The sequence below is a fragment of the Adiantum capillus-veneris genome, chromosome 17, assembly GCF_014529385.1.
Source record: "Adiantum capillus-veneris isolate H3 chromosome 17, ASM1452938v2, whole genome shotgun sequence".
NCBI lineage: Eukaryota > Viridiplantae > Streptophyta > Polypodiopsida > Polypodiales > Pteridaceae > Adiantum > Adiantum capillus-veneris.
Window position 1 is genome coordinate 29,213,640 of NC_140947.1, and position 144,179 is coordinate 29,357,818.

The window sequence follows — 144,179 nt, forward strand, 5'->3', positions numbered from 1 at the left end:
CACATGATCTCAATTTTGGTGATGAAATTGTTGCATTTGGCATATTATGTCGTGGGTTGTATAATCTCACTTTGTATGACAAGTGTGGGCAGAATTTTACAAATGCAGTTGTGGATTCTAAGGCTATTTCAGATGCAAAACTTTGGCATGCACGTTTTGGGCATCTGAATTTTGCCAGTTTGCTGCGTTGGCAAAAATATGATATGGTTGCTTCTTTGCCGCCTCTCGAAGCACCTATCAAACATGCTTGTGAAGGCTGTATTTTGGGTAAGATGCAGTGTTCTAAGTTTCCATAGGATTGTTCAGTTAGGGTCACATACAAGTTGCAGCTTGTGCATAATGATGTTTGTGGACCCATGCAAACTCCGCCCTTGGGAAATTACCTTTACTTCACAATTTTCATTTATAATTACTCCAGAAATGCATGGGTATTTTCGCTTAAAGCGAATTTTGAAGTTTTTATGTGCTTCAAACAATTTTTGTATGTGGCTGAAAATTGTCTAGAAATGTACTATGGGCACCCTCCTTTCCAATCGAGGGGGGGAGTATATGTCTCATGAATTTAATGCATTTCTGGCTAGTCGTGGGATCAAACACCAATGTACAGTGCCTTATACGCCTCTGCAAAATGGTGTTGCTAAGAGGAAAAACATGTCACTTACGAAAATGGCACGATGTATGGTCAAAAGTCAAGCTTTGCCGCATTATTTTTGGCTTGAGGCCATCATGTGTGCCACTTATGTACTAAACAAGTGTCCTACAAAATTGCAATCTATTACTCCATATGAAGCATGGCGTGATAGAAAGCCTTCTATTGAGCACATGCGTGTTTTTGGTTGTTTGGCATATGCTTTGGTGCCACAAACACATTGCAAAAAAATTGGATGATAAGGTTGTCAAATGCATTTTTGTTGGTTATAGCGTTGAAAGCAAAGGTTACTTGTTGTATCATCCGCAAACAAAGTAATTCTTGGTCTCACGGGATGTTGTGTTTGTGGAAGCTTTTGTTTAGTCCTTGTTGTCATGTACTAGAGACAGTAGTGTTAGCTCACGGGGCATTCATGACACTTTGTTGTCTCTTTTCAATGGTGGAAGTTTGAATGTAAATTCCAATGAGGCAAATGTACAGCCTATGGGGGTTTTTCAAAATGTTACAGATCAGCCTATTATTGATGTAGATGTACATGATGTACTTGATGAGGAAAGGACTGAAAATGAGCAGGCTAGAGGTATGCCAAAATGGCTGGTTCATACATTGCTTGACAATAAATTGGATGCACCTTTGTCGTACTCGTTCAGTCTCTCTCCATGCAGCTTATGCATCAGATTGTTATGCTTTGGTTGTGTCTAGCTTACATGATGTTGAGGAACCTCTGTCTTAGACAAAGCACATAATTCAAAAAATTAAGTGGCTACCATGCAATCAGAATATGATGCACTTAGAGAAAATGACACATGGACTTTATGTGATTTTCCTCCTGGAAAAAAGGCCATTGGTACGAAGTGGGTTAACAAGTTGAAACGCAAGCCGGATGGTGAGATTGATCGCTATAAGGCTCGAATTGTTGAAAAGGGTTATGCTAAGAAAAAAGGCATAGATTATGAAGAGACTTTTTCTACCACTTGTCGTATGACTACTGTGTGTTTTCTCTGTGCATTGGCACCTCATTTTGGTTGGGATGTACATCAATCAAACATTGTTACTACGTTCTTGAATGATGACATATTGAGGAAGTTTATGTAACGCAGCCTCGCGGTTTTGTCAAGAAAGGATAAGAGGATAAGGTGTGCAAATGTAACAAAGCTTTGTATTGGTTGAAGCAATCTCCTCGTGCTTGGTATGAGAAGGCTGACACTCATTTGGTCAAACGAGGCTTTCGTAACAGTCCAACAAAAAGCACATTGTATGTAAAGCGTGAGGGTGATGTACTTCTCATTGTGGTTCTTTATGCAGATTATTTGCTGATCACTGGACCAAATGAGAGACATATTGTTGAATTTAAGGCTGATTTGAATGCTACTTTCAAGATGAAAGATTTGGGACTGTTGCATCATTACATGGGTATACAATTCAAGCAGTGTGATGGTGGTATTGCCTTGCGTCCGAAAAGTTACATAGAGACATGGCTATGTAAGTTTGGACTGGAGCATTGCAAACATATTGCCACTCCCATGGAAACAAGTTTGAAATTGAGTCATCATGATGTTGGTGATCCTGCAGATGTCACTCTTTACCAAACTGTTGTTGGATGCCTCATTTATGTATGCAACATGAGGCTGAATATTTAGTTTGCAGTCTCAGAGGATTTTCCGCTACTTGAGTGGCACTTTACATCTTGGCTTGTTTTATCCCAAGGGGGGATCATTGCCGCTAGACTTACATGCTTTTTTGGACTCATATTATGCTGGTTGTTTTGACATGTAAGTGTCCACAAGTGGTTTTTGTTTCATGCTTGGCAGTTCATGTATATCATGGTTGAGTAAGAAGAAACCTACTATGGCCACTTCTAGTGGTGAGACTGAGTACAGGGCAATCTTCACAACTACGGCTAAGTGTGTAAGGCGCAGACGCCTTATGGATGATTTGGGTGTTGGACATGACATTGGCAACACTATCTACACTGACAGTTAGAGTGCATTGGTAGTTGCAAGGGACCCAGTTTTTTATGCTCCCACAAAGAACATTGAGGTGCATTACCACTATGTCAGGGAGAGGCTCTCAGCAAGAGAGATCAGCTTGGCTTATGTGCCAACATAGGACAACCTTGCAGATCGTTTCACAAAGTCATTGTCTCATGAGAAGTTCGAAGCTTTTTGCAAAGCTTTGGGCTTACTCCCCTTTGTGAACTGATCATGTCCTGAGGGCATGGCACTTCCCATTACTCATGTGCCAACTCTCGTTCACCGCATCACTCCGGGGGGGGGGGGGGACTTGTTACCATATACATGTGGTAGTGATGTGTATGAACACACTTAGGACCGTCGGGGCATTTTTTCCCTCACTAGGAGGTTTTTTCCCTGTGCATTTTATATACGCCCATCATTCTAGGGCTATCTATCTTTCCATTTCACACTAAGTAATACACTCTCTGTTGTGTGCCTTGAGCTTCCTTCGTCTTCTCCAAGATTTGTGCATTTCCCTGCAACCCTAATTCCAACAAGAAGAGGGAGGAGAGATCTCGCACGGGGGGGAGGTATTAGGGCAAAGAGGGCACTCTGCAGAGAAGACTTGGCTTAGCTTTATTTGTGTGTGTATGGTCAAAGATGAATACTGAATGTTTTTGTGAACTACAAGGTGTCAAATGTGCATCGGATGTTCCAAAGGGAAAACATGAATTCATGGAAATGTTTCAAGAAGATGCTACTAGCTACGACATTTGGGAGTTTGACATGAATCATTTCGTTTGCCGTGGTTTACTGAAAGATGAGTGTTATGAGAAACATGTTTTGGAGATGGCCAAATGGTATGGACAGGGGTCATTATAGATGGAGGGAAAAGGGGTTGTTGCCTACAAAGGTTGATGGTCTTGTATACCCTATCAGTCAAGGAGAGAAAAAGCAAAACAATATTCAACTCTCTAAAAATAGCATGTCCACAACTCGTGTACCAATTAGGGAGGAGGCTGTGTGATGTAAGTTTTCACTTTCATATTCTTATATGGTGTATGTCATAAACAAATCTTACACCAATCATGTGGAGGTGTCTCAGAGGCATAGGAAGCCATACACAAGGGCTACTTGGAAGCGATATCAATGTTGGGCACTTTTGTTAGTTGATATGTACGTCAATTGCCATGCCCTTGGCAAAGCACCTAAAGCTTTTGGTGACAAAATGTAATCTTTTTTGAAATGCACTTCTAGTAGGATGTGCCCAAAGTGGCTAGGATCAACGCTTTGATATGTTTAGATTGGATGCAGAGGGAGGGATTTTAGTTGAACATGGTGACTTTTGTTAGCTAATTAAAAGCATGTGGAAACGTAGAAGTCATTGACTTGGGGGAATAAGTTCATGAATATTTTCCATACAAGGATTGCTGAGAAAAATACACTACACTTGGAAACATATTAGTTGATATGTATGTACCAGATGTGGTGCTCTAATAAAATCTCAACAACAATTTGAGGAGCTGCCCAATTGTGATGTGGTCCCTTGGTCTTCACTAATTGCGAGGTATGCCCATTATGGAAAAGATCAAGATGCTTTGAGTTCCTACGTTAGAGAGGGCTAATAATCAAGGATCTTGCTAATGCTAATTAAGGAATTCTTAATCATAATAACAAACCTAGCTAGCATAACCTAATGCTCTGATACCATTTGATGGGAATTGGATTGTGCTAGCTAGTGTGGATGAAAGAGAAACATCGTGCACACAAGTGTGTGTTGGCTAGATTATCACTCAAGCGAATTAGGTTCCAAAATCAATTAACTTGGACTCATAAACACGACCTTGAGTATTTGCTAAGCCATCACAAGCTCACCATAAACAAGGGAGATGTAATGCAAAATAGACTTGGTTTATTTATTCATGAAATGAGCTTTAAGTAGCTCTATAGCCTTGCACCACTGCATGTGGGATAATTCCTTCTCTTATCTCCTTGACTCATACTCTAGTGCTCTAGGACAAAGCTCGCACCTTACATTGTGTCGCTTTTAGAATCTTGTTCGACCACTTGAAAAAGAAGAGAAAATATATAATGATATCATGAAACAAATTTGTTGGGAGAGGGAATCGTGCTAGGCAATTCTCTAGTGGATATGCATATCAAATACAATGCTCTAGTGAAGATAACACAAGCCCTTGATGATGAAAGATCAAAGTTTTAAAACTGACATTGCTTCTTTGCTCAAAGATCATATTCCAATATGGATGCACATTTGCATATCCATGATAGTTCCTATCACAAGCTTGTGGTTGAGCTGCAGTAGAGTTACTGGCATTGATGGCTTAGAGAGGATAATTTGGTCTTTAAAGGGCTTGTACAATCGGTACTTATTACAAAGGCTTGCGTGCAAACAAAGATGCAGATTCCACGGGGAAGGTGATGGAGTGGAGGGAAGCAAGCATTGCAAGGGTAGGAAGGGAGTTGTCCATTTTTGAAGATTCTAGGGAATCTCTACAACCATTGAATTTAGTTTTAGGTGTGCCAAGTAGTAGGGAAGGCCCAATCATTTTTAATTTGGAATTTGGTAGAATTTAAACAAATGTCATGTCTCAGCTTTGAGCAGGGCTAGAAAAATACATTTTTCTAGCCGGTAAGAATAAGGGCAACAAACTTGAATTCTCCCGTGTTTTAGTTAAAAATTTGAAGCTCTTGCCAATAATTACACAAAAACTTGTGTAAATTTCCCAGTTTTCTTAAATGCAATCTCAAAATCTAACCAGGATTTTACAATGTTCCCCCGTTCAGTTACACTCAACCTAGGTGGTTTTCTGACACTGGCCTTGAGATGCGAGAGAAGAGGAGAGGCAGCCCAAGTGGTGGCCATGCCTCTCTTTTTATTCTCTCTCTCTCTCTCTCTCTCTCTCTCTCTCTCTCTCTCTCTCTCTCTCTCTCTCTCTCTCTCTGTGTGTGTGTGTGTGTGTGTGTGTGTGTGTGTGTGTGTGTGCGCACGCGCACGCGCACGCGCACGCGCAAGAGCGATCCCTCAAACTCTCTTTCCTTGCACACGGTTACCTGTGTACTACACAGAGCGTGGGTGCGAAAGCATTTATTTTGCAATGAATTTCAGAGGCGCCAAGTACATAAGTATATTGTTTGAATTTATTTTCAACTTGATAGTAAAATAGCTTTAAAAAACTAAATGTAGTGTATATATTTTATAGGCTCCACCTAGTGCCAAGAAAGTCTGAAAAAAAAGGGGAGGGGCTAGAGCCTCCTCATCGTCCGTGCGTGCAGCTCTAGAGTCCAACCCCTCCTTTTTTGGCATGTTCCTCATTTTGCAACTTCAATTAACATAAACCAAAAATTATGTGTTGGTGACTTGAGAGAAACCAGCTTTGCTACAACGATAGTGCATGTTGGGTCAGCAACAACTGAAGAATCACATGGGCATGATCTTGGCGTGCTCATCTTCATTTTCAACTCTCACAACAAGCATGGGAGTTGTCACGCCAAACATCTCCAACACATTGCTTGTTGCTTGCTGAAATCTCGTTGGTCTGCTACAAGCCTGGTCCACGATCCATAGCCAGCTCGCCCTTTTGATTTCACTAGACCTCAAGGTGAAATGATAGCTCTTCTCAGCAAGCAGCAAGCCACTATCATGAGGGTACTAAGTGCCTAACTCTTGTGGAGCTTGATGGTCATAGCTCTTCTTAGCAAGCAGCAAGCCACTATCATGAGGGTACTAAGTGCCTGACTCTTGTGGAGCTTGATAGTCATCCGCGTATACGCGGACGACTAGGCTGCTTTTGATCGATAAAACATATAATAAGGAGTCCTTTTTGTTGCCCCCAATATAATGGGCCTGGGTTGTACCTCCGGGTGTCAAACAGTCAGCGATAGCACTGTATATCAATCACTATGCGAATAAGTAATATGTCAAACTCAAAAAAAGGCGACACTTAAACGTTGAACGTAATGATTTGATGAGTTTATACTCAACTACCTTTATATGATTTTTTAAAGGGGAGATTTCAAAAAATTAAGCTAATTTTTATTTCAGACTTTTCTTGAACACTGTATAATAATAATAACATGAGTACCCATAGACACACACATACACTGTGTGACTAAGAAGGTACATGATGAACACGAGACATTTTAAGCTATTAATGCCAACTTTCATTGTGTCAAAATGGTTGGCTACTAGTGAGCTACAATAGCAGCATATGGGCAAATATCATGCTGCCTTTCTCTGCATATATGATTATTAGTGCTACTACTAGCTAGCTCTATAATTATGAGCCGCAGTCATTTAGGATTATGTTATTAGAATGACGGGCCAAAGCGTTTTCTTACAAACTTTCTCCAAGTTAAGATACAAACAGCATATATGCTCCTGCTTCTTGAGTGGGGATCTCTTCCAATTGAGATTATGGGCATGGAAAGGGTTGTGGAGTACATGATAAAGATGCATCAAAACCCCTCACATTCGACTTCCTACATTTGCACGCGAAGCAAGCAAAAAAGTTTAAAAGATCGATGCATAAAAGCAAGATCTTGAGCACGGGATGGATGTAAGACATAAATAAGTGGTTTGGGAGATGGGATGCATTACACTTGCTACATGATGCTTCAATTGACTCCCAAGTGAATGAAGCTTTTCTACAATGCCAATGTATTACAGCTTGGGAGAAATCTGGTGGGTCACACTTCATACATTACACCACCCATATTTCCCCCAACTACAAAACCATGTTCTTCGCTGAAAGAGAAAACCCTACTCACACTTACATGCTTGAGCCTATCCCCTTGTCGGCGGTGATACGCACTATCGCAGCCATTCAGCTTAGCTCCCATTCCCTTCGATGCGAGACAGGGCATTGGGGCAATGGAGAAGAGTCAAATCGAATGTGTACATTATGCTCACTGCAAGTTCGAGAGTCTAAGTACCACACACTACTAGAGTGCTCAGGTTTTGGTCACATCCGAACTTGCTTCTCTCACATTTTTAGCCATGACTTAGACGTACACACTTTCCTCTCCCAACCACAGTGTCGGCTCTCCATTGCGACTCTCATCACTACAATTGTGGAGCATCGAGAGTCACTCATCATTCATATACACACTACATCACATGTAACTTTGGTCCCATAGATCATATTTGACCTTCGAGAACGATAATAAAATCTCTCTCTCTCTCTCTCTCTCTCTCTCTCTCTCTCTCTCTCTCTCTCTCTCTCTCTAACAAATTAAAACTTTAAATCTTATGCACCCAAGCACAAAAACATCTTGAAATTCATACCTATCGATATTGTGCAATGGTGAGGAGTTTAGACATTGTCCTTGGCATTAAAATCCAAGTGCTAAGATAGCTCCAAAGCACAATGAAAGAGAAAGGTCTTAGGAAATTTAACAGAGAGGGCTTTCAAACTTGGCAGACCAAGTTGACAGGCTACTTAATGAAAAAGGATTGTGGAGAATAGTCAAGTCGACAATCAATCATCTCTCATTTTGTGATACAACACAAGTACAGATATGAGCTATGAGCACACAAAATCAGGTCAAAGATGAGCAAGCATTAGGAATCGTAATTAGTGCACTACATGCCAATTATGTACACTTTATTGATGATCGTCAAACCTCATCAGCCGCATGGGAGGCACTAGGATAGAATTTTGGAGCTATGAAAAAGAAGAGCAAAGTGAAATTAAAGAAAGATCTACATAAATTAGAAATGGAACCTAAAAAAGATGTTACAAGCTTGGTCAATCTCCTTAAAAACATGACCAAACGTTTGCTTATGTGAACAATGTGGTGCCAGAGGAGGACAAAATTATAGTTCTTCTAGCCTCTAGGAGCCTTGTCATTGTTCGGGTAAAGGCAGCATGTACCTTGCCTAGGAGAGACGTCCTGTGTCCTCCACTGACCTCACTAATCCACGCAGTTATTGTTTATATACATAGGAGAATAAGAGTGAGTGGTGCTCTAGGCCACTCTGCTCCACCCCACACTATGCTCTCTCTCTCTCTCTCTCTCTCTCTCTCTCTCTCTCTCTCTCTCTCTCTCCTGCACACTCACCGCATTCGCACATCCTTTCAACTGGTATCAGAGCGCATGGCGATTGTGGGAAGCAAGACGACGTCGAGAGCTCTAAAGCAATAGCTTGTTCGCTCTCGACGATGGAGAGATTAAGAAAGTTTGAAAGCTTTGTGAGAATAAAATGGGATCTTGTGAGCTCAAATGAAAGTGTTGTATGCTCTTGTAAAAGCTCAAAAGACCATGTGGAAGATAGTGTGTAGGTGAAGGTATTGTCCTAAAACTGTGTGCGCACCAACACTATTTTACATATCAATTTTCTTCTCATGGAATGCAGATTTGAAAATTCTATTTGCGACTCCCCTCTATTTTGGCGTGATCTACAACTTTGTAAAAGAATTTTTTTGCAAATTTCTCACCTGTTGTTGATATTCAGCTCACACTAACTATGTGTTGGAAATTTCACGTTTTTTGTTTCATGCATTGTGCCAGTATGATGCACTTAGAAATAAAAACGGTGCTCAAAGTTGGGTTCATAAATTCGGAGGTTGAAGATACAATTTAGCTTGTGCACAGCATGAGGTTTGAGGTTTTTTGGTAGATTTCGATAACAAAACATGGAAGCGTTTACATATCCTCGTACTGATCCCTTGAGAGACACGAATTTCCAAGAACACACTCGCTTGGAGAGGCAGAGTCCTCCGCATTGGCACTACAAGTGGAGCTTCTTTCATAGGTTTTGGTATACGAATTGTCTCCAAACTCATCTACTTGGCATGCACACGACATGCATCATCGACATATACTTGTGCTCTTCTCAGAGGTTTGAGTGATTTTTTGGAAGGAATTCTGATATGGTCTTTATGGATGGTTTTTGAGGTTTTTGAGAGACTTCGTTCTCTATTCTTTGTGGATAGCCTCGTCAAGACATTTTGGCATTGATTGAGTGCTCCATTAATCGATTGAATGTAGCTAGTGCATTAGTCAAGCCAAAAGGCATGACTAGATATTCATAAAGACCAAACGTTGTACGAAACACAGTCTTTAGGATATCTTCATTCACTATCCTTATTTGATAGTAGCCACTTTTAAGGTCAATCCTACTGAAGTAGGTAGAGCCTTGTAGCTTATCAAACAGATCTTCTACCCGGGGTACGGAAAATTTGTTTTTGATAGTGATATGGTTTAGTGCGTGATAGTCCACACACATGCGGTATGTACCATCTTTCTTTTGCGATAAAAGGACTGGAGAGCAAAAGGGAGAGGAGCTAGGCCTCACCATTCCTTTGTCTACCAATTCTTGTACTTGCCTCATGATCTCCTCTTGTTGAGCTTGTGAAACTCGATAGGGAGGTTTGTTATGCGATGAGCTTCTTGATAAGAGCTCAATTCGATGGTCATCATCTCCTCGTTTTGGAGGTAAGTCCATAGGGATATCATCAATGAACACATCTTGGAATCCTTTTAGAAAATTAGACAAGTATAACTCTTCTTGATTCCTACCATTCACCTTTGATGAAACATTAGGACCTTTTAGGGATTCTTTGACAAAAATCATGTACACATTAACTGAGCTTTTCATTGATTTATCAAGGGCGAGAGGATTTACAAGTGGTATAATACGACTAGACTCATTAGCATATATATACATATTCTTTCCCCTATAGGTGAAGTAGATTCTCCTTTCAGGGAACTTCATGTTGGCAGCCATGCGCTTGAACCATGGTATCCCTAGGATAACATCCTCATGTTGGAGGAGAGATGAAGAAGTCTTCTTTGTCGACATAGCTTTGGACATGAAGCCTCAACTTGCCAATCAAGGGAGTAACGGAGGCTTGTTGTCCCTTGAAAGCGGCATCGGCCGTTACAACATCTCCCATCTCAAAAGCTTGAATGCCCAACTTGGTGGCCAACTCCATTGATATGAAGTTGAGAGCAGATATGAAGTTGAGAGCAGAACCAGGGTCAAACAAGATGAAAGCATCATGCTCCCTTACCTTTCCCCAAGCATTCCTCAAGCATAGGAGAGAGGTGATCCTTTGCAATGAGTATCCTCTTTTGGAGCTTCGATAGTGGAAGCTCTAGGAGTCTCATTGCGAGTATTTCTTTTGGGACAAGAACGATAGCCATGTCCTTGCTCCACACACTTAAAACATTTGTGATTCTTGCGAAAAGTTTCAAGCTCTTCAGGAGAGAGTTTATTTTTACCTTTGTAAACTCCTTTCTCCTTGGACCGATTGTTGTTGTTGTTGTTGGAATGGCCGTGGGAAAAATTTTGGGCATTATTTTTTCCCTTTGCATCACTTTTGTCTTTATTTTCCATGGGTTTGACATTCCGTCTAACCCCTTGTTGGAAATTGATACAGGAAGCAACCATAGTATGGTGGATTACTTTGCTGATAGAGTCAGGCCGTTTAGAGTTGACATACTCGGCCATCTCTTCAGGTAATCCCGCACAAAATTGTTGTTTTTGCTCAGCAAAGTCTATCTTTTGAAAGACAGTAGCCTTGAGATGTAAATCCCAAAACTTGTCCACATATTTGTGGATAGACTCATGAGAGACAAGCCTTAAACTCCGCCATTCGGTGAACACTTTGTTCTTTGCATCACTTGCAAGGAATTGCTTCATGATGGAAACTCGTAGAGTTGCAAGGAATTGCTTCATGATGGAAACTCGTAGAGTTTTCCATGTCTTTGGAGCTTCGCCATTGCCTCAAAGGCTAGCCCACCATTGACGAGCCGATTTTTGGAAGTGCATAGCTACATGGCGTAGCTTGGACGACTCCGTGAAGCCCTCGTCTCCAAAGGCCGCATCAAATTGTTGGATAAGGCCAATACTTTGTCGGTAGCACCAAAGGTGTCATCATAGGTGAGAAAAGAGATACTCTTTCCTCCCTCTTTGAACTTCTTGAGCTTTTGTGACCTTTGCCATACAGGGTAAGATTTGCCATGTCCTCCCCTCTTATATTCTCTAGGAGAATAGCCATAGCTTTCATCGATAGAGGAGGAAGGTGAAGAAGAAGGAGAAGAGGGTGACCTCTGTCTTTCCCTTTTCTTCCTTGGTTTTCTGTCTTCCCTTTTGGAGTGACGAGGAGAAGGACTATGGGTTAACCGCTTCCTCTTGGCAGGAGTTGGCGATCGTTTAGTCCTCCTTCTTCGTGGAGCCACATCTTCGGAGGAATTTAGGGATTCATTGCTTTCTTGGTCTTTGGATTCCTCCTCTCGTATGGGAGAGAGTCTTCTTTTGGGAGTCTCTTCAAGAGGCCTCGTAAGCTCTCTCTCCTCTTGGAGAGGAAAGGAAATCCCATAAGCACGAAGTTGTTGAGTAACTTCGGCTTGCAAAGTGGGGTTGCCCATAGCTTGTTGCAACCTAGTGACAAGATAATTAACAAACATGGGAGCATCATCATTGGCACCTTCATGTGCAAAATCAAAGTTATCAATGTTCATTCTCCTCTCTTGATTATTGTCAACCATGCTAATTAAACTTATGTGTTTACTTAGTGTATGCTTTGGCAATTCAAAACCTTAGTTGCTACTCCTTTTAGCCTTTGAAAATAGGCACTTAAGTATTTACACTCACGGCTCGAATTGGTTAATTATAGAGAGTAGTGGAGTGAATCTAACATAGCGAAGTTGTCGAGGGATAGCTCCTTTCAGACTTCTAATGGCTCAATAATGGTAAAGCCGTAGGCAAGTTTAAAAATACTCCATTATTAAGTCCAAAGCTCCCGAGGTGTACACCATATCCCACATAGTATATTACCAATGTAATGGAAATTGCCTATGAACTTTGAAAGTAGCGGAATTAAGAAATTAGGTGAAGCACTTTTAAGAGATTACTTTGTGAGCATAGCGGGTGAACTTAGTTGATGGTAGCAACATAAACATGGTACTTAGTTAACTTGGCATGAACAATACTTTTGCAAGAGAGAGAGAGAGAGAGAGAGAGAGAGTTTAGGGAACATAACAATAGTTGAGGACCGGATTCATATGGAGCCGGTCCCCCCTCCAAAAGGCATTTGTATTATAGTTTCTCCCATCAAGAGAGACTTGGTACAATACAATCTTTGTGCTCCTTGTGACCTAGGTGATGCAATAAAGATGGAAAGCCTCATGGATCACAAACATAACATAAACTTGAAGAAAGCATTAACTATCCCAAGCCTCAGTCCCAAGTCCTCAAACACCTTTGAAGGTGGAGAGAGCTAGCGGGGAATAAGGATAGGGAAGAGGAAGAAGAAACATTCCATAGGAGAAAGAAGTAGTTCCTCACTTAATCATTACTCTTCTTGCTAGCATACATAATAGCATAGTAATGGAGATGGAGAAGATGGCAAGCTTAAGCATTGAAGCATGGCTCTTGGTTGGATTTGCATTCCATGTGATGGTGTATATCCCCCTAGCACCCCCCCTCCTTCTTTGGGCGAGTGGAGACTTTTCCACATGCTGCAGGCTCATTGGACCCATCTCCCCCTGGCCAATCACATGTAGCATGCAGTCAAGTACATGGGTAGTCTTTTGACAAGTGTCCTCCTTACCCCTTAGAGAGAGAGAGCTTGAAAATATCTAGATATTTGTTAGATGGAAGTAGAAGCTCATTGGACCCCTCTTTAGCGCAACCGATAGCATTCAAGCACACCATGTGGTTAAGCTTAGTGAGAGTCTTACATGTGTCCCATGTGCTCATTTAGAATTATCTTACTTTGAGATTTTTATGCATAAGAAGTTTCTCAAGCAACTTTCTCATTGAGTGAGTAGGTTCTCTTTTTGACTCAAGCATCTTACCCCCCATGCATAGGAAGCTTCTCAAGCAACTTCCTCATTAAATGTGACAAGTACCTCAAGTACCTTAGTCATCAAGCATAACAAACACCTTACGTGGAGTTCCCACCTCAAGCACAACCCTAGCTTGCCTAAGTTTAGGTCGGGTTCCCACCTCAAGCACAACCCTAACTTGCCTAAGTTTAGGTCGGGTTCCCACCTCAAGCACAACCCTAGCTTGCTTAAGGTCAAAAGGACTTTTAACACTAACCATTGGAGTTCTTTAATGAAGCTAACCCTAAGGTCTTTTCAGCTTCATTAGTTAACCTTGCTCTTTGACAGACCATCTCTCATTTGGGCCCCTTCACCATTGGCCCCTTGTTCCCGTTTATTATCCCATATTAAATTATCAGTTTAATATGAGAAAATCATTTGGGTTGGTTAGATATTAGATATTTAATGACATTGTCCTCTCTCTCTCTCTCTCTCTCTCTCTCTCTCTCTCTCTCTCTCTCTCTCTCTCTTCGCACACACGCCACATTTTCGCATTCCTTCAGCTGTCTACCTTTGACCAAATAGTGACCATCATCGAACAAAAGGATCCAACACCAAATTTTCAAGATGTAATCAGCTCTTTACTATCTAAGGAGAAGAAATAGAGGAGGAATTCTACTTCAAGGGGAGGAGATTTTGTAGTTAGTTCTAGCAAAAAAGTTGTTCCAAGTGTGGTAAAGGGCATATAGCCAAAGATTACTTAGCATCGAAGACTTGTAGCGTTTGTGTTACCATATACATGTGGTAGTGATGTGTGTGAACACACTAGGACCGCCGGGGCATTTTTTCCCTCTTTAGGAGGTTTTTGCCCCCGTGCATTGTATATACGCCCATCACTCTACGGCTATCTATCTTTCCATTGCACACTAAGTAACACACTCTCTATTGTGTGCCTTGAGCTTCCTTCGTCTTCAGTCGCCAGCTGCTCCAGCATACGCCTACTCATTTTCTCCGATTTCAGTGAGCTTTAGCGAGCACTCGTAGGTCGACAAAATTTTTTATTTGGGCTCATTTCGGCCTCCGTTTCCACTACATGCAGTACTGCACAGGCTATTTCGTCATTTTGTGCAGAATTTCTGTCAGTGCCGTTTTCTGTATAACAGGTGCCTTATAATCTTCTACGGTTTGTGCTATATAGCACAGGTTGTTCCCGCTCCGTTTCTCCTATTTTTGGGCAATTTTCACATCAGGTGCAACATTTACCATGGCTGACAACAACAACACAGATGTGTTCAAGATGTTTGCTGCTGAGGACAGGTTGGATGGGGACAACTACCCTATGTGGGCTTATATGATGCAACATGTTCTTGTGTCAAAGGGTGTCTGGAACATTGTGCAGGGCATTGATGTACGTCCTGGTTATGAGGATGTAGGCAATGTTGAGGATGTTGCAGGTCTTGCTGCAAGGATTGCAGCTGTTAGAGTTGTTTTGCCTACTGTCACAAATGCGGGCACCACGTGCCAATAGAAAAGAACAGACTGAACAACTTTAAGCACTTCAAATAACAACTGAACTGAAATGGAGAGAGAGACGACACGCGACACGGAGTGGCGGAATTCCACCCCATAGAGTATTGGCCCCAAACCTTGGCGCCCCTTTCGGTATTTCTTTATATTATTGCTGATTCGCAAAGTACAACAGCCGGGGAGCACCTCCTCTGCAATCTGCGCGCTGAAGAGTGCCAGAGAGGGCCCCCAAAGCTCATATTTAAAGGCCCAAAGCCTAAAAGCATCAAATATGAAAAGCTGACTCCAAAAAATCACTTTCCTAAAATTTCGGGATTTCCCTAAAAATCCGTCGCGAATTCCGGGACGTCCGTACAAGTGCCACATCATCATATTTTGATGTGCAAAGTCTTCTGAGTGTGTTCTGCTTTATTTTTAATGCCTTTATGTCACTTGGGACCCCATCGGACAGGGTCCCCATAAGTTGGTAGGACTTCTTTTGTTGCTTGTTCTTCTTAGGGTTTCTAGAATTAGGGTTTGCAGGTTTTAGGGTTAGGGTTTCCAAAATTAGGGTTTCAACAGTTAGGATTTTTGGCAGAAATTAGGGTTTCCATTCTTTAGGCTCTGACACGTCAGCAGTTTGTTACATCTCCCCTTCTTGAAAGAGAGTAATCGTCCGCGATTACAGCATATCTGCAAAACAACTCAAGTTAGCTCAAAAATTTTCGAGGGTCATTCCGAGGGACATCAATTTGCTCTTTTTATTAAGGAGTTAGCTTCTCCTTTCGGCTGTTTTGATCAAGGAGTTAGCTTCTCCTTTCCGCTCTTTTGATCAAGGAGTTAGCTTCTCCTTCGGCTGTTTTGATCAAGGAGTTAGCTTCTCCTTTCATCCAGATTGGAACTCTTGATATTCCGGCATAGTAAAATTAGCCATCACACCCAGACCGTACTGTTCTTCCACGGGTGTCTTGATGCACTAAAATTACATACCCAGGCAATCTCATCCAATTAGGAATATTCAGTAATTGACAAATCACAATGCAACACAAATGCTCACATATGCATGTTACAAGACACAACAAACAGCGCCGCTGAGCACTCCTCCGAGACAAACGGTTTGCGGTATGAAGCTACTCAACGACTACCTCGTCACTCCCCCTGCAAATAACCTAAGAAGGTCCGGGCCATGAGCTCAGAGGACTGTACAACCAAACGCTCCCCAGACCGCAGTCTGCGTCGCTCGGAGGTTCAAGCATACAACGAAACGCTCCCCAGGCATCGGCCTGCGTCGTTCCGAGGTTCAAACAATATCAAGACAGTATTTCTCACTCCTCCACTCGGGAGTAAAAATCACCAATCAATGAAACCGGCATTGAAACCAAAGTCAAACATTTCAAATCGGCACCAAGACAGGTTTAAAGCAGATAGCATCCATTTCAAACAAAGTCCAAACAGGATCACCAAACAAGATCAAACAGAACTTAAACTTAGAAAGCAATCTCGACATCAATCGAGCTCGAAAAGTCAACTGACTTTCCATCTTGAAACCTGCACCAAAAATTAGGGTCAGGTTCCTTCCATGAGGTCGTAGCCGAGCACAACATGGTCCATCAGCTCTTGGACAGACAGTGTTTCTTTGGCGGCGATGGTAGTCCCAAGAGATAGCAATCACACTGAACCTCCAAGGTCATCTGCTCGTGAAGAGACATCTACTGAGAGATGTCGAGAAATTTCAATTTATAATCTGCTAGGGTTTCCATGGCAAGCATTTCAGGATACCCCACTCTGCCAGAAGTTGCACTCCGAAGGAAGATGTCAGAAACCATATAACTTCGGGCAAAAATTTTCTTGAAAGCTTGCCAAGTACTTGGAGTATGCTGCTTGGTAGCTATAGACATCAACATCTGCATGGCACTGCTTCTAAGAAAAACAGTGACTTGAAACAAATCTGGATCCTTCTCTTGCATGGCTTATGCCATGTAAGACATGAGCGGTGAAGACGGGAGCGCGCCCGATGTGCGATGAAGTAAGGGTGGGAGTGGCTGATACCTCAAATATAATTCAATTCCAATAGCTCTGTGTGCTCTTTTGTAGGACCGGTATGCTTTCATAAAAGCACACGCCTGATGCTCTGATACCACTGTCACAAATGCGGGCACCACGTGCCAATAGAAAAGAACAGACTGAACAACTTTAAGCACTTCAAATAACAACTGAACTGAAATGGAGAGAGAGACGACACGCGACACGGAGTGGCAGAATTCCACCCTAGAGAGTATTGGCCCCAAACCTTGGCGCCCCTTTCGGTATTTCTTTATATTATTGCTGATTCGCAAAGTACAACAGCCGAGGAGCACCTCCTCTGCAATCTGCGCGCTGAAGAGTGCCAGAGAGGGCCCCCAAGGCTCATATTTAAAGGCCCAAAGCTTAAAAGCATCAAATATGAAAAGCTGACTCCAAAAAATCACTTTCCTAAAATTTCGGGATTTCCCTAAAAATCCGCCGCGAATTTCGGGACGTCCGTACAAGTGCCACATCATCATATTTTGATGTGCAAAGTCTTCTGAGTGTGTTCTGCTTTATTTTTAATGCCTTTATGTCACTTGGGACCCCATCGGACGGGGTCCCCATAAGTTGGTAGGACTTCTTTTGTTGCTTGTTCTTCTTAGGGTTTCTAGAATTAGGGTTTGCAGGTTTTAGGGTTAGGGTTTCCAGAATTAGGGTTTGCAAGTTTTAGGGTTAGGGTTTCCAGAATTAGGGTTTCAACAGTTAGGATTTTTGGCAAAAATTAGGGTTTCCATTCTTTAGGCTCTGACACGTTAGCAGTTTGTTACACCTACGACAGAACAAGCTCGTTGGGATGTTAAGGATGCACAGGCTCATGCATTGATTGCGTTGTCTGTGAAGAGCACCATTGTTCCTCACATCCGTTCAGCAAAATCTGCAAAACATACTTGGGATATTTTAGCAGGTCTTTATGCAAGCCGCGTAAAGAGCATAAAGAGCTGGAGTCAAAGATCATGCATGAGGAAGATGTTGAGGATGTTGCAGGTCTTGCTGCAAGGATTGCTGCTATTAGAGTTGTTTTGCCTACGGCAGAACAAGCTCGCTGGGATGTAAAGGATGCGCAGGCTCATGCATTGATTGCGTTGTTTGTGAAGCGCACCATTGTTCCTCACATCCGTTCAGCAAAATCTGCAAAACAGGCTTGGGATATTTTGGCTGGTCTTTATGCAAGCCGCAATGAGGCTGAAATTGCTTTACTGCGTAAAGAGCTGGAGTCGAAGATTATGCATAAGGAAGATGACATGGACACTTTCCTTGCTAGTGTCAAGGATATCAATGAGCATCTTATTTCTGCAGGTGAAGTCATTTCAGACAGTTCCCTTGTGCAGACTGTTCTTGATGCCTTACCAGATTCCTACCAGACTTTTGCTAGTACTTGGAGACTTATGACCCAAGGAAATCCTGAAGTTGTCAAGTTTGATGCATTATGCACATTGCTGTTGCAAGAGTCACTTTCTAGAAAAAACAGGACTAGGCAGCGTGCAGTTGAACAGGCTTTTATTGCTTCTCAAAGAAAGGGTGGCAACAGTAATGCAGCCACTTCTTATGGTTCTGCTGCGAGTCGCAAAAATTTTGTTCCTAATGCTTCTGCTGGCAGCACCTCGTCTGGCAATTCTGGTGATAAGGACAAAAAGAAGATGCGTTGCCATAAAGCCAATGATCACTTGATCAAGTCGTGTCCTAAGTTGAAGGCCAAAGAGGCTAAGCAGAAAGAGGGTGTTTCTAGTGCAAATGATGGTTCCACTACAAATGCAACCATTGTTGAGTCTTCTGTGAAAGGAGACTGTAATGCTGATGTTGATGCAGAATGGGCTTTTAGCGCAGAGTGCACTTACAATCCTGTTGTCCATGATGCATGCTTGTCAGTTGCTGCAGATTCACATGTGTGGTATTTTGACTGCAGACCTCTCTCGAGTCTGTCCCTCATGGGAATTCAGTCACTTGTGCCAACAACACCTCTTATCCCGTTCAGGGAGTTGGAAAGATTGTGCTCACTGCTGCTAATGGCAATTCCTTCACACTTGTTGATGCACTTTATGTACCTCGGATCAAGAAGAATCTCTTGTCTGTATCCGCACTTGCTAGACTTGGACTTGTAGTCAAATTTGTGGATGACAGATGTACAGTTCATGATCTCAGTTTTGGTGATGAAATTGTTGCATCTGGCCTTTTGTGTCGTGGGCTGTATAAGCTCACTTTGTATGACAAGTGTGGACAAAATTTTGCAAATGCTGTTGCAGATTCAAGGGCTATTTCAGATGCAAAACTTTGGCATGCACGTTTTGGTCATCTGAATTTTGCCAGTTTGCTGCATTTGCAGAAATCTGATATGGTTGCTTCTTTGCCGCCTCTTGAAGCACCTGTCAAACATGTTTGTGAAGGCTGTATTTTGGATAAGATACAGCGTTCTAAGTTTCCAAAGGATAGTTCAGTTCGGGCCACATGCAGGTTGCAGCTTGTGCATAGTGATGTTTGTGGGCGCATGCAAACTCCGTCCTTGGGCAATTACCTGTACTTCGTGACTTTCATTGATGATTACTCCAGGCATACATGGGTATTTCCGCTTAAAGCGAAGTCCGAAGTTTTTATGTGCTTCAAAGAATTTCTGGCTATGGCTGAAAATGTCTCGAAATGTACTATGGGCACCCTCCGTTCCGATCGAGGGGGGGAGTATATGTCTCATGAATTTAATGCATTTCTGGCTAGTCGTGGGATAAAACACCAATGTACAGTGCCTTATACGCCTCAGCAAAATGGTGTTGCTGAGAGGAAAAACGGGTCACTGACGGAAATGACACGATGTATGGTCAAAAGTCAAGCTTTACCGCATTCTTTTTGGCTTGAGGCCATCATGTGTGCCACTTATGTACTTAACAGGTGTCCTACGAAAGCTTTGCAATCTATTACTCCATATGAAGCATGGCATGATAGAAAGCCTTCTATTGAGCACATGCGTCTTTTTGGCTGTTTGACATATGCTTTGGTGCCACAAGTGCAGCGCAGAAAATTGGATGATTAGGCTGTCAAATGTAATTTTGTTGGTTATAGTGCTGAAAGCAAAGGTTACAGGTTGTATCATCCGCAAACAAAACGTATTATGGTTTCTCGGGAGTAGTGTTTGTGGAAGATTCTGTTCAGCCCTTGCTGTCATGTACTAGAGACAGTAATGTAAGCTCACAGGACATTTATGACACTTTGTTGCCTCTTTTCAGTGGTGGAAATACGAATGTAAGTTCCAATGAGGCAAATGTACAGCCTATGGGGGTTTCTGAAAATGTTTTAGATCAGCCTATTACTGATGCAGATGTACATGATGTACTTGATGAGGAAAGGGCTGAAAATGAGCAGGCTAGAGGTATGCCAAAATGGCTGGTGCACACTTTGCGTGACAGTAAATTGGATGCACCTTTGTCTAGTCGTACTCGTTCAGGCTCTCGCCATGCATCTTATGCATCAGATTGTTATGCTTTGGCTGTGTCTAACTTAGATGATGTTGAGGAGCCTCTGACTTTTGATGAAGCACAAAATTCAGAAAATTGGATGGCTGCCATGCAATCAGAATATGATGCACTTATAGAAAATGACACATGGACTTTATGTGATTTGCCTCTTGGCAAAAAGGCCATTGGTACGAAGTGGGTTTACAAGTTGAAACGCAAGCCGGATGGTGAGATCGATCGCCATAAGGCTCGACTTGTTGCAAAGGGTTATGCACAGCAAAAAGGCATAGATTATGAAGAGACTTTTGCTCCCACTTGTCGTATGACTACTGTGCGTTTTCTATGTGCATTGGCAGCTCATTTTGGTTGGGATGTACATCAATCAGACATTGTTACTGCTTTCTTGAATGGTGACATATTTGAGGAAGTTTATGTAACGCAGCCTCGCAGTTTTGTCATAAAAGGACAAGAGGACAAAGTGTGCAAATGTAACAAGGCTTTGTATGGATTGAAGCAATCTCCTCGTGCTTGGTATGAGAAAGCTGACACTCATTTGGTCAAACAAGGCTTTCGTAACATCCCAACAGAAAGCACATTGTATGTAAAGCGTGAGGATGATGTACTTATCATTGTGGTTCTTTATGTTGATGATTTGCTGATCACTGGACCAAATGAGAGACATATTGCTGAATTTAAGGCTAATTTGAATGCTACTTTCAAGATGAAAGATTTGGGATTGTTGCATCATTACTTGGGTATACAGTTTAAGCAGTGTGATAGTGGTATTGCCTTATGTCAGAAAAGTTACATAGACATTGCTGTGTAAGTTTGGACTTGAGGATTGCAAACCTATTGCCACTCCCATGGAAACAGGTTTGAAGTTGAGTCTACATGATGCTAGTGATCCTGCTGATGTCACTCTTTACCAAACTGTTGTTGGCTGCCTCATTTATGTATGCAACACGAGGCCGGATCTTCAGTTTGCAGTCTCACAGGTCAGCAGATTTATGCATAGCCCAGGGTCTAAGCATTGACAGGCTGTCAAGAGGATTTTCCGCTACCTTAGTGGCACTTTATATCTTGGCTTGTTTTATCCCAAGGGGGGATCATTGCCGCCATACTTACATGCTTTTTCGGACTCAGATTGGGCTAGTTGTTTTGACACGCGAGTGTCCACAAGTGGTTTTTGTTTCATGCTTGGCAGTTCATGTATATCATGGTTGAGCAAGAAGCAACCTATTGTGGCCACTTCGAGTTGTGAGGCTGAGTACAGGGCAATCTTCACAGCTACGGTTGAGTGTGTATGGCTCAGACGCCTTATGGCTGATTTGGGTGTTGGACAGGACACTGCCAACACTATCTACACTGACAGTCAGAGCGCATTGGCAGTTGCGAGGAACCCAATTTTTCATGCTCACACAAAGCACATTGAGGTGCATTACCACTATGTCAGGGAGAGGCTCTCAGCAGGAGAGATCAGCTTGGCTTATGTGCCAACACAGGACAACCTTGCAGATCTTTTCACAACGGCATTGTCTCGTGAGAAGCTTGAAGCTTTCCGCAAAGCTTTGGGCTTACTCCCCTTTGTGGACTGATCCTGTCCTCAGGGCATGGCACTTCCCTTTACTCATGTGCCAGCTCTCGTTCACCGCATCACTCCAGGGGGGATTAGTTACCGTATACATGTGGTAGTGATGTGTGTGAACACACTAGGACCGCCGGGGCATTTTTTCCCTCTTTAGGAGGTTTTTCCCCCCGTGCATTGTATATACGCCCATCACTCTAGGGCTATCTATCTTTCCATTGCACACTAAGTAACACACTCTCTATTGTGTGCCTTGAGCTTCCTTCGTCTTCTCCAAGCTGTGTGTTTCTCTGCAACCCTAATTCCAACAGTTTGGAAGAAGAAGGGTTATCCTCCTCCAAATGCTTCAAGAAAGACAAAGGCAACACCAACAACAATACGAGGCCAAGAAGATCACTCTGTCTAACCAAAAAAGTCAAAGATGAAGATAAAAAAGAAGACGGCAACAACCGTTTAATCTCTTCACTACAACTATGACAACTTTCTCTAGCTTTTATTTTTGCATTTACCTCTCAGTGTATTTGTTTGGAGATAGCTTAGATTAGCTTGATCTCAGTCTTTATACATCTATTCGAGGGCACATGTGAAATGTCTCTCGTATTAGAGATGGTTTTGTCTTTTGGATTAGGGATGGTCTCCTAGATTGGAGATATCCTTTTCTGCTCTTGGATTGGAATGTGTAAGAGATGTCGATTTTCATAGTCTAAACCCCAAAGGGGAGGGTTGTAAGGGTTCTAGCCTTTAACCTATGCTTGTGTGTAACACCTACTTAGATGCATAGGTGGCATAGAATCATGTGCTAACATGTGCTTAAGGGGTGTGGGTACCCATGAGATCTTTACTATAGGGTGTTGACACACTTGAAAAGAGTTAAGAGGCTCCTAAAGTGCCTTGAAAAATCACCCAAGTGTTTGCAACCACTTGGTTGAACTGATTTTTGGGAGTGTATGTGATGTCATGCATGATGTCAAATGAGATGTCCATGCTAGCTCTACCTAATGAGCTTTTTGTTCCCGCTTTTAGTACCATCAACCAATCAAGTTTGTGTCTACATTCTACACCTTTTGTGCAATTAGCATTATCGTTACCATGCCAACATTATAAATGGCTCTCTAATCTACCCTCCCTACACTCTACATTACCCACTTCCACCTTTGGCATAAGGTTAACATAGGCTTCATCATACATGTATCATCATCATATGGCATGCTAATGTATATGTTCTCAGACACTTTAATTCTTAACCTAAATTGGTTTTGGAGTCCACGAATAAGCACCATAGGGAGTCATATGGCTCTAACAAAGTGGGGATAGATCATCGTCAGGGTTGTACGATCGATAAGACTATGTCACATTTCCCCTCAACTTGACCATAGTGGATCCCTTCAACAACTACCCCACCTCTGAAGTTTTGTTGTGCCACTTATCCTTTATGTGCTCTCTTTGCCTATACACGATTTTGGTGCATAGAATTCCATGTTGGCCTCGACTCCCTTCGCTGCAAAGTTACCCCCGATGGACAACATTTCACACAACTACTCAACGATTCATTCGTACATTGGCATGTCAACATGGTGATTCACTGGCATAGTGCCAGTTTCGCGGCATTGTTTAAAATGTAATACCAAGCTGGTACAGTACACAAAATGGTTGCACAACCTACCAAGGCAAGGATATCTCAATGAAAGACCACATCTCGCATGCATATGACAAAAAACACTTTTTCTTATTGAAGACAAGCATACCTGTCCAAACTGAGCTATCCTCTCAAGATTTTCAAAATAACGGCACGGAAACAAGCTTTTGCAATGACTATGAACCGTGTAAAGCAACCAAATGAACTGTACAGAACCATAGAAGAAAATCGATGATAGCTTTTCTCCAAATGCTTCAATGTGATTGTAAAAACTGCGCTTTTGGCCCTGATTCTTTTCCCTTCCTACACCTTGCTGACACAAATGAGCTCTCTTTGCAGATCTCTATCTTCAATCTGTGTGCTTTCACTTTTTTCTACTGGCACAAGAAGAATATGCTATCACCTCTGAGTATTCTCCCACTGAATGCCCTTGCATTTTGTCTACTAACTAGAAAGACGCTCCTTGCCTATGGGTGAACTTGCTTGCCTTTCTCACACTTTTCCTTTTCCTCAAAGAGCTCTTCCTTCAGAACTGCCATCTTCACTTCAAGGTCTTCCTTCGTCTACAATCCAAAAGACATAATAAGTTCAACAACAAAACAAAGCTTAGCCAATGATCACTCCCAACGCCCAAACGCTACTTCTCTGAGCTATAGAATTGGATATGCCACAATTTGTTGCACAATCTTGCTTAGCCCTGAATTTGAGAAGAAATTAGTTGTTGGTTTAGTGTAATTCTGTATGTGTTATTGAACTCTAACACCCATGACTTAATTTTTTGCCCTGTCGGCAAGCCACTTTGTATACTAAGGCCTGCTTATGGCTCCCCTGTCAACTTCGAACTTCTCCAATGGCTTCCTAAGGTCTCTTATGAGCTTGGAGAAAGTTGCCTAATCAACTTTGACCTATGGTTTAGCTGTTTTCCAAATTATCGTCAAAAAACGCTCTGAAACACGTTTAGCGCATTTAATTACTCTCTCTCTCTCTCTCTCTCTCTCTCTCTCTCTCTCTCTCTCTCTCTCTCTCTCTGCCCAGTATACTATGAGATACGAGGCCGCTTTCACTGTCTATTCAGAGAGGGTTTTGGGCCACTTTCTAGAGTCATGAGATACCAGGATCAGAGATGCCTCGGATTATACTTATTGGAGATTCGCAAACACAGAGAGGACCTCTTGAAGAGGGGCACAATGAGAGAGATCCAGCAACAACGGAAGATTACAGATTTTTTTCAATCACAGACAGAGGAGTCCGAGCAGCCCCAATAGCATAGAGGCACCAGAGGCATAGTGCTTGATCAGGTGATAGAGTTGGGGCGGTCCCGTCGCCCACGGATGAGGGGGCCCTCTCGACCATCGACTCAGACTACGATAAGAGGATCCATACCATACTGGCGCGACATAGGAGCCGTCCCGACAGAGTGCCTACCGTGGAGGACATTGAATCTCTATAGCCTTTTGGATACTGATGTATATGTATATGATGCCTCGACTGTCAGAGAACTCCATTGTATCAGCACACCCCTTTGTATCAGCTTTCACCCCACCCCTACCCACTATTTTCTTTTCTTTTTAGCTCTTTGTACTTTTTGTACCCAGACTTGGTATTAGATTCACTACATGTAACCTTTTGGTCTCATAGGTCATTCTGGCCTTTTGAAGACATTAATATTACATTTCTCTCTCTCTCTCTCTCTCTCTCTCTCTCTCTCTCTCTCTCTCAAATGGTCTTCGACGAGGGCAAGCAATGGAAAAAGGAGAAAGAAGACTTTCCGGTAGAAGTCCAAGCGCTCCGAGAAAAAGTCTCAGCCCTCAAGCGAGAGCTTGCAGAAACTAGAGCGAGGAGTGGACTTGAAGAAGGAGAAATCCAATATATATACCTTCATAAGTTCAGAATAGTCTGAACTCACGAATTATAAGAGGGAATAAAGCACTCATAAAACTATAAAAGCAAGGGACACACGAAAAGAAAAGAAAAACAAAAACAAACAAACTAACTAACTAAAGCACTTTGATTGCTTCGAAACAAAACTAGATAAAACAAAACATTATTAACTTAAAAATGTTTTCAAAAAAGGTATGTGTAAAATAAGTTGACGCAACTTACTTGGCTTAAAACAAGTACTCAACTTTAAGCAAAAAAAAAAAAAAGGATAAGACATCTTAAAAACTTAATGCTAGAAATCAAACTTCACACAACAACCTATAACGAAACACATTCTTAAGTCCTCAGGTAAGCTAAATATGAAATCGAAAAATGAATACTACTACAAACCTACGAAGAGCAAAGAACCAAACTCGACAATATGTGATCTCAACTTCATTGCTTGACCAAACAGGAAGAATAAGATTATCACCTTTATCATGCATAGCTTGGACAACAGCTATGACATCCCTACTCACGTCGTCAGTGCCCAAGAGTAGGTGCAGGTTTACATAGAGGTCATTCATGCTTTGAACGTACTCTACAAAACCAACGAGCTGAGTTTCTATCACCCTCCGGAGGTGATGGGCATACTCAGCCATGATAAAGGCTAGCCATTGTCAAGCTATAGTGAAAATACTAGAAACACTAAAGATCAAAACAACAACATAAGGTGTTATTAAGTCAAACAATAAGTCGGCTTTTTAGCTCCCCACTTCTATTGAATTTACTACTGATTATCTTGAACATTCCAAAGGAAGAAACACTAAAAATAAACTTACTACGATGCAAAAATGAACGAACTTCTTTCATGATTCTTTTGAATGAGTATCCTTTTTCAACTAGTAAAGAAATAAGATGGCAAGATTGAACAACAAAAGTAGATTTACTAGAACAAAGATGAGAAAATCTGAATAGTTGAGAGCAAATGACACCGTACTTAGCTAAAAGAGAAATGTTCGAAGAAATGTGAGGCATGAGGATGATTTTTAGATTGGCATATTCTGGTTCAAGGCGCTTATCATAGATATCTACTTCTAATCCCAAGGGAGTCTGAAAAATCTTAAGGTCTAAAAAGGCACAACAATCACTATTTGTGGTACAGTTAAGTTCACAAAACTCCTTGGGATAAATCCCTCCGCCTACAGAACTCGAATTCAAGTACATAAAATCTTGAAAAGAAGGAACGTCAGGGACAAAAAGATCATCTACACAGCGTCTTACATTGCATAACTTGTGCAAAAATATTGGGCAAGTGTTATCAAGGACAAGACGCTCCATAAAATCAAACTCATAAGTAAAAAGATAGAAATTAGCAAGAAAAACAGCACAATTGGTACCCATAGGGATACCAATTGTTTGCTTGAAAAGAGAGTCGCCGATAGTTATATATAAATTGTCCAAAAGAAAATCTAACCAAGATATGATGTCAATGTCATCTACAATCCTGGTGAATCTCTTTCTTCCTTTGTCTACATCTACATTCTTATTTTTCAGCCCTAAGAAGTCAAAGTTCAAGGCTGACTTTTCTACTAGCAATGCCTTGTACCTATCCTTCTCAAGCTTGTACGCAAAAACTTTTGAAATAAGAGACTTGACTCTAAATTTAAGGTCCTCCAAATTTAGCTTCGTGTGAAGAAGAGAAGCAACATGAGGCAAAGACGTCATCGTGGGTAGATGTAATCACGAAAACACAGAAGAAGGTAGATGAGGCCAAGAAATGGACAGAAGTCGCCAAGAAAGCAAAAGGGAAAGAACCAAAAGCCATCCTCCCCACTCCCACAATCATCAACATGACCCTAGAGAAGAGCAAAGGAGGAAGGCTAGAGCTTTACATGTACGAGTGACAGGTCTAAGAGACTGTGATGATGTGGAGGGGGAAGTTAAAGAACTTCTAATTATGATGGGTCAAAGGCATGGAGAGTGGGGAAGAAGAGAGAAGGAAATGGGGAGACTTCCAAGGAGAGAGCATTGATCTTTCGCTTCCCCTCCATGGAAGCAACGAAGGATTTCTTGAAGAAGCATCCTACACTAAAGAAGACAGGGATATTCCTTGGGGACGACCTCACACTCTCATAGCTTGCTCATATGCAAGAAGTTATGCCTGAGATAAGGACAGCCCGAGAGAAAGGGAAATTGGCCTTCTCTAGAGACGGACGAGTGGTTATTATGGAGAGGCGCTCCGCATGACGGCGCGAGACCTATGGGACCACACTCAAAGTTGCTACTTGGAATTGTAATGGATCTCTACGCCTTGATGTGGGTGCTTTTGAGGATAGTTTCACTAGGAGGAACATCATCTTCTATTCTGAGACACATCACGTCCTTGGGCAGTCTATGCCACATGTCAACGGATACAAATGGGAGACAGCTTGCATGTCACGTGCACATCTAACCCTATGTGCATGTGGACAAGCTACTTCAAGTCAAGGGTTCATGTCATCTTAGGAAGTGTTCTGGCACCTTTGTGAGTCTGTTCGCAGGCCGTGCATGTCCAGGCACTTAGAGTAGTTGCATATCCTCTGGTTACACACAACATGATCATCAGAATTACAATTAGTAGCCATCATGAGCATTTTACAGTGCACAGAACCCATTTTCTCTATTTTAGCCATTTTTCACTTATTATTAATAAGTGACTTTGTTGGAAAACTGGGTAGGGCAATTTTGATAAGTTGGTATATAAGAAACCTAGCGCTAGCACTTTCTGGCATAAGAGGCAGCAGAGACCCATTGTCTGGCAGTGCACCTTCTCAGCAAGACCCGGCAAGACAACCTAACGTTTTTCAGCCAACAAGACCACCTAGCATTTTTCAACAGAATCGGCCCTGGCGTTTTGCAGATTGCAGATCAGCCCTGGCATTAGCAGACCACAATAACAGGCCCAACGTTTTTGCAATTGCAGATCAACATCAGCGTTTTGCAGATTCCCGGCGACAGATCCAACCATAGCATCAGCATTTTCAGTTTTCAGCACTTAGACACCGCAGATCAAGTCCCAAACCTCGCAGATCTCACCTCTCCGCAGCTTATCCTCGCCGCGTGGTCAGATCAGCCAGAGTTTTCAGTTTCAGCCCGCTGTTCGCAGATTTCAACATCTGCGTTTTCAGCACATCGTCGTCACGTCGTCACCATCGCTGTCCTCATCGACACAGTGTCAGAATTCAGCAGATACCAGATTTGCAGATTTCATCCCCTAGCGTTTTCAGATTTCAGCCCGTCTCGTCGCCGTCATCATTGTCGTCATCATTGTCGTCGACATTGTCGGCAAGTCCATTGCATCTAGACGATTGTACCAGATTTGTGCAATCAATAGCATAGACCTCTCTCGCCATAGAGAGTGGGGCCCTTGGAGGAGGGTTTGACAACATTCTGGTGTCGTATTCTTCTCTCTCTTTCTCTCAATCTCAGCACCTTCATTCACAGTGTTTATCCACTTTGTTTGTGATCATTTGCACTCTCTCACTAAAGGAACAGAAGGCTCTTCCTTCCGTAAATAAAAGAAACCCTTGAGCATAGTTCGGAGCACTCATCTTGAGCAAAGTTCAACATTCACTTCCGCTGCACCTTACATTGGTATCACAGCTTTGGCAGTGTTCTGTATCACTCAAGGAAAGAACCACATTTTTTTTGCTTGTTGTGGTCGCACGTAACCCAAGTTCACTTGGGCGTGTCAATTCCTAACCGTGTTTTTGAAGAGTGACAGGAAACCCAAGAAAGAAGGGCTTGTCCAGCCTCCCCTTGTTCCTCTTTTCACTCATTGAGAGCGGACCTTGCACTTAGCGGCCGGCCAATCGACGTGAGGTGGAAAAAAGCAACCTTGGTGTGAGCGCAAGGCCGTCAAGGGGTGCGCCCGCAGGGAAGAGTAGAGCTCGGGTAAGAAAAGATCCTTCTCCAACACAGATTGCAGGCTAAAGAAAGACCTCAAGAACCTCAAGATCTCAAGGACTCAAGGACCCAAGAACCCAAGAACCTCAAGAATCCAAGTTCCTCGTGGACGTAAGTACCAAGAACTCAGTGTATGTATGGTCATCACCCGAAGCGGCATGGATACTTTCTGTGAAGTTGATGAGCATGGAGGTGGCGAAGAAGAATTTTCCCCACAAGGAGGTTTTTCCGACTCTCCCCCCTCCCCATCTACGCCAAGGATTGCACCAAATCCTATGGAGGCTTTGGTCAAGACGATGATGGACATGATGTTACAACAAGAAGCGCAACGCCCCGCCTTGGAGCGAGAGCGCGAAGAAAGCCGGTTAGCCTTGGAGCGTGAGCACGAGCAAGCGCGCTTGGCGGCCGAAGAAAGAAAGGCAGCCTTGGATCGCGAGCGTGAGCAAGCACGCTTAGCGGCCAAGGAAAGAAAGGCAGAATTGGATCGCGAACGCGAAGACAGACGAGCGGCCTTAGAGTTAGAGCGTGAGGCGCAGAGAGACCAACGCATGCAAGAATTGGTCCTACAGGTACTTACCTCAAAACCCGAGCCGGTCAAAGATGTTGATATTTCATCAATAGCACAAGCAGAGATTCGGACCACAACCCCGTCACAGAGAAGTTGACATTCAGTAAGTATGACGGTAAGATGGATGCTAGTGTTATTCATTCTTGGTTGCATCAATTTATTGCTTATTTTGCGACCACAGCATGATCATCAGAATTACATTCAGTAGCCATCATGAGCATTTTACAGTGCACAGAACCCATTTTCCCTATTTTAGCCATTTTTCACTTATTATTAATAAGTGACTTTGTTGGAAAACTGGGTAGGGCAATTTTGATAAGTTGGTATATAAGAAACCTAGCGCTAGCACTTTCTGGCAGAAGAGGCAGCAGAGACCCAGTGTCTGGAAGTGCACCTTCTCAACAAGACCCAGCAGGACAACCTAGCGTTTTTCAGCCAACAAGACCACCTAGCGTTTTTCAGTAGAATCAGCCCTGGCGTTTTGCAGATTGCAGATCAGCCTTGGCGTTAGCAGATCACACTAACAGGCCTAGCGTTTTTGCAATTGCAGATCAACATCAGCGTTTTGCAAATTCCCGGCGACATATCCAGCCATAGCATCAGCGTTTTCAGTTTTCAGTACTTAGACACCGCAGATCAAGTCTCAAACCTTGCAGATCTCACCTCTCCGCGTAGCAGATCCTCGCCGCGTGGTCAGATCAAGCAGCGTTTTCAGTTTCAGCCCGCTGTTCGCAGATTTCAGCATCTGCGTTTTCAGCGCATCGTCGTCGCGTCGCCGCCATTGCCGTCCTCGGCAACAACAGTGTCAAAATTCAGCAGATACCAGATTTGCAGATTTCAGCCCCTAGCGTTTTCAGATTTCAGCCCGTCTCGTCGCCGTCATCATTGTCGTTGACATCATCGGCAAGTCCATTGCATCTAGACCATTGTACCACATTTGTGCAATCAATAGCATAAACCTCTCTCGCCATAGAGAGTGGGGCCCTTGGAGGAGGGCTTGACAACATTCTGGTGTCGTATTCTTCTCTCTCTTTCTCTCAGTCTCAGCACCTTCATTCACAGTGTTTATCCACTTTGTTTGTGATCATTTGCACTCTCTCACTAAAGGAATGGAAGGCTCTCCCTTCCGTAAGTAAAAGGAACCCTTGAGCACAGTTCGAAGCACTCATCTTGAGCAAAGTTCAACATTCACTTCTGTTGCACCTTACATTGCAGACAGGAAACTCGATCAGAACACAGAGGACGAGGCTCAGGGGGAGTGGTAGTCTTATTCAGGGAGGAGTTGCAACCATTGATACATATAGCCCGAAGGGATGAGCAGTCTAGGTACATATGGTTGAGACGGGGGGGAGAGACAGACAGATATCTCTACATTTCTATTTGCTACTTTCCTCCGAGTAAGTTAGTATATACACCACCTAGAGGACAGTCCCCCTTTTGTATTTTGGATGATGACATATGGGAGTTCTCTAGGGATGGTGAAGTTATCATCCTAGGGGACTTCAATTATAGGACTGCCCATCACTAGACAATATTTTATTTTATGATACTTCAAAGGAGATGCTGAGGGAGTTGGATATTGCAGAGATGGGCCTATCTAGAATATCACAAGATGTGGAGCATACTGCGTATGGACGGCACTTGATAGACATGGGGACTCCACATGGATTGGCAATTTTGAATGGTCTACAGAAATTTCCTGCTACAAGAGGTTTTATATGCTTTCCACACAGACATGAAGCCAGCATAGTGGATTATGTCATGGCACAGCCAAGCTTTATCTTTAGTATCCAGGACCTCATAGTTGGACCTAGACCTGTTGGTGTGGCAGTAGATCATGCCCTTGTGTCAATGACCATCTCCTTCCAGTTTAGTGTAGCACACATACCACGCATAGCAACCCCTACTCGCTACACCTTTACACAGGAGATGGACTCTGTCTACATAGATGGGATCTACAGACGCTTGTGAACTGAGGAGCCAGGGTGACCTCTAGAGGAGCTTACTACTATATTGAGACAAACATTGCATGATGCAACAGCAGAGGCATACCTACACACCCAGCGTGAGCAGAGACGACGTTCTGGGAGCATGCCCCAAAATAGCTGGTATGATGAGGAGTGCCGTGAGACGAGAGCCTAGCTTCAGAGGGAGGTGCTTTTGGGGGACATCACTCAAGACAGTCACAAATTGCCTTCCGACGCCTAGTGCGGCGGAAGAAGAGGGCATTTTTGGCTCGACTAGAGCAGGATCTATATCAACTATTCTTAAGTCAGGACTCAGGTGAGGCATGGCGACTATTTCATGAGCACTACTCCCCTCCTGCCATTACTTCTATAGAGGCCTTGGGCCAATATTCGTCATCTTTGTACACGATTCTTGGATAGCCGCCTCTTCCCGACCGAGCTATGCCCACACATGTGCTTTTTTCACCGTTGAGATCGTGAAGAAGGCCATTGATAGAATGAGGATTGGGAGAGCGTATGATCATGATGACTTAGTGGCTGAGCATTTTATACATGCCAAGGATCTACTTGCAGAGCTTCTAGCAGTGATGTTCAACCGTGCCATGTGTGAGGGTTTGCCTGATACTTGGAGTTTATCTACTATTGTACCTATCTTCAAGTCAGGAGACCCTATGGAGCTTGGGAATTATCGCACTATCATGATTGGACACACATTGGCACGGTTGTACGCATCCATTCTTGAGCAACAGCTGAGTAGATGGGCAAAGAGGGAGGGTATACGCGCAGCTAGGCAAGCAAGGTTTACGAGAAGTTTTTCTACTCTTGAGCACATTCTGACACTCAGAGCCATTATTGAGGAGGACAGATCACACGGGAGACGGATCTATTGTAGCTTTGTGGACTTCCACAAAGCATTTGACATAGTGCCTAGAGCTAGATTGATGCGCAGACTACAGGAGATGGGAGTATCCACAGAGCTAATTTGGGGGATTATGGCATTATACAGGTCAGTAGTGGGGCATGTACGCACTCTAGAGGGGTTATCTACATTAGTTCACTCCACTATCGGGGTGAAGAAGGCGTTCTCTCCTACTCTATTTGGTATGTATGTGGATGAGGTTTCTGACTACATTGAGAGAGAGGGTGATAGAGGTGCACAATTGGCAGGGACATGGATTCCACTATTGTTATATTCTAATGACATTGTGTTGATCTCCGACTCTCCGGACGGGAAGCAACGTCACTTGGATGCTTTGCATAGGTTTGCTCACAATAGTGGTCTGTCTGTCAACCTTGGTAAAACCAAGGTTATGGTGTTTAACACCACCCCACAGTGGGCCAGGAGATCAGCACCCAAATTCACATACGGCCATGAGACAATGGAGTATACAGATGCTTACACCTACCTTGTCTTTAGTGGACCAGCATTTTCATTGAGGAGAGCAACAGACACTAGACTGACTAGAGCACATTGGGTGGATTGGAGAGGATGTGTTCACAAATTCAGGTTCAAGAACCTCGGATGAGGCTCTGGCTTTTTGACACTCTGGTGGTTTCCGCATTGCTCTATGGATTTCAGATATGGGGGCCTTCATCGGACCATCACGGGAGGTCGAGTCGCACTGATGGATGGGGAGACATGGAGAAGCCTCTAGTCTCTATGATCTCGCAGCTTGTTAGAGCCAAGGCTTCAGTACCACATGACATTATTCGAGTAGAGCTAGCTGCCCCCCCACTAGTGGTTGAGGCGCTTACCAGATCAATCTCCTTTTTACACCGCTTGTGGGACCTCCCCAGAGATAGATATGTCCGCCTAGCACTTGAGTCCTCTCGATAGTTAGCTTTGCAGGGAGACACGACATGCTAGTATGGGGAGATGACATCATGGTTTCAGGTACATGGGTTCAACATGGACAGATTGCCCCCCTTCCAGTATTCATTGGATGCACCATCTCTGACTCTTACATAGTCCGAGATCACCAGGCTCATCTGCCAAGACCTGACTCAGCTAGATACTAGGACTTCGATACAGATACAACCGGCACACGAGTGGGCACGAAGATGGCTTTCTATAGAGAGCATCTTCTCCAACTTATTGAGGATGGTTTTGTGACGAGGCCTACATAAATGGACACCCACTTATCTCATGGGATACGATGTGCTATTGGCCAGATACGCACATCTTCACACCACCTTCGGATTGAGACTGGTAGATACATCGGAGTATCAACAGAGGCCAGGACATGTCCCCTATGTCACATGGAGCCTGAGACAGAGTTACACTACACATGCCACTGCCCAGTTTACTATGAGATACGAGGCCGCTTTCACTGCCTGTTCAGAGAGGGCTTTGGACCACTCTAGAATCATGGGGTATGAGGACCAAAGATGTCTGGGTCTGTTTTTGCTCAAGCTACGCAGACACATAGAGAGCCTGATGAGAGGCGAGGCTAGCCAATCTCGATGACGGATCACAAACTTATTTAGAGTGGACACTAGGCAGTTAGAGGAGCAGCTACCACAACAGAGCTCACATTCTCCCCACACCAGAGGTACGTTGATCGATCAAGTGACCGAGCTAGGGAGATCTAGATGTCCACGACTATGAAGGACTACACAACATCGATGGAGGCTGCATCAGAGGATTCGGATCACTTTGGCCCGACATGCACAACACTTGATCAGACTATTGACCATGGAGGAGATTGATGAAATCCGCCAACGACCGATGATGAATCTCCTATGATTTATCTCTTTTGAGGATTGTACACCCTATTCATCTTGTATCAGTCTTTGTATCAACTCTCACCCACTATGTTCCCACACGCACACCCACATTGTGTTGTATTAGCCCCCAGTCATTACTTTCACCCCCCAACTCATATCCTACATAGTTCCAGCTAACTACTTGGTTCACATCTAGGAATTAAGATTCTAGTTGTTCACTTTACTTCATTTTATTTTTGTACCCAGATATTGTATTAGATCCACCAAGATTGTATCAATTTGGTCTCATAGGTCATTTTGGCCTTTTCAAGACGTTTAATATAACATTTCATTTCATTTCATCCTCTCTCTCTCTCTCTCTCTCTCTCTCTCTCTCTCTCTCTCTCTCTCTCTCTCTCTCTCTCTCTCTCTCTCTCTCTCAATATTCTAGGATACTTCAAAGGAGATGCTTAGGGAGCTTGATGCTACAAAGATGGGCCTATCCAAACTCTCACATGATGAGGAGCACACTGAGTATGGCCGATACTTGATAGACATGGGGATTGCACATGGATCGGCCATTTTGAATGGCCTACAGAGATTTCCCACAGTGGGAGGTTTTGTATGTTTTCCATATCGACATGGGGCTAGTACAATGGATCAGTCAGGTCTCATTCCCTCTTTTGTGTTATGGCTGAGTCAGGTCTCATTCCATTTTTTCAGGATTTCATGGTGGACACTAGGCCAGTTGGAGTAGCAATTGATCATGTTATCTTGTCTTTCACTCTCATGTTTCAGTTTATCACAGCTCCATTAGGAGAGGTCTCCGCACACACTCGGTATACCTTCATGAGGGAGACGGATTCTGTGTACATGGATGAGATATACAAGCAGCTATGCACTCAGGACCAAGGACGACCACTAGATGAGCTCACTCAGATACTGACAGAGATGCTCCATGATGCAGCATCAGAGGCATATCCCCACAGTCAACCTACACAGAGACGATTTGGGAGCATGCCCCAGAATCGCTAGTATGATGAGGAGTGTAGAGAGACAAAGATCATACTACATAGGGAGGTGCTTATGGGTATTACCACATATAGACAGTCACGGACTATCTTTCGTTGCCTAGTGCGAAGAAAGAAGAGGGCTTATATATCTCAATTAGAAGGATCTGTATCAACTTATTATGAGTCAGGACTCAGTCGAGGCATGGAGGGAGCGTTCACCACCACCACCCGTCACCTCCACAGAGACATGGAGGGAATATGCCACATCTCTCTACACAGCATCAGGGTAACCACCTTTGCCGGACCCACCAGAGACATGTACTTTCTTTATTACTGAGAGGGTAAGGAAAGCCGTTGACAAGATGAAGACAAAGAGAGCACATGATCATGATGGTATGGTAGCAGAGCATTTCATCCATGCCAGAGATATGCTTGCAGAGCTTAATCGAGCCATGTATGAGGGTTTTCTGAGACTTGGAGTATGTCCACGATTGTGCCTATCCTCAAGTCAGGAGATCCCATGATTCCTGGGAATTATCACACAATCATGGTTGGTCACACGTTGGCTAGGCTGTATGCATCTATTCTTCAGCAGGAGCTGAGTAGATGAGCAGAGAGAGAGAGAGGGCATACGAGCATCAAGGCAAGTGGGATTCAGGAGAGATTTCTCTACTCTTGACCAGATTCTGACACTCAGAGCTATTATTGAGGAGGGTAGACACCATGGCAGGAGGATCTATTGTAGCTTTGTGGATTTCCGCAAGGCTTTTGACAGAGTTTCGAGAGTCAAACTTATACGTAGACTACAAGACATGGGTGTGCCCACAAAGCTGATTTGGGTGATCTTGGCTTTATATAACACAGTGGTGGGGCGGGTACACACTATTGAGGGCATGTCTGACATGGTCCACTCCACTATTGGGGTGAAGCAGGGATGCCCCCTATCTCCGACTCTTTTTGGGATGTATGTGGATGAGTTTTCATACTACATAGAGTGAGAGGGAGACAGAGGTGCTCAGCTAGCAGGGACATGGATTCCGTTGTTGTTATATGTTGATGATATTGTGCTGGTTTCAGATTCTCCAGAGGGGATGCAGTGTCATTTGGATGCATTACAGGTGTTTGCCCAGTAAACCTTGATAAGACCCAAAGTGATGGTGTTTAACACCATGGCACAGTGGGTTAGGAGGCTCCCACCTTTACGTATGGTCGAGAGACTGTGGAGTATACATATGCATATACCTATCTTGGGGTGGTCTTCAATGGCCCTGTATTCTCCTTGTGGGAAATGTTCAAAACATATTAGGGAGACTGGAGAGGATATGTTCGCAGGTTCAGTTTTATGAACCTTGAACAAAGCTTTGGCTTTTTGACATTCTAGTAGCTTCAGCTATGCTTTATGGAGTTCAGATATGGGGACCCTCGGTGAATCACTGTCACAAAAATACGAAAGCAACAACTGACTATTAAATGCAATTTATATACTCAAGAGAGACTTTGGAGAGAAAGAGAGAAAGCTTCACACATCATTGGGGACCAGAAGATGGGCTGGTCCCCCCCCATAAAGAGAATATCTTTATTACTGAGGGAGAATCTTTACAAGCACAGGAACGGGGCAAAAGCCCGTCCTCCATTCTTTCTTGTTCTTTTTCTTCTTCTAACTGAGATAGTAGAAGAACTGCTCTCTGACTACTCAGAGGATCTTTCCTCTTCTATGAGATTTTGGAAAGCTCTCGTAGGCGAGAGTCTACCTTCCACAAAACTCATCGGAAGCTCTCAAAAACGAGAGTCTATCTTCCGCTAACTGTGTCTCTTCGGACATAATCATTCCTGCAGTCAACCCACGAAAGAAACATGCAAAACACACGCACACACGCTTGCTGTAATTTTTTGCACATAACCAAAAATTGTTACCTGAGCGCGTTCCAATGCCGAAATGGAGGTCCTTTTCGCGACGGAAACGCTCCAAACTTTGTGTATGTGTAGAGTAGGTAGAGAGGAATAAGATTCTATTAAGGCTTTGCTGAAATTCACCCTAATACGGGTGATTAGGGGCTGAAAACAGAGAATTTGCAGCAGCTAAACGAGAGAGAAAGAGAGTTTTCTACTACTTTACGCGATAAAACTTCTCCCACAGCTGCCTACAACCATAAGAGGCCTTGTTCTAGGTGATGGGTGCTCAAAGGCTCCACATACACCACAAGGTGCTGCTCTCAAGCTTCAATGGAGAGCTTCACTGCGTAAAGGATGTTCAACTTAGGGGGGGTAGTGCACTGCCAACCTGGCAAGAGGGGGAGGGGCTGCTCTCATATAGCCAGCCAGAAGAGGGGGTGCTAGCATGAAGAGAGGGAGTGAGAGAGAAAGACTGCATGGGTAAGTGTGCCACTTAATAATTTAAAAACCATTCAACTTTTGACTTTAAAAGTCCTAGGCTAATTAATGAAATGTGCAATTAAGTGTACAACTGCACACATAGATGCAACCAATAAAAATGTTAGCTGCTCCGCAGTGCAATGCCGTACCAGCACTGCTCTGGCATTACCTGTTCGCACTTGTCCGGTCATTTGGTCCAACATAGACAAATTAAAATAATTTAATTGACTTATCCTAAGGTCGTAAAAATAATTCAGGCCTTAGGATTACTGTTGTTCTAAGGACCCCATCTCATTCCTGTGCTTGCACTAGCGCGCGTAATTTTCTGAGCCTAAAATCTGAGGCTACTATCTACCCCTTCATTGAAGACCCGATTTCCCAATCACTAAGGCTTCAAGGTATTTTCTGCTAGGGTCTCCCTGAGGTGCTCAGGCCCAAACTGGGGCACACCTAAGGCCCCAGAAACTGCTAGATCTATTCTGATGTGCACACAACTAATTAGATAATTCTTTTCTCGTAAATACATTAATTATTTACAAAGTCTGACATAGTTACAATCACCATGGCAAATCTGGTAGCACTGATGGGTGGAGATGTATGGAGAGGCCTCTAGTCTCTATGATTTCTTGAATGATTCGGGCTAAGGCCTCAGTGCCACATGACATTATTCGAGCCGAGCTAGCTGCTTCTCCCCTTGTGGTCGAGGAACTTACCAGATTAGTATCTTTATGTACAGTTTATGGGACCTCCCCAGAGACAGATATGCTCGGCTAGCCCTTGAGTCCTAGCACTGCACGGTGATACAGCATGTTGGTATGGGCAGATGACATCATGGTTTCAATTACATGGGTTCAGCATTGACAAGTTGCCCCTGTTCCAGTACTCCTTCGATGCACTCTCCCTATCTATCACACGAACAGAGATCACTAGACTCGTACGTCAGGATCGGATTCAGCTAGATACCAGGAGCACATGGATACAGCCGATAAAAGAGTTGGACACGAAGATAGCTTTCTATAGAAAGCATCTTCTCCAACTCACGGAGAAAGGATTTGTGACGCGGCGTGGATACATCGATTCACACTTATCTCATGGGATACGGTGTGCTATTGGCCAGATACACACATCCTTGCATCAGCTTCAGATCGAGACTGTTAGATTTCGAGGAGTACCATCAGAGGCCAAGATATTCCATTTATGTCATATTGAGCCAGAGACAGAGCTGCACTACATATGTCACTACTCGGTGTACTATGAGATCCGTGGCCGCTTTCACTGATTATGAGAGGGTTTCGGACCACTTTCCAAAGTCATGAGATACCCAGACCAGAGATGCCTAGGCATGTTTTTACTCAAGCTGCGCAGACACACGGTGCTGAGAACATCAGGGGAGAGCCAGTCTCAAAGGGAAATCACAGATTTCTTTCACCTGCAGACAGTGAGTCAGAGGAGTGCTCACCATAGCAGAGCTCAAGCTTCAGATCACACCCACACCAGAGGGACGTTGATCGATCGTGCGATTGAGCTCGGGAGATCTAGACGCCCACGCCCACGAGGGGCTTCACAGATCAAAGAAGGCTACAGCAGAGGATATGGATTACCTAGCTCAACATGCGAGGCACCCAGTCAGAGTACTGACTATGGAGGATATTGACGAGATTCGCCACCAACCGATAAGGGATTTCCTCTGACCCCCCCCCCCCCCCCGATCTGCCCACCTCTACTAGCTTTGTACAACCTTTATATAACCCATTGTATCAGCCCACCCATTGTACCATTGTATCAACTCTCATTTCTCTCTTCCCCTCCTCCCACCTACTTTTTTAGTCTCAGAGATTGCACTAGATTCACCACTCGTAACTTTTTTGGTCTCATAGGTCACTTTGGCCTTCTGTAGACGTTAATGTATCATTTCCTCTCTCTCTCTCTCTCTCTCTCTCTCTCTCTCTCTCTCAATTTCCTTCCGGTACCATGTCAAAAGCTTTTTTGAAATCCACAAAGCAACGATACAACTTTTTTCCTTTCAATTGAGACACTTCCGTAAGAACTCGAAGAGTGACAAGGTGATCAATAAGGCTATGATGCTTTCAAAAACCCGCTTGGCCTAGTACACATTTGCCGTTCTTTTCAGCCCATTCACTTATCTTCATCTCCATGATACATCCAAATAACTTTGCAATCAAAGAACCAACCATTATAGTGCGATAGTTATTCACATTGTTTACATCTCCTCCTTTGTGCAAAGGTTTGATCCAATTTGCACTCGAATCATGAGGCATGCCATACTAAAGTGCAAGGTTAAACATATCGCGTATCCAATATCGTGTTTTCTTGCTTTCCATTTATTATTTCAGCCTTGACACCTTGAAGGTCCCCTGCCTTGCGAGTAGCAAGTTTCTCCAGCGCGCAACATACATCTTTAATGGTAAAGAAGGGAGGCATAAGCGGAAGGGAGCTACAACACTCCATCATATCAACATTGGGTTGCTCATAGAGGTTCTTGCAATGCGTATACATATCCTCAAGAGTCAAGTCACCAAAGCTCTCAACACGCTTGCCTTTTAGATTTTGCCAAAACTTGCCACATGCATATGCTTTCTCTTGTGCTAAAAGAAATTGTTTTTTGACTTCCCACCTTCTCCTCTTTTTTTTGAACAAGTGTTTTATATATGTGTGAACGTTCCAAGTAAACTTCCTTGTCTTTGCTTGCATCCAACCTTAGCAAGTGTTTTCGGGCTTCACTACATTCCCTGTCAAACCATTTCTTCTTGGTGCTATGTCACCAGGAGGTGTATTTTTCCTGTTGCCTTCCGTAAATAAGTATTAGATATATTTATTTTATTTTTACTTGTTTGTCCCAAAACCCTTGAAAAGGTGCAAGTGGACATTGCATGGCCAGTGTGAAACAGCTGCAGCCAAATGGGTTTCTCACATCGGGGATCTAGGTCGGTCAGACAGGGACTGCCCGGGCCAGTTAGCATTGAATTCTGATGAGTATGGAAGCTCGTGTGCGCCAAACTGGAATTTGGGCCACTCGTCAAGTCACTGCAACTTTATAAGTTGAAAGGGGCCAGTAAATTAACCCACATTGTAGATGTTGGTCAAATGGTAGTCTTCAATGATGGTCAGGAGACCGATAGGGACGCCATGGAAGCATCTCCTAAAATTTAGGGAACTGCTATTTTTGACCGGAAAATGTGTTCGCGTCATTAGCTCTAGAATGACAAGGGGAACATTTTATTGCTCTGCTCCCAAGTCAACTGACGCACCAGTTGAGATATTTTTAGCAGGGAAAGCCCAAACTCGAAAACTGGGCGACGTGTCAGCCTGTGAGCGATTCTGCCACACTGGGAGACAAAAACGAGCTGCATATCAACAAAGGGGGCGCCATTTTCAGCCTCAGGTGGATTGTAGCAGGTACAGAAGCTATGGAATGCTTACCTTGCCCTCTATGCACCGTATGGTGACGGGAGTGATGCCCCGCACGCTACATACTGCTCTCTTTCTCCCCTACGTACAGTATGTTATGCCCCACTAGTGGGCTTCTCATTTGACCTATGTACAGTTCTGGGGGTTTATGCGCGTTTGCCAAGGCAAGAGCCTTCTGAACAAGAACCAGATTAGCTAATTGCTAATCCCCCACAGGTACGCACAGTTCCATCACGAAAGATTGCGAGTTTGGAGAGTTTTCTCGCGTGAAAACTCGTCCAATTCACAGGGGAACTGTCCCATTGCGTGCGGGAGCCCTTGGGACACGCGTAGGCGTGTTCGCTCCGCTAAAAACGATCTGAAACAGGGAATTACAGCCTGCTGTGTTTTTCTGCAGGTTTAGGGTTTCGCACCTAAACTGCAAGGGAACATCGGGGGAGCCTCGTGAGAGCCTTGGGATGCATGTACAAGCTTTTGGGCTCCCGGCAGTGAAAAACAGAGAATTACAGCCCGCTGAATTTCTGTGACAGCTCACCAAAAAGCTTCAAGATATAGAGGGAATCCGTCCTAGACAGGTGTTTTTGACCTACAGGGGTTTTTGCGCCGTTATGCTGTCGAAATCCGGTCGAAAACCTGCATTTTCAGCCCTCGCCAGGTTTGGACAGCTTTGTGAAAGTTTGTGCTAAGTGGTCGGATCGTCTACCTTAATTTGAATAAAGAAATACCGAAAGGGGCTCTAGTCTTTGGGGCCTACAGGGTGTCGGTCTCGTGTGCGCAGTGACATTCTAGTCGCTGGACGCAACTGTGTTCTCTTCCCTTCTCAGTGCTCTGTGTAAAGTTAACAGGTAATTGAAATAGTACCGCCCTCTACGTTGTACGGGCCGGTTATATGGTTCCATCGACGGGATAGTCACTTTTTCTTCAAAAAGTGCAGCATGGATTGTTGTGGGTGAAAGCAACACAGAGCTTGTCGTTATGGCAGAGAAGAGAGACCAAGTACCTGAAGAGGGATCTTCCTCACATGGCACAGAGAAAATTCCTTCAACTCTTCAAGAAGAGGACAGGTTGTTTAGAACTCAACTGCGTTGTTGCATGGACATGTTTCAGCAGTTGGCTAACAACCCAAGGATGCAGGAATTCTTACAGGCTCCGACACAGGGTTTTCAGCCTCCTACACAGGGCATGACTGAGCCGTTGCAGGAAAAGGAGATTTCCAATGCGCAGAGGACTCATGATGCTCGAGGGAAAGCCCATGTGGTTGAGCAACTAGCGGTGTCCAATGATCCAAAGCAACTTGCTTTAGCTGGACAGGAACCGTTTGTGAATGGTCAAGGGAGCAATGAACAGGCTATGCGTCAGACCCTTCCATTACCTAATACTTATCCTGGTTATTTTGGAGGTGGTTCAGTGTTTCAAGCTATGGCTGGACCTTCCACAGATTATATGCCAGGGAATGTGTTCGGAACAATGCAAACAAGCATGGGTAACCCTATGTACGCGAACATGGGTGTCCAACCAGGTTTTCAGGGTGCTTACGGCCAGTTTCGAGTGCCTGGAACACAATTTGGTATGGCTGGTTTTTCGCAGCCATGCATACAAAATGCAGATATGACAGGGAAAACAGTTGATGCAAGTGCTGGAATGAACACTCATGGAGCACCACTGTTACAGGCACCTGTTTATGATAATGTGGCTCCTTTGAGTCAGCTTAAGGATTACAAGGAAGGTGGGCAGGGAGTGATGTTTGAAACTTTCAGAGGAACTGAGGACCAATTGAAGGCTTTGACCTTCATACAGCAGTTCGATGCAGCTTATGCTGGAGGAAACTTCACGGAATCTTCAAAGATACGCAAGGCTGCCACCTTCTTGAAAGGGAATGCGCTCCAATGGTGGACCGCATTGTTGAACCAGGGTCAAGCCCCAACAACGTGGGTCCAATTCAAACAGCTTTTTGCGCCTGCATGGTTGACAAACACTTTTGAAGTGGATGTGATGATAGAATGGCACGAGTTGAATGCTAAACAGTGTGCGAATTTGGAAGAGTACAATAAACAGTTTTGGGCCGCACTGTTGCCAGTCACCTCTTACAGGTTTGTGCCATTGTCAGAACAGATTGAGAAGTACTGTTGCGGATTGCCCAAGAAAATCAGGGACTACTGCACAAAGACTACTGTCATGAATATGTTTCAGTTGATAGAGAATGCAAGAGTGGCCAGCAATCTGTCGAAGGGAGATTCCGATGGATTTAATAGCCACAAGAAAGGGTCCCAAGGAAAACAGTTTTCAGCCAAGGGCAATTTTGCAGCAAAGCCTTCTGAGCCTCCCACAAAGAAGCCCTCCACTGAAGAAGGTGATACGTCCAAGAAGCAGTCTAAGTCTTCTTCGGGACGAGGACAAGGACAAAAGAGGCATTTTTCTGGCAAAACTTTTGAAGAACGGAAAGCTCTTAGGGAGGCCAAGAAATGCTACATTTGTGAACAGGAAGGACACTTTGCAAATGAGTGCCCACAGAAGAAGTCACAGGATAAGGATGACAAGTCAGACCATAAAGGGAAGAAGCCAAAGCCGAGTGCAGGACTTGTTCCAGATTTGGTTGGAGATCAGCCAAACACAGATGCCACGGAGCTGTGCAGAGCTTGGGGCAAAGTTAGAGACCAGACAGTGCTGGTTTTCTTTGATCCAGGAGCCCGTGCAAATTTCATATCACCAGAATTGGCATCAAAGTTGGGCATTCGTGCAGAGGAGATGGGTATGACAGGCGAAGCAAGTTTGGCATGCCCAGGACATTCAGAGCCTGTTACTCCCATTCTGGGAAAGCTTCGTCTGCACATTCAGAGCTATGTGGATGCGGACGAATTTCATATTATGCCGCTTGAGGGCTGTGATGTGTTATTGGGTATCCCATGGTGTTACATGTTGCATGCTATGGTGGATACTTACAACAAAAAGATTACCCTTGTACATAGAGGAAAGACTCATGTCCTTGATGTAAAGCTTAAAGGCGAGTTTGTTCCAATTGTTTCTGCTTCTGCTATTTCATCTGTAATAAAGAATCATCTTTCTGCGTACTTGATCTTTGCAAAAGAAGTACCTCAAGTTGTATCTAATTTGTCTACCTTAGATAAAGACAGGTCAACTTTTTTGAGTGGTTTCAGTGATTGTTTTTCGGACTCTTTGCCAGGGGAGTTACCTTCTGAGAGACCTGAGGATCATACTATAGATCTTGTGCCAGGTTCTAGTCCACCGAATAGACCACCATACAGGGTTAGTGCAGCCCAGCAGAAAGAGATTATGGGTCAGGTCAACGAGCTTTTAGAGAAGGGGCTGATTCAACCCAGTTCATCCCCTTTTTGTTCGCCTGTACTCTTAGTGCAGAAGAAGGATGGTTCATGGCGCATGTGCATTGACTATCGCGCCTTGAATAAGAATACCATCAAGAACAAGTTCCCCATACCGAGGATAGATGACATTCTTGATCGGCTTGAGGGAGCGTCATTGTTTACAAGAATAGACCTAAAGAGCGGGTATCATCAGATACGCATTAGACCAGAAGATGTCCATAAGACTGCGTTCAGGACAACATTTGGTCTCTATGAGTTTCTTGTCATGCCATTTGGTCTCACAAATGCTCCTGCCACATTTAATAGAATGATGGACACAATTTTTAGACCACATAGAAACTTCGTGGGTACCTTCTTTGATGACATGATTGTCTACTCGAAGTCTGAAGAGGAGCATAGGGATCACTTGACTACATTTTTCAATGAGTTACATAAGAACAGGCTACTCATTAATGCGAAGAAGAGTGAATTCTTCTTGGAAGAGATTCACTTCCTTGGGCACATTGTTTCAAAGGATGGGGTACGCATGGATCCCGCTAAAGTGGAAGCAATTAGGTCATGGCCAGACTTGAAGTCCGTACATGACATTCGAAGCTTTCTAGGCTTATGTTCCTATTACAGGAGGTTCATCCGAAATTTTGCTGAGATTGCTTCTCCACTCCATGCACTGCAAGGAAAAGGAGTTACTTTCAAGTGGACAGCCAAGGAAATTTTAGCGTTCAAACACTTGAAAGAGAAGCTGACTTCAGATCCGGTAATTATTTTGCCAGATCTTTCTAAACCTTTTGTGGTTCAATGTGATGCGTGTGGCCATAGTCTTGGTGCAGTTTTAATGCAGAATGGCCGAGTAGTCGCATATGAGAGCAGAATTCTTTTGAAGACTGAAAGGAACTTGCAAGTCTATGAGAAAGAATTGCTGGCAGTAATTCATGCTCTCACTAGTTGGAAACACTATTTGCTAGGGGCTGATTTTGTTGTCCAAACGGATCATCAAACCTTGAGATATTTTCTTACACAGACGAAGTTGTCTGAGAAGCACATGCGATGGGCAAACATCTTGTCAATGTTCCATTTTCAGATTGTGCATGTGCAAGGGAAAAAGAACGTGGTGGCTGATGCATTGTCACGAAAGCCCAAATTTCAGCAGTGTCAATTCCGTACCATTGTGAAGACACAATATGCTGAAGATTCAGATTTTGCAAGGATCTATGACCAGCTTGTTGATGGGCAACATCATGAGCACTGTATGCTTAAGAATGACTTTCTCATGATGCATGGCAAGTTATGCGTTACTAAACAGTTACGGCCAAAGATTTTGATGGAAAGTCATGCTCCACCTTATGCTGGGCATCGTGGAATTGATGCGACAGTGAAAGGGGTTGAGGCATTCTTCTATTGGCCAGCTTTGCGTCAAGATGTTGACACATTTGTAAGATCATGCTTAGTATGCCAAAAAGTCAAATTTGACAGACAAAAGAAACCGGGATTGTTGCAGCCATTGCCGATCCCTGATAGGCCATGGGAAAGTATAGCAATGGACTTTATCTTTGATCTTCCAAGGACGCAAACAGGAAATGATGGGATTTGGACTATCATTTGTAGGTTCAGTAAGCAGGCCCATTTCATTCCTGTTAGGAAGAAGATAAAGCCAAAACACATGGTCAAGATATTCATGAGCAATATCTTTAAATATCATGGGATACCTCAGTCAATTGTCAGTGACAGGGATCCACGTATGACGAGTCTTTTCTGGAAGGCATTGTTTGAGAACATGGGCACTACGCTCAAGTTCTCTTCTTCGTTTCATCCGCAAACTGATGGACAGTCAGAAGAGGCAAATTCTACTGTCTTGGACCTGCTCAAATGTTATGTCTCAGAGCACAAGGCAACTTGGGAACACCATCTCCGATTGGTTGAATATGCTTACAATAACACTGTGCATACGTCAACAGGTAAGGCACCATTTGAGATAGTAGAAGGAGCAAAGAAAGTCCCACCCATTTTGCAGACTAAGGACAAGATATTTGAGGCAGACAAGTATGTGCAAGATATGGATGAAACATACAGGAAGATAAAGATTGCTCTTGAGAAGACTCAGGCTAAGCAAAAGAAAGCTGCTGATCGTCACCGTCGTGAACTTGTATTTTCACTTGGTGATTGGGTACTTTTGCGCTTTGAAAAGGCCAGGTTAAGGAAAAGGAAAGGCAAGGAACGCTTGTTTCCTAAGCTCAGTATGCGATATTATGGTCCTTTTCACATTTCAGAAAAGATCAGCGATGTAGCTTACAGGTTAATACATAATGCTTTTCATGTCAGCCTTCTAAGGCCCTTTGTTGGTGATGTGCCAGAGAATATGCTTGATGAGGAACAACCCGAAGTGGAAGAATTGGATGAAATCCTTGTTCCTGAACAGATATTGGCACATAAAGAAAGACAGGTTAGAGGAAAAGTTGCAAGACGCTATTTGGTGAAGTTCAAGAACTATCCATCGTTAGATGCCAAATGGATGGAAGAGTCTGAATTGGTTCATTCACCTCAGCTATTGCAATTGTATCTTGAAGCCTTTCAGATGAAACCCACAGTGACTTGATGCAGCCTTTTTGGAGCAAGGCAAGAGCATGGTTCATGATGCTCAAGAGAGTAGTTAAGCAATTGTATCTACTCTTTCCATACAGAATTTAGCTAGAGAAGTTTGTGCTCAAGAGTACACTAGAAGACTTCTATGCTTGATATATGTGTCGTAGCCAGGTTGGTGGGATTGTTTAATCGTCCAACGCTACATTTCCGGAAGCATGTATATCTTGGATTCCCATCATAGAATATATGTGATATCACGAGATATCTGCATGTGTTATTGGCATGCAAGCGAGGTCGCTTGCAATATTTCAAGGGTGGGGTGTGTCACCAGGAGGTGTATTTTTCCTGTTGCCTTCCGTAAATAAGTATTAGATATATTTATTTTATTTTTACTTGTTTGTCCCAAAACCCTTGAAAAGGTGCAAGTGGACATTGCATGGCCAGTGTGAAACGGTTGCAGCCAAATGGGTTTCTCACATCGGGGATCTAGGTCGGTCAGACAGGGACTGCCCGGGCCAGTTAGCACTGAATTCTGATGAGTATGGAAGCTCGTGTGCGCCAAACTGGAATTTGGGCCACTCGTCAAGTCACTGCAACTTTATAAGTTGAAAGGGGCCGGTAAATTAACCCACATTGTAGATGTTGGTCAAATGGTAGTCTTCAATGATGGTCAGGAGACCGATAGGGACGCCATGGAAGCATCTCCTAAAATTTAGGGAACTGCTATTTTTGACCGGAAAATGTGTTCGCGTCATTAGCTCTGGAATGACAAGGGGAACATTTTATTGCTCTGCTGCCAAGTCAACTGACGGACCGGTTGAGATATTTTTAGCAGGGAAAGCCCAAACTCGGAAACTAGGCGACGTGTCAGCCTGTGAGCGATTCTGCCACACTGGGAGGCAAAAACGAGCTGCATATCAACAAAGGGGGCGCCATTTTCAGCCTCAGGTGGATTGTAGCAGGTACAAAAGCTATGGAATGCTTACCTTGCCCGCCCTCGCCAGGTTTGGACAGCTTTGTGAAAGTTTGTGCTAAGTGGTCGGATCGTCTACCTTAATTTGAATAAAGAAATACCGAAAGGGGCGCCAGTCTTTGGGGCCTACAGGGTGTCGGTCTCGTGTGCGCAGTGACATTCTAGTCGCTAGACGCAACTGTGTTCTCTTCCCATCTCAGTGCTCTGTGTAAAGTTAACAGGTAATTGAAATAGTACCGCCCTCTACGTTGTACGAACCGGTTATATGCTACCCTTTGTAGACCTTTTGCAAGACGTGTATTACTTCTTTGAAAACTTTCCACTTGCATTCTAATGTTGGGCTCTCTTGATGCTCTGTAATGCTTAACATTTGGTCCACCATATCAACATAAATAGGTGCTCGTTTGAAGTTTAGACGTAAGTACGAATGATTCACATCATGATTGGAGGCTACATGCTCGGGTCTTCTACCACACTTGGATCAATACATAGCATCCTATGATCCGATTCTAGATTCCACTCACGAAGTGTAAAGCTTTGTATGCATTCTAGAGTGGCTTCCGAAAACAACATATAGTCAATCAAGCTATCACCATTGTGCTTTCTACATGTAAAGTCATTGGTGCCTTGCCATAAAGATACACCATTTGCAATGAGCATTCCGGTACTAATGCACATATGTAGAAGTGACTTTCCATCGTGATCCAATTCTTTTGCATCATTAGAACTGCGATTATACATGTATGAGTCATTCATTCTGCTTGAGACATATGGAATGTCGACTTGTTGTGTGTCGTGTTGTAACGTATTTGTGCGAGCATTCATGTCTCCAAAGACAATGACTTCACCATGGTCCTTGTAATGAGCAATGTCTTCCTCTAGTTCAACAAAGGGCTGATCTCTATCCATATTCAAGCGAGCATAAAAGTGGGAGTCATAGTGAGGAATGTAGCAACCAAACACAAACATGACTTGACCATTTGGTGGGCTAATTTTCAGCCATAAGTAGCATTTATACTTATCTTCTTTGACAATGGAAACATCTTTCAAATCCTTTTGCTACGCCTCCTTGGCCTCTACGTTACTTTGCATTTTTGGCCCACATCAAAGAATGCACATCATATTTGTCAAATTCAAGAATTCGTTGCGCATCATGCTCCCATGTCGACAAGAAGTATCACATCGGAGTCATTGGTAAGCTCATCAATGCCAATTCCCGCATTCCATGGATAGCCGTTACAATTGCAAAAGCTTATTCGCAAGCGTGAGTTGGTCTCATAGATCATGTGTCCCTATTTGTTGGGTGCACTTGCATCCTCCTCAAGTGACTTTTCTTCTTGAGATGACACCTTGACCTTCTTGATTCTTTCCTCATATGCTTTGCGACGTATGAAATCCTTCAAGTGCCGAGAGAATTTATTCATGCAATCTTTCGCATCTACCAAAAAGTGATATGTCGACTACGTATAGGAGATGGAATTTCAAAAAAATTTGCAAGCACCATTGGTGTCAAACAAGGATGCCGACTTTCCCTAACCCTCTTTGAGCTACTCATTGATGAATTGGAATGCATGGTTCTTGATTTTATGCAACAAGAAGGCATAGAAGAGGTTAAGATCAGAAATGCGGTGATCATGCTTTTGCTTTATGCCGATAATATAGTGTTATGAGTGTCTTGGAACGCTTTTGCCTACATAGCGAGCTTATCGTGAATGGATCAAAAACCAAGGTTATGCTTGTAAAGACCCTCAATGACAAAAATCCATGCATTGTATACAACAATGAGCAACTTGAAGTGGTAGATAGCTTCAAGTACCTTGGCCTTGAGGTTCCATCCAATCGTAAATGGAAGGATTGCGCAATGCATCGCTTGGAAGCGAGAAAGAGAGCTTATTATGCATTTGAGAATATGTGCAATGCTGGAGAGATCAAGTGTTGGGCTCTCAAAAAGTACCTCTTTGACACATTGGTGACACCGGTGCTTCTTTATGAAGTGGAGGTGTGGGGTGATAGCATTGGGAAGTCTACTTGGAAAGACTTTGAGAATGTCCAAAAGCGTTTTCTCACCAACTTTCTCCAAGTCAAGACACAAACACCCTACATGCTCTTACTTCTTGACTCCAGATCGCTTCAGGTCTTGGACATGCAAAGAGTTGTGGAGTATATGCTTAAGACACAAAGTAGTCCTTTGTATCGACTTCCTAGAATCGCATATGAAGCAAGTCAAAAGGTCCAAAAGACATGCAAGAGCAAAATACTAAGTTCGGGGTGGATGCTTGACATCAAGAAATGGTTTGGAAGATGGGATGCATGTCACTTGGTTAAGGATGTGTCGATCGACTCCCAAATTAATGAGACCTTCTTACAACGCCAGTGTATCACGGCTTGGGAGAAATCCGGAGGTTCTCGCTTTAGCCATTACATCACACACATTGCCCCAAACTACAAATCTCTCTTCTTCTCCGAACGCGGTAACCGAACCCATCCCTACATCCTTGAGCCCATCTCATTGAGTGCACCATTGCCTCCATTCGTCTTAGCTCCCATTCTCTACGCTGCGAGACAGGACGTTGGGGTAGTGGCGAGGAGTCTCATCGACTTTGCACCTTATGCCCTCGTCAAGTGCGAGAGAGTGGGTCCCACACATTACTTGAGTGCTCAGCTTTTGACCACATTAGGTCCTCTTTTCCCCATATATTCAGCCATGAGCTCTCCCTACATACCTTCCTCTCCCAACCACAATGTGGACTCTCTATTGCGACGCTCATTTCAGCCATTTTTGAGCATCGAGAGTCACTTATGACCTCCACTCACACCACGTGACATGTTCATTTGGTCCCATAGGTCATATTTGACCTCCGAGGACGATAATAGAACTCTCTCTCTCTCTCTCTCTCTCTCTCTCTCTCTCTCTCTCTCTCTCTCTCTCTCAAAAAAAGTGGTTGTATATTGTGTACAAAGAGTTTAAAATGCTTCAAGTCCATTGATACACATGTATGTATGACATTATGTTTGCGTGTGTTTTTGTGTGTGCATGCCATACTACATGGGCGTTACACAATGTTACATATAGTGTGTGTAACTAGCAACTAATAAGGACTCTCAAACAAGACTCCAAGACCACAACAATTACCTTTTTCAAGTTCTCTATCTTAGCTTCAAGATCTTGAATTAGCTTAACTTTCTCTTCTAGTGCTTCCGTCACCTAAAGAAAAAGATACAACTATATGTCAGACGTTTTTTTAAGACACTTAAAAACAAACAGATTACTATTACAAAAAATCTTGTAACAATCAACAAAACCTATCTTTTTACATTACTTTTTTAAACTTCAAGTCTAGAAATAGTTAACACTCTTAAAAAATTAGAACTCAATTTTATTTTGAACAAAAATAGTTCTTTCAATAAAATACACATTTGAGTAGTAGTGTTTTTCACAAAACCATTTGTGCATGTGAAGGAATGCAAAGAGGAAAGCCCATAGAGGAGACAAAAAAATTAAGAGAGAGAGAGAGAGGCCCAAGAGCAATAACTCAATAACTCTCAGATAATTGGATGAAGAGAGTTACTTGTACAATAGAATAAGTGACCTAGAAAAGCGATGAAGTGGTAGCCTCAACAGAAGAGAAGAGAGACAAGATCACAAGTGATGACATGGCAACCTATGTACCGGCTTGCTGACGTCACCCGTAAAATGAGGCGAATTTTTCGCTAATGATATGGCAGTTTTAAACACGAAATTGCTGACCCTCTGGGCGTGCAATTGCAAGCAATTGCTCTTGAGTGCAGCACCAGCTTTTTTATCTATTTCTTTTTGGTCAGTGGGCTTCAAATAAGACCTCGCGAGAAATCCTGCAGATTAGCTTGGTAGCAGATTGCAAAGTGGGCTCCTCCGGCGGTTGTACTCTCTGAAGATCTATATAGCAGAATTATCGAAAGGGACACCAAGGTTTTGTGGCCATTGCAATCTAATTGTGGAACTCCGTGACTCCATGTCTACAATGTGGAATCTCTTTCTCTCAATTTCAATTGTGTTGAGTGCTAAAATTTTGTCCTAGTCTTGTCTGTTATTCGGCACACTCGAGTCTGTTACAATGGTACCAGAGCTATAATTGTTTGCTTTTGCGACAAGCAAACGATCCTTCTGAAACAAATAGGATGGCATTTTTGGATTCCAATGAGTATTTGCAATTTCTTATCGATAAAACTTCGTGAGATACTTTCAAAGTGTCACAAACTGGTGACGTGGAAGGCCCCCGCGCTCGCGCGCACACACACACGCTGATTGCTAACGTGGCAAGCCCCCAAATTACACTGACTGGCTGATGACATGGCAGCTGTACGGACGCCCGCAATTTGCATTGACATGCTTGGCAGCTGTACGGAATTCCGTAATTTGCGCTAGCTACTTTTTGTCAGTTTTTGAGGACTAGTTGCTTTTGGAACTTTTGCTTTTAAGTTTAACTGCTTTTGGGGCTCTGCTTTTGGGCATCCCTTGTAAGAATAGAAGAGCCCTAAGCGCCTCACTTCTCAGAGCATCTTGATGCGGAGTCTGAGAGCGGAGGACCTCGCGGGAGTTGTACTTTGCTCAAAGATTAATATAAAAGAAATACCAAAAGGGGCGCCAGTCTTTGGGGCCAATCTCTCACGGTGCGGAACTACGTCAGGCCGTGTCGACCAAATTGAATTGTGATTTTAAAGTTGTGAAGTATTTTAAGTGATTCTCTCTCGTGTCGTAACAGAATCTAAACTTGGGGTGTCCAAGTTTGTTATAGTGGTATCAGAGCATCAGGCGTGTGCTTTTCTCAAAGCATATCGGTCCTACTAAAGGGCAGACAAATCACTTGGGCAATTTTTAAAATTGTTGTTGGAGAATCTTCGAGTCCCGAACCCGGACTTACTAGAACCCGGACTTATTAGCCACTCCCACCCTTCATACATCGCGCATCGGGCATGCTCCCATCTTCATCGCTCTCTCTTACAAGGCATAAAGCCATAAAGAATCCCAGATTACACATGGGTTCTCGTGAAGAATCTGATGGAGATAACACCTCTCAACGGGAAGGCAAAGAAAAGTTGAAATCTGACGCGGGAACTGAAGAAAAGAGTGAAGATTTGGGCAAATTTTTTTTTATTTTTTTTTTTTGGTAAAGTTTGCCAGAGCAGAATACAAGCGTCCACTACAGGTTGACATAGGTGTGAAAAGATTGATGACGTACTCCAGAGACCCGAGATTTACGACCCCAGTGGCCATTGATTCTCTTCTCAGGAGGAGACGAAACTGAAAGGATAGACGAGTGCAGAAAAGTGGAAGCTTTACTCGCAGGAAGAGCTGGAACAGAACAGTTGACCAGAAGATGAACTCGATACTGAAAAGGTCACTAAAAGAGATATTGATGTACTAACAATCTAGTTGTTTGTGGCAGATAACCAGAAATAGGAGCGAGGAACTCGCATCTGTATGGATTGGGAAGCATGGAGCTAGACATCCACTCTTTTGTAACAAGGTGAGCCATCTCCTTGCTTGTTTTGCACGTCAAATCAAGGATGAGATGGTGAGATCGAGAGCGATGATAGCTAAGGAATGAATCGGATATCCTTTCGATTAGAGATAAGAATGATGAATTTGATTGAATGAATAATGATGCATGTTGAATGATTCTAGTGCATCAAGATTCCATATGAATGAGATGGCTGGATACTGTGGTGAGTGGGATCTAGGTGCATCGAGACTTCCGGACGGATGAGATGACTAGATGATTGAAACACTGTGTTCAGTATGAACTAAGTATGTGAATGAAGAACTTTGAAATAGGAATTTTTGAAGATGAATTTGACTTATGTATGACATTAATGTTCTCTGGAAGAACTTGCTAGATGTGTGCAAATAACAAATGAAATCGATGATAATGGATGAGAAGGTTGCATCCGTACGTACGTACAGATCCGTACAGTACGGCACGGTTCCGTACGTACGGATAGGTAGTGTATGGGTTTTTTTTCCCCCCCCCTAAATTTATTTTTTTTTTTTTTTTTTGGGACATCTTGCCATTAGTATCTAGATTTTTGACGTATTCAATCAAATACAGAATGGGGAGGGAGTAGCGGGATATTCCATTCGGGATGGCTACTTGATGAAGAAAATGTTGTTGTGCGTTACACAGCCGTTGAGATTGTTTTTAGGAACCAGATTGAAGCAATATCTAATGGATGTTTGAAGTCGTATCTATGTCTAGACTCTATGTAGTTCCTAGTATGTATAGGCTGAAAAAGGCTAAAGTCACTATTCTTTTTGTTGTTACCAAATGTTACGTACTGGTCACATACCTTAAAGGCCGTTCCGTACAGAAGTACGTACCTTACGTACTGATTACGTACCGTACACTCCGTACCTTTCCACCTTGATGGATGACGAATTCGGAGCAATGTGACAGCTCCAGAATGAGCCTGACAACGATAAGTATCAAGAATTTTGAAGGAAACTAATGGACCTGCTATTTGTGGACAGATAACACGATTAAGAATGAGATGATGATGATTTTGGAGCAATGACAGCTTCCGAATGAACCGGATAATGAATCATGAATCACGACTGATTCAGTGGAATGAATGACTGGACCACTCTGTTCAGTATGAACTTAGTGATGGATTGGATTCCCGAAAAAAATTTCCCGCACACGATAGTGCTTGAGGCGACATATTCTTGCACACGACAGTGCTTGAAGCGAATGACTACTTGCACACGACAGTGCTTGAGTCGAAAATCTCTCTAGACATGATCGCAATATGGGATTAGTTAACCCGACATCAGTATGGTCCGGAATGGATCTAGATGTGGTTACTAAATACATTGCTGGCAATCATGGTCTGAGATTTGGAATCAATGTTTCTGTGATTAATTGTCATGTGATGTCTTGTGATGTCCGGTGATGTGACTGTCGTCTTGTATAAGTGCTAGATGTGTCGTGTCTAGTGCGTCGGTTCTAACAGTGTCTACTAAGATAGTTTATGGCCTCTGTCTGTTTTGCAAGCGTAATCGAGGGCGATTACAATTCTTTCAAGAGGGAGGTATGTCACAAACTGGTGACGTGGCAAGCCCCCAGACAAACACACACACGCTGACTGCTAACATGGCAAGTCCCCCGGAAATTACGCTGACTGGCTAATGACGTGACAGATGTACGGACACCAGTATTTCGCGCTGACATGCTGATGTGGCAGCTATACGGAATTCCGTAATTTACGCTCGCTGCTTTTTGCCAGTTTTTGAGGACTAGTTGCTTTTGGAACTTTTGCTTTTGAGTTTAATTGCTTTTGGGGCTCTGCTTTTGGGCATCCCTTGTAAGAATAAAAGAACCCTAAGGGCCTCACTTCTCAGGGCATCTGGACGCGGAGTCTAAAAATGGAGGACCCTACGGGAGTTGTACTTTGCTCAAAGATTAATATAAAAGAAATACCGAAAGGGACGCCAATCTTTGGGGCCAATCTCTCTGGGCACGGAACTACGCCGGGTCGTATCGACCAAATTGAACTATGATTTTACAGTTGTGAAGTATTTTAAGTGATTCTCTCTCGTGTCGCGACAGAATCTAGACTTGGGGTGTCCAAGTTTGTTACACGAAGCATCCTCGACAAAATTTCCCTATTCTGCAGAACTTTCAACAGTTCCTAAATTTTATGCTACCACCTGTCATGTCTCACGTCTTTTCCTCCGGCAGGCCAGTACCTGACAGCATAAAAGCTTCTTCGCGACAATCTACAGATGCTTTTATTCCAATTGGGAGAGTTTTTCTTACGATGGTTACAACACTTGGTTTTGCACCACCTTCTCCACCACCTCTTGTGTTTCACAATTGGAACCCATATGCATATTTCTATTATCCACCACATGTACCTTCAATTTCTCAACCTAAGAACTTCAAAGATGATGGATCTACAATAAAATATCCACTTTTTCTAAAGTGAAAGATCGGAAGAGGTCGCTTCGTCGCTTTCGCATGCTTTAATCAACGTGCCTCCTCCGCTTCCATATGTGGAGGTCTCCATACGCTACGACAAGGTGGAAAGGTACATAGTGTACGGTGCGGTTTAGGTACGTACAGAATGTACTTCCGTACTGAACCAACCTTTAGGTACGTGATAGGTAAAAAAAGAAAATTACACTAAACTTAAGTTCACAGACCTTTCAAAATTCAGCCTCAATACTCAATGAGAAAACCAATGACCAAAAATCATAAAACCAAATAACAACTACAAACATCATGTCCATGGCATCAGCCAGAAGTCGGCATATACCATACAAACTCAATCAAGATCCAAAACAAAGTACTGTGAAATACTACAATGCCATAATAACAATAAAAGTCTACTACAGCCTGTCCTCCAAAGCATGCAGTGTGCACTAAGACGTACAGCCTCAAAAGTCTGTGTCACATGCGGAAGATGAATCGTCGGTAGAGAGCAAGCCCCCATCATCAAGGACATTGCCCTCCTCATCAAACTCAGGGTCAGGCTCAGCATATGTCAACTCTGGTACAAGCACCTCTGCACCGCAAGCCTCCTCAGGCATATCAGCAATCTCTGCATGGATGAGCCGGACAGCTTCATTCACTCGCCTGCGATTGGAGCGAATAGGAAGCTTCCCCTTGCGAATACTCTCTCGTCTCACAGTGTCTGGATCACCTCCCACCGTGCGTAGAGGAAGGCTAAGAGCTCGTGCACGTGATCTAGTCACACGACGATCCACGCTCTCAAGCTCTCTATGCAGCTCTCTGAGAATCTGCTCCTGCTCGTCTCTGATCTGTCGGTCCACCTCCTCTGGTCTAGGATCATCTACCATTTTCAGCTCTGTCGCATCCACCTGTTGAAGAGTAAAATAAAGTTAAAATGACTTATTTATGGCATATGCTTGCAGGTTGAGTTTAAAGTGGCCAACATCGAGATAATTTACCTGTTTGGGTTGCCCCAAAGAATGGTAACTCCGCACGAGCCTCATGTTAGCTCTACAATATACCAACTTCTCCAACTGAGAAGTGCTAAGGCGATTTCGAATCTTCGTGTATGAGAGAGTAAGCACTCCAATTGCGCTCACATGCTCCAACCGAGCAATCCTGCTCAGTGCTCAAGCAAGAGCGCAATCATCAATGCACACAAAATTAGGAGAGTGAAAAGTAATATAAAGATGAAGAAGTTAAAAGTGGTATATACAATGGAATTATGGATGGCAGGATGCTAACCTGAGAAAGGATACGAAGAGCAGGCGTGAGAGGTTGGGAAGACCAACTCTCCCATACGAGTGCCACCAAGTCAAGGATACTTTGTGGCTTCCTTCCTCAAAGAAACTGCTCTCGTGAAAGAAGCACCAATGCCATTCATGTAGTTGATGAATTCCTTGTCTATCCCAAGCTAATCATCCTCTGAAAACATGATCCCAACATACTCTGATTGTTTTGTGTTGAGCAAGGTATCACTCCATAGCTCTGGCGACCTGTAGAGAGGATGAAGCATGGCAACCATCGTATGAATGGGGCGGCTCATGAAAGTCCAGCGGCTCTCAACACATCCCAATAAATCTGATCGGCTGAAATATCAAAACTTGTAAATACAAGTTAGAACTTAGACTTGATGATTAAAACAGATAACCATTAGAACATGAGGAACCCCTTACCGATCAATAGTCAACAGAGAGCATTTGGAAACGTGGTCTTTCATCTGCATAAACAGATGATAGATTAGTCCCAAGGTTGATCCCTCCATAGTTGGGACATACGTAGGCTGTAACCCAAAGGCCTCAAGGTAAAGCTGCAATACATTTGGTGACTCTAATAGTTCATGCTCTTCCATCCACTTTGCATCCATAGGTGGATAGTTCTTGAACTTCACCACATAGCATGTTGCAACCTGTCCCTTAACTTTTTACCTGTGCAAGAGGCTCTTGCCTCTGCAAACGAGTATAATTCCACAACATTGACGTACCACCCACGACCAAGCAAGCTCAAATTTCAAGATGATTTACCAATGCGTCATAGAATCCAGGCAATCGCCTCAGAGAATCGGCAAGCAACGTGTCACCTGGCATACCCACGTCACTCGCGCAGGAGATCTAGTGGCCAATCTACCACCGTGAGACGTCTCCCTATCTCATCTTGGTTCATACTTGCAAACCCTAAAAACGCAGCAGAAAATAATTTGGCAGGGAGTACATGCGGAATTTCCTGTCTGTCCTATGAAGAGGAACCCTCTTCCATAATGCCCTTCCCTTTGTCGGCCATAGTGTAATCCCGCGTTCCTGTACTATGTGTCTTTACCCAAAACAACCGAGGCTCACTCTTTGAGGAAAAAATGATTGATATCCCGGCAATGGAACCATGAAACCGGCCCATGGGGCGGTCGGCGTTGGCTTTCACCCGAAATTCTTTACTTTAGACACACACACAGAGAACATGCAAAGAAAACCTGCAACGGGAATTAACACTTGAATACACACACGGCTCGGAAGCTAGAATGCCCCGAGCAGACGCCGACAACCTGTAGGCCCCAAAATTGGCGCCCCTTTCGATATTTCTTTATACTTTGAGAGGGTAAATTACAAAGTAGAGTCCTGGGAATCCTTTACCTGTATCTCAGCTAGATACGACCTGTAAGGCCAAATTTCGGCAGCATAACAGCCCCAAAACTTGCGCAAAACCAATTCCCCTGCTTGAACTCACTTCCATTGGCATAAACCCTCTAATTCCTGCCCAAAAACAGTAAATTCAGCATGCTGTATTTACTGATTTTTGCCCTGTTTTCAGCCCCAAACAGTCCCCTAACTGTCCTTTGCCAATGGGGCAATATTCCCAATGATTCTAGCATCCGTATGGCTGAAAAACAGTCAATTTACAGCGCATACACAGCACTGAAAATGCACCTGTACGGTGAGGTTATGACCCTTACTGGTGCCTGCTTTGGAGTAGCAGTTAGCTACCCCTGTTCCTGCTCAAGGAGGCTCTTGCCTCAGCACAAAAGCATGAAACCTCACAGCTGTACATCAGTCAAATGAAGAGCCCTCTTGTGAGGCATCACATAACTGCACGTAGGGGAGAGAGAGAGCAGTGTGTAGCGTGCAAGGCATCACTCTTAGCACCACACTGTACATGAGAGAGAAAGAAAGCACTCCATAACTCTTAACCTGTGATAGGTTCTCAATGAAGTATCCCCCAGCATAAATCGAGCGCCCCCTCTGCTGCCCTTGACCTGTAATGCATCTGTGAACAAATAGATGCAAAAAGGGGAAGATTACCATGGCTGCCAAAACCTGCGTATCGCTGAAAACGCAGCAAAACAGCCCTGTAAACACGCATCTAATGCCTTTCGATGCTGGAAATGCGCTCCTTGGTCCTAGGTAAAGTCATGGGAAGCTCAAAAATGGAGAGAAATGGTTGAAAATCAGAGTTATCAGCCTCCAAAATTGCTCCAAAAAGTCAGTTACGAGTTCTGTTCTCCCAAACTTGGTAAATTGACCAAAAAGTGCCACTTTGCACTCATGCATGCAATTTCCCCGCATTGGGCTTCCTGCTTAAAAATCTCTCAACTTGTGCATCAATTGACTTTGCAGCAGAGTAATAAAATGTTCCCCAGGTCATACCGAAGGTAATGACACGAACACATTTCACGACCCAAAATAGCAGTTCTCTAATTTTTACGAGATGCTTCCGTTGGGCTCCCACTGGTCATCTGACCATCTATCCTCATTGGAACCGCATCCAAAAGTGCAATGTGGCCCAACTGTCGAATACTTTCTGTTGGTGATCCTACCTTGACTTTATGCCTTTCTTGAGTTCACTTCCTAGTATCCACCAACGTGCTAAGTGCGACGTGGGGACCTACATGATCTTGAACTGAGCCTAGACATCCTCTTATTATACGAATTCCAGTGCCGACGAACTTCCCGTCTGCGGGTGAAACTACCGTTCACATTGGCCATACAATGTCCGACCATTTGCAACTTCAAAAAGAGGGTCTCAAAAATTAAACAAAAATCATTGGAAAGAAACCAACAACTAAGGTTAGCAGTTGCCACGTCCTCCTGACATTTAGCTTCGTGTATAGCCTTGTAAAGTCAAAAGTTTGGAGATATAAAGGAGAAGATTTCTCCTTAAGGCTTCTTGAAGAGTTCAAAAACTTTATAACAGGAATTGTCACAAACTGCTGACGTGTCAAAGCCTAAAGAATGGGACCAACTTACATATGCCGACCGAGGGGCCTAAACCCTAAGAAGAACAAGTAACAGAAGAAGAAGTCCTACCAACTTATGGGAACCCCGTCGAGAAGAGGCAGCAGGAGCACTTGCTCAACAGGCACCTTCTAAGCAAACCCCCCCCCCCCCCCCCCCCCAAGCAAGGCCTAGCGTTTTTGCAACACAACATCAACGCTGGCGTTTTTGCACCATAGACCAGCCCTAGCGTTTTTGCACAGCAGATCAGCCCCGGCGACCACAGCACACAACAGATCCACTAGCGTTAGCAGATTCTACAACAGTTAGCAGATTTCCACCGCAGCAAAAGATTTTCAGCCCTAGCGTTTTTGCATCTGCAAGACACCTCAGCGTTTTTGCAAATCTTCGCGACAAAACCAACAAGTAGACCAGCGTTTTCAGTTTTCAGCAATCAAATACCGCAGAAGAAGTCCCAAACCTCGCAGATCTCACCTTCCCGCAGCAGATCCTCGCTGCACGATCAGATCCAGCATAGTTTGCAGATTCAGCCCGGAAAACACAGATTTCAGCATCTGCGTTTTCAGTGCGTCGTCGTTGCATCGTCGCCATCGACATCGTCACCGACATAGAGTCAAAATTCAACAGATAAAGATTTCCAAATTTCAGCCCTTAGCATTTTCAGATTTCAGCCCGTCTCGTCGTCGTCGACATCGTCTGCAAGTCCAAGCATTGTAGAGATTTGTGCAATCATAAGTAGACTGCTTTCGCCATAGGCCTTCGGAGGAGGGTTTGACAACATTCTAGTGTCGTATTCTTCTCTCTATCTCTCAGTCTCATGTACCTTCATTCACAGTGTTCACTTTGTTTGTGTCCATTGCACTCTCTCACTAAAGGAACGGAAGGCTCTCCCTTCCGTAAGTAAAAGGAACCTTGAGCACAGTTCGGAGCACTCATCTTGAGCAAAGTTCAACATTCACTTCCGCTGCACCTTACACTATTCCTTCCTAAAGGAAATGTTCCTAGAGCAAGATGCTAATTTCGAAGAAGCTTTCTTGAGGACTACAGACTTCCAATGGGTAAAATACCTTGAACTCCTAAAGACTCCTCAAATTTTACTACGAAACTAGAAATTCCTTTCTCTATGGCTTAAAAGGCAAGAGTCCCTATTGTATTTGCTTCGACTATCACTTCTGTAATTAAAAATCATATTTTTGTGTACTTGATCTTTGCACGTGATGTTTTAGATAATTGTCAGTCCAATTTATATGTGTTAGATAAAGAAAGGTCAACAGTTTTGCAAGAGTTTAATGACTGTTTTTCTGATTCATTACCGTCTCAATTGCCACCGGAGAGGCCTAAGGACCATGTGATAAATTTGGTGCCAGGGTGTAGCCCACCAAACTTTGAAGGCAAGAGTCCCTATTGTATCTGCTTCGGCTATCACTTCTGTAATTAAAAATCGTCTTTCTGTGTACTTGATCTTTGCACGTGATGTTTCAGATAATTGTCGGTCCAATTTATATTTGTTAGATAAAGAAAGGTCAGCATTTTTGCAAGAGTTTAATGACTGTTTTTCTGATTCATTACCGTCTCAATTGCCACCGGAGAGGCCTAAGGACCATGTGATAGATTTGGTGCCAGGGTGTAGCCCACCAAACAGGCCTCCCTACATGGTTAGTGCGGCGCAACAGAAAGAGATAATATACCAGGTAGAGGAGCTTTTAGAGAAGGGACTGATTCAGCCTAGTTCTTCACCTTTTTGCTCCCCAATGCTTTTAGTGCAAAAGAAGGATGGCTCTTGGCGCATGTGTATTGATTACCGTGCATGAACAAGAATACCATCAAGAACAGGTTTCCTATCCCAAGGATTGATGATATTCTTGACCGTTTAGAGGGTGCTGCAATTTTCAATAGGATAGACCTTAAGAGTGGGTACCATCAGATTCTTATAAGGCCAGAGGATGTGCACAAGACTGCGTTTATAACGACATTTGGTCTTTATAAGTTCTTAGTGATGCCATTTGGTCTTACAAATGCTCTTGCCACGTTCAAGGGAATGATGGACCAGATTTTCCGCTCGCATTAGAAGTTTGTTGACACATTCTTTGACAATAGGTCAAATGAAGAGCCCTCCTGTGGGGATCACATAACTACACGGAGGGAGAAGAGAGAGCAGTGTAGAGTGTGCAGGACATCACTTCTTGCACTACACTGTACATGAGAGGGAAAGCTTGCACACGATAGCAATACATGCAACAATCCACCATACGGATCAAAAATGCAACCCCCATGTTTATTTCAACGCTTCTCTCTCTCTCAAGGTGGAAAATGCCCAAAAATGTGCCAAGTGGCACTCATGCATGGTTTTTCCGTTTGATATCTTCTGGTCCAAAATAGCAGTTTCCTAAATTTTAGGAGATGCTTTCGGACTCTCACTTGTCATCTGACCGTCTTTAACCACTAGGACCACGTCCAAAAATGCAATGTAGCCAAGTTCTCGGGTGATTTTTTCTTGGTGACCCCACCTTAGCATTGTGCCTTTATTGAGTTAATTTCCTAGTATCCACCAACTTGTTAAGTGCGACGAGGGGACCTAAATGACTTTGAACTGAGCCTAGACACCCTTTTACTACTCGAATTCCAATGCCAACCAACTTCCCGTTTGCGGGTGAAACTCTTATTTCACACTGGCCATACAATGTCCGGCCATTTGCAACTTCAAAAAGAGGGTCTCAAAAATTAAACAAAAATTATCGGAAAGAAACCAAAAACTAAGGTTAGCAATTGCCACATCCTTGTGACATACCTTTCTCTTGAAATCGCAAACGTCCTCGATTGCATACCATAAATACATGCCATTGATGATCTTGTGTTGTTAATACTCTCTTATCATTGCATGTATCCGCAAGAAAGATGATAAGACATAGATACAAATGACTTAATGAGACCTTCATACTTTTGTCATTTTCATCTATGATAGAAGTGAACATTGTACATTTAACATTTAAAAAACGATGCACACTTCTAATACATTGAATCCATATGTACATTTGATGTGCTAGCTCTATCATTACCCCTCCTTTGCACACGTTGTGTTGGGACATACGTAGGCTGAAGGTAAAGCTGCAATACATTTGGTCTCTGACAGTTCATGCTCTTCCATCCACTTTGCATCCATAGGTGGATTACATTTCATCCATGTTCTCGACATACCGATCTGCCTCAAAGATCTTGTCCTTTGTATGCAAAATGGGAGGAACCGTTTTGCTGCCTTCAACAATCTCAAAAGGCGCCTTGCCAGTTGACGAATGCACCGTATTGTTTCGCATACTCAAGCATAGGCAAATACTGTTCCCACTTGCCTTTATTATCTGACACATAACATTTCAGCAGATCCAAGACAGTAGAATTAGCCTCTTCTGTGTCCATCAGTTTGTGGATGAAACGAAGACAAGAACTTGAGAGTAGTGCCCATGTTCTCTCAAACAATCCTCTCCAAAACAAACTTGTCATGCGAGGATCACGATCACTGACAATCGATTGTGGCATACCATGGTACTTGAATACATTGTACAAGAATAACCGTGCCATCTGATCAGATTTTATCTTCTTCCTGACAGGGATAAAATGGGCATGTTTGCTGAACCTGCAAATAATGGTCCATATACCATCATTCCCTGTTGGCGTTCTTGGAAGATCAAAGATAAAGTCCGTAGCAATGCTTTCCCATGGCTTATCCGGAATCGGCAGTGGCTGTAACAATCCTGGTGCCTTTTGCCTCTCAAACTTGACCTTTTGGCAAATTACGCATGCTCGCACAAAGGCATCCACATCTCTCCTCAAAGTAGGCCAATAAAAGAATGTCTGCCGCTTTAATGTCGCATCAATACCACCATGCCCTACATGCGGTGGGACATGACTTTCTACCATGACCTTATGTCGCAATGGCCTAGTAACACAAACTCTGCCATGCATCATCATAAAACCGTCTCTAAGGAGGTAGTGCTCATGTTGTTGCCTCCCTCACAACTATTCAAAAATCCTTGCAAAATCTTCATCAATAGCATATTGTTCCTTCATGTCATCCAGCTCATGATGATAAGGAATGACACGGCTGAAATTTGTGGCTTCCTTGATAACGCATCAACCACAACATTCTTCTTGCCTTCCACATGCATGATCTGGAAGCGGAACATAGAAAGAATGTTTGCCCACCTTATATGCTTTTCGGATAGCTTTGACTGTATCAAGAAGTATCGCAAGGTCTGATGATCTTTCTGGACAACAAAATCAGCACCTAGCAGGTAGAGCGCATGAATGACGGCCAATAACTCTTTCTCATAGATTTGCATAGTCTTTTCTGGCCCTTGCAAGATTCTACTCTCATGAGCTACTACCCAACATCTTGCATTAGCACTGCTCCGATGCTATTGCCACATGTCACACTCACGTTGAGGTTGATATGTTGCTAATACTAGCACTAGGGCTGATCTGGCGATGCAAGGCCAAAACGCTAGGGCTGGAGGCTGTTGCAGAAAACGCTAGGGCCGGAGGTTGTTGCAGAAAACGTTGGCTGATCTCAACAAAAATGCTAGTTGATTACTCCTCTTTAGCTAGCGCTAGAAATCTGCAAACAACTTGCTAAACTGATAGGCTGCCTCGCTTCCCTTACAGGCAAGAATTTTAGCTTGTAAATCTGCTAAGGGTTAGGTAGAGCAAACTGTCCACCAGATCCAACAAAATAGATCAGAAAAATGATTTATTAATAAATTGGACTAGGGGTCAGTTTATGGGTGAAATTGTTGCACATCTGTCCACCCGAGAATCCGATCGACGCGGGAAATGACTCATTGGATTCCTCTAACCATGTCCACCGTAGTGTAATAACACCTGTCAAAACGTGTGTACAAACCATTTATGCGAGAGGGTTCCACAACTAGAAAACCTAATCAAATGGACTCGTCCGGACATGCAAGTTCTGCGAAAAGGCACTCAAAGGTTCCGGTACTAATCCTCCTAGGATTCTAGACACTCCTATCTAGAAAAAGGAAAAAAGACTCGTTCTGGAAGTCCATGAAGCATGTCCACATGGCACACACAGCCATGTGCACGTGATATCTATCAAGAATCTCCTCATCGACCAACTCACTAGTTGCTCTCTTGACCTTAACTTCAATAGGAGTTTCCTCTTCCCGGATTGCTTTCCTGTCAAGGTAGCCTCAGCATCTTCATCGGATTCCTCCATGTTCGCTAATTTTCAGCTAGATACTCCCTTCTATCTACTCTAGCACCTTCTGATTCAATTGCATCTACCACCGGTCTCAGCCTGCGCTATCAACCCTCCTCGGATAGCTCTGTTTGGTGTGGGCTGCAAGGAACCCTTGCTCTCTAGGGGACTTCTAGATTCCCGTGCTTGAATACAATCACTTCATCCTTGAATCAGCTTTTCACTATTTTTCAGGCGTGGCTTTCAGATCTCCTTCTACTCTTCATTTCTATTTCATAAGACTTTGAGATTTTCTAGTTACTTATCTTTTCTTGCAATTTTGTCGACTTTCTACAATGGGATGTGGAAATTTCACCCATACCCATCGGAGAAGTTGGACGGTTCCAACTTTATGGTTTGAAAGATGAAGATCATGGTTATTCTAACAACGACCGACTTGTGGGATTGGCTTATTGACCGCAACAACCCCACATATCCTACTATTTCGACTTCCTTGACTACTGCTTCTGCTACCTGGACAAGACCAACCGCATGGTTTTTTCCTACCTTTGCATCAACTATGCAAATTCAATAAACAATTGCTAAGTGTTTTCCTATCTTTGCATTAATTGCACAGATTTTATGATTTCACTTCTAAAATCCTACTTGACAGGCTTGTTTGCAACTGGAGATCCCACAAATAGGCTTACAAAATTGCCGGTCTTTCTATAGACACCAAAGTAAGCATGCAAGCAACTCGGACATTCCCCCTTGCCATTTTTTATAGTTCTACCTCTTTAAATAGATGCACATACCATGCTTTGATGATCAAGAGGATTCACATGAAGATTCCAAGCTTGAAAATATGACTTTTCAGCACCTAAAGCCCCAAAAAACCCCTCAGACGAGTAATATGTTTCAGTTTTAGCACAAGAATCTTGAAACAGGAACAGTTTCCTCTTCGGCCAAAAACCGTTGTGTATGCATTAGTCCCAATTAAAAGCATCACAAAAACAACTGGAACTGAGCTTATGCCTGTTTCATATCGACGTCATACTTGTTCCTCCAATCAGCAGTTTCATCAAGGGAAGATTCATAAAGTTTTTCCAAGTGAGCCCTGTAACAAGATAGGTTTGATTAAGTTATGCAAAAAAGAGCGCACACTGCGGTGCACCTCTCGGGTCGCGGGGGGGGGGGGGGGGGGGGGGGGGGGGGGGGGGGGGTGTGTGTGTGTGTGTGTGTGTGTGTGTGTGAGAGAGAGAGAGAGAGAGAGAGAGAGAGAGATTACGCGTTGCCCTGTGCAAGAGAGAGAGCGGCATGGAAGGTCCACATACGCTGAAGGAGCCCGATGCCGAAAAAAAAGACTGCCAACAAACCTACAAGACTGCCCAGCCCGACCCTCCTCCTCGCCATTCCTGACGTAGTACGTACAGCGGCATTACAACTCGCAGCTCGCGGCCGAATTTATAATGACCTCTAATTACCTATGGTCACACAAGTAAATTTAAAAACAAGCTCTCCTATTTTAGTCTTTTTCCTTTTTTCACGACCATACCCAAAATGCAAAAGGCTTAAAGCGCTCCCCCAAAGGCCCCAAAACTTGAGGGGCCTTCAAACTTTATTGGGCATAGGAAATGGTAAATGAGAGAAATGATTGAAATAAGGTTGGGAGAATTGTGTTTGAGAGAGAATGGTGTCATCGTCTTCTCTTTGAGAATCATGAAATTGATAGGTGTTGGACTCCATGTTACCTGCATCACAAGCAAACAAGAGAGAGTTTTAGGACATGCTCATCGAAAAACACTTAAAATAGAGTGTGCTTCAATACATAAACATGTATACCTTTTCAGAAGTTTTGCACGTCGTAACTCTCCAAGTATCTTCAATCTATCAAGGCACACGAGTATAAAGGTTAGTATATCAAAGAACATGGACGTTACATCATTGTGTCGACACAAAATGAAAAAAGAGGAGAGGAAGAGAAGAGGTTCTTCATGCAAAAAACTTTTACCACAGTGGATGCTTCCAAGCCTCAAAATGCTCCTTGCAACTTCATGTTGTGCTATGTGAAAAATATGAAGGACTCTTTAGCTCAAATGGGTTCTATTTATAGTTGGAAAAAATTAGAACGTTAGGCCTTGGTTGGAAAAAAAAAAAAGGAACGTTGAGGGTCTTTTGGAACGTTGACAGGACACCCGTTGCAAGTTGGCATCCATTGAAGCTTACGTGGAGGGCGGAAGCCGCAACTGGCGGGGGGGGGGGGGGGGGTCGGAAGAAAATCAAGGATGTTGTTCCGTGCACTGGCAGGTTCAGCTTTGAGTACCACCGCGCCTTGCGAACAGGCCCTGCTGAGCCGGCGACTTCTGATTGGCTCACCTCCTGCAAGCAACTGCTTCCGCCGCGCTTTGTGAACCCAGCCTTAGAAAATAGTAAGGAGCCCCCCATAACCACACCTCATGGGTTTTCAAGCACTTGAAAAAGGATGGACAAGGGCTGCAAAGAGTCACTATGCACTTTTTGACATCTTGTAGCCCACTTAGAGGGTTAATGGGGGGGGGGTTAGGCACCCCCTACCTAAATTGTAGAAGTCACCATAGCTTACCACCAAAATTTTATGATGAGGGTGACTCAAACGTAGGAGAGAGATATAGGACACACATAATGTTTTTAAAGGACCCTCCAAAATCCCTGTAAAGAGCCCTTTAGAGGGTCTATACGGGAGCCCTCTTAGTTTTGTACACAATGTTTGAACGCCAGAAGAGGCTTAGCTAGGGCACATTCGCACGAGCAAGGGTAGAAAACCTCACCTATCATCAAAAAATTTAGAATTTCCAATTATCGATAGAATTCAATGACGTGTGTGAAGTGCACAACATTCCAAAGAAGGGAAGACACAGTTGACAGAAGCAATCATACACTCGTTTTCATTATCCAGAAGAACTTAGGTTTGTTTTTATAAAATTGGCTTTTATACCTTAGCCAAGGCTCAAAATAAAGACTTTGACTCACGCTTTGTGTAAAATGGGGTTGAGGATCGCATCTAAACGAAACAAAGAAGCTCTTGGCACCACTTACCTACAATGCATCTCAAAATAAATAGATTCAATTACAAAATATTCGACTCGATGGGAATTTCATTCAATAATCTAAAGCAATGTACAACAATTGGGCTCAAAGTGAGAAAATTGGTGTTATTGTTAGCTTGGTTACTAGCATTTCCCCCTCCTGGCCTTTGTCATCCACGGCACAGCTACCTATTGGGAAGGTAGTGTGCAGGTTTATGTGTTGCATGCCTCTTCTACAACTCTTCCAGTCCCTACTAACACTTAATGTAAAGTTCCTTCTCTACTACTATGATAAACTGGATAGTGATTTTGTTCTTCTATTTCATGGCTGTATATCCCACAAACCTTGCTCTGAGGTTGGCTATTAGCGGGCCAAAGATCTTTTATCGATGAGTGAATAGAAAGCATCTTCAAATGTTTGCATATAATATGATGGCAAGAACATAAGTTGAGCGTAGAAGCCGTCAAAGATCTCATTGTTAGCTAGCTAGAGAGATTGTAACAAAGGCCTTTGTTGCCTCTAGGAATGACAACTAGGATGCATATGTTTGCTCTACTCTGTGAAATGTCTCTAAGCACGTCAACATCATGCAAGCAATCTTAATTAACATGATGCATGCTATATCGAGGATCTTGTGGAACATTTGTTACCATATACATGTGGTAATGATGTGTGTGAACACACTTAGGACCTTCCGGGCATTTTTTCCCTCACTAGGAGGTTTTCTCCCCCATGCATTGTATACATGCCCATCACTCTAGGGCTATCTTATTAGGACCACCGGGGCATTTTTTCCCCCGATAGGAGGTTTTTCCCCCCGTGCATTGTATATACGCTCATCACTCTAGGGCTATCTTATCTTTCCATTGCACACTAAGTAATACTTCTCTCTGTTCTGTACCTTGAGCTTCCTTCGTCTTCTCCAAGCTGTGTGTGTTTCCCTACAACCCCACAATTGGTATTAGATCAACACGTTGCGTCCTCCCGGGCTTAGTCGCCACCATCGTCAGCACATGCCTACTCACTTTCTCCGATTTTAATGAGCTTTAGTGAGCGTCAGCAGCAAGTCGACAAATACTTTGGATAAGCTCATAGAGCTTGGTCTGCTCAGAATTTCCATTCGGGCTCATTTTGACCTCCATTTCCACTACAGCCAAAAACTGTGTAGGCAATTTTGTCCTTTTGTGTAGAACTTTTGTGTCATTTTTTGCATAACAGGTCCCTTATAGTCTTCTTTGGGTTGTGCTATATAGCATGTGTTTGTTTTTCCTCTTTTCGGCTTGTTTTCATAGTAGGTGCATACATTCGCCATGGTTGACAACAACACAGATGTGTTCAAGATGTTTGTTGTTGAGGGTAGATTGGTGGGGACAATTACCAATGTGGGCTTACATCATGCAACATGTTCTTGTGTCAAAGGGCATTTGAAATCTTGAACAGGGCATTGATGTACGTCCTGTACTATGGAAAGAGGTAATGTTGAGGATGTTCCAGGTTTTGGTGGTAGAGTTGCTGCTGCTAGAGCTGTTTTGCCTACGGCTGAGCAAGCTTTTTGGGATGTAAGAGATGCACAGGATCATGTGAAGGAGTACGAGCAGAAGTGCGACGCGAGAGAGAGTGCGAGAAGAAGAGCACGACGATATGGTGAACTCTCTCTACTGTAATGTGTAGAGCATAGTGAGTTCTTATTAGGTTTTTGCAAAAGAATATGTGTACATACCTGGCGGCCCGCCCACTTACCTGGGCGACCACATTGGGCTTTATACCCCAACAACCTCCCACTTAAAGTCCAATGTGGTACTTTAAGTGTGAGAGAAGCTACTATACAAGCTAATATACAAAGAGATGTAGAGAAGTGATGTACTACCCTACACCTAACTGCTTGCAAAAATGCGCAAAGCTCTCTGAGGGAAGTCCTTTTGTAAGTAGATCAGTGGGATTTTCTGTGGTGTGAACTTTGACAAGCTGAAGTTGCGTATCCTCAAGCATTTTCCTGATGAAATGATACTTCACATCCACATGCTTTGTCTTTGAGTGATAAACTAGATTACGAGCCAATTGTATAGCACTTTGACTATCACAATATAACACAGGCATCTCTTCTTTGATTCCCAAATCTGTTACTAGTCGATTAAGCCAAATTGATTCTTTGCATGCCTCTGATGCTGCAACGTATTCAGCCTCTGTAGTAGACTGAGTAACACAATCTTGTAATCTAGAACGCCATGATATTGCTCCACCAGCCAATGTAAAGACATACCCTGACGTAGACCTCACTACAACACAACATGGAGATATCGACGCGCATATATCGACGAAATTAGCGGGCGTCGCTATACGCGTCGATATACGCGTCTCAATGTACGTCGATATACGCGTGGAATAGGCTTTATTTCCCACACGTATATCGACGCGTATAGCGACGCAAAAAAAAAATTGGGGGAAAAAAGCAAAACCCGCGAGCAACATGGGCCATTTTCGCCTGCGCTCTGCTCAAATCTTGGCCTCCACCTGCTGCGCAGGTATTATGCCCCCCCCAACCCCTCTCTCTCTCTCTCTACATCGTGTGTGTGTGTAGGGGGGGGGGGGAGAGAGAGAGAGAGAGAGAGAGAGAGAGAGAGAGAGAGAGAGAGAGAGAGAGAGAGAGAGAGAGAGAGAGAGTGTGTGTGTGTGTGTGTAGGAAAGAGAGAGAGAGAGAGAGAGAGAGAGAGAGAGAGAGAGAGAGAAATGTGTGTGTGTAGGTAATCAAAGAGAGAGAGAGAGAGAGAGAGAGAGAGAGAGAGATAGAGAATTAATGTATGCTTAGGAAATTAAAATTAAAGAAAAATAATTAAAGAGAGAAATGAAATGAAATGTTATATTAACGTCTTCGAAAGGCCAAAGTGACCTATGAGACATGAGACAAGAAAGTTACAATGTGATGGATCTGATACAAAGTCAGAGTAAGAAGATGACAAAATAAAATATTATGGAATCCTAAACTACTGGGTATGGACTAAACGGTTAAACCAGCTAGCTGGGATAGGTAGATCATAGGAGATCTAGCAGCTGTCGCTGGCGGATCTCATCAATCTCCTCCATGGTCAGTAGTCTGACCGGGCGTTATGCATGTCGAGCCAAAGTGACCTAGCTAGATCCTCTGATGCAGCCTTTGTCGATGTTGTGTAGTCCTCCGCAGTCGTGGACGTCTAGATCTCCCTAGCTTAGTCGCTCGTTCGATCAGTAGAGAGATAGGGAAGTAGAGAGAGAGAGAGAGAGAGAGGTAAGTAGAGAGAGAGAGATAGGAAATAGAGAGATAGAGAAAGAGATTTATATATATATATATATATATATATATATATATATAGAGAGAGAGAGAGAGAGAGAGAGAGAGAGAGAGAGGTAGGGAAGTGAAGAGCGAGACAGAGAGAGAGATAGGAAAATAAGGAAATAGAGAGAGAAAGAGAGCTAGCGAGAGCGAGAGAGAGAGAGAGAGATAGAGAGAGAGAGAGAGAGAGAGAGAGAGAGAGAGAGAGAGAGAGAGAGAGAGAGAGAGATAGCGAGAGTGAGATCGAGAGAGAAAGAGAGATCGAGATCGCTTTTTTGAGCAAGAACCATGCAAGGCTTCTGAATCTTTCTCAAGTTGCTCATCTATCTCCACATTATCTTTTGGCTTGGACATGGAGGCCCCGTCCGGTTTACAATCAGGTAGAAAACTTTCATTGCTTCCATGGCTTGTGCTTTCATCAAGTGCGGCATTGGAAAGCGACAAGTGAAAAGGGTGATTTCAGAGTTCAGGACGCCAACAGGATATATGCGATGTCTCAAGACAGCATTCACCCATGACGATCAACTGTCAGGGTTGAAATCGCACGATTGGCATAAGTTCTTGCAATTCATTCTTCCAATTGCGATCAAGGGGTGTTTAACGGAGGAAGTGCGGACCTGCATATACAAGATTTCAGAGCTAGTGCGGTGGATCTCTTCCAAGGAGATACGGGAGGAATCTATTGCAGTCGCAAGGGCTAACTCCATTGAGGCAGTTTGCATGATTGAGAAGTATCTACCCACAAGCTGCCTAACTATCCAAATGCACTTGCTCGTCCATGTAGTAGATGAGGTTGCAGTGGCAGGTACAGTCCACAGCCGTTGGATGTTCTTTCTAGAGCGGTTCATGAAAACGCTTAAGGGTTTTGTTCGCCAAAAAGCGTGTCCAGAGGGGAGCATGGCAGAAGGATGGCTGGTGCAAGAGTTTCTTGTATTGACGACCGAATTTCTATCCGTTTCTGACCCAGAAATGCCTCGACTATGGAGTGATGAGGAGGATGCAAGATTGGTGGGAGAGGAGCCGCAAGGGCAAGGAGTGCCGAAGAAAATGAACCTGGCCATGCGAGAAAAGATCATGAAGTTCTGTATACTAAATTCAACGTCGATGCAAAAATGGCTTGAAAGGTACGAAGAAGAGAAAGAGAGACGCAATCTAGAGCGACAGGATTTCAGGCGAAGTCGAACGACTAGAGGCTTACCCTTGCCAGACTATCTCGCTCCTCTACCTGAATTCCCTACAATGGCATGGTTGGACAAGACAGTGAGAGCAGCTCGACAGATCGGAGAACCCATATCTCTAAAAGAGGAAGAGCTGGCTATTGGATGTGACTGGAAGTATCATACATACATGGCACTGTGGTCGCATGGAAAGCATTTCAGAACACAACAAATTGATAGCAGAAGAAACACGTTTGACAGTGGGGTAATGGTTAGTTTCATGCAAAAGAGCAGGGCCAGTGCTAGAGACACGAATGAGAGCACTAGCAACCTGGATTACTGTGGTCTGGTGTCAGATATCCTGAAAGTAAGCTTCAGGCGGTTTGAGATGTTTTTGTTGGATGTGAAGTGGTTCAAGGTGATTACTTCTGGTCGCAATGCAACGGTACGCAGAGATGGAAACAAGCTTGTGCAAATAGATTCTACAAATACTTGGACAGATGCGAGCGACACTTTTGCTCTCCCCGAACATTGCGAGCAAGTGGTCTTTGTACCGGACCCTCGAGAGCGACAATGGTGGTTTGTGGTTCAGGTTGCTCCAAGAAATAAACAAGTATTTGAAGGGCAAGATCTCCTGGAGGAAAGTCAGTCAGACGACGTCCATACTACTGTGACATTAGATGAGATGGACGAAGGTATGGCAGAGGAAGCTGACAGATATACGAGGGATGACGCAGACGAGCCAGAATTGACACTTGTAGATGAAGATGCAATGGATGAAGACAATCTGTCAGAACGAGTTGGGGCAGAGTTATGTTTGCAATTAGAGATAGACGATGATACGGTGCAAGATCTTATCGATGATGCCTCACTCGTCGAGGCCTAGGCCTGTAAGTGTTTGTGTGAAGACTTTGATTTAAAATTAAGCTTAAAGTTAATTTAAACAATTGTGTTCTGACGCTTTATTTTACTTTCTTTGTGTAGGACTTTAGTATGGCAGACAAGATTCCAGATCCCGCTTAGTGCAGATGCATTCATGGGCTTCGTTACACGGATGACGCCTGCTCAGATGGCAGAGGCTTCTCAGTACTAGGTAGCCAGAGGCACGGGTACTACGCCTCCGGGCTTCACACCCGAGGGACCGACGCCTAGGGGGGGGACGCCTACGGGGTTCAGGACGCCTATGGGTACGACGCCTTCTTCTCCCATCACGGCCGCTTCGACACCTAGGGGTGGGGCAGAGGCGGGTACGTCCTCATCTCCGCAGCACAGGCGCACTCACCGATCTCGGCGATCATCAGGTGGAGGTGGTGGTTGCTGTGGAGGAGGGTCCACAGATGCTTCAACCCCTCCTCGCTCACGACCCCCGTCTTACCCAGGCACACCTCTCGACACACCTCTTGGCACACCTCGGACACCTTGGGGGCACACGATCCTAGTGCCTCCAAGCTCTATACTGTACGGGGAGATGGTTCTGTTGACATGGATAGAGTCGGGACTGAGATGCGACAGCGGATTCGCCAGCTCGTGGAGCTGCAGTTTTCGACCAACATTCTGACGTCTTGGGATCAGCAAGACAAGGAAAAAGTCACTTACATAGTGGAGACCATCCTGAGAGAGTACCAGCCTGCTCCCGGTTCTTCCGTTGTTTCGGCACGGTGGATCAAGGGTGTTGCACGGGACACCATCAAACATCGACGAGATGCAGCTCGGAAGGCTTTCAAGACCAGCTTGCCGAAGCCTTCGGGCATCCCACACGAGACGTGGCTGCAGATAAGGGAGGATGAGCGGACAGCGGCCACGCGGTTCAGACAGCAGCGTGAGGCCGCGCAGGTACGACAGATGACTAGGGGGACATCTCATCTTGGCAGCGGAGGCTCGACACCTTTCGCTATGAGTTTGTGAGTTTCTAATCCAATCTTAACTATGGCGTTTTTTAAAACGCGATGAATCATGTATTCTTATTATTTTGATTTTTGTATAAATGCAGAATCTTGCGATGCATCGAGCTCCATCACGCGAGGAGGAGTCAGATGGATATCGCAGAGGTATCTATGAAGTACTGAATGATCTTGAAGCTTCAGGAGAGCCTGTAGATAGGGAGGCCTTACAGTCTCGTTGATTGCTTGAGGTGAGACGTTAATACGTGTGAGTTGATTTAATTAAGTCAGTATATGTGAAGTAATATCAATACTAATTTTGTGAGTTGTCCTATGTGCAGGTTGCGATGCCTAGTCATTAGTGGACCAGATTTCATCTATATGCTTTGTGAGACACAGACACGCTTCTGTGTCTCTTTTTTGTACAAACAGTTAGTGTTCAGACAGTTATTGTTTCCCTTATGGTTATGATTATTGTCATTGTCATTGTATAGACAGTTATTGTTTCTCTTTCTGGTTATGCTTATGGTTATTGTTAATTTTGTTTATGGTTATGGTTATCTGCATTATGGTTTTGATCAAAGTGGTTATAGCCGGTTATGGTTTTAAGTTATGGTTATGGTTATGCTTTTCAGTTGGTACGGTTGTCTTTCATTGGCCTTAAATCTCATGTGAGATCCTACATGGATAGCATGTAGGCCTCGAGGCGTATACATGATATGGTTTTTTTTGAAAAGTTTATGTAAAAACAAAGGGAACTCTGCCGAAATTTCTACGCGCGGGAGCATGGTTGATATTTTGGTGCTGCTCGCTTTCTTGGGCAGAGGGCAGGAAGTCTGGCTGTGTCTGTGTCCATCTTTTAACTGGGCACAAGCCAGGCTACTTGCCCTCTGCCCAAGAATTTTTTTTTCTGCTATGGTCGTCGCTATATGCGTCGCTATGCCCGTCGCTATGAGCGTCACTATCCGCGTCGCTAATAGCGACTGGCTTCACAACGACGCGTATAGCGACGGGCAGCATCGATATATGCGTCGATAACACCTGTTTTTGTTGTAGTGCCTTCGGTTGTCTAAGTCACCTGCATAATCTGAGTCCGTAAAACCCTTTACACTTAGCTCCTGACTCCCATAGCATATACGCATACTCTTTGTAGCTTTCAGGTATCTCAATACTCCTTTCACTGTCTCCCAATGTTTCTTGCCTGGGTTTGACATGTATCGACTACTACTCCCACTGCAAATGCAATGTCTGGGCAAGTAGCAATCATTGCATACATCAAACTACCCACTGTAGACGCATATGGAATCTTATCCATTTCAGCCTGTTCTTCCTCAGACACAGGACAATTTTGTTTGCTAAGTTTCACATATGGTGGCAATGGAACACTCAATGCCTTTCCCTTCTCCATATTGAAACGTTGCAAAACCTTGTCAATATACTGTGTTTGAGATAACCAAATCAACTTCTTTGATCTGTCTCTCTCAATGCGCATACCAAGTATATGACTTGCCTCACCCATGTCTTTCATGTCAAACGATTTTGTCATCTTTGACTTCAAAGCTCAAATTTCTTCCAAGTGCTTGTCAGCAATCAACATGTCATCCACATACAAAATAAGAATCAACCAACTGCCATCCTTAGCCTTCTTTGTATATAGACAGTGATCGAACTCACTACGTTTGTAGCCTTGAGAAAGCATAAACTTGTGGAACTTATGGTACCATGCCCTCGGTGATTGTTTTAAGCCATAAAGACTCTTTAACAACTGGCATACCAAATCTTCCTTGCCTTTCTCAACAAATCCTTCTGGCTGCTGCATGTAAATTTCCACATCTAAATCACCATGCAAGAACGCTGTCTTGACATCCATTTGGTGCAACACCAAATCTAATATGGCAACCAATGCAAGAAAGCATCTCAATGTAGTCATCTTGACCACCGGAGAGAAGACTTCATCAAAGTCAATGCCTTGTTCTTGCTTAAAGCCCTTGGCAACAAGCCTTGCTTTGTACTTTGGCTGACTATCATGAGCGGTGATCTTATACCTGTAAACCCATTTACAAGGTAGAGCCTTTTTGCCCTGTGGTAATTTAATTAGCTTCCATGTCTGGTTTTTATGCAGAGCTGTCATCTCTGACTGCATGGCCAATTGCCAATTCCCGGAGTCCTTCATTTGCACTGCTTCCTTGTAACATGAAGGCTCATTGCAATCAGTCAAACATGACATAGTTCATAGATGGAACAAACCTATCAGGAGGTCGCGTGATACGTCCAGATCTATGCAAAATAGGTGGCTCATGCTCAGCCACAACCTGTGGTTCCACTCTATCCTTTCCTTGCTCCTCTTGAGCCTTGACATTTTGTCTTGCACGTGCAGGTCCATCTTCTTGGAAGACAACTCTTCTAATATCCTCAACCCTCTCTGGTTTAGAATGATATTTGGCTTCATTAAAGTGAACATCATTGCTACGGATAACCATTCTGGTTTCGGGATCCCAAAGTCTGTACCCCATCTCACCAGAATTATCATAGCCTAGAAAGATGCACTTTCTACTCTTTGGCTCAAGTTTGTTCCTAAATTCCTTTGGAACATGAGTATATGCCTCATAGCCAAAGACTCTGAGATGCTTGTATGAGGGCATTTTGCCTGACCATACCATCTCTACCGCTGAATCTTTCTGCAAAACCTTGCTAGGAGATCTATTTATAAGATGAACAACTGTTGATACAGCTTCAGCCCAAAACCCATTTGGTAGTTGTGCATTAGACAACATACTTCTGACCTTCTCTTGTATGGTCCTATTCATCCTCTCAGCAACACCATTTTGAGGAGGATTGTAAGGAGCAATAAGTTCACATTTTATACCTTTTGACTCACAAAAGTTCTGAAAGGCCTTTGAAACATACTCTCCACCATTGTCAGTGCGTAAGCATTTAAGCTTCTTGCCACTCTGATTCTCCACAAGTGTCACAAACGTTTTGAAAACACTAAATGCTTCATCCTTGTGCTTGAGAAAGTAAACCCATACTTTCCTCGAGTAATCATCTATAAATGTCATAAAGTAAGAAGCTCCCCCTAGAGATAGGTTAGGCATAGGTCCACACAAATCACCATGAACAAGTGCCAACTGTGTATCTCTTCTACTGCTTCTATGCTTATGTGGTTGCTGTGTTTGCTTACCATACAGACAATGTTCACAGAATTCAAAATCATTAAATGACAAGCCAAGCAAATAACCAGAACGAGACAAGATTTCCATTCCCTTCTTGGACATATGTCCTAACTGGCTATGCCACAAAGAAACGTTCGGCTGCTCGGTTACATTGATTACATTTTTAGAGACATTTGATACATAAATCATGTAAAGTCCTCTAGACTTTACTCCATGTGCTATTGTCATAGAACCCTTGGATATCTTCCACACGTTCTATCCAAAAGTGGTGACGTAGCCAGCATCATCAAGTAAACCTGTGCTGATCAAGCTCTTTGTAATTGCGGGAGCATGTCTCACATTCTTCAGCGTGAAAGAAGAGCCATTCTGAAACTTCAATTGAACATCACCAACACCTAAGATCTCACATGTCTGCCCATTGCCTAGCCGAACATGATCTTTAGTGGTCACATAAGAGGTAAACCACTCCTTGTTTAGAGACACATGAAGTGATGCTCCTGAGTCTATAATCCAGTCACCCAGTGCATTTCCATCAGATGCTGTAAGAAGAGCTGAGTCCAATGTATTCTTCAAGAAGTAGATGTCTCCTAGCACTAGACTGTCATCCTCTACAACAGTGTTTGTCACATTTATTTCTTGAATCTTCACTGAGGACTTGTTCTTCTCACCATGGTCTTCAGCTTTCTCTTTGCCTTTTTCTGCTTTCCATTCTCTGCAGTCTCTTTTCATGTGACCCTTCTTGCCACAATGGTAGCATTCTATGTCACTCTTGCCTTTAGCACTGGGGGACTTGCTACGAGACTGATTCCTCTTTCCACCTTTGTAATTTTCTTTGGTCCTTCCCCTGACAACTAAGGCTGTTCCTTTGCCTTTGTCCATTGTCTTTCTGTTGGTTTCTTCAGTAAGCAGACTACCTTCTACACCTGCTATGGTCAAACCATCTGGAGGTGCAGAATTACTCAAAGCTGTGCGAAAAGTGTCCCAACTTTCCGGTAATGTGATCAACAGGAACATAGCTCTAACAGGTTCATCAAACTTGACACCTTGAGCTGACAACTGACTGTAGATGGTGTTGAATTCATTCAGATGATTGGACATAGGTGTCCCTTCTTTCATCTTCAAGTCAACAAGCTTCTTAAGCCAGTATACCTGTGAAGCCGCACTCTGCTTCTCATAAAGATCACTCAGCTTTGTCCATGCTTCATAAGCCGACATCTCGTCTGCTACATTGAAGTAAATGCTTTCTGCCAAAGTCAACATAATGGTAGAAAGTGCCAATTCATCCATTTCGCTCCATTCATCTTCGTCCATATCTTGTGGTTTTATCCCCTTGAGCTTTATAGGTTTTATCTGCTTCTTTTGTACCAACACGTGCCAAATCTGCTTCTTCGCAATGGGAAATTGGTTCCATCTAGCTTCTTGATATTGTAAAGAGCAGTGTCATGTGATCCAGCCCCATAGCTACGCTTCACAATAGTTTACTTTACTGGGAAAATTCGACATAGTTTCCCCTGTAAACTGACCTCTGAACCAATATCAGCCTATCAAATGAACCAAGAAAGCTTCAGATTTTGCAGAAATTTTGGCAGAGTCTCCTTTGTAAAATGGCTCTGGTGTACTCAAAAAAACAGACCAAAAACAACTCCAAAAACCACTGTCTCTCTAACACTGTAAGCTGTGGGTAAACCTGTCCTGCACCTGTACTGTTTCTCACTGTCCTGTCACTATCTTGTAAGCATAGACTGCGACAATGCCTCAACGGCAGTAAAGCAAAGATGCAATCCCAACTGTCTAACTCACAGTCAATACATCCTAGCTGCCTATCTAAGGGTGCTCGAGGGATCGCTCCAAGACCTGTATCACCGAAAGGATCTCAACATTCAAGAATCCCCCAGCTCAATAAAACCTCACTCGACCCTCAACAAAGGCTGTAGTAAATCTGACAATACATAGACTTCCCACAAAGTCATACATCCACAAATTTCCCACTGTATGTTGTAACCGTTGCGGCGGTTGTTTGCTGCATGACTCACAGCCAGCAAACCCTCAACAGACATACATCATCTCTGACAATACATCCCATGTGGACGTACCTGCAATGTCAGGATAAAATTTGGAATATCAAGCAGCAAACACAAGCTACCTGATGAACTAGTGGATGTCGCCTACAGTCTGTGTAGGTGCGCCCATGTCGTATGTGACACGCCTCCAAGAACTGTGAGCCGTCCTTCGTTGTGTAGACAACCACAAATCAGCACTCTGGAAGTGTAGATATCCTCAGCACTTGCAGTCGTAGGCCGAAACCCCAAATTTGCAGAGTCGGATCTCCACCTGCCGAGACCACGTAGTCGAAAATGGCCTGCACAGAGCTTTGTCGAAGCCGAACGGTGGCCCACAGGATTTGAGGCCGTGTCTTCGCCTGTCAAATCTCACTCCAATCTGAGCAGGTGACTCTAGCTTCCTGCAATGCTGCACCGAGCCTCGATCTGAGCTCTGATACTAGTTGAAGGAGTACGAGCGGAAGTGCGACGCGAGAGAGAGTGCGAGAAGAAGAGCACGATGATATCGTGAACTCTCTCTACTATAATGTGTAGAGCATAGTGAGTTCTTATTAGGTTTTTACAAAAGAATATGTGTACATACGTGGCGGCCCGCCCACTTACCTGGGCGACCACATTGGGCTTTATACCCCAACATCATGCATCGATTGCATTATCTGTGAAGGGCACTAGTCCTCCTCACATTCATTCAGCTAGACCTACAAAACAGCCTTGGGATATTCTGGTTGGTCTCTATGCAAGTCACAATGAGGCTAAAATTGCATTGCTGCGTAAAGAGCTGGAGTCAAGGATTATGCATGAGGAAGATGAAATGGACGCTCTCCTTGCTAGTATCAAGGATAATAATGAGTTTTGAGGCTGAGTATATGACAGTCTTCACAGCTACGGTTGAGTGTGTATGGCTCAAATGCCTTATGGCTGATTTGGATGTTAGTAAGGAAACTGCCAACATCATCTACATTAACCGTCAAAGCGCATTGGAAGTTGCAAGGAACCCACTTTTTCATGCTCGCATAACGCAAGAAGGAGAGATCAGCTTGGCTTATGTGAAATTTAGGAAAACCTCGCAGATCTTTTCACAAAGGCATTATCTCATGAGAAGCTCAAAGCTTTCTGCAAAGCTTTGGACTTACTCCCCTTTGTGGACTGATCATGTCCTCAGGGCAGGGCACTTCCCTATACAATATGTGCCAGCTCTCATTCACTGCATCACTCCTAGGGGGGATTTGTTACCATATACATGTGGTAGTGATGTGTGTGAACACATTTATGACCGCTAAGGCATTTTTCCCCTCACTAAGAGGTTTTTCCCCCGTGCATTCTATATACGCCATCAATCCAGGGCTCTCTTATTAGGACCACCGGGGCATTTTTTTCCTCACTAGGAGGTTTCCCCCCCCTGCATTGTATATACACCCATCACTCTAGGGCTATCTTATCTTTCCATTGCACACTAAGTAATATTGCTCTTTGCTATCTGCCTTGAGCTTCCTTTGTCTTCTCCAAGCTGTGTGGGTTTCTCTGAAACCCTATTTCCAACAACATTTGGATGGATTTTATAAGTGTCTTTACCATGTATTCTTTTGCGGGCTTATCATCTACATGTGGTGAAAACCTTGGGTAATTTATCCATGTCATATCTCTTTGTTGTAGAAGAAGGTGGCTAGACTAGCTCCTCACCCATGTCATGGCACATTAATTCTGATTTTTCTTGACTTTTGGTGGAGCATTGACATAGAGGACTAAATATCTGGATGACAATTTAGCCATATCTTCCTCCTGATAGGGTGTGCATGGGTTGTATCTGCAACGTGCTCCTTTGATAGCCCTTCCTTTACCTTATAGAGTTCAAATTTGATCAATGTATAGGGAAGAGACTTTTGATGCCACTCATCTTCAATTTATTTTGATGTTATCTTAGCCACATTGACGGACTGGAGGATCCTCTCTTCCCACCCTATCTAAACTTGCTCGATTACTTTGAGAATGTTGGCTTTTAGTCTCTTCTCTACTTCGATGCTCAAACCTTCCAAACTCTCCACGGGATTGGCCTCCATCTCTGGTTATCCGCGCTGGTGATGAGAGTTGATGGCTGAAAAAACACTAATGAAGGTGGTTGATGTTGCTAGTGGAAAAACGCTAGTCATTGTTGGGTTCAAACCCATTACCCGTGGGAAATGCCCTTATGGCATGCAGTTAAACCTCCAGTCTGCATGGATTGTGCATGGCTAAAGCTATATATCTAAAAGGTTTTCAAATAAAAAATATATAGCATTGTTTTGTGTCTACTCTCTCTCTCTCTCTCTCTCTTGCTCCCTCTATTCATCTCATTCCTTCTCTATTCTGCACGTTCAAGCACGCCATGGCTTCTTCATGGTGGCATCCTCCCTAGTCATGCCCCTTTCAAGTGGTATCAGAGCCCAGGAGGGCGTTGGTGTTGCTTGAGCTAGGCAATGAAGCTCTGCATATGGCGTTCTAGAACGTTGTTGTTGGGTGCAGTATCCAAGGCATTAGCACACAGTATCGGCAAGCCTTGTGAGAGACATCTCAAAACACATGTGAGCCTAGGTGGTGGGGGTAGCATCTCAAAACACCATAGTTTTGTGGCACAAGCAAGACAAGCCTTGTTTGCAGGTGAAGTTGATGACAATGAGCTCTCTACAGATAGTGTTTCAACAACACATTGCTACCATTTTGGTGGTAATTGATAGTGCAACTTGGGGCTCTTCGTGCTGCAAGGCAATTGGCGGTGCATCTTGGCCAAAGCGGTGTAGGAGAGCATTTCAAAATGCTTCTACAGTGAAGTTGGCTAGCAAATCAAAATGGTGCTAGGCAATGGTGCTGGACAACGATGATACCTACATACAGAGCATATCAAAATGCTGAGCAACGAAAGAAAACCATAGCATCAAGAGCTTGAGGCCGACAAAGACAAAGACAAGAAAAGCTCTTCAAGATTGTTTCATTGATTTCCATAATCACAAGGAGAGCAAAAGGGTGACTCCAAAATCAAAGCGGCAGAAAGAAAGCCACTGTGGTGACTTTTTCAACCGTTTGCTTCGAGCACTCAGTACATCAACACAAAGTTCAAAAACTATTTTTCCAGTTGTCATAGATTTGTTCAAGGTTTGTTTGTTGTCGACACAATCATGTTTTTGTTTTGTTAAAGCCTTGTTTTAGCTTATCATTTCAGTTACTACCATGTCAAATAAATTGTATAGGTTGTAGACACTACCACATGCAAAGTGGTAAGACCTCCCAAAATCTCTTGAGAAAAACAACAAAGATCTCAAGATGGAACTTAAGCTAGAGAAAATGCAAAGAAGAGAGCTCTTAATGAGATTAATACAGATTAGGCGTATTTGAAGGAGATAGAGCAGTTGAAGGTTGATTTGCAAAAGGCACGAGAATCTTGTGAAGGTAAAAAGCTCAAAAAAGATGAAAACCTTCTAGAGAAGCCTATGGGATATTTAAAGGCTTTGCGATTTCTACAATGCATGGAAGAGACAAAGTGGTGGATCCTCGTCGCGCTATGCCTTCTCGACCTATCATTTTTATCCTATAAAGGCACGAGAATCCTTTAAAGTTAAAAAACTGGAAAAAGATGAATAGCCACTAGAGAAGCCTATGGGAGATTCAAAGGCTCTACATTTCTACAATGCATGGAAGAGACAAGTGGTGGATCCTCATCATTGAGCCCCCAGGCTCACCAATTGAACATTAGATTAGAACCTCAGCAACTCAGGGAGTAGCCAATCCATAGGACCCAACATGACTGAAAGGTGCATGACCAGGGAAGATGCCACCGTGAAGAAGTCATGGCATGATTGAGCATGCAAATTAGAGAAGGAACGAGATGAACGAGAGAGAGAGAGAGAGAGAGAGAGAGAGAGAGAGAGAGAGAGAGAGAGAGAGAGAGAGAGTGGACACAAAACAATGCTATATTTTTTTATTTGAAAACCTTTTACATATATAGCTTTAGCCATGCAAATTCTATGCAGACGGGAGGTTTAATTGCATGCCATAAGGTTTTTTTCCACGGGTAATGGGGTTGAACCCAACAATCCCCCCTCAAGCCCAAAATAGACTCACCATTCTCATGACACTTTGTGTTTTTGGTGTACTCGTCAACCGTGAGTTTTAGGTTCTCTCACAACCAAGGGTTTTGGTATACCCATAACCTGGTGCTACGACAATGAAACCCCCCCTCAAACACATAGGGCGTAGGTCAAAATAACTACCATCAAATGGAGTTTTTGGTTTACTCTCAAACCTTGGGTTTAGGTTTACCCAATAACCTCATGAGAAGTGGTTTACAAGGACTTGAATACAGCTTCGTTCATAGATGACACCAATTGATTAGCTCTCTAGAATTACACATCGCAGGGCGATCATCTCTAATAACTCTTTCAACCCCACCTTCTCTAGGAGGAGTGCATTTTATTTACAAGCTTCTAATTTTGTGCCTTTAATCTCACCTTCTCTAGGAGGAGTGCATTTTATTTGCGAGCTTCTATTTTCGAATTTTTTTAAATTATATCACTTATTTTGAGCTTTTTGCCCCAGTTTGTATTCCTCTATCCTCTACAATGGACTTGAACAAAGCTATAGAGAAGAAGACGAGAAGAAGACATTGTGGCTGCCTTTGGGAAGAGAGAGAGAGAGAGAGAGAGAGAGAGAGAGAGAGAGAGAGAGAGAGAGAGAGAGAGAGAGAGAGAGAGAGAGAGAGAGAGAGAGAGAGAGAGAGAGAGAGAGAGAGAGAGAGAGAGAGAGAGATAGATAGATAGATATGGAACTAGTACAAAAGAAAGAGAGAATGATTGTACTAAAATCATTGCAAACTCTTCAATTGTATCACACAATTCAATATAGTAATCTTACACATTGTGAGTTACACGTAGAAAGAGTACCCTGAATAAAATCATGTCATGGAGCAAGATTGGTTGCTATGATTTGAGAATTAACACTATGGGTAATATTTTCAATAGAGCCCATGTGAAATTTCTTGTCCAAGGTCTTGCCTTGGTAGCATGTAAAATGAGAGGAGCTACTAAGTTGCATAGTTGCTCAACCTTGTTGGCTAAATGTGTCATGTAGGTTTTTAATATCATTGTCCATAATGTTGATGTTACTCAAAGGAAGATGAGAACACATAGAGGATGGAGAACTGTGTTTGTAATTAAAAATATGATGTTTTGGCACGTCTATGTCATACAAGATCATCGAGTTTAGGATGAATATCCAAATGGCTTATGAGCATACAAGCACTGGCATGCAATGCTGATTTGTTGTGAATCAACATGAATTCATTCAAGAAATATTCAATTATCGCATTTAGAAAATGAGTTTCCCTATCGCTAACAACATCAATCAGTAGGCAATAGTATTGGTACAACCAAAGTGTGTCGACCATAGAAGATGGCATGGACAGATATGTGCATGCTAGTAGAAACATGGCAAAAGGCTGGAGCAGCTAGGAAGATCATGGGCTGACTAGCAGCAGCGCAAATGTATGCATGATGCGGTTTATAGGCCAAGGAAGGCTCCATGAGGGGCCAATTTGGGGAGCAAATGAAGGAGATGCGAGGCACAGTCTTTGGGTCTAGGAATGTAGAGCTTGAAGTGCTGAAGGAGTAGGAATAGACGGCTCGTCAAACGGAACCCTGGTGTGCAAGATACTGAAGTTTAAAGGTAGAGTGTGTTGCAGATCCCCGATGGGCAGGGCAGCTGGGGACAGGTGGCCCAGGCAGGTGTCAGTGGATACATGTATAGTGCTCAAGTTATGGAGCGTACCTGTCTTCTCGGATTGCAAATCGGAGCTCGGGTTAGCAAATTAAGGCCAGTTGAAGTTTTGCCGAAGGCTAGGTTGGTGCCCACCTGACCACATGGGGAGGTGTGCCATCTGGCATCTTTTGAGCCCGATGAGGTTCTACAGTAGGGTATGCATCAAATAGGGTTAACAGGAATTGATTGCATGTCAAACGGAGTCCGGAACGGAGAGATATTGAAGCTGGAAGATTGAGTGCAGTTGTTCGGGGTTGATTGCAGATGAAAGTTCTCACTTTTTGCGACCTCGGTTCGAGGTCTTCCTACATTTTGGATAGGATGAGAGTTGTGCGGCTTGGAGCTGGAGATACGAGTTCTCAGTTGGCCTTGATTGCTTGGTAGTCAGATCATCAGATGGTATTTGGCAAGCACTGCAAGTTGGGAAGCAGAAGTAGGTTTTTTTGAAAATTTTAGGGGGTGAATGCATCTGGGACTTCCATGTGGCGGGCCATAATCCCGTATGCAAGGACCTAGACCAGGAAAGGAGGGTATAAGGGCTGGGGTGTGAAAGCCCTTAGTGTTGTGTGAAGGCATGGTGGGAGCTTCGTGGTGCCTTGGCCATGGCGTCGCCTGTCGGCTCTGCGTTGGTGGCTTTGGTCGGCCGTTGCGTGGTGGCGCTGCCGTCCAAGCGGCGATTTTGAGTGGTATGGGCACTGGCGTAGCCGACGTCGGTGGCGCGCTAGTGATATACAGTGATGATGTGGCGGCCAGTTAGGCACCCGTGCCCACGCACCATAAGGCCAAGTTTTGGGAGAGCCCCCCCCCCCCAAATAGCAACATCGCTATTGCTTGCACAGGGGAGGGTTCCCGTAGTGAAGGCAGCGAGAGGAAGAAATCCCATTAGGGAAAAGGGGGGTGTCCACGGCAGAGAGAGAGAGAGAGGCAGTTTGAGAATATTCAAAAGGGAAGGTATCCCGCCAAGGGATAGCAAGTGAGTACTTGGAGGCTTCACGGTGCAAAGGTGGAATCCCACAACAAGAGTGTCGAGAAAGAGCAAGAGAGAAAAAACCAAAGGGATGGATTCAAATGGAGAGCCGGGCGGCCAAATCGAGCAAGTTTGCGCCATGCAGATACCAAACACCAAGAAAGTGCCATGCAAGGAAAATTCTAAAGGAACCTCTAGTTAGTTGTACGAGCTAGATAGCTCTTGTTTTTTTTCCTTTTTAGCCTTAGCCAAGCCTTATAAAAGGGCATAGGCGTTCATTTTGTGGGGTCTTTTGGACCAAGAGGCTTTTTTGCCAGAGAGAGTGATTGGAGTTTTTCAAGCCTGTGTATTGCAAGCTTGCCATTGGAGCTGCATACTTGACTGTACTATCTCTCTATGTAATAATATCAAACATTTGCCCTCTACTTCTTGTGTTACTTCTCCCCATCCCCCTCCTTTTCTCTTGCTCTTTGTGTACTTGCCGGTGTTTGCAGAGGGTTTGCCTGCAGCTTGAAGGGTGTCACTAAGAGGGTAGAATTGGGGTGTCTTGTGAGCCAGAAAGGGTGAGTTGAGCAGTGTGGGTGTGTTTGTGCTGAAAGGTGTTTTTTTCAAGGTGTGAGGCAGTTGTTCAGTATGCTAAAGTGGAATTGTTAGTGCAGATTAGCCAATTTGAAGGTGTTCTTAGAGAGTTTAGGGGTGCTGTGGAATCCTTGGGCTATATAGAGGCAAACATTTTGTGTGTTGGGTGTGTTCCCTATTCCCCCTCTCTAGCGTGTAAATACATTCTCGTGCAAGAATTGTAATGTGGTCCTTGTAGCATTTTTCCTCGTTGCTTTGACTTTGGTCCATTTTTTCAAATAGTTTGTAGCAAGGATGACGTATTGGTCTTGGGTTCTGTAAACCAATAGGTGAATTGGGCCTTCAAAATCTATCCCCATTTTGCAAAGATCAAGCTCCCATCATTGGCTGTAGTGGCATATAATCTTATCTTTAAGGTAATTTGGTTCTCTGGCAAGCATCACATCGTTTCACATACTCTTAAGCATCTGAGTTTAGCGTAAGCCACCAAATTCTAAAAAGCCCTGATTGAGAGTAGGGTTTTGAGCGAGCTTATGGAGGGATATTTTTTCCTCTTACATCAATCTTTATCTCTCTTTTTGCTTAAGTTCGAAATTTTAGCAAAAAAGCTCGCTCTAGACTGTCTTTAAGCAAGCTTCTGGAGTGATTTTTTTCCTCTCGCTCTCTCGTCTTTCTCACTCCCCTTCTCTCTCTCTCTCTCTCTCTCTCTCTCTCTCTCTCTCTCCAAACTCGCCATGGAGAATGATGCAAATTCTCAAAGGAATTTGAATGCTAATTCAACCACATCGTCTACAACAATGGAAGCAATGATCATGGCTTACTTGATCTCATTACAAGAAACCGTCAACAAGCAAGGTGAAGAGTTGCGTGCACTTGCAATGGAGAATGGCACTTTAAGAGTTCTCGTTGTGGAGAATGAGCACCTCAAGAAGGTTCTTGAAATGAAAACAACACGCTTGATGCATCTTGAGAATGAAGTTCAAAAATGTAAACGCTCTCTTGTTGACATGAATGTATTGAAAGAGCGCTTGAGCAAAGTTGAGAGTGATCATGTGTTGAAACAGGAACGATAGATAGAATACGACATGATGTATGTGAGATGAGAAATGCATCCAAATCATGGGCTGATATATGTAAGGATAATGTGGTTTCTACATCTCCTATCACACAAGCTGTTGTCCAAGCAAAGAATGTAGAGAATGTGGACACTCAAGAATTGCAAGAACGACAAAAACACTCAAAGAACATCGTCATTCGTGGAATCAAGGAGGAAAGCATGGAAACACCCCAATCTCTTGCGGTTGCTATTGAAGAGTTTTTTGCTACACACTTTGGCATGTCAGGAATCATGGCTTATGGTGCACATCGAGTTGGAAAACAAGGAGTCCCTCGCTCGGGAGAAAGACCTATTGTATGTACCATGGTTGATGAGGTAAAGAGAAAGATCATCCTTGACAATAATTGGATCTACCTCAAAGGAACGGGTTGTAATGTATATGAGGATCGCACTCTTATGCAACAAAATGTATGTCGCAAAGCATATGAGGAAAGAAGCAAGAAGGTTAAGGTGTCATCTCAAGAAGAAAAGCCGCTTGAGGAGGATGCAAGTCCACCCAACAAATAGGGACACATGACCTATGAGAGTAACTCACACTTTCAAATCAGCTTTTGGAATTGTAATGGGTATCCATGGAATGCGGGAATTGGCTTTGATGAGCTTACCAATGACTCTGATGTGATACTTCTTGTCGAAACATGGGAGCATGATGCACAACGAATTCTTGGATTTGACAAATACGATGTGCATTCTTTGATGTGGGCCAAAAATGCAAAGCAACGACGAGGCCAAGGAGGCATAGCATGTATGACCAAAAAAGGTTTGAAAGATGTTTCCATTGTCAAAGAAGATAAGTATAAACGCTACTTATGGCTAAAAATTAGCCAACCAAATGGTCAAGTCATGTTTGTGGCTGGTTTCTACATTCCTCACTATGACTCCAACTTTTATGCTCGCTTGGATATGGATAGAGATCAGCCCTTTGTTGAACTAGAGGAAGACATTGCTCATTACAAGGATCAAAGTGAAGTCATTGTTTTTGGAGACATAAATGCTCGCACAAATACGTTACAACACGACACACAACAAGTTGACATGCTGCATGTCTCAAGAAGAATGGATGACTCATTATGTATAATTGAAGTTCTAATGATGCAAAAGAAATGGATCACTATGGAAAGTCACTTCTACATATGTGCAATAGTACCGGAATGCTCATTGCAAATGGTATATCTCTATGGCAAGGCACCAATGACTTTACATGTAGAAAGCACAATGGTGATAGCGTGATTGACTATATGTTGTTCTTGGAAACCACTCTAGAATGCATACAAAGCTTTAAAATGGTGAATGGAATCCATAATCGGATCATAGGATATTATGTATTAACCTCAAGTGTGGTAAACGGCCCGAGCATGTAGCCTCCAATCATGATGTGACTCATTTCTACCTACGTCTAGACTTCAAACGAGCACTTATATATGATGATATGGTGGACCAAATGTTAAGCATGATAGAGCATCAAAAAAGTCCAACATTAGAATGCAAGTGGAAAGTTTTCAAAGAAGTAATTTTCTCTTGTGCGAAGGAATGCATTTTGGTGAAACACATGTCTTGCAAAAGGTCTAAGAAGGGTAGCACCAAGAAGAAATGGTTTGACATAGAATGTAGTCAAGCCCGAAAACACTTGCTAAGATTGGATGCAAGCAAAGACAAGGAAGTTTACTTGGAATGTTCACACACATACAAAGCACTTGTTCAAAAAAAAGAGGAGAAGGTGGGAAGTCAAAAAACAACTTCTTTTAGCGCAAGAGAAAGCACATGCATGTGGCAAGTTTTGGAAAAATCTAAAAGGCAAGCGTGTTGAGAGCTTTGGTGACTTGACTCTTGAGGATATGTATACGCATTGCAAGAACCTCTATGAGCAACCCAATGTTGATATGATGGAGTGTTGTAGCTCCCTTCTGCTTATGCCTCCCTTCTTTACCATTAAAGATATATGTTGCGCGCTCGAGAAACTTGCTACTCACAAGGCAGGGGACCTTCAAGGTGTCAAGGCTGAAATGATAAATGGACAAGCAAGAAAAAACGATATTGGATACACGATATGTTTAACCTTGCACTTCAGCATGTCATGCCTCACGATTGGAGTGCAAATTGGATCAAACCTTTGCACAAAGGAGGAGATGTAAACAATGTGAACAACTATCGCACTATAATGATTGGTTCTTTGATGGCAAAGTTATTTGGATGTATCATGGAGATGAAGATAAGTGAATGGGATGAAAAGAATGGCAAACGTGCGCTTGGTGAAGCAGGTTTTCAAAAGCATTATAGCACTATTGATCACCTTGTCACTCTTCGAGTTCTTATGGAAGCGTCTCGATTGAAAGGAAAAAAGTTATATTGTTGCTTTGTGGATTTCACAAAAGCTTTTGACATGGTACCGCGAGGAAATCTTTGGAGACGTATGCAAAGCCTTCAAGTGCCGAGAGAATTTATGCATGCAGTCTTTCGCATCTGCCAAATAGTGATATATCGATTACGTATGGGAGATGGAATTTCAGAATTTTTTGCAAGCACCATTGGTGTCAAACAAGGATGCCCACTTTCCCCAAGCCTCTTTGGGCTACTCATTGATGAATTGGAATGCATGGTTCTTGATTTTATGCAGCAAGAAGGCATAGAAGAGGTTAAGATCAGAAATGCGGTGATGATGCTTTTGCTTATGCCGATGATGTAGTGCTCTTGGCACATACCTTAGAAGATGCACAAAAGCTTATGAGTGTCTTGGAACGCTTTTGCCTACATAGCGGGCTGATCGTGAATGGATCCAAAACCAAGGTTATGCTTGTAAAGACCCTCAATGACAAAAATCCATGCATTGTATACAACAATGAGCAACTTGAAGTGGTAGATCACTTCAAGTACCTTGGCCTTGAGGTTCCATCCAATCATAAATGGAAGGATTGTGCAATGCGTCGCTTGGAAGCCGGAAGGAGGGCTTATTATGCATTGGAGAACATGTGTAATGCTTGAGAGATCAAGTGTTGGGCTCTCAAAAAGTACCTCTTTGACACATTGGTGACACCGGTGCTTCTTTATGGAGTGGAGGTGTGGGATGGAAGCATCGGGAAGTCTACTTGGAAAGAGTTTGAGAATGTTCAAAAGCGTTTCCTCACGAACTTTCTCCAAGTCAAGACACAAACACCCTACATGCTCTTACTTCTTGAGTCCGGATCGCTTCCCATTGAGTTCTTGGGCATGCAAAGGGTTGTGGATTACATGCTTAAGACACAACGTAGCCCTTTGCATCGACTTGCTAGAATCGCATATGAAACAAGTCAAAAGGTCCAAAATACATGCAAGAGCAAATACTAAGTTCGGGGTGGATTCTTGTTATCAAGGAATGGTTTGGAAGATGGAATGAATGTCACTTGGTCAAGGATGCATCGATTGACTCCCAAGTTAATGAGGCCTTCTTACAACGCCAATGTATCACGGCTTGGGAGAAATTTGGAGGTTCTCGCTTCAGCCATTACACCACACACGTTGCCCCAAACTACAAATCTCTCTTCTTCTCCGAACGAGGTAACTGAGCCCGTCCCTACATCCTTGAGCCCATCCCGTTGAGCGTGATCCGCACCATTGCCTCCATTCGTCTTAGCTCCCATTCTCTACAATGTGAGACAGGACGTTGGGGCACTGGCGAGGAGTCTCATCAACTTTGCACCCTATGTCCTCGTCAAGTGCGAGAGAGTAAGTACCACACACTACTCGAGCGGTCAGCTTTTGACCACATTAGGTCTTCTTTTTCCCATATATTCAGCCATGAGGTCTCCCTACATACCTTCCTCTCCCAGCCACGATGTGGACTCTCTATTGCGACGCTCATTTCAACCATTTTTGAGCATTGAGAGTCACTTATGACCTCCACTCATACCACGTGACATGTTCATTTGGTCCCATAGGTCATATTTGACCTTTGAGGATGATAATAGAACTATCTCTCTCTGTCTCTCTCTCTCTCTCTCTCTCTCTCTCTCTCTCTCTCTCTCTCTCTCTCTCTCTCTCTCTCTCTCTCTCATAACAGGTCTTGAGTTCAACTCCTCCTCGCCTAGATCTTTAAGGTCTCTTGGGATAGTTTCCTACGACGTTAAAAACTCTCTTCTTCTCGGGTGTGCGTGTGTGTGATAATAAAAAGAGGAAAATGGTATAACCTTTCTATCACCCAATGTGGTAGATTAGTTATGCCATTTCCCTCCTGAATAACAGGTCTTGAGTTCAACTCCTCGTCGGCTAGATCTTTAAGGTCTCTTGGGATAGTTTCCTACGAGGTTAAAAACTCTCTTCTTCTTCTTCTCTCTCTCTCTCTCTCTCTCTCTCTCTCTCTCCCCCCCCCCCCCCCCCCTTCTTCAATCTCTCTCTCTCACTCTCTCTACCTATTTATCTCTCTCTCTCTCTCTCTCTCTCTCTCTCTCCTCCCTTCCCTTTTCATATATACTTCTCTCGCTTAGTCTCTCTCTATGTATGTCTCGATCCCTCTCACTTGCTCTACCTCTCCCTCTCTTCCTCTATCCCCTTCCTCTTTATATATATATATATCTCTCTCTCTCTCTCTTCATTCCTGCTTAGAGAGAGGGGGAGAGGGAGGAATGAAGAGAGACAGAGAGAGATATTAAAACAAAAACAAGCCTCACTCTCTCTATATATATATCCCACTCCCTCTCTCTCTCTCTCTCTCTCCATCTCTCCCCCTTCTCTCTCTCTCTCTCTCTCTCTCTCTCTCTCTCTCTCTCTCGTTTTCCATAGGTGTGGTTCAAGCGTAAGTTATTCCCCTATTGTGATGGTACATTCAATGGGTGTGGACAAAATAGAATGCAAGTTGTTAATGTCCAAAGTCTTTTTCATTGTGCGTAGCCTTGTAGTCTTCCCAATTACTAATTTTCCTTCATGCTCTCCTAAATATGAGGGTAGGCTTCTAAAACAACTAGGAAAATATGACCTCAAATAGGGTAACAAAATTTTGAAAAATGTTTTGATGTATCGAATACTCCAATCAAACTGTTGCATGAGTCTTCAATTACTTTCTGTCTACATGAGCTTTGAATTTGAAGTCGTATACTACGTTCTTGAAGCGAATATCCATGCATGACAACTGATGCTGCATATAAATAACATAGCTCCAAAATCTCCGCTTCTTCATGTGCCTCAAGCACAACTCATATGTAAATCGGGAAATTTCTGAAACAACCCTCAATAAATGCAAGGCATGTTGTTTTTTCCTATCTGTGAAGTCTTTCCGGATATTTTCCAAATCCTCCTTTGCATCCATTCCTAGTTGATGGCGCACCACAAAAGCAAATATCTCTAACATGGGGTGGTGATACTTAGACATGGGATGGGTGTGTAATGTTGAGTTGATAAGGACTAATAGCTCTTGCACTTTCACAACAAATAGTTCTTCAAACATCTTGACGAAACAAAGTTTCTCATGTAAGGGCAACTCGAGTTGCTTGGCCAAGAAGTCTTCATAGAAGAAGTCAAACTTGAAAGGCTGTAAGATAAACATCAGTATATAGTCCTACAAGGGCAAAAGATTGCGCATCTAGTAGTACCGTCAGTGTGTGTACAAGATTGTATGCATGAAGGATACTTTTCCACCAATAAACCAGATGCTCCATAGCTGCGAGCTGCCTATATGTGCAGGAAATTCCAGCTTGTGCTCGGTTCAGATGGGAAATTAGGAAGCCAGCGTAGCGTTTTGATACACTGGCGTCGAAGAGCATCCGCCTCTGTACTGCTGCAGCATTTCAGAACATCCACCTGCAGCAGCCGCCTGGGCTTTGCTAACAATGAGATCTGTACGTGGAAAAAATCTCTAAGTGGTAGCGCATCGGTTGCAGCCTCACGCCATACTTGCACAAACACCTCCTGGAGCTCTTCCCACCTTGAAGCTTTTCCCTCCTGGGCTCTGATACCAATTGATAGGAGTCAAGGCTATGGCGGGTGATGCCGGTGAGCAACCATGGCAAGGAGGGAGTGCAACAGAATGAGCGAGCGATATAGGGGGAGAGAGAGAGAGCAGAGATAGTCGACACAGGAAAAATGCTATTGTTAATTATTTATTTTGTAAAAGCTTACAATATATAGAAAAAGTTTCCATGCAAACTAAAACAAGAGCTCAAGTTCACCTGCATGCTCTAGGAGGTGTTCCCACGGCTAATACTGGGCTTGAAAAACCTAACACAAAGGAGGTTGATTTAAGCAAATTTCCTCAAATGAAGCAATGTTAGCTCCCCTAACTCTTTTCCAAAGTTATGATGGCCAATCTTTCTCCATATGTGGAAAATCCCCCATCCCATCTTCATTCGCAGGTACTATTTGAACGGGTGGTTGCATAATCTTGATTGGAATAGCATTGCCACCCGATATGGAGATTGTTGCCCCAATACTCATTGAGCTCTCTCCATTCTCCCTGTAGGTCTATGCCCTTGTGTTTGGTTTGGTGAGTACCTGTAGACAAATTGTCCTTCTTGTCTCATGGACATGTATTGTACATTCATATTATACTTTGGTCTATACTAGCACTCATGTGTCTCGTTATTGGTCAATTGGTCAATTTTCTTCTATGACACACCATTTTTTATTTTGATAGGGAGCCATAGGTTGTGTTAGCAGTGGAAGAAGGAGTTGTTCTTGCCCTTGTGCTTTCATAGGCATCTGTTTTTATAACTATGTGAGAGTTTGTGGAACCATTTTCAAGACTTTCTCCAACCTTGAACTACTAATTGGAGAAGTCAATACGTTTGGTCTAATTTGTCTGGCCAGAGCCGTTGCGGTCCGCTCTTTTTCTCCAACCTTGAACTACTAATTGGAGAAGTTCATATGGCCGGTCCAATTTGTGTGGCTAGAGCCGTTGCAGTCCACTCACTCTTGGTGTCAGATCCTTCCTTCTTCTTAGAATAGATCGCATGCAATATTGTGTTGAGAAATCGCTCCAAAAACAATGATACTATTGTTTTCTTGCCCTGTCTCTCTCTGGACATCTTGCCACATATTGTTCAAATCACTAGAATAATCTCGTATTTTTTTCGTTGGTTTCTCATTTAAAGGTGTAAATTTGAGCAATAATGTTATGTTTAATTTTTATCTTTGAAAATACTGCCAGAAATCTATTAGCTAAAATAGGTAGATCAATGATTGTTCCATTTTCTATGTTTTGAAGCTAGGTTAAGGTTTCGTTAAGGCTTTCCCTTCAAGTGCCAACCCAAATTCTTCATATTGCCAGTGGAAATGATAGACTTTCTCAGCTCTAAGAAACTATCTAAAAATTGCCAAGTGATTATGGGGATCTCCGTTTCCATCGTACTTCTTCATTCATTTTGGAAAATCTATTGGTCTCACTTGACTATGATTACTAGTCCTATTCTCCTCGTTGTGCTGGTGCAATTGGTCCAAAATTGGGTGTGACTCATTAGACCCCCATTTGTTCTAGATGTCACAATTAATATTCATGCTCGATGTTGCATGGATTCCTCGCTAACCTAATCTTGTGGTATCAAATTATCTAGCTCTCTAACTTGTGCTTAGCCAGCCTATTGTCAAACCTCTTTCGCAGTCCATGCTATTTGTGGAAAGTTGTAGAGCATCCACTCTTCCTACTAACTATCTTGAAATCTAAAGATAGTTATGGCTCCATCATCCTTTCTTGAAACCTTAAGATAGGTATGGATCCATCATCCTTTCTAAAGATATAAAATATCTTGCCATCCATGAGGATTGACAGCCTTGCATTATTCACTCACAAAAATATTTTTTAAATCACATTTTTTCACTAGACCCCCAAGCTCTTGTTGTCTGTTTTCTTGTATCTCATGATCCCATAGTTGACTAGTTTATAATCTAACAGCCCTATGTGTTAGCAGTGGCTAACATGTCACTGATTATGTACATGCAAATGATGTGCAATATATTTTCTATGATTTTTGTATAAGTTCTTGGGCTCATTTGAGTTCCAATTTGTACTAAGTTGTAGGCTAGGAAGCCCATTCCAAGGCTTCTATCTATGAGAGTAGAGGGATCCTTTGAATCCTCTCATTCTATGCATCCAATGACACTCATGCTTCCAGGACTTGACCAAGTTATACGTGTCAAATTGATGATTTTGTTGGTCTTGGGTTGAAGATTTAGCCTATACTATGATTTATCCCCAGCCTTTGGCGCCATTTTCGGGGAGGATAACATAAGCTAAGGAGTAAAGAATGCAAAAATTAGAGTAATTTCAACATTGATATTGCTGGTTTTGAGTGTGTGTCACTCAACTTGGTTTGATTTAATTATGTGTGTGAAATATTTGAAGCTAATTCTGAGTTATGTTACCCCAAACCCCCCAATTCCACTCTCATTTCTACTAATTTCACACTAACCATACTTATTTTGCTTCATTTTTATGCTGATTTTGACTAATTCCATGCTAACATTCACAAAATTCTACTACATTTTGCTAATCTAACCACTACTTTTTGAAAGTTCATGTATGTTTAATCTCCTAGTTAGAGGTTGATTCATCACTCTAATAAGTTTTTTGATCTAAATTTTGCCTTATCTTGTGAATTGAGTGTTTGATTTTTTGCATAAATTGGTCAAATTTGGAATCGATTTGGTGGTGCACACACGTGTGTGAAATGACGCGTCTTCATGTGGAGCAAATAAATAGCTTGGAGTACGATTATGAAGTAAGTGCAATAACTTGCTCATTTGAATTCTTGATTTATTAATGTGGTCCAATGTGTGCTAATCATTTGCTAAGATTAGGTGTGTAAATGAATTGACCTACATTTTGTGCCTACTTTGATTGAATTGTAGTGAAATTGATGGTCAATTTTGATCGTTGATAAGCCTTGTGTATTGCTTAATTTTTTATCAAGAATTCACGTATATGTATAAATATAAATGCTTTGTGTGGTGCAAAAAAAGGTAAAAACATCCAAAAATCAAGTGTGTGACCTTAACCTTAAATTAGTATAGGTGATTATCTGAATATCCCACTCATTTCTAACATGACCTAGTGCTATGATTAGGCTTTCTTCCCTTAGTCCATTTTTTATAAAGCATCTATCATCAAGGAAGCATAAAAAAAAGTACTAAAAAAAGAACAAATGAATTGCAAAAACTGTCAAAAAGAGTAGAACACGTTAAAAGTCAAAACTTTATGCTAAGTTTGTGTCTATGGTAGGCCATTGGCACTTGATAAGCAAGGGGAATCACCTTGGCTCGCTTGGTCAAGACGGTCATAAAATCTAATATCTAATATCTAACCAACCCAAATGATTTTCTCATATTAAATTGATTACTTAATGTGGGAGAATAAACGGGAACAAGGGTTAAGGTATAGACATGTGCTTATAGATCTATCTCAACACGGGGCCAATGGTAAAGGGGCCCAAATGAGAGATGGTTTATCAAAGAGCAAGGCTAACCACTGGAGAATAAGACATTAGGGTTAGCTTCATTGAAGACCTCCAATAATGTGTGTAAAAGTCCTTTGACCTTAGGTAAGCTAGGGCTGAGCTTGAGGCGGGAATCCGACCCAGCTCGAGGTGCTTGTCCTACTTGTCATGCTTGATGACTAAGGTGCTTGAGGTGCTTGATGATTGAGATGCTTGAGGTGCTTGACATGCTTGAGATGCTAGGGTTGCACTTGAGGTGAGAACCCAACCCAAGATTAAAGAGCTTAAGGGCCAAGCTTGTGGTGGGAATTGGGCCTATGCATGAGGGGCTTGAGGTGTCAAAAGGTCAAGATTCAATCCCTACAAGGAAGGGGTGAGCCCTACAAGAGGGGGATGAGAGAGAGCACCCACACACTCACACAAGGCATGCATGGTACAAAGAAAGCAAAAGGGATACTTGTCAAGTTCCTCCTCATGTTGCCCTCATGGTGTGCCTGAAGCCTATTGGTTGGCCACCCAAGGGGTCCAATGATAATTTAGGAGATTTAATTAATTGATTTTGCATTTATCAAGTCCTCTCTCTCAAAGGGGAAAGGGGGACACTTGTCCCAAGGCTACCCTTGTTGCTTGTAATGCCTCCTGCTTGTGATTGGCTAGGCCTGGAGGGGTCCAAAGAGCTTCAAGCATGAGCTACAAGGGAGGTTGACCCAAGCAAGCTAGGGGGTTGCTTAGGGGGTATACTCACCCACATACATTCACAAACACTCTCGTTGTGTGATATGAAAAGTGCAAGAGCTCCCTCTCCTTCTCCAAGCAAGTAGAGGTTGAGAGCCTACACCAATACTCTTGGCTATGGAGTGCAAATCCAACCAAGAGCCATGCTTCAATGCTTAAGCTTGCCATTTCCTTCTTCTTCATTACTATGCTATTATGTATGCTAGCAAGAAGAGTTATGATAAGTGAGGAACTAATTCTTTCTCCTATGAAATGTTTCTTCTTCCTCTTCCCTACCCTCATTCCCTACTAGCTCTCTCCACCTTCGAAGGTGTTTGAGGTCTTGGGACTGAGGCTTGGGATAGTTAAACCTTTCTTCAAGTTTATGTTATGCTTGTGATGCATGAAGCTTTCCATCTTCATTGCATCACCTAGGTTACAAGGAACATAAAGATTGTATTGTAACAAGTCTCTCATAATAGGAGAAATCATAATACAAATGCCTATTGGAGGGGGGATCGGCTCCACATAAATCCGGTCCTCAACTGTTGTCATGTTCTCTAAATTCTCTCTCTTGCAAAAGTATTGTTCATGCCAAGTTAACTAATTGCTATGATTATGTTGCTATCTTCAATTATGTTCACCCGCTATGCTCACAAAGTCATTTCTCAAAATTACTCTCATTAATTTCTGCTACTCTCAAGTTAAATAGGCCAATTACTTTACATTGATATCAGAGCATTTGGTTTCTCTTTTCTTGATTAAGAAGAGAAGTCTTTAAGTAGACTATAAATGGTTGATGTTGTTAATTATATTAGGGTAAGTGGAACTGGGATCTATTATCGGTTTTGTTGAGCCCACTATGTGGGATATGGTGCACACCTCGGGAGATTTGGAATTAATAATGGAGTCTTTTTAGACTTGCTTGCGGCTTCACCATTATTTAGCCATAAGAAGTCTGAAAGGAGCTAGCCCTCGGCAAATCTGCTATGCTAGACCTACTCCTCTACTCTCTATAATTAACCACTTCGAGCCGTGGGTGTAGACTTAAGAGCCGATTTTCAAAGGCTAAGAGGAGTGGCAACTAAGGTTTTGAATTGCCAAAGCATACATTGAGTACATACATAAATTTTGTTAACATGGCTGACACTAATCAAGAGAGTAGAATGAACATTGATGGCTTTGATTTTGCACATGAAGGTGCTAATGATGATGCTCCCATGTTTGTGAATTATCTCGTCACTAGGTTGCAGCAAGCTATGGGCAACCCTGCTTTGCAAGCCGAAGTTACTCAACAACTTCGTGCTTATGGAATTTCCCTTCCTCTCTAAGAGGATAGAGAGCTTAGGAGGCCTCTTGAAGAGACTCCCAAAAGAAGACTCTCTCCATTCGAGAGGAGGAATCCAAAGAGTGAGAAAGCAATGAAAGTTTAAGTTCCTCTAAAGATGTGGCTCCACGAAGACTGCGGTCTAGACAATCGCCCACTCCTCCCAAGACAAAAAGATCAACACATAGTTCTCCTCGTCACTCCTAAAGGGAAGAGAGGAAACAAAGGAAGAAAAGGGCTCGGAAGAGGTCACCCTCTTCTCCTTCTTCTTCACCTTCCTCCTCTTCTGACAAAAGCTATGGCTATTCTCCTAGAGAATACAAGAGGGGAGAACATCACAAATCATTTCCTGCATGACGAAGGTCACAAAAGCTAAAGAAGTTCAAGGAATGAGGAAAGAGTATCTCTTTTATCACCTATGATGGCACCTTTGGTGCTACCGACAAAGCGTTGGCCTTCATCCAGCAATTTGATTTGGCCTTTGGAGACGAGGGATTCATAGAGTCCTCCAAGCTATGCCATGTAGCTATGCACTTCCAAAAATTAGCTCATCAATGGTGGGCTCGCCTTCGTGGCAATGGTGAAGCCCCAAACGCAATGGTGAAGCGATGCAAAGGACAAAGTGCTTACCGAATGGCGTAGCTTGAAGCTTCTCTCCCATGAGTCTATCCACAAATAGTAGACAAGTTTTGGGATTTAAATCTCAAGGCTACTGTCTTTCAAAAGATAGACTTTGCCGAGCAAAGGCAGCAATTATGTGCGAGATTCCTTGAAGAGATGGCCGAATACATCAACTCTCAACGGCCTGGTACTATTAGTGAAATAATCCATCACACAATGGTTGCTTTACGCATCAATTTCCATCAAGGGGCTAGACGCAATGTCAAGCCCATGGAGAACAAAGGCAAAAATGATGCAAAGGGAAAAACCAATGTTCAAAATTCTTCCCAAGGCACTTCCAACAACAACAACAACAATTGGTCCAAGGAGAAGGGAGTTTACAAAGGTAAAACAAACTCTCTCCTGAAGAGTTTGAAGCTTTTCGCAAGGACCATAAGTGTTTCAAGTGTGGGGAGCAAGGACATGGCTATCGTTCTTGCCCCAAGAAGAATACTCGCAATGAGACTCCTAGGGCTTCCGCCATCTAAGCTCCAAAAGAGGATGCTCATTGCAAAGGATCATCACTTTTCTATGCTTGGGGAAAGGTAAGAGAGCATGATGCCTTCATCTTGTTTGACCCTGGCTCTACTCACAACTTCATATCCACGGAGTTGGCCACCAAGTTGGGCATTCAAGCTTTTGAGATGGGAGATATGGTAATGGCTGATGCAGTTTTCAAGGGACAACAGGCCTCCGTTACTCCCTTGATTGGGAAGTTGAGGCTTCATGTCCAAAGCTATGTCGACAAAGAAGACTTCCTTATCTCTCCTCTCCAACATGAGGATGCTATCCTAGGGGCGCCATGGTTTGATTGCATGGCTGCCAACATGAAGTTCCCTGAAAGGAGAATTTACTTCACCAACAAGGGAAAGAACATGTATCTAGATGCTAGTGAGTGTGGTCACACTATTCCACTTGTAAATCCTCTTGCTTTTGATAAGTCAATGAAGAGCTCAATTTCTGCGTACATGATTTTTGTCAAAGAGTCTCGAAAAGATCCTAATGTTTCATCAAATGTAAATGGTAGGAATCAAGAAGAGTTAGACTTGTCTAATTTCCAAAAAGGATTTCAAGACGTTTTCATCGATAATATCCCTATGGACTTACGTCCAAAACGAGGGGATGATGCCCATCGCATTGAGCTCCTTCCAGGAAGCTCACCACCTAACAAGCCTCCTTATCAAGTCTCACAAGCTCAACAAGAGGAGATCATGAGGCAAGTACAGGAATTGGTAGACAAAGGGATGGTGAGGCCTAGTTCCTGTCCTTTTTGTTCTCCAGTCCTTTTAGTGCAAAATAAAGATGGTACATACCGTATGTGTGTGGACTATCAAGCACTAAACCATATCACTATCAAAAACAGATTTCCCGTGCCTCAGCTAGAAGGTCTGTTTGATAAGCTACAAGGCTCTAGGCTACTTTAGTAGGATTCACCTTAAGTGTGGATATCATCAAATAAGGATAGTGGATGAAGATATCCTAAAGACCATGTTTTGCACAACGTTTGGTATTTATGAATATCTAGTCATGCCTTTTGGCTTGACTAATGCACCAGCTACCTTCAATTGTCTAATGGAGAAATTTTTTAGACCTTATCGTAAATTCACTGGAGTGTTGATGATATCATCATCTACTCCAAGTCTTTGGAGGAACATAAGCAACATCTCCAAGTGATTTTTCAAGCATTAAGGGAGAATAAGTTTTTTCTCAACCAAAAGAAAAGTGAATTTTTCCTTCAAGAGATTCAATACTTGGGTCATATTATCTCTCAAGATGGTATCCGTATGGATCCATCAAAATTAGAGGTAATAAAAGCATGGCCTAACCCAAGGAATCTACATGAGCTAAGAAGCTTTATTGGTATGTGTGCATACTATAGACGCTTCATAACAAAATTCTCTCATGTAGCAGGACCACTACACGACTTAACTAAGAAGAACGTTAAGTATGTATGGACTGCTAAGGAGCAAAATGCTTTTGATAAGCTCAAAGAGAAGCTTACTTCCCAACCAGTCCTCATACTTCCGGATCTCTCAAAGCCATTTGAGGTCCAATGTGATGCTTGTGGTGATTGCCTTGGAGCAGTTTGCTTCAAGAAGGGCATGCCATAGCATATGAGAGCCGAAGGCTCAATGTTGATGGATGAGTCTTGGGCATTTATGAGAAAGAGCTTATAGCTGTTCTACATGCCCTAGACACATAGAAGCACTACTTATTGGGGACTCCATTCATTCTACGAACGGATCACCAAAGTCTCAAGTATTTCATGACGCAAACCAAGCTTTCCGACAAACAAATGAGGTGGGCAAATTTTCTTTCGCAATTTAATTTTCATATTGTTGTTGGTAAGCACAATCAAGTGGCCGATGCACTTTCAAAGATGACCAAAAGTTAATGCGGTGTCTAAAGCTACTCACAATGATCTATCTTCTATGATAGATGAGTATGCTACTGACCCTGACTTTAGAGACATAATGTCAGCCCTTGCTTTGGGGAAGAAAGAGGAACCATTCACCTTGCAGGATGGTTATCTTCTCCACGGAAATAGGCTATGTGTTACACATTCCCTTCGTGAGAAAGTTATGTATGAATCCCATGCTCCTCCATATGCGGGGCATAGAGGTGTTTAACCTACTCTCCGAGGAGTAGAGACGTACTTCTATTGGCCTACCATGAAAGTGGAGATACAAGAGTATGTTTCAAAATGTGTAGTATGCCAAAAGACCAAGTATGATAAAGGGAAGCAACCTAGATTACTCCAGCCATTGCATATCCCAAATTCACCATGGGAGAGTATATCCATGGATTTCATCTTTGGATTACCCAAGTCTATCCATGGGAATACGGGAATATGGACAATAGTCGACAGGGTTTAGCAAGCAAGCATATTTTATTCGTGTAAAAAAGACTATTAAGGCACATCACATGGCAACTCTCTTCATATCTCAGATTTTCAAGCACCATGGATTACCCATATCCATCGTGTCAGATAGAGATCCTAGAATGACCAGTAATTTCTAGAAAGGTCTCTTTGAAAATCTAGGAACAAGATTGGATTTCTCTTTGGCCTATCACCCACAAACGGATGGCCAAAGTGAGATAACCAATCTTACAATACTCGATCTACTCAAGACTTATGTTACCGAAGTAGATCAACGCTCACAATGGGAAAAGTACTTACCTCTTGTAGAGTATGCCTACAATAATACTGTACATACTTCTACGAAAAAACCACCTTTTGAGATCATTGAGGGAAGACCTAAAATTCCCTTGCTACTCAAAGTACATGGGAAGATCTTCGCCTCCGATGAGTATAGCCGTGACCTACAAGAATCTTTTCAAAAGATTAAGGAGGCTATATCCATCTCTCAACAAAGGCAAAAAGCTATTGTCTGCTGATAAGCACAGAAAGGCCTGAATGTTTAAAGAAAATGATTGGGTCTTACTCAAGTTTCCTAAGGCTCGATTAAGGCAAACGACGGGCAAAAATCTTGCGGGCCATCAAAAGTATTATGCTAAACTAGCAAAAAGATACTATGGACCTTTCCAAATCTTGAAGCCCATCAATGAGATGGCTTATCAACTCAAGTTGCCCAACCATTGGCTCATACACAATGCCTTTCATGTAAGCCTACTTAAGCCCTACAAAGGAGAGCCACCAAGTGAACCAATTATTGAAGACCCCTCCCGAAGTTGAAGACCAAGAAGAGGTGCTACAACCCAAAGCTATCCTTCGACATGAAGACAAGGTACTAAGACATGGTAAGATTATCTGACGGTATCTTATTAAGTTCAAAAATTATCCTTTTGAAGATGCTACATGGATGCAAGGAATACGGCTTAAAGATAGTATGAACCTTGTCAAGGCTTACAATGCTACATTAGAGTACAAATGTACAAATTTCTTTTAAATGACTCATGTTTTTGTCTTATAAGACTAGTCCTCTTTTTAATTGTGCACAAGTTTAACTAGTATGCATGCTTAGAATCATGTTTGTGATGACGATGTCTCTCAAACACCAAGTAGAATTTGTCACTCTACTTTGGGAGAATGAAATGGACTAAAGAGAGGACATGCTTGCGGCAGCTATGTCTCCCAAGCACCAAATAGATTAGTCATCCATCTTGGAAAGATGTCGTAGGGTAAAAAGGGATCCTCTACCCGCTAAGTAAAATTGACTAATGACTAAGGCTTTATCTCTTCTACCTCATAGTCGAGGACGACTATGATTTCAAGAGAGAGGTAGTCATAAAATCTAATATCTGATATCTAATATCTAACCAACCCAAATGATTTTCTCATATTAAATTGATCACTTAATGTGGGAGAATAAACAGGAACAAGGGTTAAGATATAGACATGTGCTTATAGATCTATCTCAACACAGGGCCAATGGTAAAGGGGCCCAAATGAGAGACTGTCTGTCAAAGAGCAAGGCTAACCAATGGAGCATAAGACCTTAGGGTTAGCTTCATTGAAGACCTCCAATAATGTGTGTAAAAGTCCTTTGACCTTAGGTAAAGCTAGGGCTGAGCTTGAGGCGGGATTCCGACCCTGCTCGAGGTGCTTGTCCTACTTGTCATTCTTGATGACTAAGGTTCCTGAGGTGCTTGATGATTGAGATGCTTGAGGTGCTTGACATGCTTGAGATTCTAGGGTTGCACTTGAGGTGAGAACCCAACCCAAGCTTAAAGTGCTTAAGGGCCAAGCTTGTGGTGGGAACTTGGCCTATGCATGAGGGGCTCGAGGTGTCAAAAGGTCAAGATTCAATCCCTACAAGGAAGGGGTGAGCCCTACAAGAGGGGGGATGAGAGAGAACACCCACACACTCACACAAGGCATGCATGGTACAAAGAAAGCAAAAGGGACACTTGTCAAGTTCCTCCTCATGTTGCCCTCATGGTGTGCGTGAAGCCTATTGGTTGGCCACCCAAGGGGTCCAATGATAATTTAGGAATTTTAATTAATTGATTTTGCATTTATTCAGTCCTCTCTCTCAAAGGGGAAAGGGGGACACTTGTCCCAAGGCTACTCTTGTTGCTTGTAATGCCTCCTGCTTGTAACATTGTCTCTAAGGATACAAGCACACATCATCTCAATTACAAGGATGTTCTGATGGTGCATTTGTTCAAAATAGTGAAGAGCTTGTTGGCCTTGCCCAATTGAAGTACACTTTGTTATTAAAGCATCATAAGGGACAACACTATAAGAAGGAATGTTCGTTATTAGAGCATCATAAGGGATAGTTTTCAGAGGTAAAATACATCTTAAGAAACCAGTGATAATTATCTTAACCACAGATAATTAGTTTAACTAATTATCTCAGTAGAAAAACACTATTTTTGAGGGTAAATTAAAGGGGGAAATTTGTATATCATGTGATATGATGACATGCTATTTATCAGAGTTAGATTACACAATAAAGAGGCCGTGATAATTATGTCAAGGTTAGAACAGTATTATAAATATTTATCTAAGTCAAATTATACTAATTCTATCTGAAAACTAAACCACGAATGCACGTTATATAGGGGGTTACTGAATGGTGAACCCCCCTGAGAATGGAGGAAAATAAACCATGCACAGACTCATACACACTTGCACCTTAACACAAGACAATAAACTCTCTTATTCCCTTCACTTCACTCAAGAACACTAGAAAGTTCAAGTAAAAATTCTCCTTACTCAACTCAAGCTCCAAAACTTCTCAAATTTCAAGATCCTTCCTGATTGCAAGCACTGAAGTGAGTTGAGTTGATCAAAGTTTGGAATCATAGACAACAATTACCAGAAGACACAACAAGGATCATAAAAAACACTAAAACTCTAGCCAAAAATCATTATAGAAGATTCACAAAAGTCCGCTACATTGAACTCTTTTGCATATCCTCATCAACCCCAATGGCACATGGTCAGATAGTCTTGCAAAAATCTGCACCTTGTTTCCTCAATTCCTCATGCACACACATCAACAAAACGGCAATGGGTTTGTGTAATTGCTTGTGGTGTGAACAACCACTTATTTATTGTATAGTTAGGTAGACATGAAAATCCAAACCGAACCATATTGAAAAAGGACTTCCAATGTAGAGCCAATTTCTCTCCTCTCTCTCTCTCTCTCTCTCTCTCTCTCTCTCTCTCGTCTTCTCAGCTTTAATTGACTTCAGATTCTCTGATTCCTCCTTTGCTTCATCAGCTTGACTTTTGTATCTTCAACCCATTTATCTTCCCTGCTTCACCCCCGTTCGGCTCTACAAACCATTTTGTGCATCCACCACTTTGCAATGTTGGGCCCATGAAATCCTTCTTCTTGCTCTTTCCCACTGTCTTCCCACCAAACCCCTTCTTGATTTTCTTCACCATCTCTTTTCATTAGCCCCTCTCCTCACTCAAGGTATCAAGCAATGGCTATGGTACATAGGGCATCATCATCCTCACTCTCTCCCTCACCTTCCATGGATATGGCAAGAAAGCACTTAGTAAAGAAGAGAGAGTAAGACTAGTTGTGCCAATGCAAGAGAGTTTGGAAGATCCCTGAGAGAGGTAGATAAAGGAAGAGAGAGGTTCCAAATTCCTCAACCACCCACCTCCCATGACTCTTTGCTCCTCTTCACTTTCTTGGTATTAAAATTTGGAAAGAATTACAACCTTTTGGCTAAGGTCAAAAGACCTTTGCTTTGAAATTATCTAAATATTCTAAACCTCTTCAAATTTGAGAGATTTGCACACATTTTGAACTTGGCATGTACAAAGTGCGGACCTATTAAAATGCCAAGCCAATTTACATGGAATTTTACAATTGAAAGTTCCTTGTTTACATACTTTTGTAACCAATGTGCTAAAGTTTTGTCGATGTAGACCATAGAAATGTGCCAAAGTGCACAGAATACTAGGTGTCATCATTTATCCACTTGCTAAAGATAATATTCAATGGATTTCTTGCAGCTCATTTGCAACAACTTAGATCAAGAATCCTCTAACTTGTCTTTATGTTCATCTTGCATTTTATGCAACAATTTTAATGCATCTAGTTGCACTTGTATAGGCATGAGAGCTTCTTTTCCATAAACAAGCTCATATGGTGTAAATTGTGAAGACACTTTATATGCAAATCTATAAGCTCACAGACACTTTTCCAAGTCTAGGTCCCACTCTTTGAGATGCTCTCTAGCATACTTAGACAACATCTTTAAGATTTGACTATTGCAATTTTCAACCAATCCACTGCATTGTGGCTAAGAAGGAGAATAATTTTTGTGTTAATTTTTTATCTTCTCCATAATGTTAGGTTCAAGCCCATCTAATTCAGTGGAAATATCCTTTTAAGTAAGAACATACACACACCACTCCTTTTTTAGGTACACGAAACCACTCTTGTAGAGTTGTAGTTAAATTTTATATATGTAAAGGCTCATGAAAATTAATGTAAGTGTTGGTTTTTGGTCTCTTAGATCGTCTCCATTAGCACCCATCATAGCCAAGCCCAACAAGTGGCATCGAAGCCTTGGAGCTAGGCCTCCATAGCCTTGGCTTTGAGGTTTGACTGTGAGAAATTGCCTGTGGGGAGAGACTTAAAAAAGTCAAGTTGCTCAAAAACTTTCTATCAATAGGGTCACCCAAGCCTGCTCATCAACTTTCAACACATGTGTTGCAAATTTTGCTTTTCTATGCCACCATGAACAAAATGCCATCAGCAAGTTCACCTCGTGCTGCCTACAAGCTTACTGTAGGTTTTCTTTAATTTGTTTTAATATTGAAAAAAAATAGCCTTTGACCTCCTATTTTGGCCCTTTTTGGCATTGGTTAAGAACCCATTCACACCCAAACTCTCCTTGGTTGGCATATCGGTATCATCCGGCCTCATTTGCAAGCGTTTATGAAGTTTCAAGGTTAAAAGGTCTGAGGTTCTAGGTCTTTTGTAGAAACATTAATTAATTGAAGATTAAACCTATTTATACTCTAAAATTCTCTCCTAATTCTAAATTCTCTGCTAATTATTGAGATTAAGCTTAGGAGTTCCTTTCAGCTCTTTTGATCAAGGAGGTGGCTTCTCCTTTCGTCCTAATCGGAACTCTTGATATTCCGACATAGTAAAAATTGTCCATCCATTTCGACGTGGTCTACAACTTTGCAAAAGAAACTTTTTGCAAATTCCTCACCGTTTTGTTAATATTCAGCTCTCAGACTGACTGTACACAAAATCTCCTTTGGTGCATAATCTCTCATTGGTACTTCTTGTGATGGAGATTCCCTTGCCATGGGCTCTTGAGAGGGACCCGCTTCCTCCACCTCTAGTAGCCCTCTTTAAGGGGCCTTCATCCTCATTTTCTCTCCAGCATTTTTCTTCAACAAGTGCCTTGCTGCTTCAACACTTTGCAATGTAGGCATGCACTGACAAGGCATCTACAGGTTCATTCCACCCAATCTCAAGACGGATACAATCTCCAGCTTCATGTAAGATTTCTAGAAACCACCTGTAAAATTATTTACCTCATTAGGCTTGAGCGTAAGCTTGAGATCCTCTTGCGACAAAGAATCTTGAAATATTCATAAGGTTGAAACCTCATAAGCTACATTCTCTGCTCCTAGAGTCTTTGGCTGAGTCTCAAGCCTCATCAACTTGAAGTATCATAAGCTAGATATCTCAAGCTCATAAGCTTGAAGTCTCATATGGTAGAAGTATTTAGCTTATAAGCTAAAATTTGTTCTCTCAAAATCTTTAGCTCATGATTCGCTACTTAAACTTGAGCATCATGACTTGGAGAATCAATTTTCATGTCTCATGATCTAGAGATCATACCAAGATTCTTTCTAGCTAGAAACGGCTTGCAAAAGTCTCTAGCTCAAGAGGCTTGAGCTTGATCTTGAGAGCCTCTTGAGACAAAGACTCTTGAAAAGATCTCAGGGTTGAAGTCTCACTCAAGTCTCATAAGCTACAATATCTACTCCTGTAGTCTCTAGCTGATGAGGGTCAAACGTAATCTTGAGACTCATAAGCTAGAACATCAAAAGTTTGAAGTGTCATAAGCGAAAAGTCTCTAGCTCATGTACTTGAAGCCACATAAATTACAATCTCTTCTCCTAGAATCTCTAGCTCATGAGGCTCGAACCTCGTGACCTACAAACTCAATTTTCAAGCCTCATTAGTAGCTAGAAATTCTTAGGACTCTTTCTAGCTGAAAAGTCTCAAGCTTGTGACCCTCTTTAAACAAAAGCTCTTGAAAAGTCTTTCTAGTTGATCATTCAGTCTCTATCTTTTAGACTCAAACTTAAGTTTGAGCCTCATGAGCTAGATTCTCATTTTTCAAGCCTCATGAACACTGCAATAGAACTCTTTCCAACTAGAAACCATCTACAAGAGTCTTTGGCCCAGAAGACCTGAATTGAGTCTTTACCTCATGGGTGCAAGATCATGTTTGATTTTATCTAAAGATTGAGTTTCTAAGCATCACGACCATTCTAATAGGACTCTTCCAAGTTAGAAGCCATCCACAAGAATCCTCTCTCATGAGGTTCAAATTTAAGGCTAAAGACCCTTGTAAAAAGTTTTCTATTTGATCATCTTTCTGAGTCTCTAGTTTGTGATGATTGAACTTAATTTGAGCCTCATGACCTAAAGAACTCAATTTTAAAGCCTAATGATCACTTTTGTAGGACTCTTTCTAGCTATGAACCAAGTGCAAAAGTGTCAATCGTACTAAAATCAAGAGCCTCATGATCTAGAGAGTTTTGAAAAAAAAACATTCAAACCAAAATCCATCTTCAAAAGTCTCTAGCTCACGAGGCTCTTAAGCCTTGTGACCTAGAGACTCAATTATTAACCCTCATGAACACTCTAGTGGGACTCTTTTAGAGCCAAAAACTATCTACAGGAGTGTCTATCACACTAAGTGTGAGAGTGTCATGAGCTAAAGACTCTTACAAAACTCTTCCCAATTGAAGTAATTTTTTGAAGTCTCTAGCATATGGGGCTCACGTGAGCCTCATGAGCTAGAGACTCAATATTCAAGTCTTATAAGCACTTTAGTAGGACTCTTTCTAGATAGAAACCATATGAAAAAGTAAGTCTCTACTTTTCTATGGATCAAACTTTAGTTCAAAACTCATGAGCTAGAGAGTCTTGCAATACTCTTTTCTGGTTGAAATCTCATTAGGAACAACTTATGTTTACTTGGTTTGGCACCTCGTAGGGTGCTAGAATTATTGTTGAGACTCGTGGAACTTTGGTAGGACCCATTCTAGTAGATAGAAACCATTTTCAGAAAACTCTATCCCACAAGGCTTGAATTTATGTGAGGCTTGTGACCTAGAGACTCATGAAGCTTGATCAACTAGAAAGAGTTTCGTACATGTCTCTAGTTTTCAAAATCTATAGTGAGCCTCACAAAGCATAAATTCTTAGATATATTGGAATATATATTCAATTGTGTAGACATCTATAATACCATGGAGCTTTGTCTTAAACACAAGATCTTCTACCTATTCAACATAGTAAAGCCAATTGTGAGAGCTTACTTGTTGCTTATACTTCAACAACCTTGTTAGGTATATATTCTTGTTATAGGCAAAAGTAGGTAGGTAGATATAAATGCCACGACTTTAGGTATATTGCCATCCAAATAAGGGCTGAAATTATCAACAATGTTAAACCATGCTTCTAGAATTGGCATTGTATACACAAACACAACAATATGGCTTTGTGTTGAGGCTATGTCTATGTGTTAAGGTTAATTTTATGATTTAAGGCTCCAGTCATTAATAATGACTTGCATGCATGTGGTAAGTGTGTTTCAAGCTTATGTCTTGGGTGAAAACATGTTAACGTGTCGCCCTTTTTGTGCTAGTTAGCATTTTCAAGTTAGTACATCTTTAAAAAGTTGGGCATCCGGTAAATTTTTTACAAGTAATGTCAAAATTTGTTGGAGGTTGTACATTTGGATTCCTTGTTTCAAGAGCTTTCTAGCAATATATCACACGTCATAGATCTTGGAGATGTAGCTCATGTTATTATACTAGTTAGCATATGTCAAAAATGTGCTAGTTAGTATTGTCCGAGAATGAAAAAGTGTAACACGTTAACATGCTTTCACCCTCCTATCTTCAACTCATTGTCCTAAGTAGAATTAACAAGTAAAGATTAAATGTAAATTTGAGCCTCCTCTCCATGTGACATTGTCTTATTTCTATATGGCACCAATCAAAAATTGCATATGCATCTAGGAATATTTATGAGACTCATGCTCATTTTCTAGCTCATGAGAGGCATATTAAGTAGGAACACCAACAAAGTGAGGAACAAACTTGAATCTGAGACACATACATGTGCTAGTGCCTCATCATGCCTCCTTTTCAAATGGCACTAATCAGAACTAGCATGTGTGCCTTGAACAGTTTGCGCCTCATACCCACTTGCTAGTTTAGTTAAGGATTGTGAGGTAGTTAGGCTAAACCCTCACCTCAGTATCCTTCATAGCAACAACAAGTAAAACCTTAACTTATGTTTGAGTTGCACATCCATGTACTAGTGCCTTGAGCTAAGTCTGAGTGTGTCCACTTGCTACTTTAAGTGTGTCCACTTGCTACTTTAAGTGTGGTATATAAGGGTCAAAGTTAACTTCAATCCTCTTCTCGATATCCCACACAACAACAAAAGAAGATGCAAACGTCACTTTGAGCCCCCTATTCATGTGCTAATGCCTCATTTCTATATTGCACAAAGGGTCTCAACAAACAATCATGAGGTTAAACTTAAACAAACTACTCTAATTTGAAGTCTCATTTTAAAAATTGAGACTTGAATAATTCCCAAAATTCCAAAATATGTCTTATAGCTTACATGTAGAAGACAACAGACATTGACCGTGAGAAGGAATGTTTGGAGATCCATGGCACATAGATGCAATTAAGACAACGCACCTATTTGGTGGAAGGAATATGGAGGGGAGAAAGTGGAGCTATAGTACGTGGCTATCAGGGTCTTGTCACAAATTACCTCTAGTGGAAGATATAAGAAAAATTGGTTGATTTTTCTTTTGTGCACACAAAGAAAAGAAATCAATTGACCCCAAAACAAGTTGCAGACTTAGTGTATACCTTTTGCAATATGCAACTTATGCACAAGTTGGCAAGAATAGCCACACATCCATGAATGAATTGCACATGAAGCCCACTTTTGATGATGCCATTGAGTAGGATTTGGAAGATGTGGATCCATATTATGGAGAAAGTGGATGATATGGTGCATGTGATTTATGCTCCAAATGATGTATAAGCACTCAATTTTTGTAATGACTAACACTTTTGTATATGATGGTTTAGAGACACACTCTGTTTTATAATGACTACAAAGCAATCTGTGGGTGAGAAATGCAACATACCTTTAATTATGTAATTTTTTTTTGGTGTCAAACATCTCTCTCTCTCTCTCTCTCTCATAACATGTCTTGAGTTCAACTCTCCTTGTTGGGTAGATGTTTAAGGTCTCTTGGGATAGTTTCCTACCACGTTAAAAATTCCTTCTACTTCTAGAGTGTTACTCTTGAGTTGGAAATGGCAGCAAATAAATACTTCTCCTATGTTCTCTCTCTCTCTCTCTCTCTCTCTCTCTCTCATAGTGCAATTGTTTTTGACCTAGTAGACAACATTTCATTCTTTTGATCATAACTTCTTCATCCGAACTCCGATTTGGGTAATCTATAGTCTCAATCAAAGAGCACGTTGCACTCTATGCATTGATGCAAAGACATAAATTTTTAGAGTTATGGAAGGCATTTTTGTAGCAATTTTTTTGATGTGAACAGGTTGAGAAAAGTTGACTCTCATCTCTTATTTTACATACAATGTCTTCCGCTAGCACTCCCAAGGGTTCTTCTTCTTCTTCAACAAGGTCCACAACCATTGTAGAAAATGATCTCTTAAGTGCGGAGATAGCAACACAACCACTCAGCAAACGACATCAAAAACCATGATCATGGCATACTTGGTATCGTTGCAAGAGACCGTAAACAAACAAGGTAAAGACTTACGAACACTTGTGATGGAGAATGGCACGCTAAATGTTCGTGTGGTTGAGAATGAGAATCTCAAGAGGACACTTGAGATGCAAACAACACGTTTGATACAATATGAAGAAGAAGTCAAGGAATGTAAACACTCTCTTGTGGACTTGATTGCTTTGAAGGAGTGCATGAGCAAAGTAGAGAATGATCATGTATTGAACGAGGAGAAATTTGACACCATGAGCCAGGATGTATGCGACATTAAAAATGTATACACAGACAAGTCTTGGGCTCTTGTATGTGGTAGAAATGTGGTTCCTAATTCCTCCCTCATGTAAGCTATGGCTCAAACAAAGAATGTTGAGAATGTGGATGTGGAGGAGTTGAAGAAACGAGAGTGACGTTCAAAGAACATTGTTATTTGTGGGATTTACAAGAGAAGTTAGAGACACCTCCTTCTCTTGCTATTATTATTGAAGATTTCTTCAAAACCCACTTTGGCAAGCAAAGCCGATGTTGTACTTCTTGTTGAAACTTGGGATCATGATACACAAAAGATTAACGGCTTGGAGGATTACAATGTACATTCATTGACGTGGTCAAAGAATCTCAAGCAACAAAGAGGGCAAGGAGGGGTAGCATGTATGGTTAAGAAAGGATTGGAATATTTTCTATCAATTGTGAAAGATTGATTTCAAACGGGCGCCAATGTACATTGAAATGGTTGAGCAAAAGTTATGGATGACAAAGCTTCAATATGACACACCATTGGAAACTAAATGGGAAGCTTTCAAGAAAGTTATTTAATCTTGTGCTGAAGAATGCTTTTCCATAAAGCATGTCCATGGTATCAACAAAGATAGATCACGCATAAGGTGGTTTGATAAAGAATGTCAAGATGCTCAAAAGTCCTTGATAAAGCTTGATGCAACTATGGACAAAGACAACTATCAAATTCATTTGCATACATTGATTCAAAAGAAGAGAAGAAGATGGGAAGTAAAGCAATAATTTTTTCAAGTCCAAGAAAAGGCACGTGCATGTGGAAGATATTAGAGAAACTTGAGGGGCAAGCGGGTTGAGAATTTTGGTAATTAAAGTCTTGCAAACAAAAAAGTTCTTCCAATTCAAATATTAGCTATTCCAAAAAGTCCAAGCAAAGAGGTCATTGAAGTTCTCATGCATCTTAAAAGAGAGCTAGCTCCTTGTGAAAGTTCAAGGAAGGAGGCAAAAGTGTTAGCTTACTTTCTTTTGATGGAACCTTTGGAAATCTTGACAAAGTGTTGAGTTTTATCCAATTATTTGATGAAAATTTTGGAGACAAGAATTTCTTGGAGTCTTCTAAACTCAGACATGTTGCTATGCACTTTTAGAAATTGGATGGCCAATGGTGGGCAAGTCTACACTCTAAAGGAGAGGCACCAAGAACTTGGAAGACATTCCAACTTGTGGGTCTCCAAATCAAGTCCTAATAGCATGGAGACATCTGAAACTGGAGGATGGAGAGAACATGCAAAAATATATTGAGATTTTTTTGGATCTCCATCTCATGGCAACTATGTATAGTCACATCAATTTCTCCAAGCAAAATCAACAATTTTGTGCTGAGATTTTGAAGGATTGGAGAGATCATTTCAACACTCAAAGACTTGGCACTATATTAGGGATTATCCATCATTCAATGATAGCCTCCAACCTTTAATTTCATGATTTGGACAAGGTATCCACCAAGCCAAAGAATGGGTGAGACAATCCATAGGAGATCAACATAATTTAGCCAAAAGTGATAAGCCCAAATACAAATATGAGCTCATTATAAATTAGCCAAAAGTGATAAGACCAAATAAAAATTTGATTACCAAGGTAAAAAATGATCATCTCTCAAAGATATAACGAGCATTATTGGAAAGATAATTGATGTTTTCAACAAGGCCACACTTACCACGCATGCTTTGCAAAGAAGAAAACCCATGGAGCTAAAATGTAAAATGCTCAAGAAAAGGGAGGATTACCACCAGGAAGTCCTATATGCTATGCATGGGGCAAAGTGCATGAGCACGATGCACTAATCTTATTTGATTTTGGTTCCATATTACACAACTATATATATGTGGGCTCATGAGATGGGGCAATCCTATCTAGCAGAAGGACCCTTTGAAGGCCCATAAACTCTAGTCACTCTGATTGGAAAGCTGAGGCTACATGTGCAATTTTATGTGGATTAGGAGGATTTCCTAACCTTTCCATTGAAGAACAAAGATTTATTGCTTGGAGCATCGTAGTTTGACTGTATGACTGTCCCCATCAAATCTTTTAAAAGGCTTGTTAAATTTCAACATAAGGGTAGAGATATAACTCTTCAAGTCAATGAGAAAGGGTGTACTATCCCCCTTGTATCTCATGACTCCTTTGACAAATCACTACTTACATGATATTTGTCAAAGATGCTCCAATAAATAATTTTATATCTTCTCGTGGTTCATTTAAAGTAGAAAGTGATCTTCATTCATTTTTGAATGGGCATGCTAAATTGTTCATAGATGACACCCCAAGAGAGTTACCTCTTAAAAGGGGAGATGATGATCATAAGACTGATCTCATTCTAGGGAGCTTGCCACCTAATAAGCCTCCTTATTGAGTCTCACTAGCTCAACAAGAGGTAATCATGACGAGGCAAGTTAAGGCGCTTGTGCAAAAAGAAATGGTAGGACCTATCTCTTCACCATTTTGTTCTTCTATTTTATCAGTACACAAAAAAGATGGTACATAGAGGATGTGTATATTGTTGGGGTATAAAGCCCAATGTGGTCGCCCAGGTAAGTGGGCGGGCCGCCAGGTATGTACACATATTCTTTTGTAAAAACCTAATAAGAACTCACTATGCTCTACACATTACAGTAGAGCGAGTTCACCATATCGTCGTGCTCTTCTTCTCGCACTCTCTCTCGCGTCGCACTTCCGCTCGTACTCCTTCAACTGGTATCAGAGCTCAGATCGAGGCTCGGGGCAGCACTGCAGGAGGCTAGAGTCACCAGCTCAGATTGGAGTGAAATTCGACAGGCAAAGACACGGCCCCAAATCCTGTGGGATAGCCCGTAGGGATCGGTGTTCTCAGAATTTCATTCTGAGGTCATCTCGGCCACCGTTCGGCTTCGACAAAGGTCTGCGCAGGCCATTTTCGACTACGTGGTCTCAGCGGGTGAAGATCCGACTCTGCAAATTTGGGGTTTTCGGCCTACAACTGCAGGTGCTGAGGATATCGACACTCCCAGAGTGTTGATTTGTGGCTGTCTACACATCGAAGGACGGCTCACAGTTCTTGGAGGCGTGTCACATACGACACGGGCGCATCTACACACAGACTGTAGGCGACATCCACTAGTTCATCAGGTAGCTTGTGTTTGTTGCTTGATATTCCAGATTTCATCCTGACATTGCAGGTACTTCCACATGGGATGTATTGTCAGAGATGATGTATGTCTGTTGAGGGTTTGTTGGCTGTGAGTCACGCGGCAAACAACCGCTGCAGCGGTTACAGCATACAGTGGGAAATTTGTGGATGTATGACTTTGTGGAAAGTCTATGTACTGTCAGATTTACTGCAACCTTTGTTGAGGGTCGAGTGAGGTTTTATTGAGCTGGGGGATTCTCGAATGTTGAGATCCTTTCGGTGATACAGGTCTTGGAGCGATCCCTCGAGCACCCTTAGATAGGCAGCTAGGATGTATTGACTGTGAGTTAGACAGTTGGGATTGCATCTTTGCTTTACTGCCGTTGAGGCATTGTCACAGTCTATGCTTACAGGACAGTGACAGGACAGTGAGAGACAGTACAGGTGCAGGACAGGTTTACCCTCTAAACCAGAGAGGGTTGAGGAGATTAGAAGAGTTGTCTTCAAAGAAGATGGACCTGCACGTGCAAGACAAAATGTCAGGGCTCAAGAGGATCAAGGACAGGTAGAGTGGAACCACAGGTTGTGGCTGAGCCTGAGCCACCTATTGTGCGTAGATCTGGATGTGTCACGCGACCTCCTGATAGGTTTGTTCCATCTATGAACTATGTCATGTTGACTGATTGCAATGAGCCTTCATGTTACAAGGAAGCAGTGCAAATAAAGGACTCCGGGAATTGGCAATTGGCCATGTAGTCAGAGATGACAGCTCTGCATAAAAACCAGACATGGAAGCTAGTTAAATTACCACGGGGCAAAAAGGCTCTACCTTGTAAATGGGTTTACAGGTATAAGATCACTGCTCATGATAGTCAGCCAAAGTACAAAGCAAGGCATGTTGCCAAGGGCTTTAAGCAACAACAAGGCATTGACTTTGATGAAGTCTTCTCTCCGGTGGTCAAAATGACTACATTGAGATGCTTTCTTGCATTGGTTGCCATATTAGATTTGGTGTTGCACCAAATGGATGTCAAGACAGCGTTCTTGCATGGTGATTTAGATGTGGAAATTTACATGCAGCAGCCAGAAGGGTTTGTTGAGAAAGGCAAGGAAGATTGGGTATGCCAGTTGTTAAAGAGTCTTTATGGCTTAAAACAATCACCGAGGGCATGGTACCATAAATTCCACAAGTTTATGCTTTCTCAAGGCTACAAACGTAGTGAGTTCGATCACTATCTATATACAAAGAAGGCTAAGGATGGCAGTTGGCTGATCCTTATTTTGTATGTGGATGACATGTTGATTGCTGGCAAGCACTTGGAAGAAATTTCAGCTTTGAAGTCAAAGATGGAAAAATCGTTTGACATGAAAGACATGGGTGAGGCAAGTCATATACTTGGTATGCGCATTGAGAGAGACAGATCAAAGAAGTTGATTTGGTTATCTCAAACAAAGTATATTGACAAGGTTTTGCAACGTTTCAATATGCAAACAAGATTGTCATGTGTCTGAGGAAGAACAGGCTGAAATGGATAAGATTCCATATGCATCTGCAGTGGGTAGTTTGATGTATGCAATGATTGCTACTCGCCCAGACATTGCATTTGCAGTGGGAGTAGTAAGTCGATACATGTCAAACCCAGGCAAGAAACGTTGGGAGGCAGTGAAAGGAATATTGAGATACCTGAAAGCTACAAAGAGTATGGGTATATGCTATGGGAGTCAGGAGCTAAGTGTAAAGGGTTTTACAGACTCAGATTATGGAGGTGACTTAGACAACCGAAGGTCTACGTCAGGGTATGTCTTTACATTGGCTGGTGGAGCAGTATCATGGCGTTCTAGATTACAAGATTGTGTTACTCAGTCTACTACAGAGGTTGAATATGTTGCAGCATCAGAGGCATGCAAAGAATCAATTTGGCTTAATCGACTAGTAACAGATTTGGGAATCAAAGAAGAGATGCCTGTGTTATATTGTGATAGTCAAAGTGCTATACAATTGGCTCGCAATCCAGTTTATCACTCAAAGACAAAGCATGTGGATGTGAAGTATCATTTCATCAGGGAAATGCTCGAGGATAAGCAACTTCAGCTTGTCAAAGTTCACACCACAGAAAATCCTGCTGATCTACTTACAAAAGGACTTCCCTCAGAGAGCTTTGCGCATTTTCGCAAGCAGTTAGGTGTAGGGTAGTACATCACTTCTCTACATCTCTTGTATATTAGCTTGTATAGTAGCTTCTCTTACACTTAAAGTACCACATTGGACTTTAAGTGGGCGGTTGTTGGGGTATAAAGCCCAATGTGGTCGCCCAGGTAAGTGGGCGGGCCGCCAGGTATGTACACATATTCTTTTATAAAAACCTAATAAGAACTCACTATGCTCTACACATTACAGTAGAGCGAGTTCACCATATCATTGTGCTCTTCTTCTCGCACTCTCTCTCGCGTCGCACTTCCGCTCGTACTCCTTCATATATACTAGCATGCACTAAATAGCTAATATAAAGAATTGATGTTATATCCCAAGGATTGAGGATTTGTTTGATAAGCTACAAGTTTCTACCTACTTTAATAGAATAGACATCAAAAGTGGCTATCATGAGATATAAATCATGCCAAAAGATATTCACAAGATAGCCTTCAAGAAAACTTTTTGGCTATATGAATATCTTGTCATTTTTTGGGACTGAAAAATGCTCCAATCACATTCAATTGCATGATGAAACATATCTTTTGTGTACATAGTACTTATGATGGAGTATTCTTTGATGATATCACTATCTGATCTAAATCCTTGGAAGAACACAAAGAGCACCTCAAGGTACTGTTTTAAGCATTGCAAGATAATAAACTTTACCTAATTGTCAAAAGAGTGAATACGTCTCACAAGAGATTCAATATCTAGGTCATATTATCTCCAGGATGGAATTTGAATGGATCCACAGATGCTTGAGGTATTAAATGCATGGCTTGATCCAAGAAATCTACTTGAGCCACAAGGTTTCATTGGAATGTACTCATAAGATTCATAGCAAAGTTCTCTGCTATAGAAGGACCATTATATGATTTGACCAAGAAGCACATCAAGGATGTATGGAACAATAAAGAGAAAGAATCATTCAATGAACTTAAAAGAAGACTCATATCTCAACCTATTTTAGTGCTACTAGACCTCTCTAAATCATTTGATCTTTATTGTGATTATTTTGGAAATTGATTTGGAGCGGTCTTCTCCAAGAAGGGCATGCCATAGCATACAAGAGTCACCAATTTCACTCTAATGAAATGAGCATCTATGAAAAACAAATTTTAATTGTCTTACATAAGTTGGATTTATGGAGGCATTATTTGCTTGGGACTCCCTTCATCATACAAATGGATCATCAAATTCTCAAGTACTTCATGATACAAACCAAGCTATCTAACAAACAAATGACATGGGTAAATTTGCTCTTGCAATTTCATTTTCGTATTGCTCACATGCCTGGAATGCACAATCCAATATATATCACGATCTATCTCAACCATAAACTAGCACAAAAAATCTACAAAGAGGAGGAGATTTGGGTTACTAAAGGCGATCTAAGAGGTTTGGCAAGGTTTTGATAGGACGAGTCAAACCACCATGGAGAGCCGTTGAGCTACAAACAATGCAAAGAGTTGTGTACAAATCATTTTGTGTAGCACACACTTTTCAGAGCCATTGGCAATGCAAGGGGGTCCACTCCTTTACATATATATGACCTGCAACAAATGATTTTGGCACAACATATGCGCACCAAATTCCTACTAATGTACATGCAAACCCAAACAACAACCAAATACCCATTCTTTGTTATTACATTTTGGGATGCAAAGTAGATTGGAATGATTCTCATAGCATGGGAGGGGTGCGCAAGGGGCACCCAGTGGAAGGAGTTCATTCTCAGGAGGAAAATCAAGAAGAGCCTCCATGTAAAAAGGGCTTCACCTATCTCCCCAAGGAGAGAGCAATCCTGGAGAAATTGGTAACTCAAAGCATAGAACTGGCTAGCCAAGGAGAGACTACACAATCATTGTGTGCTTAGTACCAGACACTAGAAGTTGAGAATGCTGGATCAAGCAAAAAATAGCAAGGTACGAGGTGAAGCTTGGTCCCTTGGAAGATGATATATAAAAAGCAGGGACAAGCAGCTCCCTTAGAACATATGAGTTTTGTCTATCAAAAATCATGGGAGATTACACCCAAGACCTAAACCATATCTTTTCTTTCTAAAGGCCTGTTTTTTGAAAAACCTTTTTCTAGCAAAAGCCCACTATTTTTACTAAACAAACCAATGAAATTTTTGTGATTCATATCTCAGAGAGAGAGAGAGAGAGAGAGAGAGAGAGAGAGAGAGAGAGAGAGAGAGAGAGAGAGAGAGATATTTTATTATTTTCCTTGGAGATCAAATATGACATATGGGACCAAAGTTACATGTGATATAGTATGTGTGTGGTTGATGAGTGACTCTCGATGCTCCAAAATTGTGGTGATGAGAGTTACAATGGGAAGACCACATTGTGTGTTTAGGAGAGGAAAGTGAGTGAGTCTAATTCATGGTCAAAAATGTGAGGGAAGCAAGTTTGGATGTGACCAAAAGCTGAGCACTCTAGTAGTGTGTGGTACTCAGACTCTCAAACTTGCAGTGATCATAATGTGCACAATTGATTTGACTCTTCTGCATTACCCCAACACCCTATCTCACATCGAAGGGAGTGGGAGCTAATCCGAATGGCTTCAATAGTGCGCATCACTGACAAGGGGATAGGCTCAAGCATGTAAGTGTGAGTACGGTTTCCCCTTTTAGTAAGAATGTGGTTTTGTAGTTGGGGGAAATATGGGTGATGTAATGTATGAAGCATGACCACTGGATTCCTCCCAAGCCATAATACAGTGAAGTTGTAGAAAAGCTTCATTCACTTGCGAGTCAATTGAGGCATCATGTAGCGGGTGTAATGAATCCCATCTCCCAAACCACTTCTTTATGTCTTGTATCCATCCCATGCTTAAGATCTTGCTTTTATGCATCTTTTGAACTTTTCTCTTGCTTCCCATGCAATTGCAGGAGTTTTTGACGCATCTTTATCATGTACTCCACAACCCTTTCCATGCCCATGACCTCAATTGGAAGAGATCCCGACTCAAGAAGTAGGAGCATGTATGGTGTTTGTGTATTAATTTGGAGAAAGCTTGTAAGAAAATGCTTTTGGACATTCTCAAACTCTTTTCAAGTAGACTTTGAGATGGCTCCCACCCCACACTATAACTTCATAAAGAAGAATTGGTGTCACCAATGTATCAAAAAGTTACTTCTTGAGAACCCAATACTTGATGTTTCCTGCATTATATATGTTCTCAAATGCATAGTATGCTCTCTTTCCTGCTTCCAAATGATGCATAGCACATTCATGCCACTTGTGATTGGCCGGAACCTCAAGGCCAAGGTCCTTAAAGCTCCCAACAACTTCAAGTGTCTCATTGTTGTACAAAATGCATGGCTTCTCCTTATGGTTGGTTTTCACAAGCATAACCTTTGTTTTGGATTTATTCACAATCAGCCCACTATGCAAGCAAACATTCTCAAGGACAACCATAAGCTATTGTGCATCTTCTAAAGTGTGTGCTAGTAGCACTACATCATCCGCATACGACAAAACCATGATTACCGTGTTGCAAATAGTGACTCTTCAATGCCTTCTTCTTGCATAAAGTCAAGTACCATTTGTTCCAATTGATCGATGCATAGATCAAAGAGAGTTGGTGATGACGGACATCCTTGTTTAACCCGGGGCGGGGGGGGTTTCTTCGTTGATCGGCTCGTCACACAGTATCTGATCCAGCTATGTCATAATTTGATGTGTGTGTCAACTTCAATGCTCATCTTAATTAAGAGTTTGATGCTAATCTCTCTCTCTCTCTCTCTCTCTCTCTCTCTCTCTCTCTCTCTCTCTCTCTCTCTCACACACACACACACACACACACACATACTTCTCCAATGAATTCAATGGTTTTTTGAAAAAGCATGGAATTTAGACGCAGTTTTCATGCAGGTATATTCCGTAGCAATATGGTGTTGATGAACGGAAGAACAAGCACATTGCAAAAGTGGCTAGAGCATTGATGAATAAAAAGAACATGAATCATTGTTTCCTTAGGTTGTTCATAACTGGCTTCCTCCTGTTGTTTCTCTTTTCATGTTGCTTCCTTGCCTTCATTGGATTTGCTAGTTTGTGAAGGGCTTGGACTTGGCATGGGATGGTCTTCTTGTTCCAAAGTGAGTGAAGTGGGTCTTGGAGACATCTCTCCGTGTTCATGTGGTGGTTCAGGTTGTTGTGTAGCTTCTGCTTGCCTTTGTTGCTCAAGCAAATTTTCTCTTGATTTCCTTTGTGCTTCTAGAGATTCTTGTATCTTCAAGGCTTCGGCTTTTGCATACATTCTCTCAAGAAAATCCTTCAGATCTACACAATTGACACATCACCTTCTCATAGATTTGAGAAACTGCAAGCATAACTCACTTGGCACTTTGAGTTCTTCCATCCTTCTCCACAATTGCTACGTGGAATCATACCAAAGGCTTTCTTAAAGTCCATAAAACAACAATACAATCGCTTGCCTTTCAATCGACTTTCCTCCATGAGAACACAAAGAGTGACAAGATAATCAATTGGTGTTATGGTGTCAACAAAAACCCACTTTTTCTTTTGCACACTTATTCTCTTCAACCCAATCACTCAATCTTATCTCCACTATGCACCCAAGAAACTTTTTCATAAGAGACTCAATCATTATAGTCGGTAGTTGTTTACATTCTTTACATCCCCTCCTTTATGCAAAGGCTTGACCTAATTAATACTCCAATCATAAGGCATACCATGTTGAAGTGCAAGGTTGAACATATCACACATCCATTCATGTGTTAAATCTTCCATCCATTTAATCATCTCCGGCTTGATACCTTGAAGATCTCCCGCTTTGTGAGTGTCCAACTTTTCAAGCCCACCACATACATCCTCAATAGTTTAAAAAAAGGGCATACATGGGAGTGAACCATAAAATGACATTTTTTCAGCATTTGGTTGATGAGGTTGATGGTTTTTTCTTTCTCCCCTTCTTCTTAGGTTTCTTTTCACTCTCCTCTAAACAAATAGGTGAGTTGGAACTTGAAGATCTACTGTTATAAGAGGAAGGAGAAAGTGATCTTTTAGGATGGTGTCTCCTTGGGTAAACATCTTCTTTAGATGACACATGGTTGTCCATATCATTTATAGGATAATTCTCTTGCGTAACCTTCGTCTTATTCCTTCCCTTTTTGTCACTTTGAGGACTACTTCCTCTTCTTTTAGTTGAATGCTCCTTTTGCTTAGTAGAACTTCCTTTTTTGGAAGTCTCTTTGAGAAACTTCTTAGAAGATCTCTTTGGGAGCAACAAGAGCAATCATAGCTTCTTGCAACCTAAAAGAAAATTATTCGTCTACCCACACTCCATCAAAAGTAGCATTGTCATTAATTAAGTCAAAACTAGTAAAATCAATTTCTCTCTCCTCCATGTGCAATTTTAGCCATGGTGATGGTGCTTTGTGAATAAAAAAATTGTTTGAGTAAAAAGTGATTACTTAGTGTAAAACCAACTATTTTTCCCTTGAGAATCAAGGAGAAGCTCTTATGGATTTCACACACCCTTGGTTCAAACTCTATTGATTAATTAGAATAGAGAGAAAGATCATAACATTGCCTGCTGGTAGTGAGAAAAATCCCTCCAGGATTCTTGATATCTAAATATTGGCAGAACCTTAAGTACCTCATAAGGTCCACTATTAAAAGTAAAGCTCCCAATGTGTTTAAGAATCTATTATGTACGGGTTTATAGATCCTTGTCCCCCTTATTCTAGCTAATTAACGGGCTCAACATTTCATGTTCAATCCAAGAACCGTCCTTTCTTCGAAAATAAATAATAACCTCAAAAGTATCTAATACCAATGTCAAAGTATTGGCAATATAACATTAAAAAAATGGAGATTAATGTATAGATCAATTACTTTGTGTATAACTAAGCACGTTGTAGCATAACATTTGCAAAGACATGCATAGTTTCCTTAAGATTCAATCATGCATGCATACTTGAACTAAAACACAATTACAGAGAGAGAGAGAGAGAGAGAGAGAGAGAGAGAGAGAGAGAGAGAGAGAGAGAGAGAGAGAGAGAGAGAGAGAGAGAGAGAGAGAGAGAGAGAGAGTGTTCAACACCAGTTGAGGGTCGGACTTTTTGGAGTCAATCCCTTCTTTGAATGGACTTTGTATTAATTGTTCTCTTTAATCAAAGAGCATTTGATTACTTACAATGCCAATCACATTTCTCGCTGGTTAGCTCAACATAGCTCTACCAACAAATTTTGTAGAACCTAGAACTTGTGACTGCCTATAACTTGTAAGTAGTAGATTTGTGATATCAATATCAATTGATTGGAAACAGTGTATAACATGTAACTTGTAGGCACTATGAGCATATACTATAACTCACTTTTGCAAAAGTGAATAGGTCAAAAGATCAAGTATGATAGAGGGAAGAAACCTTGATTACTCCAGCACTACCAATCCCTAATTCACCATGGGAGAGGAAGCATTCAACCATCATGTGTTATGCTCCCTTACTTATTGCTTGCATACACACACACACACACACACACACACACACACACACACACACACACACACACACACACACACACACACATATATACATATATACATGCATACATATATCCTCTCTATATCTTTCACTATCCCTATCTACCTACTATTAGTCTCTCCCTCTCTCTCCTTCTTTCTCTACTCTACACACTCTCTCTCTCTCTCTCTCTCTCTCTCTCTCTCTCTCTCTCTCTCTCTCTCTCTCTCTCTCTCTCTACCATTTTCTCCCTTTTTACAAGCTATTTTGGTTTTTTTCCAATTAGTTATTTTTTTAATGGTTAAATTTTTTCTACACTCATTTAGTCAATTTATGGTCATTTTCTCATTCAAGAATATTCTTTTTTAAACCTAATTTATTTATTTATACTCATTCACTCAATTAAAACATGAACCTATGCTAATCAAACATTCTTTTCCTCTCTCTCTCTCTCTCTCTCTCTCTCTCATACATTAATCAAGCAATCTTTTCCTCTCTCACACAAACACTAATTTTACTCTAATCATACTAATCCTACACGAATTTCTTCCTTCTCTCTTACTCTAATCACAAGAGGAAGAAAACAAAGCATGGGGCAAACAAAAGAGGGAAAATGCAAGAGGTGAGCATTTCACACAAGCACGTTTTAAACAATGTATGTGTGTGTGTATGCACGTTTCAAAAAATAGGGTAAGGGGGAGGTGTGAAAAACACTTACCTCAATCTACTCTACTCCTTGTGGTCGAGATTTCGTCAATGGTGGAGTTTCCCTCCTTTGTTGTGCTCCAGCTCCAACAAAGGCCCATCAAGAATGAACCTTTAAACTAGGGTTGATGTGTGTGTGTGTGTGTGTGTGTGTTCAAATAACAATATAGCATATACACCAAAGAATCTTTTCATATTACAAAAGACACTAGAAGCTATGTCAATGAAAAAGTGGTAAAATTCCCATTCATAGTACAAAACATTCTTTATACCACAAGTGCTGAAATCAAGGGCTACAAGATATAATAGTCCACCATCTTCAAGCTAAGGAACTTCCATAGTTGAGAAGGTAACCCTCACCTGCACCCATGGAAATAACACAACTTTCAATTAGCATTGGCACCATATGCAGGTGATGCATGGGTATCCCACATGTTATAGATGTCACCCAACTAAAATGTTTTCAAAGATAAATAATAAGAAATGTGAAGCTACTCATATATGCAAGAATGTTTTCATATACAAGGGAAAAAAACCATTTGGAGCCCCTTTGGCTTTGCAAGCTCTCATGAGATAAGGCCACACCAAACATGCCATTGTCTAACGCCCCACAAGTGTGTCAACCCCACTATATAGGGTCATACACCAGAAATTTAGGCAAAACCTCTATCAATACACCACCTTTCAAGGTCACATTTAAGAAGATACAACTTAATAATGCTTCTTTACATGCTTATAACAAACTGTAGAAATGCATTGACAAATATCCCTAAACTCAAAAGTGAATTTTAAACCAAAGTCATAGACACCGAAAGGGTGTTCATATACATGCATATGATAAAAAAGCAATTTCTAACTCACAAGGTGAGTAAAAAACCAGTGCAAAAACATCTTAGTAGAAGTTTCCATTAAAGTAACTCTATCGTCTGCATGAGAGTTTTTCCATACCAACATGTGAATCACAACCCATCAATTAGTTCGGACAACAGTCCATTTTAATGCCAAAACTTCACCTGAGATTGAGTCGGAGCAGCTAGCTCCATAATAGCTTGCTTATCCTTGTTTTGCCGTAGATCTGACACTTAACATTACCCCTTGTAGGCAAAACCTTCACAATTCTAATGTACAGACAATAACCCCCAAGAACACACACACAACCAATGGTAAGTGAGCATGTAAATCTCACCTTTTTAATGTACAGACAACAACTCCCAAGAACACACACACAACCAATGGTAAGTGAGCATGTAAATCTCACCTTTTTATAGGGTTTGGAGCAGATAGCCACCGTCCTTCATAGCTGTATGGCGGGCCTGGTTTCAATAGGGAGATGTTGCAGTAGCACCGCCTTGTACACACACACACAGAGAGAGAGAGAGAGAGAGAGAGAGAGAGAGAGAGAGAGAGAGAGAGAGAGAGAGAGAGAGAGAGAGAGAGAGAGAGAGAGAGAGAGAGAGCTAAGGACGCAATATTGCAGGCACGTCAGGAAGGAGACACCTCACGATTAAGCACAAGACGACATCATTTACAGAGCCGGGTAGTGTGCCCATAAACCCTTTAATAACTAAGGGTTAGGTACCATTAAGGTACCACCTAAAAAATATTTTCTAGTAAATTTAAGCCAATTATTCACCAAAGGTACCCCAGGCCAACAGTTCCAACGAATTATACCAAGGAAATGGCAACACGTAAAAACCAGCCATATGAGTGTGTGTGCGTGTGTACCAGTACCAATACAATACCAGTATAATCCAGTAGTACCAGTACAAGTATAGCAGTATCAATATATGTAGTGTATAGTGCCATTACCATTAGCAATATGGTCCAGCAGTATAAGATCAGTACCAAAGGTATCCCACGCTTAACAGTTCTAGTGAATTGTACTAGGGAAATAAAAACATGCAATAACCAGCCATGTGTGTGTGTGTGTACTAGTACAAAGTGCCAGTACTAGTAGCAATATAATCCAGTAGTACCAGTACGGGTACCAGTTTATACAATACTTAGTGAATTTAAGCGAGTTATTCACTAAAGATACCCCAAGCCAACAATCCAAACAAAATTATACTAGGGAAATATCAACACGCTATAATTATCCATATGTGTGTGTGTGTGTGTGTGTGTGTACCAGTACATAAGTAGCATTAGTACCAATATCAGTTTGAGAACCAGTACACAAGCATCACCAATATCAGTACATTACCAGTACCATACGTGTGTGGGTTAGGTACCATCTGATTATACTTTTTTTGAAATTCACCAAGTGAATTCAGGCCAGTGATTCACCACAAGTTCCCCAAGCCAACAGTCCCCAGCTGATAATACCAAGGAAATAGCAACACGCTATAACTAGCCATATGTGTGTGTGTGTGTGTGTGTGTGTGTCCACCCTTACCCAGGCACAATAACTAACGAGTTTAGTAGGCCCATTAGTTATGGGCCTACTTCCTCACAAAAAGAATAAGTGATGCAACATAAAACTTGACACTAGGCCATTCTTTTTTACTCATAGCATCTGATATGGTGGAAATAAAAACCTCTTCTATCGAAGCCTTTCGCTTGAAACTTCCTAATAAGGACCTTTGTCTCTTCTAGGGCTAAAAAAATACATTAGAGGAAGAGTTGTGAAATTAGTCTGGCAAAGATACCCATCAACGTTTTGTTTAATTCTTGTTAAATTGATAACTCTAATTGGAGTTTACTAAACAAGTCAGCCAGACATTTAGTAAGTGCTTTCAAAGCAATATGAGGATTAAGTGGTTGAGGAGGTATTTGATTGAGGCCTTTGGAAAGGAGGCATCTCACATAGCTATTCTCAATAATAGAGAGATCCATGGTACATATATGCATTCCAAGAATGTCAAATTCCATTGTAAACCCATTCCATAAATGACAGTCACATGACAAGGATTTTCCGTTTCTAAGAAACTCATTAGAGTATACCAGATGTAGTATAGATTCGATAAATCTCCACCCTATCCTAACTTGGCTTAGTAGATCCAAATTACCAAATGTAGATGCCATAATAGATTACCTGCTATCACTTCAAATTCCATAGGGTCATGAATGCATCTAAGTACCTGAATCGAGGTTTTACAAAGAGGCTTCGTAGGAGGCTCTAACCCTTGAGATAGTGCTAAGGTCTGCATAGTCCATAAATAGTTATTTAGAAAAATATACACCAAAGGTAAGAATTGGTAGCCTCTTCAACCTTCAATTGACCAAGAGAACCTATAAGGGTCGTGTGAAGAGAGCCCCACCCTCAAGGATCAGTCCAAGGTACGTATATCTAGGACAGACATCAAGGGATCAAAGTATAGTAACTATGTTTTTGAATAGTATCAATACTATCCTTGATGCTAGGTGTGTGTGTGTTCAAATAACAATATAACATATATACCAAAGAATCTTTTTAGATTACAAAAGACACTAGAAATTATGTCAATGAAAAGGTGGTATGATTCCCATTCATAGTATAGAATATTCTTTATACACAAGTGCTGAAATCAAGGACCAGAAGATATAATAGTCCGCCATCTTCAAGCCAAGGAACTTTGAAAACCATAGTTGAGAAGGTAACCCTCACCTACACCCACGGAAACAACACAACTTTCAGTTAGCATTGGCACTGTATGCAGGTGATACACGAGTATCCCACATGTTATAGATGTCACCCAACTAAAATCTTTTCAATGATAAATAATAAGAAATGTGAAGGTACTCATATATGCAGAGATGTTTTCATATACAAGGAAAAAAAACCATTTGGAGCCCCTTTGGCTTTGCAAGCTCTCATGAGATAAGGCCAGACCATACAGGCCGTTGTCTAACGCCCCACAAGTGTGTCAACCCCACTATATAGGGTCATACACCAGATAATTGGGCAAAAAATCTATCAATACACCACCTTTCCAGGTCACATTTAAGAAGATACAACTTATCAATGCTTCTTTACATGCTTATAACCAATCGTAGAAATGCATTGACAAATATCCCTAAAATCAAAAGTGAATTTTAAAGCACAGTCAGAGACACCAAAAGGGTATTCATATACATGCATATGATAGGAAAAGCAATTCCTAACTCACAAGGTGAGTAAAAGACCAGTGCTGTAAATACAAAAACATATAAGCAGAAGCTGCCATTATAGTAATTGTAACGTCATATGCATGAGAGTTTTCTTATACCAACACCTGAATCACAACCCATCAATTAGTTCGGACAACAATCCATTTCAATGCCAAAATGTCACTTGAGATTGAGTCGGAGCAGCCAGCTCCACAATAGCTTGCTTATCCTTGCCTTTTTCCATAGATTCAACACTTAACATTATCCCTTGCAGGTAAAACCTTCAGAGTTCTAATGTACAGACAACAACTCCCAAGAACACACACACAACCAATGCTAAGTGAGCACGTAAAGCTCACCTTTTTATAGGGTTTGGAGCAGATAGCCACCGTCCTTCACAACCGTATGGCATGCCCAATTTCAATAGGGGGATGGTGCAGCAGCACCACCTTGTACACACACACACACACACACACACACACACAGAAGGGAGGAGATGGAGATGATGTTGTTTTTGCTTGCAGATGCGATGGCAAGGAGAGAAAACTTGAGCAGGGTATACCAAAAATGCAGTATACCACTACAAGAGGTACTTCACATTAGCGACGCTTGCAGTGCGACGCTCAAAAGTGAAATCCACGGCGTCGCTATAAGCGTCACTATGGGCGTCGTTATCAGTGTGGCTATTGTATTTGTTACATAGCGACGCTTATAGCGATGCACATAGTGACATCGATAGGGGTAAAAAATAAACCAAGAGCGCCCAAAAACTCAAATCTAAAATCTGAGTTTTCGACGCTTAAGCAAAGAGGTAACCCGCGCTCTCCCTCTCTCTCTCTTTCTTCCCCCTACACACACACACACACACACACACATACACAAGGAGAGGAAGGAGAACCATGTATGCTCCTTCCCTCTCCTCTCTCATGTTCCCTTCGCCTCTCTCTCTCTCTCTCTCTCTCTCTCACACACACACACACACACACATTGTGTCTTTGAAAGAAAGAAAGAAAGAGAGAGAGAGAGAGAGAGAGAGAGAGAGAGAGAGAGAGAGAGAGAGAGCACATGCATAAACAAAACACACACACACACACACACGTGCATAAACGAAGAATGCATACACACACACATTGAGAGAGGAAGAGAGAGAGAGAGAGAGAGAGAGAGAGAGAGAGAGAGGAGAAAACAAAGAGAAAGAGAGAGAGAGAATAAAAAACCAAAGAGAGAGAGTGGGGGAGAAGACGAAAGAGAGAGCTAAGGGGAGAAAACAAAGAGAGAGAGAGAGAGAGAGAGAGAGAGAGAGAGAGAGAGAGAGAGATTACGTTAAGATTTAAATTAGATTAGGTTAGATTACATTTAGATTTATGTTTATGTTGAGTTTAAGATTATGTTAGATTTAGATTTACGTTAGATTAAGATTAGGTTAGACTTAAAATTATGATAGTATTAAAGATTAGCTAGCTATGTTAGATTAAAGTTAGATTACATTTAGGTTTAGGATTTAAGATTGGATTAGATTTAGGTTTATGTTGAGTTTAATATTAAATTAGATTTAGATTTAAGATTAAGACAAGATTTAAGATTAACCAAATTAAATTTAGATTTAAGTTAGATTACAGTTTAGGTTAGATTTAAGATTAGATTAGATTTAGGTTTATTTTGAGTTTAAGATTAGATTAGATCTAGATTTATGTTCGATTTAAGATTAGATTAGATTTAGGTTAGATTTTAGTGCATGTCAATGAAGGCACGCTTTGTCCAAAAGAGCAAACACTAGTTACACAACAATATGTATATTCTCATCAGAATCTGATACCTATTAACTCACACACTAACCATATTCAATTAGCCGTGAATCACCACATGTTTAATTAGGTTAGATTTAAGATTAGATTTTGGATTGAGTTTTTATATTAGAGTCTACCTTCGGGATTATGGTAAAAAAATTAGAGTTAGACAAACGGTGATTCCTCTCTTCCTCTCTACGGATGCGACCTTAAGTTGGAAAGCTTTCAACGATATGATACTCAGATTGGAAGCCAACACGTAATGGGCTAAGTAATACCTCGAACAAAGATCTACTGTAAAGAGGTGTTAAGATGATGTGAAATGCTACAGCTAGAGAAGAGGCAAAGGGATTTTGTCCACCACATACACTATCATGTAGACGTGGGTGTGTAGATTTCTCGTACCCAAAAATATAGGCATTGACCAATAAAGACAAGATTATAACCCGGTGGTTCTGATCTCCGTGCACCTCTATACCGAGGTGTGCGGGGATTGGACATGACTAGAGAATGTGAGGTAGTTTACAATGTGAACAGAGAGAGAGAGAGAGAGAGAGAGAGAGAGAGAGAGAGAGAGAGAGAGAGAGAGAGAGAGAGAGAGAGAGAGAGAAGACGGAGGATGCCAATAGACGATTAAATTTATGTCCATGTTATAAGGTTTTTACCCTCATTATGAGTAGTGACGAGGATGTGGGGCCGTCCAACCAAAACACCTATCTCTCAACAAGGATCTTATGTCCTTGTAATTAATGCAAGCATGATGTTAGATGGACAAGATGTGTTTCTTTGTAGCACGTTCACGAATTTGGCAAGTTCGATCCATCTATTATAGATCAAGTTGTTGACAATTTATAACTCTTCGGACTCTGAAGCTGGCCAACATGCAGCAATCTTGCAACCTAATAGACGTGTTCGTAGGCGCTTTGGTCAAGCAGCATACGTGAGGCCACAAGATGTAGCCTCTGATAGCTCGGAGGATGATCATGCAGACCACATTCCCAACGAGGCAATGCTTGAGCCCAAGATCGATGAAATGATCGAGACGATCATGGATTCAGAAAGGCTTATCTATGATGATATGAAAAGTGAAGCCGATACGCCATTGTATAATGGAGCACGTGTGTCTAGATTGAAGGCGCTCTTGGTTCTTCTCAACATGCAGGCAAAGTTTGGATGTAGTTTCACTAGCATCACAACGCTTTTTAGGTGATCTATGTTTACTTTAATAAAAAACTCTAGATGTATAATGATCTGATAGATTACTTACATAATTGTACCACATTTTTTTGCTATGTAGATTGCTCAAAGAGCACATACTACCAACTGATAATGTGATGCCAGATTCCAGAGAGGAAGCAAGAAAGATCTTGCGAAACTTGGGGATGGATTACAATTCAATTCACGCTTGTCCTAACGACTGCATTCTTTTCATAGGGGAATACATAGACATGGAGAAGTGTCCGAAATGTGATTCCGAGAGATATCGAGTAGATCTCCACGGAACAAAAATTCCACAAAATGTTTTGCGACATTTTCCTCTGCTTCCTCGCATCAAGTATTTCTTTGAATGTAAGTCCATGGCCACCCTAGCATCATGGCATGAGGAGAATAAATCTTCGGATGGTGTGCTACAGATTCCTGCAGATTGCACAGCCTGGAAACATATAGATGAAACATGGTCGAATTTTGCCATGGAAGCTCAAAATTTGCGCCTAGGCCTAGCTATGGATGGCGTAAATCCATTTGGTCAAAGATCAACATCTTACAATGTATGGCCCGTTGTCATCGTCAACTACAACATTCCCCCATGGTTGACTACCAAGAAGGGGCACCTGTGGGCTAAGCTTGATATTGTCGGGGCGGTATAAAGTGAAGAATATGGATGTGTATCTTTGTCCACTATCGGAAGAGCTACAACAATTGTGGATTGGCATAGAAGTGGTGGATATGAGCCGACACATAGGTCAACGGAATGCTTTGATCAGAGGCATTCTAATGTGGACCATGCATGACTCTCACACGGACTAACAAAATACTCAAGTGATTTACACTCAAACTCAAACTCAAACACTGTAGTTTTTGGTTTTTCTCAAGCTTATCTATTGTCATGTGTATACATGCAGGGCTTCAAACAAGCGGATATAGAGCATGTGTCACATGTGGACCTAGATTGAATGCATGTCGGGTGCCCTCATTGAAGAAGCAAATCTACGAAGTTCATCAAGCGTATCTTCCAAAGAATCATGTGTTACACGACGGCTTTTTGGGAAGAGAGCCACCGAGGATGTCTGCACAAGTATGGTTAGAGCAGAAGGAGATGTGTGATGACGGTTTGCCCCCAGGGATGAAGAGACTCTTTCTATGGTACGAGTTACCATATTGGCCCCGAATCATGATCAATCACTTGCTCGATCCAATGCACATATTCAAGAATGTGGGTAATCTGCTATGGGACCATCTGACCAGTAAGAAAGATACTTTGGGAGCCAGGTTTGACCTTAGAAATGTGGATCGCATGGAGCAATATTGGTCCGCAGACAGCATCCGATGGATCGATAAAACTTCCTAAAGTGCCATGGATTTTCACAGGAGCCCAAGAACGCAAAAGTAAAAGAGAACATTCGATCTATGCGGATCCCCATTGACGTAATGCACTCGCTCCAAACGTGTTTTACTAAAGAAGGAAAGCTTACCGATTTGAAGTCACACAACTGGCATAAAATGTGTCATGTATGTTTTAAGTGGAATATATCATAGTGAGAATTGTGTAACAAATTCGTGTGCGAACTTTAATATCATTGCTAGACGTGTTTTGCAGTTTATTTTAGTACTGGCCATTGAGGGATGTTTGTCTCTTGACGTCCGTAATACAATTTACAAACTTGCGAAGTTGGTGCAATGGATCTCACAAAAGGAGATCAATGTAGACTCCATACCATTCGCCAAACTAAACACTGCGGAGGTTGTGTGCATGTTTGAGAAACACTTTCCTACTACCATGCTAACCATTCAGGTGCATCCTCTTGTTCACATAGTTGATGAGGTGAAAATAGCTGGCACAGTACATTCTAGATGGATGTTCTTTTTAGAATGTTTTATGAAAATGCTCAAGGGATATGTGCGTCAAAAGGCAAGTCTGGAGGGTAGCATGGCAGAAGGTTGGCTGGTATTAGAGTCCCTAGTTTACATTGGAGAGTGGCTAGACGAATTTGATAAAGCCTGGGACACGCTATGGCAAACCATAGATGATGAGCGCATATCTGGGATTGTCATGTGAAATCTCGGTGTTGAGAAGAAGGTGATGGAAGATCTAGAGGCTAAAATCAACCAATTTTGCATACTTCACAATCCAGTGATGCAAAAGTAGATTTCACAATATGAGGATGCAAAGCAAGAGCGACAAAGGGCACGAATCGAGTGGAGACGGGGAAGACGACCATCGATGCATTATCCTGCAGGTCTCGAGAGCCTACCAACATTCATGAGCTTAAGATGGTTGCACAACCAATTGAAAAGTGCACAATAGTACGATGAAGAAGTGACTAAGGAGGAGTGGGAGTACTCTCGGGGTTGCGCGACCAAGGTAAGTTTGCAATGTACGATTAGTGACTTTCTAGATGTTTGAACTGCCATTCATAATCTTTGTTGGTTGTAGTATAATTCACACACAACAGCATGGTGTAAAGGTTGACATTTTAGGGTGGAACGGATCGACAAAAAGCGTTTTACTCAAGATTGTGGAATCATGGCAAAATTTGAACAGTCTAGTCAATGATGGTCCTCTGATGCAGATCCTGTGGTGGCGGAACTCACTTACTTTGGCACGCTACAAGAGATTTTGAGGATCGATTATAGAGGATTTTTTGTCGACTTGTTCGACGTGCAATGGTCCAAAATAATCGTGGAGTGTCGCAACGCTACTGTGCGTAGAGGAGAGTCTGGTTTCCTAGAGGTGGATTCAACTAAGAAATGGATTGACCTAAGAGACACTTTTGTACTACCGGAGCATTGTGAACAAGTAAGTATGTAAATAGTTGACATCCAATTTTAGAAGTTATGTGCTTGGAAGCTCTCATGTAAGTTATGTGTCTCTAGCAGGTGATATTTCATCCTACAAAGTCTGCATCAAATTGGTGGTACGTCATAGAGGTAGCCCCTCATAGTGCATGAATGTATGAGGGCTACCATGTGCCAATCGCAGTGACATCGATGGAGGAGATCGGAGAAGATGCTCAGTCAAAAGCCGCTGAGGTGGTGCCAGACGAACATCAAGCTGCTACTCTCTATGGGGTGCATGCAGAGGATCTGCAAAATGAAACGGAGGACATCTATCTAGAGGGAGAGCTCTATATAGATATAGGAAGTTATGCAGAGCTATGTGAGGATGAGAGAGAGACCTCTTAAAGCAATAAATATTGTATTTGAACAATTTTGCTCATTTTATAATATATATTGTATTCTGACGCTATTTGTCCATTCCTGTCTATACGCGTCATTGCGTCATTGTATTTAATCGTCATTGCATCCACTCCAGGTATGTATGCTCCAGGTATGTTCTCACAAGCAGGGACGAGGAGCACTGCGCTCCGAGTGTGATGGAGACTAAAGCTGCAGTCGCGAAGGAAGTGATCCATCTCTGCTCATAGATGCTGCTCGTCCCACCACTAGATCTAGTTGATCGAGTGAAAGAGACACTAAGAAGCACGTGCAATGGAGACTGAAGCTGCAATCGCGAAGGAAGTGATCCGTTTCTGCTCATAGATGCTACTCGGCTATAATTGTAGCTAGATTTCAAGCTTTCCTTGAGGAAAACCAAAAAAAAAAAAACAAGTTTTGGCAAAGTATTGCATCAAAATTTAACCATGAGATCATGAATGTTTTAATTGTGATTCGAGGGTGGGGTTCGACATTTTTAAAGGGAGAAAATAGTCAATAGTGTTTGCTTTTAAGGGGTGATGCAATGCTCAAAATAAACCTAGGTTTTTAGCGTGAATTCACTCATAAAGTTTGAGATTTACTTCTAAGATTTACGTTTGAAGGTGAGAGAACCTACAAGTTTTAGAGAAATTAACAAGCTATAAAAACCTTTAAATTTATTCAAATTCCCTTTGAAATTTCTCATCTATAGGTTTTCCAAGAAACTTCAAGTTTCCCAAATCAATGTCTCCCAATACTTTTCTAACGGATAATCACAAGAGCGTGTTCCACCTTCAAAAATGCACTAGCAATTTGCATCTTCGACCACTATTTTACGTTTCTCTATGGCATATCCACATGTTTTTTGGTGTTGTATATACCCATTCTTTCAGTTTCGAGCTTTTGAACACTTGCATTACACTGATGATATCTTTAAGTATCATTGTGATGTGAAAACACTCAAAACCTCATAGTACAATCCTTCAACTACCAAAAATTTTAAGTAATATGAAAGCATGTCTGTGCTTATGCAAAATGCAACTTTATAAAAAGAACCATTATTTTTTGGTGTTGTATATACCCATTCTTTCAGTTTCGAGCTTTTGAACACTTGCATTACACTGATGATATCTTTAAGTATCATTGTGATGTGAAAACACTCAAAACCTCATAGTACAATCCTTCAACTACCAAAAATTTTAAGTAATATGAAAGCATGTCTGTGCTTATGCAAAATGCAACTTTATAAAAAGAACCATTATTTATTTTTGAGCTTGTGAATAAAACGTGAATCTTAAATCTTTTCTAGAGTCTCCTTTGTATGGAGACCTCTTCATTAAAAATAATTGTACACCCTTTCTTGGGCTCCCACATGGGATTTCCATCACATAAACTCTTATTTCAAAAAAACCATTTACCCCAACTGGGGCTCCAACGTGAGATTTAATGATTTTGTTATGTCACAAAATTCAACACAATCTCAAAAGTCTCAAAATAATCTAACTATATAACCTCCAGGTGGTGGTGCAACATGTGTATCACACTACATAGGAAACCTCCAATCAAAGTCATGTCCACATCATGTACAAAACAAAAACATCCAAATGAAATGTATAGAGAGAGTAGCATACCAAATCAGCTTAAGGACCCTCTAAAACAAACTACAAGTGCTAGTATGTCATACATCTCATACTATAAAAACACCAAAATGCCATGTCATTGTCATATGGCTGTCATGTACATAACACATAAATCAAAATATCAAGATGTACAGTTAGAATAGAGTTTCCTAAACCAAGTGTGCATCCGCAATCAACATTTCACAGGTCCACATGCAATGTCAGATAAACATCTTTTATAGAGCATATCATCTAGCTCTAGACACATGCAATGCCTCATATCTTCTGCACAAGCTTGGCCCAAACCACCACACCCCGCAAACAAGTCCAAAACATAGTCATGGTGCTTAGTAATAAATGTTGTCAGCAACCACCTGACCATATAAAGAGTCAATTACAAACCTAATGCAAACACACATATACTACAACATTGACTAGTATCATACATTGGATTAGTCTTATCGAAAGAACAAAGAAGACCGCTCTACCCCGCCTGTAAGAATGACACCATCAATCTCCATGGGGAAGACTAGATCATCTATCATGTAGCTACAATCTGCTGGAAACAATCTCTCGGCACATTTCTCCTCTGCCTCTCTATCATAGCGTGGCACAAAATGCCCAACATGATACCAAAGACACATGGTAAGATCAAGTACCTACGTAAATAAATAACTCAAAGAATGAATGTCTTTGTGACAATGTTTTTTGTTAGGAAAGTAAATTATGAAACTAAGTTTGTTATCTCATCGCCTCTTAGTAGTGGATGTTGATATGCCTTCTTATTACACATGAGGGTCCATGTACGTAAGAGCACAAGTCCTACCCTAGTTGCATCTGCAATAAAATCTCAAATATGCTCTGCCATGCACATGGTGACTAAAAATCCCTCATCAATAAAAAACTCACGTGCACCATCCATGCACGCACCCTGTCACTAGACCCCTAGAAAATGTGTTCCACTTGGGAACACTCATCCCCTCTACAAAAGCGAATGATGACATGTTAAGCATACAACCATAGTAAGTTGTAGGTACTAGTCCAAAGAGTAGTTACTTACCCAATGGGATTGGTCCTAGAACATCCACAAATAAACTTGTAGGAAAATTTGCAAAGATAAGCCTTGCAACCTCATGACACGACACACCATCTTTGTTTTCTATATAGATTTGTATTTTGTGTTACAAAAAAAATATTGATGCTACAAGAAAACCAAACATGAATCATGTTCAAAATCACAGAACAATGCAAAATAGCATGCAAATAAGTACCATTATCCAAATCTACCTATCAAGGGCAAACTTATCAATTTGTGAGATATCCACAAGCAAAACATAAACGACAGTTTGGTAATGGAACCCTGCAAGGATTATCCAAATAAGCTTTGACTTAGAAAACAAGGAGCACATATTTGCAAACAATTTTCTTAAACTTACCAACAAATCATGTAATTGGCCTTCTCTCCCAATCCTCGCACCCAAGTGAAGACTTTGCAACAAATGAAGTAGTGTGCACCAATGAGGATGTAGTGGGCACATTAGAAGAGGGTGCCATATGAGATGTAGTGGCCGCCAAAGAGGACATGTTGGGCTCCATAGATGGCACAATGGGAGGCATAGAAGAGGGAGTGGGTATCCTAGATGTACTTGGAGGGTCCATTTTTCCTTTACTCTTCTTGAGTGTATTGCTTGCTAGTGGAGTACCTTGAGGGCCACTCCCAACAGTGTTTTGAGTAACTCTATGAGAAACGGGAGGGAGAGACTCTTCTTGTGTCTCCACTAAGTATTCACCACTCTCATTTTGGAACCCTTCACTCAACAACCATATAGCACAATAACACATACATTAGCACTAAAGTAATATATACATTCTCAAGAGAACAAGAGCCACAAGTGTTAAGGTACTTACTCTCCCGTAACTCTATCTCTTGCTTTGGAATAAATTCTAGTGGATAATCCAACCACCAAGGACAAACATTGGCATCCCATGTTGTTACATTCCTTTCAAGCAAAGAGGGAGAGTACAGTGTATTCTCATCACGCACATTAATCCACTCTCTAGTGAATAATTGGCTGCATCCAATTCATGCACCTCAATGCATCGCAAACCCATCTACATAGTTTTTAGAGCATCATCCACTTTAAGAAACACATACACGCAATTGTAAAAAAATGACATGTATCTAAAAACAATTCCGCATGAGTCTCCTTTGTACGAAGAACACGTTTTCAAAATAAACCATACACCCATCTTGGGCTCCCACAAGCTATTTAAGGATTTTCAACATTGTCGAAAAAACATCCACCCCATATCGAGGTTCCACAGGGAAGTTAAAGATTTTTTGTAAACACAAAATGATTTTTCATCATACTCAAAATGACCCACTATCACAAACCATGGTAAACAAATTAAATGCTCTTTTTTTTTTTCAAAGAGTGCAAGGAAAAGATGCAAACCTATAAATAACTCTCTTAGCCGACAACACAAGTTTTGGCATCTTCTCACTAGTGTCGGAAGACTTCACCGCATCCATTAGATAAATAAAAGCCTACCTACATAGTAACAATCAAAAAACATATTCAAGTTGATCTTGTGTAAAATAAAACATGTCTATATTCTATTGAAAACAATGGTCAAATGTCTACCTACAAAATATGATTCTTCATGCTCGACTTGTAGAATAGGTCAAAAGAATTTGGAAGTTCTGGACCTTCTACTTGAAGCCTTTCAATCATAAGTGTAGCCTCCCATGCAAATGAGCCCAATAAATTTCCTTTTTCATGTAACTTCTAAAAAGTTTGTAGTCACCAAAATGAAGATAATGTGGATCTTTAGACTTAGTGAGACTCGTGAGGTGCAAAATTATCTTCTTTCTACAATAAATAAGAACATCATATCAATTAATCATACAAAAAAATGAAATAGCACGAGCAAAATTATCAAACGAGAAACAAATAGCCTGATTACCTCTTAGGAGTGATTTTTAGCTTATCAAGCAGCAATAGAGCTTATCTCTAGTGATCGTTAGCATGCCAGGTTCATCCCATTTAATGCTAAATAGCAACTTTAAGAACTCATCACCATTAAGAGGATTGGCGATTGATAGGTACTTGTATCCCCTATCTTTCAACCGTTCCTCTTCTACCTTTGTGGCCTTGTCTAGTCTCTTCTTCTTCTCAACATCATTTAGTCCAAGTGCATCAAGCTTTGCTCTTTCTTTGGACATAAATGCAGTGAACTCATCCTAATTCAAAACACTTTATTGAAACCATAAAAAATTTTTACATTAATCTAAAAACATGTAGTGTAGGTATCTCCTTCCACACAAGTTGAGATATCAATTGACACGGAGTGTTGTACCACGGTGCAGCACTATGGTAATACCTTGCATCCACAATCATCCCCACCCTCGCCCATTCTCTCATATCGGGTGTCAATTTTTGAAGAATTGACTCTTTATTTTCCATACCAAATTTTTGAAACATATAAACTTCATGAGTGATGTTTGGCATGACATGTTCCCTAGAAATGCTGTAAAAAAATAGAAAACAGAGAGTTGAACACAAGCATCATTTGTAAAAAACATGAGAGTTACTATGCAATTAACAAACCTATGCATTGGAGGTGTCATGTGCAAGAAGAAACTCCACTTCTTTGGCTCTAGACAACTCAAGGAATTGGCAACGAACACTAACATGGTATTGAGCATTGTCCAAGTACTCTAACACAGGAAAAAAAATCATCATTTGTAAAAACAAAGCTCTACAATAAAAGAGTGAAAAAGGTGAAAGACCTCACTATCTTTTATTCTCTTCCACCAAGTCTTAAGCCTATGGTTGCCATCCCATATCAATTTTTCTTTCCTTTGAGCTCCTGTCACTCCCAAGTGCTCTCTCGAACTCAGCATTTCTTTCCGCCAAATTGGTCCACATTCCTCCAAATCCGCTGCAGTCATGGGTATGGTATCTCCTCTAGAATCCCCAACCGACACAAGAAAATGTCCCCTAAATTCTAAATACCCAGCATAATTGAATGAGGAAATGAGTCATCCTACATCATCTCTAGCAAATCTAATAGCCTCATGCACCATGAGTCAACAAAGTGGAACCTCTTCTTGATAGAAAATTGACCAAGAACATATTTCATCAAGCCAAGCAAAATTGCTTGCCTAGATGTTTGGAAAACTTTTCCCCTTCTTGATCACTATCTTCTTCATTGTTATGAGAATCTTCAATGTGCACATTGGTCTTTGCATAGAGAAAACAAATGACAAGCATGTACAATCCAAAAACATATGCAATTATGATTAGATATTCACAAGTATATAATCTATAAGAAAATTATAGTCTCCTTTGTACGAAAACCACCTTTTCAAAAATAAAAACCGTACACCCTATATAGGGCTCTCACATGAGATTTAAGGACCTTTTCGTCAACATAAAAATAAAAAAAAACTCGATATTTTCACTAACATTTAACAATGGTAATGAACTTTAAAAAAATTATCCACCCTTTCTTAGGCTCCCACATGGAACTTAAGGATTTTCAATATGGTTATTTATCACCCAACTTTCTCAACCAGAAAAAAGGTCCATCACATTTAACTATCTACCATTGGAGAATTTATGATACAAACTACACACCAACATAAATTTATAAAATACACCTGCTGGAGTGCCACCATCTGAGCACCATCTCCAACCTCAGCAACATGCTAGTAGAAGTGAACCTCTCCAAAGATACCATGGTAGAGGCACTAAGGTTGCCCTCCCTTACTTGACAGTCAGTCTCCTTTTCTGACTTAAAGTAAAGAGAAGTAGGAAATGCACGGGGGTTTAACCACCAACACTTCCACTTTGCAGGCAAGAAGCCAACAAGGTATACTTGTCCAAACCACTCCACTGCTTCAACATTCACACATGCTTATAGGAAACAAGGCAATCACTCTATGGACCATGCTTAGTATGTGTACAATGCACTGAAAACATTAAAGAAGCCTAGTACTATCACCTACTTGGAGCCCCATAAGTGGTCACTCGTCTAGCCTACCACGACATTGGGCAAGTGGAACACTTACCACTGGCTCCTGTATAGAATGACTGACTAGTTCACAAAGAAGAAGAGAATGAAGAAGAACCTCCATGACCAAGGGCACCACCAATTTCTACCAAACTTAGAAAAAGGGTTTGAGAGAGAGAGAGAGAGAGAGAGAGAGAGAGAGAGAGAGAGAGAGAGAGAGAGAGAGAGAGAGAGAGAGGATTGCTCGACATACGTGTGTGCTTTGATTTGTGCTCCAAAAGAAAAATTTCTCTTCACTCCCAAAGTTTTCAAGTGTAAACTCTAACTAGGTATGTTCACATTATAAGCGGCCAAAGAAAAAATAGTCCGACTCATTATAATCAAACTATAATTACTATATAAGATTTCAAAATTATATAATGCATAATATAATTGATAAATATTAAATATAAGTTATATATTATACGATATGTAATTTAGAACATAACATATATAATATATTATGTATGA

At 42.0% G+C, this 144,179-nt stretch overlaps 2 protein-coding genes across 3 annotated transcripts; both read right to left on the reverse strand.

Annotated features, from left to right (window-relative positions):
* Nucleotides 1-23,706: 23,706 nt before the first annotated feature.
* LOC147436990 (acyl-CoA-binding domain protein) lies at nucleotides 23,707-67,268 on the reverse strand. 2 transcript variants are annotated; one of them, XM_086485812.1, is made up of 4 exons: nucleotides 67,081-67,262; nucleotides 66,828-66,909; nucleotides 51,524-51,595; nucleotides 23,707-24,198 (listed from the first exon to the last, which is right to left on the reverse strand). In XM_086485812.1, exons 1-4 carry the CDS (start codon nucleotides 67,203-67,205, stop codon nucleotides 24,103-24,105), a joined length of 375 nt encoding a protein of 124 aa, XP_086341938.1. In that variant the 5' UTR covers nucleotides 67,206-67,262; the 3' UTR covers nucleotides 23,707-24,102. The 2 variants fall into 2 exon arrangements, with proteins under 2 accessions (XP_086341938.1, XP_086341939.1); XM_086485813.1 differs by lacking the exon at nucleotides 51,524-51,595 and having other exon boundaries at nucleotides 67,081-67,268.
* LOC147436991 (uncharacterized) lies at nucleotides 56,677-57,237 on the reverse strand. The gene has a single exon (XM_086485811.1). It carries the CDS (start codon nucleotides 57,227-57,229, stop codon nucleotides 56,807-56,809), a length of 423 nt encoding a protein of 140 aa, XP_086341937.1. The 5' UTR covers nucleotides 57,230-57,237; the 3' UTR covers nucleotides 56,677-56,806.
* Nucleotides 67,269-144,179: the final 76,911 nt, after the last annotated feature.

Coding starts and splice junctions, on each gene's coding strand:
- LOC147436991 (XM_086485811.1), bottom strand. CDS start 57,229: ATGGTAGATGATCCTAGACCAGAGGAGGTGGACCGACAGATCAGAGAC.
- LOC147436990 (XM_086485812.1), bottom strand. CDS start 67,205: ATGGCGAGGAGGAGGGTCGGGCTGGGCAGTCTTGTAGGTTTGTTGGCA. Junction 66,910..67,080: donor TCTCTTGCACAGGGCAACGC/GTAATCTCTCTC, acceptor ATCTTGTTACAG/GGCTCACTTGGAAAAACTTT. Junction 51,596..66,827: donor ATGACGTCGATATGAAACAG/GCATAAGCTCAG, acceptor CTTTTTCTTTAG/GTGACGGAAGCACTAGAAGA.